The 144,179-nt window shown below is 39.0% G+C and overlaps 3 protein-coding genes across 6 annotated transcripts; 2 read left to right on the forward strand and 1 right to left on the reverse strand.

Moving 5' to 3' along the window:
* Positions 1–26,185: 26,185 nt before the first annotated feature.
* PDE7A (phosphodiesterase 7A) lies at positions 26,186–90,005 on the forward strand. 2 transcript variants are annotated; one of them, XM_060775398.2, is made up of 13 exons: positions 26,186–27,028; positions 51,255–51,315; positions 63,501–63,584; positions 72,740–72,891; positions 75,069–75,132; positions 78,702–78,797; positions 80,753–80,853; positions 81,533–81,664; positions 82,536–82,627; positions 83,509–83,653; positions 86,066–86,162; positions 86,828–86,908; positions 88,215–90,005. In XM_060775398.2, exons 1-13 carry the CDS (start codon positions 26,891–26,893, stop codon positions 88,415–88,417), a joined length of 1,446 nt encoding a protein of 481 aa, XP_060631381.2. In that variant the 5' UTR covers positions 26,186–26,890; the 3' UTR covers positions 88,418–90,005. The 2 variants fall into 2 exon arrangements, with proteins under 2 accessions (XP_060631381.2, XP_060631382.2); XM_060775399.2 differs by lacking the exon at positions 63,501–63,584.
* A 3,624-nt stretch (positions 90,006–93,629) lies between these two features.
* On the reverse strand, positions 93,630–112,988 carry MTFR1 (mitochondrial fission regulator 1). 2 transcript variants are annotated; one of them, XM_060775396.2, is made up of 8 exons: positions 112,891–112,988; positions 106,940–107,083; positions 105,872–105,967; positions 100,542–100,660; positions 98,898–99,130; positions 97,732–97,981; positions 97,297–97,444; positions 93,630–95,052 (listed from the first exon to the last, which is right to left on the reverse strand). In XM_060775396.2, the coding sequence occupies exons 2-8, from the start codon at positions 107,003–107,005 to the stop codon at positions 94,999–95,001; spliced, it is 966 nt and encodes a 321-aa protein (XP_060631379.2). In that variant the 5' UTR covers positions 107,006–107,083; positions 112,891–112,988; the 3' UTR covers positions 93,630–94,998. The 2 variants fall into 2 exon arrangements, with proteins under 2 accessions (XP_060631379.2, XP_060631378.2); XM_060775395.2 differs by having other exon boundaries at positions 97,732–97,999.
* A 3,988-nt stretch (positions 112,989–116,976) lies between these two features.
* On the forward strand, positions 116,977–142,494 carry ARMC1 (armadillo repeat containing 1). Of its 2 annotated transcripts, none has more exons than XM_060775393.2 (7): positions 116,977–117,173; positions 121,050–121,249; positions 123,905–123,996; positions 131,206–131,395; positions 138,748–138,864; positions 138,951–139,025; positions 140,173–142,494. In XM_060775393.2, exons 2-7 carry the CDS (start codon positions 121,073–121,075, stop codon positions 140,362–140,364), a joined length of 843 nt encoding a protein of 280 aa, XP_060631376.1. In that variant the 5' UTR covers positions 116,977–117,173; positions 121,050–121,072; the 3' UTR covers positions 140,365–142,494. The 2 variants fall into 2 exon arrangements, with proteins under 2 accessions (XP_060631376.1, XP_060631377.1); XM_060775394.2 differs by lacking the exon at positions 116,977–117,173 and adding an exon at positions 117,188–117,335.
* Positions 142,495–144,179: the final 1,685 nt, after the last annotated feature.

Genomic DNA, 144,179 nt, shown 5'->3' on the forward strand with positions numbered 1-144,179 from the left:
GACCATAAAGAAGGCTAAGCGAAGGAAGATAGACACTTTTGAACTGTGGTGTTGGAGGAAAATTCTGAGAGTGCCTTGGATCGCAAGAAGATCAAACCAGTCCATAATCTAGGAAATAAAGCCCAACTGCTCAATGGAGGGAAGAATATTAGAGGCAAAGAGGAAGTACTTTGGCCACATAATGAGAAGACAGGAAAGCTTGGAGAAGGCAATTATGCTAGGGAAAATGGAAGGAAAAAGGAAAAGTGGGATGGTATCCTTGAAGTGACTGGCTTGACCTTGAAGGAGCTGGGGTTGACCACAGTCAACAGGGAGTTCTGGCGTGGGCTGGTCCATGAGATCACGAAGAGTTGGAAGCAATTGAATGAATAAACAACAACACAAACAGGAAAAATATTTATTCACTGTTCTGTCTTATTAATTTCAGAGTACATAAAATAGTTTTGAGAGCTTTTTCAAAGGAAAGGAAACAAACGACATGGCAGGGGCTAGATTGGGTGGCCCCGTTGGTATCTTCCAACTCCATGATTCTATGATGCTAGGGATACAAATCTTTGCTTTGTTCATCCCTGCATACAAGGACATTGCAGGTTGATAGGAAGACCTTTGTGTCAGATATTTGCACTTTCAGGTTTCTTCTGGGAAGTTAGTCCAAACAAATGTAGCCATGATATTTCTGTGCAAAACATATCTATCTCTTGCTTAGGAAACATTGTTTTCTGCCCAAAATACACTGACTGGTGTCAAGAAACACGTTCTTTGTTTGTCTAAGAAACAGGTTTGAGCATATAAATATGATGCCAAAGTATTTGGTATATGGGTAAATAGGCCATTTGAACTGCTTTTCAATAACAAGGTCTCCTTCCAAATTGCTTCTTTTCATGAATTCAACAACAAACTTATCTGAATTTCTTATAGTTAATAATAATAATAATAATAATAATAATAATAATATATTTGTATACCACCCTATCTACCTGAAGGGACTCAGGGTGGTATCCAACATATAAGGCAAATATTCAATTGCCAGAAAGAAAATCATCTTGATACTTGAATTTCCTTACTTTTGACTCCCTCTGACCAATTGTGTTTTCTTGTTCATTCAGTATTTTGACTCTTTCTGTTCATGATGAAGATAAAAATGTACATATGATTTATGGTGATAGTATGGACGCATGTGTGAAATACACAGAGAGAACTTGAAAAGTTATTATTTAAAAAATAATTTATACTTTCTTCTGCTACAAATCCCCCAAAACTAATTTATGTCTGCAGGAAAATCTAAGTACCTTGTTATGCTGCTTGTTTCGTTTGGTGAGGGAAAGAGTATCCATTATTATTTATTTCCTTGCAAAATAATAGGTTTCTTGATGCTCAAGAAACTCCTGTGAGAAGAATAGAGAAATGAAGAATATTATCCACGGTTTGCTCAGTCCTTTGGATTATTATTCTACAGAAAAATACTCTTACAGAGAACATGTGCTTTCTGTATAGAAAATATGTTTTTTTCTCCCCCACACAAAAATGTGTTTCTTGTGCAGGAGACAACGCGTTCTTAAGAATATTCCCAGGAGCATTCCTAGGAACAGAACACACTGTCTTCTGTGTAGGAAAAAAGTATATATAGGACTGTAATTTTGGGAACCCAGCTTCAAACTTGTTTTGAATACCTGTTGCTCCTACTCCTTCTGAACAATATGAAGCAATGGCGCTGTTTTTCAAATAGGCTGGGATCAAAGGAGAATGGCTTTGGGCTCCAGTGAGTATTTCTTCCTTGCTTCCAGAAGTCTGCTCATTCTCTCAAGGCCTTTTTTGTGTTTGTAGGAAGTGGGAAACACATAGTTACTAGCAACCACTGGCCCAAGCTCACTCTTTCATCCATACCTAGAGACGGCCCTTGTATTCTGCATCACCTGTGCCTTGGCAGCCATTGGAGACAGCAGGAGAGGTTCAGGAATGGTTCTTGGAAGCAGAGGTATTGGAAAACAATTGGGACAGCATAGGCTGTAGGGATGATTAATGTGCTACCACTGCTGCTGCTGATCTTCCTCTTCCTACAGGTAGCTGAAGGCCCTTCTACACAGCCCCTAAAATGCAGAAATTACCAGTTTAAAGGGGGGGGGTAAATGATGCTAACTTTAAATCTGCACTGATTAGCAGCAACGGACAAAAAACACATGTTAAAAAGGTCTGCTTATATCTGAATTCCGGCCACAAAATACGCATATTCGCACAACTGTATATCCCTACAGTCATGCAAACATGTATTTTCCTTCCCTTTCCCCTGTGTAGACTGTCCCAGTGCACGTGCACTTTTAAAAAGCCTGTAAAAGGTGATTGGGCTGTCAAACAAACATACAGGTGGCTAAATGGAAGCACAAGCGGAAAACAATTAGAATTGGGGGAAGAGAGAGATCTGGTGGAAGTTTTTTTTATTCACTCCATTATGCACTGGACCTCATATGCACACATATGAATCTGATTATATTTATATTAAGATATTCTTATGTGCACCGGATGTCCCCTGTCCACCCTCTATCTTGTTCCAATACAGAGGAAGTCTGTGAGGATGGTGGAGGACCCAATCCCAGGACTAACAAGTATGTAGAGAGCTGCAGTCAGGTCCCAGGATTTTTTTATCCCCATTTAAAATGTGAATTTTTGCACAGTCTGGAAGTGCCCTGAGACCACAGGGGGCTGAATATTGTATATCCCTGATTCAAGCCAATTCTTCAGTTGTTGGAGTTGTTGCATTTTACCCAACCATTACTTTTGTTACCTTTTCACCATTCACTGGTGCTGCCGTATCCAGTGCTCACCTGAATTTTCCTTCCCCTCCACTTGGTTTCAGTTGTGCTGTCCCTTGCAGCAATATTGGACTAGATAAACATCTTGAATATTTTTAAATATAGAATTTCCCTTGGAGTCCACTAATTTTACAAGGCATAACAAAAGCAATTGAGAAATAATTATATTACTGAGAAAAACAAAAACATGTACATTAGAGTCAGATCCCATTCCCATCCTAAGATTGCTGGAAGCTGATAGTTTGGATTGGTTCCCTCCTCTTTTCATAGGCCCTTTCTAAAATACAGTGAGCCCTTGGTATTCATTGGGGTTTGGTTCCAGGCATTTTGTGGGTACCAAAATCTATGGGTGCTTAAGTCACACAATGACGTAGTAAAATGGTATTGCTTATATGAAATGGCAAAACTTTGGATTTGAGGATGGGGGTGGGATTTAAGCCATGTATGGTGGAATTTGTGAATGCATAATCCATGAATACACAGAGCCATTTGTATCCTCAGTTTTTATAGTATTCCAAAGTAAGCCTGTATTGATACGGGAAGCATAATTATTTCTCTTCACCCTAACTGCAGATTAAAAGATAAAAAGATGGTTAGAGGAGAGAAGTTTTAGAATGCATTACATATACTTGATGATCTTGAGAGGGGCTATGCACATTTTATTTAAAGTTACAAAATGAGGGTTGAACATCACTCTACGTATAGGGTGAGGCAGCATAACTTCCTTTTTTTAAATGCACACCATTCAGTCTGTTGAAGACGTAGCGGAGCGGTAGTGGTCTTGTTCGAGAGGCGGGAGTATAAAGTTTTGTCCTGACACAGTTCGGTCGCCATTATGCGTTGGAACAGTGAAGAGCATGCTTTTGCTGTTGAGGCCTACTTTTCAAGCAGATTTGGAGTGGCCGGCCCATTCTCCAGATTTGGCCCCTTATGATTTTTTTCTATGTTTTTTGTTTTGTTTGAAATCCCATGTTTATGTGAACCGTCCAAGGACCCTACAAGGTTTGAAGACCAACATCCAGGAAGAAATTGCCAACATAACGCCTGCTATGCTGGCAAGAGTCATGACAAATGCCAGAAATCGGTTTACTCAGTGTATGGAGAATGGGGAATGGGGGATGTCATCTACCTAATTGGATCTTCAAAACTATAAAACAAAACTTTAGGTATGTGCCTACATATTCATATATATATATATATATATATATATATATATATATATATATATATTTCTGATTCATACAATGGGTTTTATTAAGTTTTGAAAAAAGGAAGTTATGCTGCCTCACCCTGTATTTACTAATTGTGTGAAAAGGGGATTTTCAGCAGATGAAGCTTTTTTGCATTTCTGAAAATTGCATCTATGGAAATTACTTCTTTCACACAGTTATTATATAGATAAGAGGCCTTTCCACTTTTCCATGAAGTGATCATAAGAGCTGTACTGAATGGTTAAAAAAAGTCAAGCAATGACCTAGCAACAGCACTTATTGTGTAGACATAGACAATGACTGATCAATTAAATTACATTTACTTCTCACTGCATTTTAAATGTAGGTCTACTTTCCTGATTTGTAGAGCAGGGTATTTTGTAGAGCAGGGCATTTATTTGATTTCTTATTGTGCTATACAGTACTATTTTTATTTTATTTTTTGCTTTTACAATATTTTGTTTTGTTTGTTTCATTGATATTCCATCTTTCTCCCAGTAGTAAAACTCAATATGTCTAATAACATATTAAAAAAATAAAAGTATAAACATGAGATTTGAAAAGAACTGAATAATTTAAGCAATTAAAACATTAAATATTTAAAATATTAAAATACATTAAAAGACTATATGCAAATCTTAAAAACAGTACAGCATTACAATCTTACCCCAGTCATTTTGTTAAAGTCTAAGGCATAATAGTTTTTCTTGCTGACAGTGAGAGAGCAAGGAGGGAACTTCCTTAGGAAGAGAGGCTGGTAGCTACTGCTAGGAAAGCTCTCTCTCTTGTTCCCACCAAAGGAGCCTGAGAAAGTGGTGAGTAAAGTAGGGCCTCTCCAGATGATCATAGACCTCTAAGGGCCTCATAGCTGTTTTGAGTCTCGATCCAGAGAGAAAAGCGGGATGATGACGACGACGATGATGGTGATGATGGTGGTGACATGGTTCTTCAAATAATCTGAACTCAAGCTATATGAGGTTTTATGCATCCAAGTCAGCACTGAATTTGTGTCTGGAAATGAACTGGCAACAACTGGAGATGTTGCAAGTGATTTTGAGCCACAGTATGCCCTTCCCCACCTCAAAAGATTTACAGTTCACTAAGAGACTACAAATACATATGTGACTTCTTTTCTTTTTATTAAAAACCTTTTCCAGAGGTCCAAAGTTATGAAATTCCAAAACTTTAGAAGATTGGGAATAGACCTAGCAGCAGCTATACTCCTCAGATGCTATTGTGTCTAATCCTTTAATAAATTGTATCAGTTTAATGATTTATGTGTAGCTTGTATCTTTCTTACTGTGCATTGTATTAATTTCATATACAAAGTGTATAAACTCTTTCTTATATGCATCAAAAAGTAACTTGAAGTCAGCCCCTATTCACGTCCTCTGTTTTCACAATCTCCTAGGAAAGGGAGCATTAGTCAGATCCCTTCAGCTATTTCCCAAGCCAAATAATTATTAGAATCCTTGTGTATATGTAAAGATAGATTATCCTCTTTGCCAGAAAGATAAGCTCGGGATGTTTGTTCACTTAACTTGGGGCTGAGAGTCTGCTGCTCCCGTGGAAGATGAAGCTTAGTATATATGGATTTCTCTAACTTTCTGTGTTGATAGCCAAGTTCTTGATTGCCTAAAATCAGCACATTTGTCTTTTGAGGCCTTCATTTTGGTTTTGTACAGAACTAAACATTCAAGTTAATCAAAAACTCATCAGCATATCTGTACCATTGTTTCCTCTTGGGTTGCACCCTCCCAGGAGCATCTCTACAGCTAATTGGCTCCTTACACAGACCAATCCCTAGCCACTATCCTTCCCTCCACATGAATCCCTGCCTGTAGGCCATGACGTAGACGGGACCTCCACCCAATCAGGACATGGATCCTGGCCAGCCTCTTTTCTAGCCAATCAGGGGAGGGATTGTCAGAACTGTGTAAGATGTCTTCCATTTCTCTGTATGTTTATTTGTATATCTTTTGAATCAAATTGCTTGTGCTTGCATCCTTTGTGGCTGAATAGTAATAAACCTCTGTGGCTTATCTTCAACCTGGCGAGTTTGTTTCTCGGTCCTGGCTTATCTGGTTTAGCATATGCTCGCCAGGCACAGACCTCCTTAACAGTGGTGAAATCACTACACAAGGGGGGAGTTGTTTGTTCCCTGTAGCCTGTTCTGGTTAGAGATCTGGATTCAACTCTTTGGGTCAACTGAAGTTTCTGAAAAGTTTTCAAAAAGAGTTTTCCTATACAGTGCAGCATAGTAATCGAAACAAGATGTAACCAAGCCATGTTCTTGCCATGGCAGGATCTGACTTCTCTAGGAATTGATGCATTAGTAGATTTTGAATAGGTTTGATTCTAAAAATATGTCAGTAATGTAAGATTTTGCATGTTTAAATCTAATTGCATTGTCTGAACCAAGGGTCCTTAAACTAAGGCCCGAGGGCCGGATATGGCCCTCCATGGTCATTTACCCGGCAATCATTCAGGGTCAACCGAAGTCTGAAATTACTTGGAAGCACACAACAACATCAACAATCCAATCTCATCAGCCAAAAGCAGCCCACACTTCCCATTGAAATACTAATACATTTATATTTGTTAAAATTGTTCTTCATTTTAATTATTGTATTGTTTTTAAGTGTTTCTTTTACTACAAATAAGATATGTGCAGTGTGCATAGGAATTAATTCATGCTTTTTTCAAATTATAATTCGGCCCTCCAACAGTTTGAGGGACTGTGACCTGGCCCACTGTTTAAAAAGTTTGAGGACCCCTGGTCTAAACCAATACAACACAATCAGGTAAACAGTGCTGTAATGGGAAATAGTATCCTGGCACTATTGCTCTGATTCAGCACTTCAATGTTATTTTAAATGAAAATAATTATCTTAGAAGATGCAATCATAGATTTCCCACATAATGCACAGTTTGACCCCAGTGACTCTGACAGATGGCCAGATAAAAACAGTTGTACTAACTTAAATTGCTAAGTATCTGAGAAACATGTACACAAAAGTATGAATCAAAGAATGTCAAGGTGAGAAGCACCTTTTCCCCTTGAGAAAGGCTGGTGTTTGAAAAACAAGGAAGGAAACATACATGTTTGTCCTTGTTTTGTTCTAGGGGACATTGTTCGTGTTATCAGGTTTAGTACCATCAAATGAGGACCTAGCATATATATTTGTGTATAAGTCAAATGCAAGTTTTGTGAACAAAATTATGGATTTAATGTAAAAAGTGGGGTTCGTTTCACAGAGACAGCAAGGTGCCCTTGGCCACCATTACCACTATTTTTGCATTCAGAAAGCCAGAATGGCTGTTAAGGCAGAGAGAATAGAGGGTGACCGTGCTTCTTATAGGTTTTTCCAGAACAAAGTAAGCGCTGATCTTTTGCTACTCTACTCAGAAATGGAATTGTTCATTTTTGATAGGAGACCTGATGATAAATCGATCCAGTTTTATTTGGGTTGCCTTTTCACTAAAATTTCTAGACTTACAATATCTATCAGCATAGATAGTATACTGTTTTCCAGTAATCCTCCTTCCACCAGTACATATTTTATGATCTGGTCTATGTGTTCAGGCAGCCCATAAAACCTGGGGCACATATGACATTGCTGCATAATTTGACTTGTAAACAGCTACGGGTGTAATAAATGTTTCAGACATTTTGTGAACTGTTTGCATCCAACACTCGTTAAGTATTACTAAGGTGGGAAGAGCCAGAAGTTACTCTAGCTGTGTTTCTATATGACTTGCACACACACATTCCCTATGGATAACAGTGAAAAAATTGCAGCAGAAAAGGTGGCCAGAGGAATGAGGGGAGACAAAACCAATGAGGCCAAAATGTTCCCAATATGGGAGAAAGTTAAAAGCAGTGTAGGTTTGTGATACAATGAAACACATAATATAATAAGTGATTGCAATTGAAGCATATTTAAATTGTTGCATTTATAATGTCAAGGCAAACTTACTACCAATAGTACAGGTGGTGCATATCTATGTGTCATGTGAACATAGAATTTAAACATGGGAACAGCTGTATGCTTTCAGACATACATAATGAAGGTCATATTCATTCCATTTGGGCTCGCTCAATAAAATCTGCAGGCCTTTTGTTGATAAAGATGAAATTCCATTGTTCATATCATGTGATACTTCCTTCATGTGTTTTGCAGGTGTGTCAGATGACCTTAAAGACGGTTTCTCCTGAGGTCAAAGAGCTTCAGAAATCAGGGAACTTTACGTATTCAAAAAAAAAATAACCCAACAAACAAAAACAAAACCAGTCATCAACCAACAACAAATTTGCTATACAGAAAAACATAACCTAGCACTGACTTCCCCAGCCAGATCCCTTCTAGACATTTCCAGCATGATCAGGGATTGTGGGTGATGTAGGCTAAACATCATGAGAGGGACACTGTTGGGAGAAAAAAAAACCTCTCTACTTACTGGATCATGGTAATATGTACCTTAATTACATCCCATTTGGACTACAGTAACACAGCCTAGAAGGGGCTGCCTTTGGAAACTATTCTGAAACTTCAGTGGGTCCAAAATGCTGCAGCCAGAATCCAGAGAGCATACATTCCCTTGTTACAATAATCTCCCTAACTTGGATTCCAGGCCCAATTTAAAGTGTTGATCATGACCTAGTACAATACCCTCTGTGACTTGGGTCCAAACTATTTGAAATACCATATATCCCCATAGGAGCCTACCAGAGTTTTAAAATCCACAAAAGAATGCTTTTTCTCAGTTCCACCGCAATCACAAGCTCATTTGGTGAGGAGTCAAGAGAGAGAGTCTTCCAAGGGCCTAGTCTGATTTTCTGGAATTTCCTTCCACCCGTCTCCCTTTCTGTTCTCCTTTTGCCAATAGGCAACGATTTTATATTGTGCAAATCTATTGTTTGATGTGGTTATATCTGTGTTCTTCAAATTTATCCTTCAAATTTTAGTTGATTCTTTTTTGTGCCTGCCTTGGATCCTACTGTGGAAGAAAGATGGCAATATACTGTAAATGCTTCATTTCAAGCATTCTGTCCTGGACAGTCTACTAGAAGTGTAGTACCTTGATGGAGACAACTCTTCTATCAGTGTTACTCTCAGCTTTTTGGGTGTATCTACACTGCACAATTATTGCTGTTTGCCACCACTTGAACTGCCATGGATATAAAATCTGGGAGTTATAATTTGATGAGGCACCAAGACCCTTTGGTAAAGAAGACTAAAAACCTTTAAAACTGCAACTCCCGTGATTCCATAACTATGGCAGTTAAAATGCTGTGACAGTTAAAGTGGTGTCAAAACTGCATTAATTCTATAGTGCAGATGCATCCTAAGTGGCTGATACAGGATTCTGGTCATCATTTTTCATTCAATATGCACATCCTCTTTTATTGTTGTCTTTTGCTACACAATTTTACAATTAGTAATAACGTTTTTAAATTTTCAAAAGTATCTGTTCCATGTTTGAAATAGGAACCACCATGGGAAACATATTATATATATATATATATGTGTGTGTGTGTGTGTGTGTGTGTGTGTGTGTTTTATATTACTTCGTTGGTTTGAAATAGTACTAAGACCCCATCACATGGCGGTGGCGCTCTTCTTAATGGCTTCATCTCGGGTTACTTTGCTGGCCAGCTGGCAATCACATGGAGGAAGGCCTGGAGCTGGCAACATGAGAAGTCTCTTGTGTTGTGTGGGTGGTGGAGGGAAGCTGCATGTGCTGTACACATACCTTGCTTCCCTCCATGTGATTGCCAGCTGGCTGGTGACTTAACCAAAATGAAGAGAGGTGAATTACTGCCTCCATGCCTTGCCATTAAGAAGAGTGGTGCCTTCTCGCCACCCGTGTGACAAGATCCTTAACTATACCAAAAATTATACTGTCCAACACACATTTTGGTGCCTCTAATGTTAGACCTGTTTCTGGGTATATTTGATCTGCTGATTCCAAAAATAGCACCATTTCCCACTATCGGATCTAGATTTTGAAATACAGAGCATTTGTCATATACCAGTCAATATCGGCTCACCCATAGAAAATCATAATAACAATATCTAAGAAACTAGAGCTGATATGATCTATCCAGTGCAATTTTCTGAATCAGAGGCCCAAATAACTCCAGGAACAGGCCTAAAAACCAAGAGAGAAATACTTTTTTGGTTGGGCTGTGTTATAGATACATACGAAAAACATCTTGGAATACTATTGCTCTGCAATTCTTTAAAATCTCCCTGCCATGCTGGTACAGAGATTTGGAAGCCATAGTCCAGGGACCTTATTACACTGGCATATGGATTTGCCACATATCATGGCGAATCTGTGGGGTCCCAGCGGGGTGCATGGAGAATCTGTCGCCCCATGGCCCTTATCACCTGACTTATAGCTGACTTCATCCCATGGGGGGAAGAATCTGCAGCTTGGCTTCCCCCCATTGTTTTAAAGGCAACATGGGAGGCATCCCATGTTGTTGTGGTGGCAGCATATGTCACTTGCTCTGCCTTTTCACCACAAAGCCTGGCCAGAAATAGATGTGCGTTGTGTAAGGGGCTCCATGGCAAAAGGGGAGAGCGAGCAGTGTATGACGGGCAAATTAACCCATATTCTGAGGTCATAAAAAGTAACTTCTCCAAACATTGTAAAAATACACCCTGATGAAATTGTAATTAAGCAGTAGTAACATCAGAAGAACTCTGCTTATCTTTAATGCAGCATACTAATGTTATTAACCAATAAAAATAATCTAAGCATTGGCTCATTTCCAATGGAATAGTTATTCTTGATAGATAAACGCATGCCATTTCAGAATCATAAAGATACAGGTGGCTAATATTTAGTCTATGATTTGGCATACGGTGCATTCTTGAGCTTCTTGTTTAATTGTTAGAAGTAAATACTGTGATTCAGTTGCAACTATGGAAAAACAAAGAAAACTTGGTCCATGGTGAAGAATGCTTATACAAAGAGCTCCACAAGTGCTCGGAGAAGGTGTCTTTCTCCTTTCCACAAATAATACCTGTAATCAGAAGTTTCACAGTAGGGGGTCCTAAATGGCAGGGATGTGTTGTGAAGCAGTCAGAGCAATAATATAGTCCAATATATCTAAAGTTGCATCACTTGAAACTAAGAAGATGCAATTGAGTAGCATTCTGTACTCACGTTTTCCTTATACAGGCAGTCCTCAAGTTATGAACAGGATAACAACAGATTTATCCTTAAATTGAATTTGCATGTAAGTCAGAACAGGCACTTTTTAAGTGTAAGACCAGCCAAAAATAAATATATATTAGCATTGGATAGCATAGGGAAGAGTTAACACCCTTTGTTTTGCTGTCTGTGCCCCTGTTCAGAAGATTTCACCTCATTTTCTGTCCCTATGATAATTGGATTTTTAAAAAGATGGCTTGTTGTGGAAACAAGGTGTGTGATAAAACTTCAGTTGAAACACATTTCCCCCATGATAACTCTTTCAGGACTGGATTTCCTTTCCTTTGGGAACTACTTATGTTGTCTCGCTCTATTCTTAACTATGAGTTGTAAGTCAGATGTCTGTAACTCGGGGACTGACTGTATCGCTTTATGAAAAATAGCTGAAGACTCATTGCATTTTAAATTAAAACTCACCATGCAGAGAAGGACTTGGAATTTTCTGGAGGGGGCTTAGCTCCTGTAATTACCTACTTTATTCCAATTCATACTTTATATTTATCCTGAAGTTTGGTATATGATACATATTTCTGATATTTCCCTGATGCAGGCCCCAACAATGCTTGCATTTCACAGAAAATACAGATCAGTTTTGGTTTCATGGCAACCTTATTTCAAGCTGCTTGTATTCACTGTTAAGCTACTTGTAAAATACATGTTAAGCTACTTGTTAACCAACAAATCATGGGCATAGAGGATGACCCACTTTTGGAAGATCCTGACAGCATGAAAACTGAGGTCTGTACTTGTGATAATAGCAAGGGAATGGAAATACATGTATTAGAAAAATAATCATGAAATAAAATAGCTGAAAGAATACTCATTCAGAAGGCAATCAGGGTAACCTTTTTAATCTCTCCAGCTCTATCTGCCTAGGAATTCTCACTCCTTCTTCCAAGTAACACCCCCCCTTTTTTTTTTTGCAAATTTACCAGTAGAGGATGACTATGGGAGGAAGAGATGAGAAAGTCATATTGTGTGAATCCTCATGAAATGTTCCAACTAGTATCTAAAGCAGTAGTACAGTGCAAAAAGCTTTACAATAGTGAAATTCCCAACCATAGGTAGCGTAGCCAATGGTGATGAATGCTAAAAGTTGCCGTTCAACAGCATTTGCAGAACTATGTGATTTTCACCTGTCTAAAAGTTTGTTGAAAGACAAAATTTTCAACTAGTCAGTCTGCTTATTCAGCAGTCTGCAGGAATTTTCAATAAAATCTAATAGGATCATTCAATTTATTTGGAAAGCTGTTCTGGAGCTAGATATCATATTGAGCACGGAGCAACCTTGTTTTCTGGTGCTCAGAAGACTAAGGCCCCTTCCACACAGCTGAATAAAACCCCATATTTTCTGTTTTGAACTGGGAGATATGGCAGTGTGGACTCAGATAACACAGTTCAAAGCAGATATTGTGGGATTTTCTACCTTGATACTCTGGGTTATATGGTTGTGTGGAAGGGCCCTAAGGTACAGAGCAACTGATTCAAACTACAAGAAAAAAAGATTACACCTAAAAATTAGGAAAAACTTCCTGCTGGTAAGAGATTTGTAGAAATTGAGATGCTGCCTCAGAGTGTTGTGGAGTGTTCTTGGACAAAGGCTACATGAGCATCATCAAGGAGTGCTTTGGTTGTGTGTTCTTGCATGGCAAGGGGGGATCTTCCTTAAATTATGTAGACCCAGAAGTAAATGATTTCCACATTAAAAACTTTTGGATACATGTGATTTTGAGAGAAATTAAGAACCCTAATATACAGTGCCTTGCAGAAATATTCACCCATCTGTCTTTTCCACTTTTATATGCTATGACCTGAAAGTGAAATTGATATAACTGGTATTGTTTCTAGTTTGTGTAACATTGAGAACACAGAACGCTGAGAAAGGACAAAACATTTTTATTGTGGCACAAAAGTTGAGCAAACAAGCAAGCAAGCAGACAAAAGCATGGCATTTGTCAATTGCATAATTATTCACCTCAAGATGAATTTTGGTGCATACACTTTTTAAAGGAATTAACTCTGTGAGACCTCTTGGGTAAGGCTCTATCAGCTTTGTATATCAAGATCTGGTCAAATGTTCTTCTTGGCATAATTGCACCAGCTTTGACAGGTTGCATGGTGACTGCTGGATAACAGCAACTTTCAGCGTTTGTTACAGATTTTCAATTGAGGTCTGAACTTTGACTCGGGTGTTCTAAGACATTATCTTCCTCCTCCTTCTCTTTCTCTTTCTTCTTCAGCCAGCTCCATATAGGGTCATTATCCTGGTGTAAAGTGAACCTCTGTCCCAGTCCCGGGTCATTGGCACAATGAAACACATTTTCGTGTAGCGTTACTTTGTATTTGTCTCCATTTACCTTGTCTTCAGTCCTGAGCACTGTTCCAGACTCTGCTAAATAAAAGTATCCCTACAATAAAAAATATTTTGTGAATCCACAGTGCAGAATATCTTGTACACATCAAGAGAAAATTATGAATACTTCTGTAAGCACCATACTGTTCATAAGCCAGCATTATTACTTGAGGAATAATAGATGTGTATGACTGCATTTTTAGCATTGGTATGAATTAGTTTTCAACCTATCGTCATTTATTTGTTTGGAAACTTACAAGATGAAGGAAAAGTAAGAATCAAGAGCTCATTCACATGAACACCAGGGATAAAAACTAAATATGAAAAAATAGCACCGGTTCAGATCTCTCTAACTTGATTCTCAACTGATGATGGTTAAATTTATCTTTATAACCAATATTTTACCTACCCATTAAAGATTGCTATCTGACCATAAATCTGAATTGCCCTCTTAATTTTTACCCCTTTTTTTCATTGCTTACCACTTATTTAGTACAAAATAAATGTAAGGGAATGATTATATTTCATGCTCATGCCCTAATTACGCATCTCTTTTCCATTTCTGTGTATTACTGATCTAATCAGAGCTTCAGTATACCCATTATAAACAAATCAGCTTGCTACATTGAAGATCTCCATAACAGCAAAGAAAAAGAATAAAAAAATGTGCAAAATAGCTAGGAGGTTTTAAAACAGGACTGTGAGGGAGAGAGAGAGCGCTTTAAAAGTTACTTGTATAATCCCATTTAAGACCGATTTTAACACACTGGCTTAAAGCAATTGGGACTTTAAAATAAGGAACTGCAATTATAGTGACAACATAATTTTCATACAAAGAAAAGAAAATTTTGGGCAACACATTCTGTGAACAACTTGAGTTTTATATATTTGCTGATACAAACTTGCCAGTTACTCAAACATTAGGTGAAAAAATTATCCTGATAATGTTTTAAGGACCTTTTTTATTACTTGCAGAAAACAAACCTCAATGGTTCACAATACAGATAGTCCCTAAGTTATGAACAAGATCAGTTCTATAAGTTTTCTTTAAAGTTAAATTTGTAATAGGTACATTTGTTAGTGTAACTCAAACACACACCCACACACACACCAAAGCTTTGGATAGCATAGGGAAGAGGTAACACCACTGTGGTGTTTGTTTTGCTGTCTGTGACCCTGTTCAGGAGATGTCACCTCATTTTCTGCCTTGTGATAATGGGATTTTGAAAAAAATAGTCTTGTTGTGGAAACAAGGAGTGGTGAGAAAGCTTCAACGGGGACACCTTTCCCCCATGATAACTCTTCCTGGGGTGGATTTTCCTCGCTAGGGGTAGATCTCTTCCACTTTCTGTTGTCTCACCCTTGTTTTTTATTTATTAACTAGCTGTCCCTTGCTAAGCGTTGCTGTGGCCCAGTCTGCGCATGTGTGTTTTGTGTGTGTATATATATGTGTTTGTGTATATATGTGGTTTTTGTGTATGTGTTATAATATATTTTTTAATTTTTTGGCTTTTAAAGTCTCATCCGCTGTGTTTTTCAGTGTTTTTATGAGTGATGGTCGCTCACTGGCCTGATAGGTATATTGTGTCCAAATTTGGTGTCAATTTGTCCAGTGGTTTTTGAGTTATGTTAATCCCACAAACAAACATTACATTTTTATTTATATAAATTTATTTCCAATATTTGTATACTGCCGTTCTCAACCCTGAAGGGGACCCAGGGAGATTCACAGTTCCTAACTATAAGTCATTTGTAAGTCAGATGTTTGTAGTAACTTGGGGACTAACTGCACTATTAAAATAAGTTATACATTTTAAAATATGATGTCCTTAAGACTTCTCTTAATCTAGCAATATTGTGGGAAACATTTTTTTTAAATAACAAAGAGTGTTATGGCACCTTAAAAATAACAAGTTTTGATTTAGTTTTCATAAAATGCTGTCCACTTGACCAAATGACGTTGGCAACAGCAAATGAAAGGTGATACAAAATAAAACTTGCTACTCTTTAAGCTGCTGCAAGAGTCTTTGTGGAGCTGTAATCATCATCATCATCATCATCATCATCATCATCATCATAAATGTATGTGTTACCCATCTCGTGTGACAGCTTGAAGCTGGGTGCAACACAGTTAAAACAGACAGACAGATAAAACACAACACCAATAAAATGCATATACCAAAATACACACAAGATTGACACCAACACCAATAAAATGCAGGTTAAAATCCAAAGTGTAAAAGTGACTGGATAGGCCTGTCAGAAGAGACAAGTTTTCAGTTGTGTCGTGAATTTTGACAGGTGATTTAGCTGTCAGATCTCCAACATCCAGTATCTAGTGGGACATCAACTACTGGTGCATCCAGTAGCTTATGTCCCAACAGCTACTGGATGTACCATAAACACACAGACCATTAGAACTTGGACAAAAAAATGCCACAACTTCTATTAACTATTAACATGGTTGGCATTGCCTGAGGCACAGATGCAGGCATCAGGTCACCAAGCTATTATTTGGTGACCCAGCCCACTTGCCAGGAAAAGGGCCCATGGGGTCACAGATCAAAAAAAAGCATACAGTCTTTGTGTGGTTCCAGAGAGGAACCTCACCAGATATTTTGAGGCTTGATGGGGAATAGAACTTTAATATGCCAGGTTTCCATCTAGCATTCCAACCAGACTGGATTCTGAAACTTTCTCTCTCCCCCTCAGTAGTTTCAAAGTCAACATGGCAAAAATAGAACTGCTAATCTTTCCTCCTAAGTCTTCCTTTCCTTGATTAATCACTACCTGTTCACAGTATCACGAAGCATGCTCTCGGCCAGGTGTATGAAGCTTTGATTTTCTCTGGCTCCTTGTTTTTAATCACTCAGCAGATAATGTTGCCTCCCCCTATAAAACATTTCTTTCTTTCTTTAGTTAATACTTTGGTTTTATTATCTTGTCTCAAAGACAATAATTTGTGACATTAAATGTACACTTATCTGCCCATCCTCAGCCCTTATGGTCTTCTGGTAACATGAGGTGCATTGTGTGCTTGAGCCTTCAAGTCACCAGTTATTGTGACCCTGTTATTTTCATAGGATTTTCTTAGGCAAGGAATGATCAGAGGTGGTTCTGCCAGTTCCTTCCCATGAAACCTGGTATACAACATGGCAAATTCATACAATGAATCACAATTATTATCACATAGACCCACAGCCTATGTCATGGCAGGTGCAAGGTGGCAAGCATAGGCAAGCAGAGAAGACGAAATGAAGGAGGGAGGAGTAGCGGGCTGTGACAGCTGAGTAAGTCTTTTCCCTTTCTATTACTGCTCTCAGGTTGCAAAGAAAAATAATCTGAAATTCAATTCCACCCTCCTCTTGTTAATAATTCCACGCCTCACGTTGTGCAAGTTTGGTTTTTATGGTGTACTAGTTCTGAGGCCGCTCCCCCTCCATGTTTGTTTTGGCGGCAGAAACAGGAAGCAGATGAAGTTCCGTGGTTTCAGTGCCTTTGGTCCTTTCTATAGTTTATAGTTTGTGTTTGGTTTTTTTCTGAGAAGGTCCTTTCCAGCACTTTTATTCATACAAGATACCAATGTAGTTGTCATTTCCTGACTCCTTCTATCAGTGTGGCAGCTGTCTCAGCATGTTACAATCTTATGCTGCAGGGATGTACATGTGAATTATGCCATGGTCATGTAATAGAGGCTAATTGCATAGGCTTTTTTAGCAGGAAAGAAATCTTGCCAGAGGCAGGGTTCCAATTCAACGGGAAAAGACTTGCTTGATTAGTACCACACTTGTGGTCATATTCGTTATACATAATAGGTGATGACAGGGACTTTTGAGGGGGAAATGTATTTGTTAAATTAAGATGATATGGTTATGTATGCCCTATGTAGTATAAGTTGTGAAGCAAAGAACTGTCCAGAGGACAGCAGGGTCTATCAATGTGGGGTTGAGGAGTCTTAGGGTGCATCTATATTAAACATGGGCAAACTTTGGCCCTCCAGGTGTTTTGGACTTCAACTCCCACAATTCCTAACTGCCATTAGGCTGTTAGGAATTGTGGGAGTTGAAGTCCAAAACACCTGGAAGGACAAAGTTTGCCCATGCCTGATCTATACTGTAGAATTAATGCAGTTTGATAGTACTTTAACAGCTTTAACTGCCAGTAGGCTTTAACTGCCAGTAGGCTGTTAGGAATTGTGGGAGTTGATGTCCAAAACACCTGGAGGGACAAAGTTTGCCCATGCCTGATCTATACTTTAGAATTAATGCAGTTTGATAGTACTTTAACAGCTTCGGCTCAATGTTATAGAACAATGGGAGTTATAGTTTGGTGAAGCACCAGAACTTTTTGGTAGAAAGGTCTATAGACTTTCTCAAACTACAATTCCCATGATTCCATAGGACTGAACTATGGCAATTAAAGTGGCATCAAACTGCATTGATTCTAGTGCTATATCAGAAGCAATGATAGAGCCAAGCATGATTGTCTTTCAAGGGTAGTGTTGGAGTTCAGCCTGTGATTGTGTTTCAGGATCAGGGTGCTTTGGATGTGGGGAATGATGTCAATGAGGTTCAAGATGGCAATGGTTTGGTCAATGATATTGATGCAGAGAATGACATAGAGACACCTGTTCAAAGTGTGGTTTCCCATGAGAATGTTCCTACAGGGTATAGGGATGATGGTTTACTCCCTGAATTGCTCCCAGAGTTCCCAGGATTTGGGGCTTGAAAACAACTTGGCACCTGCAGAAACTAATGAGCATATAGACAGACAGGTGGAAATTAGCCAAAACAGACAGCTTGACCAAGGCCTTCGGCATTCTGCCAGGCTTCAACAGAAGAAAAAAAAAGCATTCAGGGAAAATGAAACCAATTTCTTAGTGCTTGGAATGGCATAACGAGGGGATATAGAGTTCCAAGCATGGGAAATATAGTCAGATGAAGCATTGTTTAGAATCCTGCTAAGTTTTTGTTCTTGTCTCATGGAAACCTTTGCTGGGAAGATTCATGTTTAAGGATTTCTTGTTACATGGTTTGAATCTTTGTCTCTTGTGATTACACACTCATGCCTTGGATCAACGTTTCCTGGTTCTTTGGATTTTGTTAGAGAAGTCTGGACTTTGTTTTTGGACTTCGCTGAACCATACCTTGGTCTAATTTGTTCCTGCTTATCTTCTTACCAAATTGGATTTACCTATTCCTTTAAAGTGCTTTTTTACTTTGCTGCTTTTACTTATCTTCAATACAAAGGATTGTTTTTCCCTACTCAGTGTGTGGTGTTTTAAAGTCAGAGGGTTATTCCTGTCTTGGAGTGCAGCAGGTAGTGCTTTGATGGTTGGTTGGACCTACTGCTCTACAATGCAGATGCACCCTGAGTTGATACTATGGTTAGTCTGGGTCAGAATAAGAATCAGGATGTGAATGGGACAAACAGAGTGAGAGATGTGTGTTAAGAGTTAGCATCAGTCACAGTTTACACACATTAAATAAGTAATTAATTATATTTCCAATTTCTGTTCACTATTTTTGTATTATACACTTAAGCATCCTGAGAATGCAACATAATGGAATGCTGGATACACAGAGAAGCTGTGGTGCCAGCAGTCAATCAAGAGTCGTGGTGTCTGGTGGGCATATGCCAGGGAATGGTACTATATTTATACCAATTTGGTTATATTTCTCCCCCCGCCCACCCACTCACCTCCCGAAGCTCTCTGGGAACTGGCAATGATCCACAAACTGCAGCACTTTGAATAGCAATGATTAAAGTTGATTATCAGGTAAAGGCATTTGCTTGCACAGTTTTCACAGGGATGGTGGGGTTAGTCTGTTTCATTATAAAAAGGAAAGGGAGGGTGAAGAATCCTTTTGAGACTGATTACTCAAGTGCAAGTGTTTGTGGGGTTTCAATCAATTTCTTCAGATGCATTACTGTTGCCAATTCCTGCTGGAGCCATGAAAAGGCCACTCAATTCCTCTCCCCTTCTTCCTTTTCTTGGGCAGATAACAAATGTTTTGAAAAGAACCTTACTCCTCAAAACAGGGACACGTTGGAGCTAGAGCTAGACAAGCTTATTGTAGAATTAGTATAATAAATGGGAAATGTTAGTTATTACTAACTTGAAGCACAAGAAGTCTGGATCCATTCCCTAATCTTCTATGACTGAGACAAAGATATGGGTAATAAGGAGCATTTTTCATCTGTTTAGATAAGCAAAATAGTATCACCGACAATGGTATAGTATACGTCAAGCTCTGCTCTTTCATCTACACCTCAGATCTTCTTGAGATTTGTCACTGTATCATGTTGTTTGTGACATTTCCACACAGCTCCAAAAATCGGTGAGACATGCAGTAGCAGTGTTGTAATCTAAAGACAACTATTTTCCATGTCTTCAGAATTTCCAAAAAAATGTACTTTTCCAAGTAAGCTTTGATTTATGGTGACGAACAAGAGACCTATAAGAGCCTCTGTTATTAACAACCCTTTGTAGGTCTTCCAAACCTTTAGTGAGAGATCAGGTTTCACTTGCTATTGGATTCATTGTTTTTGTGGTTTATGGTATCTGTATAACTCTTCTCAACATCACATTTAAATAATACACTTTTCTTCTTTCAGCTTTCCTCACTCTCCAGTTTTGATATTCAGTCTAAACATAGAAACCAGAAATACTATCATGATCCTGTCTTTGGAACTCAATGGCCTCTTTATACTTTAGGATCTCATGAAGTCCTTTCATAGCTGTCCTTCCAATTCTCATCTCATTCTGATTGCTTGACTACAGCTTTCATTTTGATTAATGACTGAAGCAAACCATATAAAATCTTTTGGACTTTCTTCTTTAATGTTCAGTAGCATTTATTCCAAGTTTTTAAATACTATTTTATGCTCCTAATATAGTATCATCTGAATAATTTTAAACGGTTGGAGTTTTTTTTTGCTGACCAAAAGGTTGGCGGTTTGAATCTGGGGAGCGGGATGAGTTCCCATTGTTAGGCCCATCTTCTGCCAACCTAGCAGTTCGAAAACATGCAAATGTGAGTAGATCAATAGGTACCATTTCTGCGGGAAGGTAAAGATGCTCCATGCAGTCATGCTGACCACATGACCTTGGAGGCATCTATGGACACCGGCTCTTCAGCTTATTAATAGAGATGAGCACCACCTCCCAGAATCAAACACGACTAGATTTAATGTCAGGGGAAACCTTTACCTTTACTATAGATTTTTAGAATGTACAAAATCAAAGCCCCCCCAAATCTGTAAAAAGCAGATTTTCTTTTGAAACTTTTGTGGATGTGCAACATGATCTATATCTCTATACCATTTTTAACATTTAAATTCTAGCCGTCTGTAATTATCAGCATGTTCTTTTGATACATTGTGTACAGCTGTAGAGAAAGGAGCCCCCGGTGGCGCAGTGGGTTAAACCCCTGTGCTGGCAGGACTGAAGACCGACAGGTCACAGGTTCGAATCCAGGGAGAGGCGGATGAGCTCCCTCAATCAGCTCCAGCTCCTCATATGGGGACATGAGAGAAGCCTCCCACAAGGATGATAAAAACATCAAATCATCCAGGCACCCCCTGGGCAACGTCCTTGCAGACAGCCAATTCTCTCACACCAGAAGTGACTTGCAGTTTCTCAAGTCGCTCCTGACCCCCCCCCCCCAAATAGCAGTAGAGAATGTTTCCTTTTTTCTCTCCTTCTGCCTCTGTAGTTGGAATATGAATCTGAATCGTGATTATATTGATACAACTATTAATTATTTATATGATTTGTTTATACTTTGTATTGCATACCAACTACACTTGTTACATCATGCCTCATTATTAATGTCACCCAGACTCCTTTTTATATTGCCATTTTTATAGTAGCACTATTTACAGAAAATGCCCCATATCCATCTAGTTTCACACTTATTTGCATATTTGAGTATCAAATGGAGTCCAGTTGCACCATTAGACGCATCACTTCGACTCCCACTTTTGATCTTCCACTGTAGCTGGCTGGGTGCCTTCTCATCTGGAGATCTCATCTTCCAGTGATATCTCTTGCTTCATTTTAGATTGTCTCATCACCCAGGTTTCAGGTAAAGTGTATTCAGAAGCACTTTATTAGTGCTCTTTTCTTTGAAGTAATGACAAACAGTGCCACTGTTATTGCCTTTTAGGCTGCATCTACACTCCCACAATTCCAAATAGCCTACTGGCTATTAGGAATAATGGATGTTGTAAGTCCCAAACACCTGGAGGGCCTGATCTATACTGTTTGCTCATGCCGTTAAGACACCACATGAACTTCCATGACTCCATACGATGGAATCAAGGGAGCTGTAGTTTGGCATGGCACCAGAATGCATTGGCAGAGAAGCCAAAAAGTTCTTGTAAAATGACAACTCCCATTATTCAATATCATTGAGCCATAGCAGTTAAGAGTGCTGCCAAATCGCATTCATTCTACAGTGTAGATGTAGCTTTTGACTTAGTCATCCCCTCACTGCATTTGCACGTGCAAATCAGGAAAGGAATCTTGATTTATATCCCTCTTTCCCCACAAAACTGTGACGCAAGGCAGCTTATACATCAAAACAAACAGACAGTATGACCATTGTCTGGGGTTGCTTAAGGCTAGCCTCTCAGAAGAATGTTTTATCTCCAGGAGCAAACAAGACCATCACAACCGGCCTCTGGACAAACAGGGAAGGAGAGCCATCCCTGACCTCCTGCCCCTTCCTTGCGTGCAGATCTGCAGTGCATATATGCCTTGAAGTTGCCTGTCACTTACAGTGACCCCATGCATTTTGCAGTTTCCTAAAGCAGGGAATACTCAGAAGTGTTTTGCCACTTCTTTCCTCTGAAATAGAGCCAAGGGTACCCTTAATATTCTTTGACAGCTCCTATCCAACTGCTAACCAGGCCTGGCCCTGTTTAGTTTCCAAGGTCAGATGGTCTCCACTGCCTTTATGGTATTAAGGCCTCTGACTTGTACATAAACTGGAATGCGTAGTGCAGGAAGCTCTTAATGTTATTATATTACTGATATCACAATCAAATGATTTACTTAGAAAACATCAGATTGGCAATGATAAAAGTCATGCTTTAAAACCACTCAGATCCTCCATAGTTTAGGTCCTAAAGTAAATTTGAGAAGAAATGGCATCTTTTTTATTGTAATTTTTTGCCTTTTGAATCTTTTTTTTTTTTGCTCAGGAAAACAAAAATGGTGGGTTGCTGTGAGTTTTCTGGGCTGTATGGCCATGTTCCAGAAGCATTCTTTCCTGATGCTTTGCCCATATCTATGGCAGGCATTCTCTGAGGTTGTGAGGTCTGTTGGAAACTAGGCAAGTGAGGTGTATATATCTGTGAAATGCCCAGAGTGGGAGAAAGAATTCTTGTCTGTTTGAAGTATGTGTGAATGTTGCAACTGGTTACCTTGATTAGCACAGAATGGCCTTGCAGCTCCAAAGCCTGACTGCTTCCTGCCTGGGGGAATCCTTTGTTGGGACCCTGATTGTTTCATGTCAGGAATTCCCATTATTAGAGTTTAGATTCCGGCTATGAAAGCCTTAGACAACACACAAAAATTGTGCTTTGGAAAGTGTCTTCAACAAGGGGAGGCACACAGTACATCTTGTAAAAGGCCTGACTTTAAAGACAACCCTATGCATTGGGTTGCTATAAGTATTTCAGACTGTATGGCCATGTTCCAGGAGCATTCTCTCCTGACCTTTCGCCTGCATCTACGGAAGACATCCTCAGAGGTTGTGAGGTCTGTTGGAAACTAGGAAAATGGGGTTTATATATCTGTGGAATGTCCAGGGTGGGAGAAAGAACTCTTGTCTGTTGGAGGTAGGTGTGAATGTTGTAACTGGTCACCTTGATTAGCACTTAATGGCCTAGCAGTTTTTAAGGATGACTTCTTACTGCCTGGTGGAATCCTTTGTTGAGAGATTATTAGCTGTCCCTGATTGTTTCTTGTCTGGAGCTCCCCTGTTTTTATCACACCTACCACCAACAGAGAAGAGTTCTTTCTCACATCCTCAGGCCCGTAGCCAGGATTTTGATTCGGAGGGGGGGGGGCTGAGTTTGTTTCAGGGGGGAGCTGAGTCTGAGTAAAAGAGGGTCTACCCTAGCAAACCTTTTGTAACATTACCCCAATACCCCCATGCATATGGGACATATTGAGTATGGTGATCAGATCATGATATGAATAAACATAATCGTTTAAATAATGCACTAGTAAGGCCTTTTCGCGAACCATCATGAGAATTTCGGGGGGCAGGGGCTGGAGCCCCCCAAGCTCCCCCCCCCCCGGCTAAATGCCTGCACATCCTCATATATAAACCCCATTTTCCTAGTTTCCAACAGACTCCAACCTCTGAGGATGCCTCCCATAGATGCAGGCGAAACGCCAGGAGAAAATACTTCTGTAGAATGACCAGATTGGGAGAGAGAACTCTTGTCTATTGGAGGTAGGTGTGAATGTTGTAACTGGTCACCTTGATTAGCATTTAATGGCCTAGCAGTTTTTAAGGATGACTTCTTACTGCCTGGTGGAATCCTTTGTTGAGAGATTATTAGCTGTCCCTGATTGTTTCTTGTCTGGAGCTCCCCTGTTTTTATCACACCTACCACCAACAGAGAAGAGTTCTTTCTCACATCCTCAGGCCCGTAGCCAGGATTTTGATTCGGAGGGGGGGGGGCTGAGTTTGTTTCAGGGGGGAGCTGAGTCTGAGTAAAAGAGGGTCTACCCTAGCAAACCTTTTGTATCATTACCCCAATACCCCCATGCATATGGGACATATTGAGTATGGTGATCAGATCATGATATGAATAAACATAATCGTTTAAATAATGCACTAGTAAGGCCTTTTCGCGAACCATCATGAGAATTTCGGGGGGCAGGGGCTGAAGCCCCCCAAGCTCCCCCCCCCGGCTACATGCCTGCACATCCTCATATATAAACCCCATTTTCCTAGTTTCCAACAGACTCCAACCTCTGAGGATGCCTCCCATAGATGCAGGCGAAACGCCAGGAGAGAATACTTCTGTAGAATGACCAGATTGGGAGAGAGAACTCTTGTCTATTGGAGGTAGGTGTGAATGTTTTAATTGGCCACCTTGATTAGCATTTAATGGCTTTGCAGCTTGTTAGGTGTGATTTTTTACTGCCTGGGGGGATCCTTTGTTGAGAGGTGATTAGCTGTCTCTGATTGTTTCTTTTCTGGAGCTCCCCTCTGTCTTTATTACACCTACCAACAACAGACAAGAGTTCTTTTTCACACCCTCATATACAGGGTGGCCCTAGGTAATTTTCAACAGTAAGCAAACAGTATTTTGCCCCCCCCCCCCCCCATTACTGATATATATTTTCTGTTCGTTGTGGGAGTTTTGTGTGCCATATTTGGTTCAATTCCATCATTGCTGGAGTTCAGAATGCTCTTTGATTGTAGGTGAACTATACATCCCAGTGACTACAACTTGCATATGTCCAGGTCTATTTTCCCCCAAGAGTGCCTCAAGAGCGCCCCTGGGCAAAATCAACTATACTGTGAATGCTTACTTTGTGTAATGGGTAGAGCCGCCCCTGCTCATATATAAACCCCATTTTTTAGTTTCCAACAGACCCCTCAACTTCTGAGGATTCCTGCCATAGATGCAGGGGAAACGTCAGGAGAGAATGCTTCTGGAACATGGCCATGCAGCCTGAAAAACTTAACAGCAACCTAGTGATTCCGGCCATGAAAGCCTTTGACAACACAACCTTATGCATTGCTTCAGATACAAGCCTTCGTTGCAGTTCCCATTACCTTGAGCCTAATGCTGCATTCCTACGCCTTATTATTTGGGCGTCGCCCCAAAGAAAATGGGGCTGACCGTTAATTAAGCGTGCAAACGCATAGGATTATAAAGGAAGTAACTGGAACAGAAAAGACTGCTGCAAGACACGGGTTGAAAGTGAAAAGGGCTGGGGCGTTGGCAGGGAGACAAAAATAAAGAAACCCCAAAGCTCCTTTAGTACGCTGCGTAATAATAAAAAAGGAAGCTTTTAAAACTGGGTTGTTGTAGGTTTTTTCCGGGCTATATGGCCATGTTCTAGAGGCATTCTCTCCTGACGTTTCGCCTGCATCTATGGCAAGCATCCTCAGAGGTAGTGAGGTCTGTTGGAAGTAGGAAAATGGGTTTATATATCTGTGGAATGGCAAAGGACTCATGTCTGCTGGAGCTAGGTGTGAATGTTTCATATATAAACCCAATTTTCCTAGTTCCAACAGACCTCACAACCTCTGAGGATGCTTGCCATAGATGCAGGCGAAACGTCAGGAGAGAATGCTTCTAGAACATGGCCTGAAAAAACCTACAACAACTCAGTGATTCCGGCCATGAAAGCCTTCGACAATACAAGCTTTTAAAACCTTGAGACAATGTGTCTTCTTTTTTTTTTTCAAACACAGACTGCCGCATTTTTACCCCGCCTCAGTCTTTCACTTCCCTTTACACACACCAAAAAAATAAATAAATAGGGGAAGGTATGGAGTGACGTCATGACGTACGGCTACGTCGTGCGCTCCCACCGCGTATGGCCACGCCCACAAGCAGCCCCCACCAACCGAGGCGAAAGAAAGAAAGAGGGAGGGTGTCATATAAGCGTTTGTAAGGACAGCGGCGGGAGGGCAGGCAGGGTTTGGTACGCGCGGCTCTTCCCACATTGCTTTTCCCCCCCTCCTCTTCTCTTTTAGCTTCCGGCGCTTCCGCTCATCATCATCACCTCAACCGCATCCTCTTCTCTCTCTCTCTCTCTCTCTCTTCCCCTCCCCCTCTAATACTATCGCCAGCACCAACCGCCACTGCAGGCTCCGCCCACTTTGCGCGCTCGCGCTCGCTCGCCCTCGCCCGCCCGCCTCGTGCCGGACAATAGCGGCGCTGCCGCAGCAGCCGAGCGGTGTCTCGCGCAAGTTGAGCCCCGGCGACGCAGTTGGAGAGCGCAGCCACCTGGGCCCCGATGGGGAGCTGCTCCTGCTGCTCCTTCTTCGCCTCTCCCGATTCTCCCCTCACAGCCTTCGCTGGGCTTTGTATCCTCTGAGGGAGAAAGGGAGGGAGGGAAGCGAACGAGCAAGCAAGCAAGGCGGGGACGGGGCTTCTCCTTCCCTCTCTCCGCCGGGCTTCCTCTTCCCCTCCGCGCCTGGGGGACGGGCAGGTGAGAGCAGCGGGGGCCTGGGCCTGGCTTTTCGCAGGCACCCCAGGAGGCGAGGTGGCGGTGGCGGCGGTGGCGCCTCTCCGTTTCACCCATGGAAGTATGTTACCAGCTGCCCGTGCTGCCCCTGGACCGGCCGGTCCCGCAGCACGTCCTCAGCCGCCGAGGGGCCATCAGCTTCAGCTCCAGCTCCGCGCTCTTCGGCTGCCCCAACCCCCGGCAGCTCTCGCAGGTGAGGAGATTGGAGGCTGCCCCCCTTCCTTCCTTTCTATTAGTCTGCCATGTAATGCAGTTTGGGCTACATTATTCGATCTGTTACCCATGTAATATTATATAGTAATATGTATTATATTACCTATGTAACACCATATAGTAGTATGTAGTATATTAGCCATGTAATATCATAGAGTGATCTGTAGTATATTAACCATGCAATATTATATAGTAATCTGAAGTATATTATGTATATTACTTATGTAATATCCTATAGTAATCTGTAGTATATTAACCATGTGATATTATATAGTAATCTGAAGTATATTAGCCATGTAATATCCTATAGTAATCTGTAGTATATTAACCATGTGATACTATATAGTAATCTGAAGTATATTAACCATGTGATATTATATAGTAATCTGAAGTATATTACCTATGTAATATCCTATAGTAATCTGTAGTATATTAACCATGTAATCTGTAGTAATCAGTAGTATAGGTAAAGGTATTCCCCTGACGTTAAGTCCAGTTGTGTCGGACTCTGGGGTGTGGTGCTCATCTCCATTTCTAAGCCAAAGAGCCGGTGTTGTCCGTAAACACCTCCAAGGTCATGTGGCCGGCATGATTGCATGGAGCGCTGTTATCTTCCTGCCGGAGCGGTACCTATTGATCTACTCACATTTGCATGTTGACAACCTGGGGCTGACAGCGGAAGCTCACGCCGCTCCCCGGATTCAAACCTGCGACCTTTCAGTCAACAAGCTTAGCAGCTCAGTGGTTTAACCCACTGCGCCACCGGGGGCTCCATCTGTAGTATATTACCCATGTAATATCATATAGTAATCTGTAGTATATTACCCATGTAATATTATATAGTAATCTGTAGTATATTACCCATGTAATATCATATGGTAATCTGTAGAATGTTACCCATGCTATATTATATAGTACTGTGTAGTATATTACCCATGTAATAATATATAGTAATATGTAGTGTATTACCTATGAAATATCATATAGTAATCTGTAGTATAATATACCCATGCAATAGTATATATTAATATGTAGTGTATTACCCATGTCATATTATATAGTAATCTGTAGTGTATTACTCATGTAATTTTATATAATAATATGTAGTATATTAACCATGTAATATTATATAGTATTCTGTAGTATATTACCTATGTAATACCATATAGTAATCTGTAGTGTATTACCCATGCAATATTATCATTGTTGGAGGGCACTTGCTCGGCCCCACAGCTTTTGTCTTGTGGGGTCCCGCAGGGCTCAGTATTGACTCCCATGTTGTTTAATATATACCTGAAGCTGTTGGGAGTGATCATCCAGAGTTTGGGAGTTTGATGTCATCTGTACGCAGATGATGTTCAACTCTATTACCCCTTTCCACCAACTTCTAAGGAGGCTGTTCAGGTCCTGAACTGGTGTTTGGCAGCTGGGAGCGTCTGGATGAGGACACACAAATTGAATCTGAATCCAGACGAGGCATTCCTGGTTAGTCCTAAGGCCGAACAGGGTATAGGTTACAGCAGGGGTCCCCAAACTTTTTAAACAGGGGGCCAGATTACTGTCCCTCAGACCATTGGAGGGCCGGACTATATTTTTTTTAAAAAAGTGACCAAATTTCTATGCACACTGCACGTCTTATTTTGCTACTGTTATGAATCATAATGTAAATATCTGATATGCATGATGTATTTTTTTGTTACAATCTGAACATAAAGCATCGTGATTAATCACAAAAACATAAATATAGGAAATAAATCTATATAAATAAAATGTAACGTTCGTTTGTGGGATTAACAGAACTCAAAATCCATTGGACACCTAACAACCCAATGTATGTCCTTTACTCAAAAAAATGATTTTGTCATTTGGGAGTTGTAGTTGCGGAGATTTATATTTCACCTACAATCAAAGAGCATTCTGAACCCCACCAAGGATGGAATTGAACCAAATTTGGCACACAGTTCTCCCATGACCAACAGAAAATACTAGAAGGGTTTGGTGAGCAGTGTCCTTTGGTTTTGGAGTTGTAGTTCACCTACATCCAAAGATCACTGTGGACTCAAACAATGATGGATTTGGACCAAAGAATACTCAATATGTCAAAATGTGAACACTGATGGAGTTTGGGGAAAATAGAATCTTGACATTTGGGAGTTGTAGATGCTGGGATTTATAGTTCACTTACAATCACAGAGCATTCTGAACCCCACCAACGATAGAATTGGGCAAACATCCCACACAGAACAGCCATGTGGGCCACAGCAACGCATGGCAGGGGATGGTTAGTGCGAGCGTCTGGCTCTCACAAGGGGCTGCGCGAGGTAGGTAAGGGGAAAGCGGGGGAAGGCAAGGGAAGGGGCAGGCGGCGCAGCTTCGGGGCAGCGCCGCCTGTCCCACCCTCGAGCCGAGCCTGCCTTCTCTTGGCTTCCTGAAGCTTGGGGAAGGCGGGGGAAGGGTCAGGCGGCGCGGTTTCGGGGCAGCGCTGCCTGTCCCTTCCCCGGCCGAGCCTGCCTTCTCTTGGCTTCCTGAAGCCAGGGGAAGGCGGGGGGGGGAAGGGTCAGGCGGCGCAGCTTTGGAGCAGCGCTGCCTGTCCCTTCCCCGGGCCAAGCCGGGCCGAGCCTTCAGGAAGCCAGGGGAAGGCGGGGGGAAGTGGCAGGCGGCGCGGCTATGGAGCAGCGCCGCCTGTCCCTTCCCCAGGCCGAGCCTGTCTTCCCCTGGCTTCCTGAAGCTTGGGGAAGGCGGGGGGAAGAGGCAGGCGGCGCGGCTTTGGAGCAGCGCCGCCTGTCCCTTCCCCAGGCCAAGCCTGTCTTCCCCTGGCTTCCTGAAGCCAGGGGAAGGCGGGTGGCGCGGGTTCGGAGCAGCGCCGCCTGTCCCTTCCCCGGGCCGAGCCTGCCTTCCCCTGGCTTCAGGAAGGCGAGGGAAGGGGCAGGCGGCGCGGCTTCGGTGCAGCGCTGCCTGTCCCTTCCCCGGGCCGAGCCTGCCTTCCCCTGGCTTCCACTCCTAGCGCGGCTAGGAGTGGAGTGGGAGGCGCCCTGTGGCCGCAGAGAGCAGAGCGGCCGGAGCAGAGGGTTCCCGCAATTAGCGGAGTGGCGCCGGGTGGGCGTGGCCACGCGGCGTGGCCACGCGGGCCGGATAAATGCCCTTGGCGGGCCGCATACGGCCCGCGGGCCGTAGTTTGGGGACCCCTGGGTTACAGCTTGTGCTGGACAGAGTTACACTCCCTCTGAAGACACAGGTTTGCAGATTGGAAGTCCTCCTGGATTAATCGCTGAGCCTGGAACCCCAGGCCTTGGTGGTGGACAGGAGAGCTTTTGCATGACATATGCATGAGACAAGGTGGAACTGTCCCCTGGCTCCCTCTCTCTTCACTCTGGCCCAGAGTGGCAGTTGGTGCTGGGGGGAGGGTTCCCCAGCTGATGACATATGCAGGAGACAAGATGGAACCATCCCCTGCCCCCCCCCTTCACTCTTGCTCAGAGCGGCATAGTCCATAGTAATCTGTGGTATATTACCCATGTAATATTATATAGTAATCTGTGGTATATTACCCATGTATATATAGTAGCCGTCCCCTGCCACACGTTGCTGTGGCCCAGTCTGGTGATCTGGAAAATAAAATAATGATAACTTGTTGGTTTCTAATATATGTAATTTTGTTATGCTTGTGGGTAAGCAATATTTTGTGCTGTTTCTTTGTCAGTGTTGATGTGGAGATTGTATGGTTTGCCTATTCTGGAACATGCAACATCTAATTGTCCTTCTTTAGGGGTCCCTTTCAAATCTCTGATACTATATCGGTGTGTGAGAGAATCATATATATCTATATCTATGGCTGGATGGCTCTTTGTCAGGAGGGCTTTGATTACATTTTCTTGCCCTGGTGAAGGGAATTGGATTTGATGACCTTAAGTATTTTCTATTGGTCATGGGGTTCTGTGTGGGACGTTTGCCCCGATTCTGTCATCAGTGGGGTTCAGAATGTTCTTTGATTGTAGGTGAATTATAAATCCCAGTAACTACAACTCCCAAATATCATGGTCTATTTTCCCCCTAAAATCCACCTATGTTCCTATTTGGGCAATATCCATGCCAAGTTTGGTCTGGATCCATAATTGTTTGAGTCCACAGTGCTCTTTGGATGTAGGTGAACTACAACTCCCAAACTCAAGGTCAATTCCCACCAAACCCATCTAGTGTTTTCTGTTGGTCATGGGAGTCCTGTGTGTCATGTTTGGTTCAATTCCACCATTGGTGAAGTTCAGAATGCTCTTTGATTGTAGGTGAATTATAAATCTCAGTAACTACAACTCCCAAATGTCAAGGTCTATTTTCCGCCAAACTCCATCTGTGTGCATATTTGGGCATATAGAATATTCATGCCAAGTTTGGACTGGATCCTTCATTGTTTGAGTCCACAGCTCTCAGGATGTTGGTGAACTACAACTCCCAAACTCAAGGTCAATGCCCATCGATGCCCATGTTGGTCATGGGAGTCCTGTGAGCTACGTTTGGTTCAATTCCATCATTGGTGGGGTTCAGAATGCTCTTTGATTGTAGGTGAACTATAAATCCCAGCAACTATAACTCCCAAAGGACAAGGTCTAATTTCTCCCAAACTGTCTGTTCAGTGGCTTCCAAGTCGCTCAATCTTCTGTATGGCCAGGGGGACATGAGAGAAGCCTCCCCGCAGGATCTTGACACATCTGGGCATTCCCTGGGCAACATCTTTGTGGACGGGTGAAGCAGTCAAGAGTTCTATCTCCCACCCTGGACATTCCACAGATATATAAACCCCACTTGCCTGGTTTCCAATAGACCTCACAACTTCTGGGTATGCCTGCCATAGATGTGGGTGAAACGTCAGGAGATAATGCTTCTGGAACATGGCTATACAGCTTGGAAAACACACAGCAACCCAGTTATTTGTGTCTGATTGATCATTCAGTTCCTTGACAATTTTGAAACAGCTAAGTCCCCATGTTCTTGCTTACCATGAGGTGATGTTCAATGTATTTCCAGGTTTCAGTTGTTGTGCTATTAATTGTCTGGCAGCTAATAACTGGGTATTCAAAACAGAAATATATTTTCAATTTGTTCCAGACCTAGTACTTGTTGGCTACTAATATTTCATATTTCTTGAAAGAAATCCTTCCAGAACATTGAGGCACCTTAATCATAACTCCCAAATCCTCCAAAATCTTCCAGATGAGTGGCTGTTATTGACAACTTATCTTTCTGGAGGTTTGGTGTACACAAAGTTTATTCATGCGGATCATTGTTATAATACCATGTATAAAATTGCCCTGAAGCTATATGAATAAGGTATATATGAAATATACATGAATTTCTTGCTCAGATCTGGATCCCATCTGCACTGTATTATTATGTATCTATATGCAAATACAGATATTCCAAAACCAAAAGAAAAAAAATCAAAAACATTTTGGATAAAGGATACTCAACCTGTCCAAGGTATGCCTTCCCAGGGGCTTGGCTGCCTTGCTTTCGTCAACACATTTCTTTATGCAAAACCAGGACAGTCTGTAGTGATGGTTGCCAAGATGTTCCTCTATTTGTAGAAATGTGCTTCTCAAGGTCTTCTTTAAAAAGAATGCAGGAAGAAGGAGGGCTCTGCTGCTTATTGCCGATACACCTCCTACTAGTTTTTTTTACTAGTTAATGAAACCTCAATATTTTTCCCCATAGTAGTTATGACAATTACACAGGAGCTAGATAATATTGCCAGTGTGAAGTATTTTATAAACACTTTAGTGGGAGCATTAAAGCTTATGCATAACTATGAGTAGCCTTTCTTGGGTTTGTTTAAGTGCCTAGTTGAAAGATACAGTATTTAGAACCAAGCAAATTCTATGTATCCCCTTTTATACTTTTTCTTATGCCAACTATTCTCTGACTGTGATGTAAATTTACATTCTATTATATATTGAAAATAAATTTCATGTGTTCCAGCTTTCATTAAAGGATTCCAATATGAATGATAACAGCAACCAATTTAACCATAATACATGTTTGTAGGCGGTGGAATGTGGCAAAATAGATTTTGTTACCATTTTTGATGCTCATTTTTTCAAATGTTTTTTAGGATTGAGTTTTGCCCATCTGTTGTTGCCCTGATAAAGCCTACTGAGATTTTCTTGCAAATGGTAACACATTGTTGAATTTTAAGGCATCTGCTCAGCGAGAAACTTTGTTGTTCAGTCATTTCCGACTCTTTGTGACCTCATGGACCCGTCCACACCAGAGCTCCCTGTCGGCTGTCACCACCCCCAGCTCCTTCAAGGTCAATCCAGTCACTTCAAGGATGCTATCCATCCATCTTGCCCTTGGTCAGCCCCTCTTCCTTTTTCCTTCCATTTTCCCCAGCATAATTGTCTTCTCTAAGCTTTCCTTTCTTCTCATGATGTAGCCAAAGTACTTCATCTTTGCCTCTACTATCCTTCCCTCCAGTGAGCAGTTGGGCTTTATTTCCTGAAGTATGGAATTGTTGGATCTTCTGGTGGTCCAAGGCACTCTCAGAACTTTCCTCCAACACCACAGTTCAAAAGTATCTATCTTCCTTCGCTCAGCCTTACCTAAGGTCCAGCTCTCACATCCGTAGGTGACTATGGGGAATACCATTGCTTTAACTCTGCGGATCTTTGTTGCAAGTGTTATGTCTCTACTCTTCATTATTTTATCGAGATTGGACATTGCTCTCCTCCAAAGAAGTAAGTGTCTTCTGATTTCCTAGCTGCAGTCTGCATCTGCAGTAATCTTTGTACCTAGAAATACAAAGTCTGTCACTGCCTCCATGTTTTCTCCCTCTACTTCCCAGTTATCAATCATTCTTGTTGCCATAATCTTGGTTTTTTTTGATAACTGCAACCCAGCCTTTGCGCTTTCTTCTTTCACCTTGATTAGAACGCTCCTCAGCTCCTCTGCGCTTTTGGCCATCAAATCTGCATATCTAAGGTTGTTAAAACAAACATTACATTTTTATTTATATAGATGCTCTGTGCGTAATGAGTACCTTAAAAACAAAAGAACCAATGAACGAAATCACACCAAATTTGGCAACAAAATGTCTCACAACACAAGGAGTGACCATCACTCAAAAATTATGATTTTGTCATTTGGGAGTTGTAGTTGCTGTGATTTATAGTTCACCTACAATCAAAGAGCGTTCTGAACTCCATCAACAATGGAATTGAATCAAACTTGGCATACAGGTCTCCCATGACCTACAGAAAATACTGGAAGGGTTTGGTGGGCATTGACCTTGAGTTTGGGAGTTGTAGTTCACCTACATCCAGAGAGCACTGTGGACTCAAAACAATTATGGATCTGGACCAAACTTGGCACAAGCACTCAATGCGCCCAAATATGAGCACAGATGGAGTTTGGGGGAAATAAACCTTGACATTTGGGAGTTGTTGTCACTGGGGTTCACAGTTCACCTACAATCAAAGAGCATTCTGAACCCCACAAACGACAGAATTGGGGCAAACTTCCCACACAGAACCCCCATGACCAACAGAAAATACTTAAGGCCCTCCAATCCAACTCCCTTCACCGGGGCAAGAAAAGTAATCAAAGTCCTCCTGACAAAGAGCCATCCAGCCATAGAGATAGATAGATAGATAGATAGATAGATAGATATGATTCACACACAGAGAGATATATTATCTGAGATTTGAAAGGGACCCCTAAAGAAGGACAATGATATGTTGCATATTCCAGGGTGGGCAAACCAGACACTCTCCACATCAGCACTGACAAAGAAACAGCAAGAAATATTCTTTACCCACAAGCATAAATAAATTACATACAGTATATTAGAAACCAACACTTTCTCATTACTTTATTTTCCAGATCAACAGACTGGGCCACAGCAACGCATGGCAGGGGACAGCTAGTAGTCAATAAAACAGAAATAAATGTTTTTCTGAAACTCCCTGCCTTTTCTAAACCCAGCTTGTACATCTGGCAACTCTCTTTCCATGTATTGCTGGAGTCTTCCTTGCAGAATCTTGAGGATTACCTTACTGGCCTTGTGTTCCTGTCCTGGTTGAAAGTTTGAGCAGTCTTTAGCAGTTCCCTTTTTTGGTATGGGATATAAGTTGATTGTTTCCAGTCTGATTGCCATTTTTGTGTTTTCCATATTTGCTGGCATATGGCATGCATCACCTTGACAGCATCATCTTTCAAGATTTTAAACAATTCAGCTGGGATCCTGTCGTCTCCTGCTGCCTTGTTGTTAGCAATGCTTCTTAAGGCCCATTCAACCTCACTCCTCAGGATGTCTGGTTCTAATTCACTCACCACACCGTCAAAACTATCCTCAATATTATTATCCTCCCTATACAGATCTTCTGTATAGTCTTGCCACCTTCTCTTGATCTCTTCAGCTTCCGTTAGGTCCCTGCCATCTTTGTTTCATATCATGCCAATGTTTGTCTTAAATTTACCTCCAATGTTTCTAATTTTCTGGAAGAGGTCTCTTGTCCTTCCTATTCTGTTGTCTTCTTCCACTTCCGTGCATTGCTTGTTTAAAAATAGTTCCTTATCTAACTTCTGGAATTGTGCATTTAATTGGGCATATATCCCCCATCACTGTTTCCTTTTTCTTTCCTCCTTTCTTGGGCTACTTCCAGTGTCTCAGCAGACAACCATTTTGCCTTCTTGGTTTTCTTTTTCTTTGGAACGTACTTTGTTGCCGCCTCCTGAACAATGTCACGGACTTCTGTCCATAGTTCTCCTAAGATTCTATTTACTAAATCTAGTCCTTTAAATCTGTTCTTCACTTCCACTGCATATTCGCTAGGAATGTTAGTGATATATATCTAACTGGTCTGTGTGTTTTCCCTGAACTACAGTCAGCCGCAGATGTCGTTTTCACTGCTTGGATGGATGTTTGCCACCTTTGGCTGCAAAGAATGTAGTCAATCTGATTTCGGTGTTGACCATCTGGTGCAGTCCATGTATAAAGCCATCCTTTAAGTTGTTGGAAGAAAGTGTTCATTATACACAGTGAGTTTTCCTGGCAAAATTCTATCAGCCTGCGCCCAGCTTCATTTTGTTGTCCCAGACCATACTTGCCTGTGATCCCAGTTGTCATTTGACTTCCCACCTTGGCATTCCAGTCTCCTGTAATGAAAGTAATGTCTCTTTTTGGTGTATTATCCAGTATGTGCTGCAGATCCTCATAGAACTGATCTACTTCTGCTTCTTCATCAGCTGTGATTGGGGCGTATATTTGGATCACTGTAATGTTAAAAGGCTTTCCTTGCACTCAAATTGAGATCATTCTGTCATTTTTGGATTGTATCCAAGCACTGCTTTAGCGACTTTCTTATTAATTATGAAGGCTACTCCATTTCTTCGGTGTTCCTCTTGTCTGCAATAGTAGATTTGATGGTCATCTCATGTGAAGTGGCCCATTCCAGTCCATTTCAGTTTGCTGACCCCCAGAATGTCTATCTTTAGTCTTGAGATCTCACCAATAACAACATCCAGTTTGCCCTGGCTCATATATCTTACATTCCAGGTTCCTATGGTGCATTGATCTTTAGAGCATCAGATTTGTCATTCACCTCCAGCACCGTCGGCCGCTAGCCTTCCTTTCGGCTTTGAGCTAGCTGTGTCATCACATCTGGGGCTAGTTGAACTTATCCTCTGCTCCTCCCCAGTAGCATTTTGACCATCTTCCGACCTGGGAGTCCCATCTTTCAATGGCATACTGACATATCTCTGGTTGTGCTGGTCCCTTTAGTTTTATTGGCAAGAATACTGAGGTGGTTTGCCATTGCCTTCCCCAGGGATCGTGCTTGGTCTGACCTCTCTGCCACGACCATCCCGTCTTGGGTGGCCCTTCACGGTTTTGCTCATGACATCATTGAGGTCCTCAAGCTCCAGCACCACGACAAGGTGGTGATCCTTTGCTGGAGTAGTGAGAAATAGTGCCCCCCTTTCCCCCTTGAGTATTCTGTCAATTGTATGACAAATAATGGGATATTTTCTTGGGGTTAAACATAGGATTTGAATATACTTTTTTTTACATAGAGAGGTACTCAATCCTTACAAATAAAGAGGGGGGTCCTCTTTTTTCTTTTTTTGAGTCTAATGGGTAATAGTTAATCTGGAAAATATATGGTATGTTGGTTATGGAATATTTATTTTGAAAGTGAGGAAAGGCTACATCTCAGAATTGTTGACTCAGACTTTTAACAACTTAAAGAACTTTGCTGTATTTTGTGATATGCTTAAGGCATCTTGCTAAAACAAAGATTATATTCAGTGATGACTTTCATGGTGGTCAGGAAGGACTAACCATACCTTGCAAGTTAGCATTGTACAATCCTGCGATTTAAAAAAAAAATTGAAGTCTTGTTTCAAGGAGTGGATTGAGCTGGGAAACAGTATGAAAAAATACTTAGCTCCTGTTCCAGCTGCATGCAATTTTTATTCTTTGAATCTGTCTCCTAGCAGTGGAAATATTAGATTTGTAGATGAATGTTTTAAAAACTTTATTTATTTATTTTGTATCAAAAGCATTGCATAAATTCGTATAAAACTGATAAAAATAGAAGGAGCACAAGTTGCTAAATATCTTTTGACCAAAAATGGGCAACAGTGGCCCATTGTCTGTAGCCTCAACCAATTCTTCCTCTGTACATGAGGCAGGATATTACGGACAAGCATATAGATGTGGAGTTGTCTGTTCTGCTCCATAGTCGCACAAGGTGGAAGATTATTTTAGGTAGTGCCATTTTGCCAGGTTGTCTTTTGATCTGCCCATTCCACTTCTGAGTCTGTTCAGGGACTTCCAAGTGGCCCATTCTTGGTTTGCCCCTGGAAGCAGACCCCCATGGGGGAGCCATCCAACTGGGATTTCTTGGTTTATTCAGAAAATCAAGTGCTCTTACTGTTGCTGCGGAACGCTAAGAGGAGTGGTGATTCTCATGAAGCTTTCCCTTGATCTTAAATCGTATTTCTCTCACAGTTAGCAGCAACTTCCCATTGCACATTGGGAGGGCAACACCAGTTAGCTTGTAGAACTTATCAACAGGTGTAAGTTTGAGACATCCTATGATGATTTTGCATGTTTTGCTCGATGCTATGTTCACCTGCTTCATGTGGGCAGACTTGTACCAATCAAGGCAGGCATACTAGGCAGTTGAGTAAGACAAGGCCAGCGCTGATCTTCTTATTAATTTTGGGTCTGCACCCCATGCGCTGCCAGTAAGTTTCTGCAGGATGTTATTGTGTGCAGCAATTTTGTGTTTGGTGTTCATGCAGTGCTTCCTAAATGTTAGTGTTCAATCTAAGGGGTGACACTAAGATATTAAAGATAGAAATAATGTTCAAGCTCTTGGCCTTCCTAGGTAACTTTCAATTTCCTGTTGGCTTCACAGTTACATAGGTGGAAAGCACACACTTGTGTCTTGGCAAGGTTAGGCTTCAAGTGATTATCTTTGCAGTAGCAGGAGAGATCTTTCACTGCATTAGTAAGTTGGTTTTCAATTGTTTGGAGTCTTTTGTTTGTGTTGTTAGGCCAAGGTTATCAGCATAAATAAAGCTGTTTGTGAGTGCTGGCTGTGGCTGATGGTTAGTAAAGATGTTAAATAAGGTCCGTGCAAGAATGCAGCCTTGGGGTAAACCAGTGGTTTTCAACCTTTTTAATGTCACAACCCCTTAATACAGTTCCTCATGTTGTGGTGACCTCTGACCATAAAATTATTTTTATTGATATTTCATAACTGTAATTTTGCTCCTGTTATGAATCGTAATGTAAATATCTGATATGCAGGATGTATTTTCATTGTTATAAATTAAACATACTTAAAGCATAGTGATTAATCACAAAAATGTTTGGGGGAATATGAACAACGGATGATGGGATTTGCAGTACCTTCAACTGATTCAGCTCTGACTTCCGCAGACCACTAAGACCCCCATGAATGACAGACAGGTCTGGGGCAAACTTGGCACACAGAACCTCCATGACCAAGAGAAAATAAAGGGAGGGGGTGGGAAGAATTCACAGTAATAGGATCCTAGAGTTGCAAGAGACCTCCAAGGACCATCCAGGCCAACCTCCTTCTGCCATAAGGAAAAGCACAATCACAGTACTCCTATCAGATGGTCATTAAGACTCTCCTTAATAATAATAATAATAATAATAATAATAATAATAATAATAATAGAAGTTCACCTACATCTGGCTAGCACTGTGAACCCAAATGACGGTGGATCTGAACCAAACTGGGCACACAGAACCAACGTGGACAACTGTGAATATAGGTGGGGTTTGGGGGTGATTGACTTTTGCACATGGGAGTTGTAGTTCACCCAAAGAGAACTGAACCCAGCATACAAGGGAAAGAGCTGGTGTCAAGTGAGAGGCCACTATTGGAGGCACCCACCCGCCGGCACAACACTGGGCCCAACTGGGCTGGAGGCATCAAGGTCCACCCCCACTCAGCCAGGCAAAGGATAGGCCGCTCACTGGACCTCACCTTCCCTAGCCTGGGTGCCGGGAGAAGGGAGCCTTGTAGCCCTCACCCTTGCTGGGCCTGGCGCAGGGCAGGCAGGAAGTGCTTTTCAAGGCGGACCTTGCTCATCCACACTGGCCCCTTCTTTTTTCTGCCGCGGCTATGGGGAACCTTCTTGCCTGTTTGGCGGGTGGGTGTACAGACTGGGGTAGCGTGAAAGGCACTTTTAATTAACAAACATCTTTTACGCGACCTTTCCTGCGTGTCCACCTGCCAAAGAAGTGGGAAGGTGGCCCACTGCCATGGCAGAAAAAAGAAGGGGCCAGTGCTGGGCAAGCAAGGCCTGCCTTGAAAAGCGCCTCTCATTCTATCCATTTCTTTTCTTTTTCTTTCTCTCCTCTTCCCCTTCTTTCTTTCTCCCTTCTCTCTTTCTCCCTCTTTTCTCTCTCCTTTTATATCCCTTTTCTTTCTTCCCTCCTTTCTCTTTATTTTTATTTTTTCATTCAGGAGAGGGAGGAAATGGCGAGAAAGAAAAAGAAAGGGAAAAAGAAAAAAAAGGGGAGGGGCTTTTCCTGCCATGCACGCACATGCCTCTTCCTCCAAGCACCTCACTACCAGAGGAGGAGGAGGAGCCCGACCTGGAGGTGGAAAGATGGGGAAAGAGGAGAAACATTGAGGGTGCTGGCTGGCTATTTGGCTGCCAGAAGTTTCCCGGCAGCCATTCTGGTGAGGCAAAGGAGGCAGGGCTGAATGTGGCAGTGCCACGACCCCTGCGAAATTGCCACTCGACTCCTCTGGGGGTCGTGATCCCCCAGGTTGAGAACCGCTGGGGTAAACCATTCCCTCGTCTCCTCCTTACAGGTGGAATCAGGTTTGTAGAAAAGATGGACTGAACACAGGCCCTCTATTTTCTACTCAAAATCCCTCTCTCATCAAAGCTTGTATTTTCTTTGAGGGCATCTGACTCTCTTATTGCATAATTAGTCTTTTGAAATTTTAAGTCTTACATACTTTAGCCTTTATGCACAATATGATCTAACTCCGTCTAAAATTACTTACATGGCACTTTGACTTTAAACAAAAAAGAAAAGAAAACCCAGAGCAACTCATAAAGACACAGGAAAAATATAGTAACAAAACCTTGATGTTGCTGTTAATTGTTCTCTTAATAGAATGTGTTAAGTAGAACTGTAACTCTGTGGCTAACTACTAAAAATAAAGGAATGATGTGATGTTTTCCACAGCATTAATGTTGATAGCTATATTTTATAGAAGCTCGTTGTAATCACATTGTGAAATGGGAATAGTATTCTAGGCCAATGTATCTCAAGCTTTTTCATGTGTGCGATCAGTAAATATTTTCAAGTGTTCTGGGGAGCAATGCTGCATTTATATCAATGGACTACAGGTGTTTCTTTCCTACAAATTTGTCAGGAACCAGTGGCAAATATTTTGTGATTCATAATGGTCCATGGATCACAATGTTGAATAGCATTGTTCTAGGCCTTGATGACACCTAACTGTTAGGTAAGTTCTTGTTCCATGGAACTTTGAACTGGCAGTTGTTCTACTCCAGCCTGTTGATAAGCTAATACTTCGATACCCTAAATCAGGGTAACAAGCTTTGTATATTAATCTTAAGGAAGTTTTAATAGATCCATTAAAATGGCAGTATGTATATATTTTATACTACCTTTATACACTTGAGTCACCATACCTAAAACTAGAAAAGGGCACTGGAACTGAAAAAGGACAATCATAATAATCAAATGATGGAACACCTGGTCTGCAGAGAAAAGTTATAGTATTTTCTGTTTGGCTTAGGAGGAAAAAATATGAGTAATGATAAAAGTGTGTATTGAAATATTCATGGTGTGGAAAAAGTAGCAAACGAGAAGCTTTATATCCTATTTTTTAATATCTTAACTGAAGGTCATTTGCTGAAGATAAATTGTGGGAGATTCAGAACAGATTTAAAAAGTACTTTGTCCATCATGTAGTTAAACTGTGGAGCTACATGATACAGTTAATGCCTTTAAAAAGGGCATTATATATATTTATGGAAGACGTAGCCTTCAATATTTGGTAATCAGAATGTCTTCAAATCATCTCAATTGTCACAGGCAATGTGCCTGTGACAATGTTTTCTGCTTAGGATTTGTTTTCTGCTTAAGAATTTGTTTGGTTATTCAGATAATCAGAAGCACTCTATTAGCAGTTGGGTTGAAGGTAAACTGTTACTTTCAGAATTCTTTTTAGTTGTCTAGAGTGCTACTCAGAACAGAAGAGTGTATCATTTAAGTTCTAGTAAACCTTCTGAATGTTATTTTGCATTCAGTGCAGCAACATCATTTTAGCAACCATTCCTACGTGAAGAGAATGAAAATTTAAGAATGTGCATCATAGGGATGGTTTATAATCTAATCTGGTATTACTTGAGTTGCACACAGATCCCAGATGGTGTCATGCACCATCCATTGTTTAAAAGAAGTGGAAATTTCAACCCACTCACAGCTGTGCCAAAGCAGAAGTGAAATGATATAAGCAGGAAAAAAGAGGGGGGATTTTTTTCTAGTCACTGTTTTTCCAACCTTAGATCAACTACATTAGGCAATTACAAATGCACCAAGGAAACAATTTTCTTTGAATTTAAAAATAATAATATTGGATCAGTTAAAACTGCTTTGCTAGCACCTTGATTTTTCTTGTCTGAAGCGTTCTGAACTTACCGGTAGTGATATTTGTTTCTATCTTTTGGGGTCAAATTGTCTTCAGTTTTAATATTTTATTAGACTTTAATGTATGTTTTAGGACTTGTGACAGCAACTAATAATATTTGGTTTTAAATGTTTTAACTTTTATTATGCATGTTTTTATCTGCTGTAAGCCACCTTGGGCCCTTAAGTGGGGAAAGGCAGGTTATAAATTTCTTAAATAATATTAAATAATAGAATCATTGAATCATACAGTTGGAAGAGACCTCATGGGCTATCCAGTCCAACCCCCTGCCAAGAAGCAGGAAAATTGCATTCACAGCACCCCCAACAGATGGCCATCCAGCCTCTCTTTAAAGCTTCCAGAAAAGGAGCCTCTACCACACTCCAGGGCAGAGAGTTCCACTGCGGAACGGCTCTCCCAGTCAGGAAGTTCTTCCTAATGTTCACATGGAATCTCCTTTTTTGTAGTTTGAAGCCATTGTTCCACATCCTAGTCTCCAGGGCAGCAGAAAACAAGCTTGCCCCCTCCTCCCTATGACTTCTCACATATTTGTACATGGCTATCATGTCTCCTCTTAGCCTTCTCTTCTTCCAGCTAAACCTGTCCAGCTCTTTAAGCCGCTCCTCGTAGGACTTGTTCTCTAAACCCTTGATCATTTTAGTCGCCCTCCTCTGGACACATTCCAGCTTGTCAATATGTCTCTTCAATTGTGGTGCCCAGAATTGGACATTAATAATAAATAATAAATAATATCATCTTCTTAGTACACTCCACCAGGAGAGAATGGCACTGTAAGGCAGTGCCACCAAGTCCCATCCCAGCAAGATGATCCAGGAGCATACTATGGTCAATGGTATTGAAAGCCATCGAAAGGTCCAGGAGAACTAACAGATATATTCCTCCTGTCCTCTTGACTGTGGTTGAATTTTGTCTAAACTAGACTGTGAGATTGACTTTGTCTAAAATGGTGACTAGGACATTTGGCTCTGTAACTGTGACCGTGATACCTCTATTCCTTAGGATTTCCAGAACAACTCCCCAAAGTATCTTGTACTAGGCAAATAATGAGGTGTTCTCTAAATATTACACAGACATTTTTCATATTGAGCACCTTATTTGGAATTCTGTAATCTGAAGTACTCCAAAATTGTTCACATGGGTGGCTGAGATATTGACACCTTTGGTCTCTGATAGTTAAATTTACCACCTTTTGTTTTGTACAAAAAAATATACAAAATACGATACAAAATTACTTTCAAAATTACATTAATTTTGCACTTAAACTTGAGTTCCATCCCCCAGAGGTATTTTGGGTCTCTCTAAGATCTCAAGTGTGATTCTGTGGTATGTACATATATGCTATAATAGTTGCTATATTCCAAAATCCGGGGGAAAAAAAACCCAAACTCAAATCACTTGTGGTTCCAAGCATTTTGGATTAGAGATACTCCACCAGTCATTAATTTAATACTTGATTTTGTATTACTAGAGAATTGAATATGGTTGATTTATATTGGCTGTTGTCTTCTGCTCTTCTAGTTTGTGTACTTTGCTCTCTTCACTGATGTTTGGACTAATTTTGGATAAGTCAGGCAAATACAATGCTGTTTTCAGTAGAGTGCTACCAGTACAGACAGGTGTCCTGTGGGCTATAAGGATATTGTAGAAGTACACTCCATCAGCATGAGTTTGCAGTATTAAAATACACTTTAAAAGCATTGCTGAGGAATGGTAATACATTCAAAGTATATTTTAATACAGCAGGAATGGTGAAGTTGAACTTCATATACATATTCCTTTCATTTTGTATCTTGGCTTTAGTTATGGTATTTTTAATAAAAAATTAATCAAAGCATATTAATATGAACCAAGTCTTTACTTGATTAAGTCTGAAATGGTTACTGATTGTTTTCTCTTATGTTCAAAGCTATTTTGTTCTGGAAGACCAATTCTAACCCCAGCTGGTTTTAGTGTTTATTTCTTTGAATGAAGAAAAACACAGATTATTATTTTAGCCATTGCACAATTCTTTTGTCACCCAGATTGCTTTGCACATCAATGGTTTGCCTTTCCAGTTACATTTGGCTTCCTTATCTGTAGATTTGATAACCACGGTTTCAGTTATCCATGCTCTAAACATATCTGCTTCTCAGAAATCAAATTCAATTTTCTTATATACTCAAGCTTAGTCAAAATATAGGGTTCACTATTATCCACTATTTCAGGGACCCATAGGAGTCTTGAAAAATATCTCCCTTGGATACTGGGTTTAAGTGTATAGAGGTTTTATTTGTTTAAAATCTGTTTCCAGGGACGGGCAATTGGATTAGCGGCTCAAAAACAAATTTTCAGATGATTAGGGCACATGAGGCTTGTGGCATTAATTAGTTCAGTGTCAGTTACCTGTATTCCAACAAATGAAATGCAATTATAATTGCTAAGTTTTTAATGTTCTACAGAGTTCACTTGCCATCTACACATAGTAGGAATAAGATTTGGCTAAATCCATGTTAAATTGATTTTCTTTTCTTTTCTTAAAAAACCCCTCATTTTTTGTTTTCTTTCCCATCAGGATCCTCTTTGGAGACTTTTGTTAGGACCACCTTATTTTCTTTATGCCTATTTTTTAATTGTCAGATGTGTTCATAAGACCTCCCCAAACAAGTCCCTCTTCACACACAAAAAAAAATACTGTGTTAACTAGATCTTGTTGGTTCTTAATTTATTTTTGAACTCATTTTTATGTAGCAACTGGAAGTCCAAGTGCAAACCTCAGTGTAAAGTTTCATTTCATGTACTAAAGCTGTTAATTTTTAAAAATATGTTTTTGTAAGGTACTGACATAATACAGTTTCTACCTCAGAACATTAGACTTCTGGGAAATATTAAAATGGTTAGTGTATCATTTCTCTCATTAGAGATTTGTTTCTTAATGAACTAGATCTTTAATGGAATTGGGATCAGTGCTTGGCAGGAGTCTGTTCTTTCCCATATGATTTCAAACATGAATTTCTAAAACATGTTAGTTGCCTTTTGAAATTTCCCTTGCATTTGTCCAGAAAGCAGTTTAGCAGAAAATTCCTGTTAATGTGTAAGCACAGCATGTGACCTGTACAATTATATGGCACTGTCATAGAATTAAATTATGATAGTCCAACTTAAAATTATTTAATACAAATGCAAAAAAATTAAATAGCTTTGTATTCCAGGATCCCGCTGTGCAAATCTCACACAGTGTATATCTGTAATACTGATATCCCTTTGCTATCTCTTGCTTTGAATGACCCTTTCGACCTCTAGGATCTAAGTCTTGCAGACAGCAGACAAGTGAACATTTTCCTTATCCATGAAAATTGTGAAGATTTCATTGGGTTGTCATAAATTGACAGATGACCTGAGGGCACATACAATTGTAGTTTAAGAGAATTCTTACTATAAAGTAAAATTGGTGATATAAAAATATGGAAATTAATTTTTGAGTTTAAGAACATAATTCCAGAATATATTTGAAACAATAGTAACCTTTTAAGACAGATCAGCATCTCTTTCTGAAGTGGTAAACGTTCAGCTTATGTTATGTGCTAGAGCAAAAAATATTTCCATTTGAAGTCCAGATTAAACCAATTGAAAAATAATGTATAGGGAAAATGTGTTTTAGAATTGAAGTAATAAAGTTATTTCTATGCTAAGAATATCAAAAGCTGCTTTCCATCAAATGTGCCATTGGTCTCTTAGTATCAGTTATTGTTTGATCGCCATTTTCAAGGATTTCAGATAGTGGTCTGTTCCATCCTTATCAGGAGAAACGATAGGAGAAATGGCAAATTAATCTACAAACTTTTGTTTATACAGCATGTACTGTTCTACTGACAAATAGCTTGCACTCTAAATAGAAATTTGGTTTTTCTCATACTTAGCCTTGTCAAACGACTAGTAAAAGATAGTGTTTTTAATGAGAACAGTTGGGCAATGTTTTGGAAACAAGGAGAGCAGATGCATATTAAGCCTTGCAAAATCCAATTGATTTCTTACTTAAAGCTTTGGGTCTATGAAACTATAAAATATATATGGTTCCTCTTAGATTACAGTGAGGTTGGCAATAATAATGATTTTCCAATAGTTCAAATCCATTCCAATATGGGACAATTATTTATTTATTTATTTACCTTACTTATATACCGCTGTTCTCAGCCCGAAGGCGACTCACAGTGGTTCACAACAAATACGAACAGCAAAAATTCAGTGCTACAGTATAGAAACAGTTAACAACCTAACACATTATACAATTAATAAACAGTTACTACAATACCCATTCACTGTCGTCTCGTCCTCAAAAACATGTTCCAGATTCGTCATCCATTGTTCCATTCCAGTGTTCATTAACCAATCATTGCACTAATTATTGGAACGCCTGCTCAAACAGCCAGGTCTTCACTTTTTTGCGGAATACCATTAGAGATGGTGCTAGTCTAATGTCCGTAGGAAGGGCGTTCCACAGCCGAGGAGCCACCACCGAGAAGGCCCTATCTCTCGTCCCCGCCAGCCGAGCTTGAGAAGCAGGCGGGATCGAGAGCAGGGTCTCCCCGGAAGATCTCAAAGTCCTGGTGGGTTCATAGGCAGAGATGCGGTCGGATAGGTAGCTTGGGCCGGAACAATGCTGAGGTGAGTATCCTTAACCTGCCAACATTGTAGTTACATGAATATTAAACTGTCAGGAAATAGTTTTCTGAATAAACATACACTAACAAATGATTTCTCTGTAGTTTGTTTATAGTAGAGAATGAATGAAATGACACCCAATTTTAATAGTTTAGGAGTTGACTAACAACAGGGCAAGGAATGGTATTGGCAGGATGTTCACTACTGTCCAGGAATGCTGTGCAGTATCAAAAATGTGCTGTTTTGAATATGTATAAAATCACTCAGAGCTTTAAGAGCAGTTTGTATTAGTTGGCTTTGTTTAGGCTGCTCTAGTAAACAATGGTTCCTTGAGGCTCCTGGTTTTCTGAAATAAAAAGAACCTGTTAGTTAATGGAAATTCTTAACATTCTCTCTCCCCATCTCCCCTCCTTATGCAGATCCTTCAAATAGTATCTGTTATCACGAACAGTGCTTTTCAGTCTGTCTTATGGGGAGCATTGGCAGTTATTATTTTTCTTCTGTGCCCATTGGCTGCAATTCCATGTTTCTTTCCTGGAAACTGACCAGGAACCAACAGTCAGTGGTTGGCATTGGTCTAGCAAATCTGCAGTTGCACTGTGTTATTTAGTGCTTAGTGCTGGTTTGAACTTTGAGATATAGTCTTTCTTTGGTATGACAAAATAAAAGCATGTTAAAGTTTTGATAATCACTTCATGAGGAGATCACTACTATGAGTTTAAAATAACTGTAAGAATAGATTTCATTCAAAGATGCCATTATGGTGGTCTCCTCGTGAAGCTTTGTTTAGAAGATAAATTTCTTTAGAAGGGAACTAGTTGACTTACAAAAATTTGTTAATATTAGATAATGTACTAGTGACATTTGACACCAGGGTGACTTTCTAAAATGTATAAATACAGTTCTAGTAAATATTGAAAATGTTGGAAAATGTTGCATAATTTTGGGATGTTTTGTCATACGTGGTGATCTTGCAGAAGAGTCCAGAAGTTTTGGACTCAGATACATACAATGCTAGAAGAAACTGTCAAGGTTAAATTCATGATGAGACCAGAGTTTATCTGTTGGAAATGCTGGACAACCACATAGAAAGAATATTTGGACAATTATTACAATACTGTATATGATAACTGCAGTGAGAATCATTTATACTCAGAGATTGAAGCAATCAATTATCCCAACACAGAATGAAATGATGCTTCTTCTGATGGATTATGAAGTAGGTAGTTCAGAATTTCACCAATCTGAGACACAAATCTTAGTGGACTGATAATATAGTGAATGCAATGAATTGTAAAGTAAGGAGGAAGCTCTACTTCTCTCAGATACATAGGTCACAGGGATGGAAGCAATAGAAAAAGATGGTGCAAGGTGTGGAAGGGATGTTGTAGCTGGGATGTGAGATATACAGCAAAGCATTTGGAACACATTTCAATACTTCCATTTGATTGAACTGCTCCTAGTACTTCAGAATAAATTAAGCAACCATGTGCCTCTTTTGTAGAGTATATTAAAGGGCCCTTCCACGCAGCTATATTCCACACAGCCAGAGTATCAAAGCAGAAAATCCCACAATATCTGCTTTGAACTGGGTTATCTGAGTCCACACTGCCATAGATTTCGGTTCAAAGCAGAAAATTTGGGTTTTATTCAGCTGTGTGGAAGGGGCCCAAGTGTATAAGGTGACAACCTTCCCAGAATAGAAGGTTAAAAGTAATTCAAGGTGACTACTCTACTCTACTGGCGCTCCATGCTTTCATGCCAGCCACATGACCTTGGAGGTGTCTACGGACAACGCTGGCTCTTCGGCTTAGGAATGGAGATGAGCACCACACCCCAGAGTCAGACATGACTGGACTTAATGTCAGGGGACTACCTTTACCTACTCTACTTTGAAGATATTTTTTTATAATCACTTTTTTGAAGATCGTTGTGACAATATTGGGCCAATCAATACAATTTTATTTTTAAATTAAGGCTCAGCTTTTCCTTTCAGGTTTTCTTACAGGAAATGTTGCTAATTAACTACTCAATGTTATTTATCATTTGATTGTTAGCTATTGTCTTTAATTACATTGTATTTGTTTTTATTCTTTATAATGTAACTGCTTCTTTGCTTATGGTACATGATAATAGATAATTGCTGTTCTGATCCTCTTTAGACAATACTTTATGATATTAATCTCTTGAGTGTGTATGTCTATTAGATTTCAAAATTGCTGACTGAAATATTTTTATGTACACTTTTGGAAATCAGGATTTCAGAGCCAACAAAGGACTCTTGAATATGTACAGTTGTATAGTTTGCAAATACAACTCTTTAAATATTTTAACAGAAGTCATTAATTAAAATGTATACACAAACTTTAGTCTTGTTTTGCCTCTTTTCTTCTTGCATCTGCTCACAGGGAAAAAAGATTTAAAGCAAATACACTGGCTCTTTATGTTCAAAATGGTTACCTAGAGAACAGATGATAAAGAAGGCTGATTGACAAATAGCTATTTCTCTGTAGTTAAAATGCAAGTTAATACTTTCACTTGATGAATATAGTAGGGATTATGAATATAGTAGGGTTATATTTCCAGTGTTTATAGCTCCTTAGGGAACTGTAGATGTAACTCTTCTCACCTAATTGCAGTTAAGATTATGATATTTTTATTTATAGGGCACTTTCACACCAACAATTTCAAAGCAACCCTCTATAATTGCACATTAATTACCTCTGTCTTCTGGTCTTAATCTTGGTTAAAGTCTAAATCTGTAGAGACATTACCAAACTATGGTTTGAAGTGGCTGACAAATTTTAACCATTGTCAGAATTAAACTTAGCAGTGTTTGTTATTGTCAAGTCAACTTTGACTTATGATGGCCCTATAAATAAGAGAACTCCAACATCCATGATCATTAATTCCCTTGCTTTGATATTGCAAGTTCATGGTCCTTCCTTCCTTGATTGAATCTACCTACCAGTAATGAACATTTATATTTTATTACTAACTTTTTCTTAAAATTAGCTCAAAGTAGCTAATAGAGCAAAAAAAAAATCATTTGTAACAGTATGCAGAATGTTAAAGTGGCAGAAGAAAAATATAATAGCAGAAGCAGATAGATAGGAAAAAAATCAGTAGAAAATATCCCACAACACGTTGACCTTATTCCAAAAAATTATTGAAATTCCCATGATTATATTTGGTGAAAAAGACACACAAATTTGAGAATAAGCAGATCTCCCTGTGAAGAAGCAGTTGCATAAAGTAGACACCAACATCCTCACAATTTGCTTGTGATAGATTTCCACCACATCTCTCCTAGTGCATATACTGTACAAGCATATCTCACTTAAAGAGGCAGATGTAATACTGATTTTTTTTAATGGTACCAGGGCAGAATTAACATGGAAATAACACAGAGAGGTTTGTACAGTTCAGGATATTTCAGAGATGTTTGATTCAAAACTAGCAATACACATATGTGGAATAGAAATGAATTAGTTAAGCCTTGAATAAATAAACTCATTTTCAGTCTTCTATAAACCACTTCAAGGTTTCTTCCAAAATACATACAAGTATGTCTGTCTTTTTTCCTTCTTTCACAATAAATGATTACATTTGTCTGAGGCATCTATTGAAGAATTCATGTTACTGAAAATCTAAACACAAAAGTTAATCTAAACCTTAGGGAGTTAGGAATGGGCTTGAGAATCCCTTAAAGCAGGAGTTCCCAAACTAAGGACATGGCCCCTCACGGTCATTTACCTGGTCCTGCCCTAAACTTTATACTTAGGGAGAGAGATATGTCAAGAGGAAGATGGTCCCTGGTCGGGACCATCTTCTATCTGTAAATGGATGCCCTTACTAATAAAGAACATGCGGATCAAGAATAGATCTCTACAGCCATCTACGGACCCTTCTCCTATACCCTACACTTGGAAGGCAATCATAGCTGTGAGTGATAGCCTGTGATGATGATAAATACTGATACAGCTTTTAACCTTGGTTAGGTCTGGGACAGGGGAGAAAATGCACGTGAAATGACTCGCATCATTAACACAACCCAACCCTTAATCATATTTGTCTGTTCCATCTTGAAATTTGTTGTTTGTCTTTGAGCTGAGAAATCACAAGTGAAAAGCTTTTCTAAATTGAGGAAAACTACATAATTAATTTATTTCCTTGTTGAAGCATTCCCATATGAAGAAAATATTTTAAAAGGCAGTGACTTTAGAAAATGCATTCTTAGTTGTAACAGGCTTTTATAATGGTCAAAGTGTTTTAGATAACAGAATTGAAGAATAATTTAAAGTAAGAATAAAATATTTTATTTTTTATTTTCAGAGACGTGGTGCAATTTCCTATGACAGTTCTGATCAAACTGCACTATACATTCGCATGCTAGGTAAGTGGTCACTGTTCAAACTCTATAAGTATGGCTATTTGCTGTTGAGTAGATGCATTTAGTGCATCCTAGCCATTTCCTGTTTTTTATTTCTCCTGTTTCCACCATTTTCCCTCTTTTGTTTTATCCTAGTTGGTGGTTCTAATTATTTGAGGTTTGTTTAGGTTTAGGACACCTTGCACTGAGTAAAGTCAAAAGATAATGATCACAAAATAGAGACTGTCGACTCCCTGGTCATACTGGGAAAGAAGGGAGAGGTTGGAAAAAGACTCAAATGTCAGCGAAAAGAGCAAACTTTATATTAGCTATATGTGTAAAGTATGAGATATGAACACAGATGGAAAATTGAGTTTTTTCTGATCTTTCCTTGCTTTTAAGGTTAGCGTCTGTAGCTGTTTTTCTTCTTTCAAATTGTCAGCAATTACAGAAGATAGTTGGTATATATGAGATTAAGAATTTGTTTTGTTGAGTGATTCATGTGAACAAATATTTGTATAGGAAAGAGTTTCAGCTTAAGTTGTAAACTAAACATTTTCATGACTTAGCACTCTTGAGATAGCGTGACAGCAATAGATACGAAGAAATGAGTAGGAGGAGTTTTACTGTAAAGTAAATTGCTTTTCATAAGCATTAACAAACTGTTAAAGAAACATAGACATTTAGCATTATATCATTCTCTGCCCTCTATAGAAAATGGTAACCTTTGCATGATTCATCAGGTCTTCAAGAGCAGTGAACCTTGAAGTAAAATCTTGAGCTGCTGGTTCATTCAGTAATCACAAATTCTGGATTGTGAACCTATAAATCTGTATATTTAGCACTTGTTGAATCCTCCATAATGTAAGGACGAAATGTAGACTTGTTTCATATGGCAAATTGGAACCAATTTATATTTTTTAATGGACAGGAATGAGAGAATGACTTCTAGTTGTGTGTTATGAACCACTCCTTTGTTGCGCCAGCTTCACTGGCTGCTGATTAGCTTCTGGGCACAATTCAAAGTGCTGTTTTTAACCTTTAAAGCCCTAAACGGTTCTGGCCCAGTTTACCTGTCTGAACGTATCTCATGCTATGAATCTTCTCTCAGCTTAAGATCGTCAGGAGAGACCCTGCTCTCAATACCGCCACTCTTGCAAACATGGTTGGTGGGGAAGAGAGACAGGGTCTTCTCAGCAGTCTCCCCCCGTCTATGGAACTCCTTTCCTAAGGACTTCAGGCTGGCCACCTCCCTCCTGTCCTTCAGGAGACAACTGAAGACCTGGCTGTGGGACCAGGCATTCGACTAGAGGCATTGACCAGAGGACAATGGCAGCTTGGAAAGGACATTATGACATTGGATTTGTTTGGCTAGATCTTGGTTTTAGCAGCGTGTAGGTTGAATGTTACATGACGTTTTTGATGATTTTTATAATGTTTCAATCAAGCTTTACTGTTTTTAATTGAATGCATATGTTGACAGCATCAATGATGCTTATGTAAAGCCGCCCTGAGTCCCTTGTGGGAGAAGGGGGGGGGGGGGGTAGAAATGAAATGAAATAAATAAATAAATAATAAATGCATTATGAAACTAGTAAAATAAAGCGGTAAATGGTTTACTGGATGAAAGGAAGATGATTTTATTTTGTAGAAGTTGTGCCTCTTGTATACTCATCAAAAGTGGCTTTAAAATGTTTATGAAACCTTCTTCAGTAGTTAAATAGTGGAGCCATTCATTGGGAGGGTTGATAGAGTTGAGGAGCTATAATAGTGTGCTGACCAACAGTGTAACTGATCTTTAAATACTGGAATCATGAGCAGGATATCTGAAACAGATTTCAGCATGTTGGCAGAATGAAATAGTAAAGGTAACCCATTATATATAAGTGGGTCTCAAATGCTTGTGGGCTTTGACTATTCCTAATATAATCCTTTGAATTTGACGTAAACCATATAGACACCCAGTTAATTTGTATTTTTTTAGCATCTGGGTGGATAGATTTTATCCACCCGGTTGAAGCTTCCCAAATGTTTTTGGAGATATCCCTGCACAAAGTACACAGTAGTTGCATAGTTTGATGGAAGTTCAGATAAGCGAGGCATGGTCTTCCCTATACATAAGAATACAACTGGTGAAACAAACTTGAATAATGAAAAACATTCTTGCTACTGCCTCATCTTCTTTTGGGACCAGATATACTCCCAGGCTAAACATGTTCTGGAATTGGTTTTACACCATTATCTACAATTGCTAACCTTGTACTCTTATGGATTTCTGTCATGGCACTGTTAGTTTTCAGCTTGTTTTCCTTCATCCATTCCATTATTGGGTTAGGATTCTTAATCATGATCTCTTCCATTTCTTTTGGAACTTTAGACAGAACAATGAGGTAAAGCCACATGTCATCTCCCCTGAAAAATCTATAAAGGAATGAAAGATAAGTTCTTTTGTAGATGCTGCTATTCCTTGGGCTAATAATTCTACCTGTAGGCCTATTTTGCTATATTGTACCTCCTTGAATATCCAGGCTTACAAGTCGCAAATCAACAGTTTCTGCCAGTAAGTGTCTTTCACTCCACTAGCTATTGCCACAATTGGCAATTAAAAGCTAAACACCTGTGGAGACAAAGTTGCTGTTAGGGGAGTTATCCTTCAAGGACCTATCCTGCTCCTCCAGAGAAGAGGGAAGGTTGTGTGCTTCCATTATTTATCTGGAGAGTTGCTGCATCTTTGAGGGTACTGTCTGGTCTACAACAAGAATAATGTGTTTTTTAAAAAGATGGGTAGAGATTAGGTCTCAGAAAGCAGCTATAATAAAAGGCTGCAGACTATTTTAATAATAGTTGCCATGCAACACAGTTGCTGCAATAGTTTCATCAGCTGCTGATTTTTTTTTTCTGGGCACAATCCCAAATGCTGATTATGATCTATAAAGCCCTATATTAGTGGTGTCCAGACTTTGGTCCTCTAGGTGTTTGGGATTCCAACTCCCAGAATTGTTCAATGCTCAAGAATTCTGGGAGCAGAAGTCCAAAACACTTGGAGCACCAAAGGATGGGCATCACTGTTGTATATGATTCAGGTCTACATTTCTATGAATCTTAGAAGGCCCTTCCTTTCTGGCTACTTCTCTCATAGGTAAATTTGATTGGAACATAGGAGATAGTGTTCTTGTTCCCAGACTCTGGAATTTCTTCGTAAGGGGCCAGAGAGACACATTTTTGCTGCCCTTCTAGAGGTATGTGAAGCTTGCCTCCCCAGAAGGCCTCTGAGAATTGATTGTACATGGGAGAAGAGCTTTTAATGATGTACTATATTGTTTATATTGTTTACTTTTTAAATGGGGATGCTTTTAATTTCTTTTAAATTTTACTGAACATTTTGAATGATGTGAACTTTGATCTGTCACTGATTTAATTGCTGCAAACTGTTTTGAGTGTCAGGACTGGTCACACGGCAAGATTTAAAATAAAACAAAACGAATCTTCCAGAACCAGCTCTCAATAAAGGACAGTCATTTTCACAGGATCTATTGCATTTGAAACCAAAATTTTGATTAATGTTTTAATTGTACAATAATTAACATATTCGTGATTTAAAATACCATTAAACATCTGTATAAGATTGAGAACATCTGCAATTTGCAAAATGAATTTCTTAGTAAAATTGCATTAGTAGGGAAGAAAATTTAGATTAATATTAAATGCCGCATTTTGAGGTATCTGTCCAGAATGCAGTAGAAATTTTCTACTTAAGCTACAAATAGCCAATCAATAAGGAACAGATGATAATGATGCTATAAGCAGTAATAAATATTTGCTATCCCTTTCTTCCTCTGAAGTTAAAGATTACAGTATACAGCTGACCCTCTGTATCTGTGGGCTCCACATCCTGGGATTATACCAACCATGGATAAAAACAGTTTTTGAAAAAATGCAAGTGGAGGTCTCATTTCTCTCCCACCCAACCTGGTGGCCTTGCAAGAGGAGCATGGTGGAATTGTTCTGTGGTGCTTCTCTGTTAAGTGCAAAGAAGCTGAAGAAATGTGGGGGAAGCACAAGAGGGAAGAACTCTCAGGAAAGGACTCCAGCAGCCTTAAGTGTGCTGAGGGTTGTTAGAGACCAGAGGACCACCCTAGATTCTCTTCCTTTGGTGGATGACCCACAAGGCAAGCAGGTGACCCCTTTGCCAATGGCTATCAGTTTGGGACTTAAGCATCCACAGAATTTGATATCCCTGAAATAATTTTTCCATGAATACTACTGGCTGACTGTATTCCGTTTCATGATGATCAGTCATATGAGTTTGCTCCTGATATGATAAATAGTCATTAACAAGTTCATAGTATAGTTCAGTAGTTCCCTATCTGTGGTCCCCAAGAACTAAAATATAGTCCGTTGTCTCATTGTTACGACACCGTTGAAACAAGAGTGACTGGTCTCATGAAACCCTGTTATAGTGCCGAGCAGCGGGGATATCGGGAGAGGAGAGGCTGACTACCCACGAAAGGTACGACAACAAGCCTCCTGATTCCTCCTCCTCCCTCCTTCTGAGCGGAGCTGTTCCACATGGTGCCTGGAAGTGGGAGCACCTTGGTGTCTTCGTTTTTAGGCCTGTTCCTGGGGTTATTTGGGGTGCTGATTCAGAGCATTACATTGGATAGACCACATCATCTCTAGATTATTAAATATGGTTTTCTGTGGGCGAGGAGATAGCAATTACTGGATGCCATATATTCTGTATTAAGACCTAGAGCTGATGTGATCCATCCAATGCAATTTTATGAATCAGCATCCCAAATAACCAAACCAAATCTAAAGTTGACCAAAAGCTGATTTGTAACCCTTTTGGTACTAATGTTGGAGAGTGGTCCCTGGTCAAAAAAAAAGTTGGAAACCACTGGTATAGGTAGTGACAGTGGAAGGAAAACCATGACATGTTGTTTTGATGTTATATGATTAAGCAGACATTTTCTTAAATTATAGAGTAAATTGAAACTAATGATTGAAGTACAAAGAATAACAAATTATTCAATGCCACATCAGAAGCATTAAAAAAATAAGAATAGCAATATTCTCATCGCAAATATATTGAAAACTTAGCAGAAGCTCTTTAACTCACTCATTCCTTCCAGTGCAAACAAGAACATACTAAAATACAGTGGATGGTGACTCAAGTGTGCAGTAGAGAGACAGTCAAACAGATGATGAGAGAGGGGTTCTAAAATATTTTTTGTTTCAGCATTTTTCTCTTGTGAAAGTCTTATCAAAGTAGAAGAGAGTAAACAGTTAGCTCCCTGTTACAAGTGGTCCTTGGAATTTGTGATGATTGTATCCATGACTTGACTCTAAATCAAAGCAGAGGGTTTTTATTTTGTGATGAAATTGACATTTCATCACAGATTTTGAATGATGTAAATTTGAAAACATATTTCTTCCATCTGAAGACAAACCACGAAAGTGCCTAGAATTAGATGCATCTGGTAAAATAGACAAAGGACAGCAAATATTCTACAGGTAGTTCCCCAAATTCTGAACAAGATAGGTTCTGTAGTTTGTTCTTAAGTTGAATCTGTATGTAAGTCAGAACAGGTACTTTTTAAAAGTGTAACTACAGATATATATATATATGTGTGTGTGTGTGTGTGTGTGTGTGTAGGATTCAAAAAATTATTTTTTGTGGAAACAAGGATTTGGTGAGAAAGCTTCAGTGGAGACATCTTTTCCCCATGATAACTCTTTCAAGAGTGAATTTTCTTTCCTATGGGTAATTTCTCCCTTTTCCTTCTGTCTCACCCCCATTCTTTACTATGAGTAGTTTGTAAGTCGGATGTTTGTAACTCGGCGGCTGCCTGTATAATGATTTCACCAGAATTTAGGGAGAACATGGTGCCATCCTTACTGACCCATTGACACCTCCTGGATGAACTTGCATAAGTTACATTTTCTCAGCCTCAGAGCGAGGAAGCCCCTTTAGTAGGTTTGCCTTAGGATTATCACATGTCAAAAGCACATGGTATCATTCCTTGTTCCATTTTATTTTGTTCTGATATGTTTTAATATTTCATTTACATAGGTCATGAGATAAAATGGAATGGTTCAGTAGACATATTTTGCCAAGAGGTTGGTAGAGTTAGTGTTCTCTTCTTGGAAATTATTGTGCGTGTGTTACCTCAAGTAGCCAATGACTCCTGATGAATTTTGAATTTCACAGTAATTTTTTACACAAGGAATGCTCAGGCATTATTTTTCCAGTTCTTTTAAATATATCCCACAGCACCTTATATTTGTTGGTATTTACCATGCGAGTACATAAGCAAATCTGACCCTGCTTATGTTCCAAAATCAGGTGTATTTACAAGATGACTTCCCCATCCCTTCCTTCTCTCAATTCCAGATTGGTTTTGGAGTGTTCCTCTATTGCTCATTTTAGGATTAGGTCTAAATATCCTAAAATACCAGCTTTGGGGGTTGTACTGTATGTTCTAATATTCCACTGATAGATGGGAACCCTTGGATATAACGGCTGTGCTTATTTATATAATTTGGAACAGCAGAGATTAGCCCGAAGCTGATGGAAATTGTTTGAACCAAATGCACCGTGAAACACATTTGACACCCTTTTTAATAGACAGCTGCCATTTTATAAAAGTTTAAAATTGATAGTCGGAGGAATTAAGATTATGCATTGCACAACTGTTTTAGTTAAAGAACACAAGTATAACAATGAATCAGTTTTGAAAATGCATTTCATATTTTCATATTGGATCATTTTTGTGATTTTATTTATTTATTGTATTGGAAACGAACCAAGGGCACAGTTGTAATGTATTTTAAAAGCACAAAGTTTAAAACTTGGCATTATATTAAATTTCCTTTGACTAGAAATAAATAAATAAATAAATATAAACTATAAGAAGGTTCTCAATTGTGCATGTGGCAGGGCTCAGATTGCATTGTAATAGGTGGTCTGTGGTTTGCTCTTTTCCACACTCGCATGTTCTGTACTCCACTTTGTAACCCCATTTCTTAAAGTTGGCTGTGCATCTCATGGTTCCAAAGCTCAGTCTGTTCAGCACCTTCCAAGTCACCCAGTATTTTGTGTCCCCAGCAGGGAGTCCCTCATTCGGTATCAGCCATTGATTGAGGTTCTGGGTTTTCACCTGCCACTTTTGTACTTTTGCTTGCTGAGGTGTTCCTTCAAGTACTTCTGTAGATCTTAAAAAACTATTTCTTGATTTAAGGCGTTGGCATGCTGGCTGATAACTAAACAGGGGATGGGCCAGAGATGTCACTGCCTTGGTCCTTTCATTATTGGCTCCTACTTCCTGGTGGATGTCAGGTGGTGCGATACCAGTTAAAGGGTATAATTTCTCCAGTGGTGTAGGGCATAGACATCCTGTGATATTACAACATGTCTCATTAAGTGCCACATCCACTGTTTTAGCATGGCGAGATATGTTCCACATTGGACATGTGTACTCAGCAGCAGAGTAGCAAAGCACAGGAGCAGATGTCTTCACTGTATGTGATTGTGATCCCCAGGTTATTTCAGTCCGCTTTCGTATGATATGATTTATATCACCCACTTTTTGCTTTATATTTAGGCAGTGCTTCTTTAGGTCAGAGCACGGTCCAAGGTAACTCCCAGGTATTTGGAAGTGCTGCAATGCTCCGGTGGGATTTCTTTCCAGGTAGTCCTCAGAGCTCGAGATGCTTCTCTGTTCTTAAGATGAAAAGCACACATCTGTGTTTTAGATGGATTAGGAATCAGCTGGCTTTCTCTATAATAGGCACTTAAAGCTTCGGAGAGCTTCTGTTCAAGCATTTCAAAGCTTCCTGCTTGGGCAGTGATGGCACGATCATCAGCATAGATGAATCTTTGTCCCTTCTGGCAGTGGCTGATAATTTGTGTAAATGTTAAACACTGATGGAGCAAGCATGCTCCCCTGATGCAGGCTGTTATTCTGTTTTCGCCATCTGCTTCTCTGACCCTGGAATTCAACAAAAAAGTTCCTGCAGATTTCCTAGTTATTTTTTGCAATATCTATCTGTTATACCTCATATGGATGGCTTAATAATTATTCTCGCTATCTTGAAAGGAACTCAAAATATTTTATAACTTTTAATAAAACTGCATTTGTTTTATCCTAGTTTTTTGAGTTAGACTTTTCCTTTGATATAGTATTTTTTAACCAATGCTCTGTTTTAGACATTTCTTTTTTGCTCCCCTTTTTGTACCTTCAGTGGTGAGTGTTTTTGCCACACATTTCAATGCCCCAAAGATCTCTTTTTGGCTATTCATGGTAATTCAACCATTATGAATCAATATTTCAGATTTTGCGACAAATACAACTTGGGAATGAACATACTTCTGTGTTCATGCAGAAGTCTAGAAATTTTAGTCAAAAATCAGCCCAAAAAACTGGATCAACTTATCCACACAACAATGTGAGTATAGCATCTCAAGTCTTATTAAAAAAGAAAACATCCTCTCAGGGTTGGCTGATCCATGAGTGGGCACTAGTGCTTTCTTCTCTCCACCAAATGGACCTCAACATATCCACGGGGTGTATCAAAATCCAGACTTTTGGCCCTTAAACCAGCCCTCAGCTTACACATTAGGTTGATTTAGAGATTATTATATAAGGTAGTCTGAACAAATTTCAAACATGTTCTCTCTTCTAAATGATACCTAATCGAGATTTTGCTGTGGCATTTTATCTGATTTGCAGGTACCTCTAATGGAAATTCATGCTTTGTTTATGTGTTCAGTAAATAATTGTTTATTTGCTTATATCAAAACGTGTGTAAGCAAATCAGTAAACATATACATCTTAAAGCACAAAATAGTCAGTAAAAATTCTTGTTTTAAAATGCCTGGCTTTTGTTCATCACTGATCTTAATATTTAATGAAGGAAGCCTTAGCAAGGCCTTCACAGCAGATTTTCATGGAAGGATGATTTGGTCATACAGAATGAGTATTGCAATCAGACCCTTCTGAGAATGCTGATAAAAATGTACAGCCAGTTTTGAAATATTAAGGAAAATTGAATGGCCTAGATTATAATGTTATCTGATTGTTCATGTAAGGATAATATGATTCCATGACATAAAAAAGATGAAAGGATTATATCTCTAAATTTGTTCTAGGGCAATAGCTGCTTTTGAGTTAGAGTAATTCGTAAGCTCCAGTTAGTGGAAGTAGTCCTTAAACTTCATCATTATTTTCAATAGTACTTCATCCGAGGTTGCATTTCTGAAGCACTATTTTCTCAAAAATTTGAACATAAGGGGAAAAATAATATCCCAACATTATAACTTAGTCAGTGAAGTATGATAGCAGCCAAGCAGCCAAATATTCCTAGAGCCCATATCTAAGGCAGTTTTCCCAGTCTTACAGATGTTTTGGACTTTAGCTCTCAGAAATGCTGATTATTGGGCAAGTAAGGCTTCTGGGAGCAGAAGTCCAAAACATCTGGAACTCTTGGGATCATGAGCTCCTTCACCAGGTGATGGCTGTGGGAGGGAGCTTTGCATGGATTTCATTCCACATTCAGTTAATGGGAACTTGTTGTGCCATCTGATCACAGGTAAACTAGCTTATCTGAATTATGGTTAGTGGAAAACAAACCACATTTATCTTAAAGTAGAAAGGATATAAAAGGCTAGTGTTAATTTAATCATATTTAATATTAACCATAATTTTAGTCTTTGGATAACACTACACTACAATTATTCTAAAATGGAAATAGTAGCTTCCAGGTTTCCTATGGCCATGATGAGACACTTATTCCTGTATTGTTACCACGTGTTTTACCATTGTATCAGGATGCAACTGTTATATCTGAATTAAGTTCTGAAAATTAGCGACTCTTGCACCATTTCCCTCTGAATAAAGTATTGGAATGCTTGAGCAGATGATGTATTCTGGTCCCTGATGGAAGGAGCTAGAGTAAGCTGTCCCTTCTGAAGATGGTTTTTGTAGGAGGCATATGTCTATCCTCTTGTGGCTCCTGGACTTCTGGTTGGTGTGTCTCCTTTGGCTTTGTATTTAGGGCAAGTAGCAGTTGTACGAGTTCTTTCTGATGGGGAGAGGGAATACATGTTTCTTGCAACAGCTCATTTTCTGATGACTGGGGTTATGTTGGTCTTCCTGTTGCCATGATGATTTTCCTAGGAGGTGGGGGATCCAGTGTCCCAGTGACCTTTGGTTGGGAGTAAAGACTAATATGTGCTTAGCTAACCTTAGGAAATGATTATGGAAATTATGAGTGATAGGCATTTTGCTAAGAAAGATGCACACTTCTAACGGGCCTTTGTAAAGGGTGGGACCCATAAATTTGTTGCAGGACTCAAGCGCAACATTATTTGAGATTTTTTTTTTATCTTTTGCCATTTCTTTTTAGAAAAACAAGTTGGCACAAATGCTTTCTTATTTGATTTTGAGAAATAATGTTGGCTCCAATGTCAGATGGCTTGTGCTTGGAGAGAAGGAAGTTGGTTTCCTTTATTCAGCTGCAACCCCTTGTAACAACTTGTTTCTTTTAGTAACTTAAGAAGCAGGGAGGAGGCACAATGAACTGAAGAAAAAGCTCCTGTATGTGTACACAGTTTTCGATTCTAGCCATTGTATACAAATACTGTAATGCTGAATCTATCACCCTTTAGTTAACATCTTGAACAAATAATTTATTACCTGAAAACTTGAAGAGATCTTGTGCTGCCGGTATTGTATCTTGTTTGCATTTCAAACTCAGCTCTTGTTTTGGTTCTTGTTTCAGTGTGAAGATTTTAATGAAATTTAAAACTTGTGAACATTTAGTAGGCATACTTGGATTGTTGACTGGATATTGCCAGTTTAGCGTTATAGTTAGTTTATTGTTTTTGAAGATAGGTGTATCCAGTCTCACAGTGTGTCTTCAAGGCATGCAAAATGTTTTCTGAAAAATTATGCAATATATAAAATAGAATGAAAATATATCCTGAAACATAAATTGTTTTGGTCAGTATTATTTTTTCCAAAAACAACTTTGTAGACAAATAAATTCATATAAAGAACTGAGTACAGAAAGTTTGAACTTTCTCGAGTAATATCAGTTGAGTAGTCCATGGTTCATTTTAAAAATGTAATATTTTGCTTTGAAAATACTTTCTTATGGAAATGTGGAGGGTCAGAAGTTTTGCTACTTCCACATTTGAGTTGGTTTGGATATAATTTGAAACCATAGCATAATTTGAGTAAACCTTCAACTTACATCAGTGTTTCCTCTCATTATAATTTTCCATAACATCAAAACTAAGATTTGTGAATGCTATAGATTCTGTTAGCCAGAACTGAAAACTATGATCACAGCTGCTTGGTTTGGTTTTCCAGCATTACATCTTGTGATTAAAGAAAAAGAAGGAAGCATGCAAGTCTGAGGTTGACTACAACTAGTTCTTTCTTTCATTAAAAATTTCCATGGACTGGCAGCAATTAGCTCACAGACTTATACCAGTCCATGAACCACCACTGTGAGTAGAGTTGCTGTGGAGGATAGAGGTGGGGGGACTTCCACAGCAAATTTGGATCACATTGGAGGTCTAATATGCAGATGAAAAATATCTTTTGAGTCAGGCCCATCTTATCTTGTAACTCTCTTAATTTATTTGACTAGTTAGTTTCAATTAACAATAGACTTTTCTTACAATTGATAAGGGAATTTTAACAAGTGAAGGATATGTCCATTTTATTCATCTTTCTAATAGGTTTTGATATTTCAGTAACACTTTGTATAATTAAACAACTGTGCACAAATAAGTAAACTATATTGGCAACAGTTGTAATTGTAAATGTAAAATCCAAATAAAGATCCTTAAATTCATCTTGAACAGCAAATGTTATGGTGCGGGAGAGCAAAAAGATGTTATGTTTACTTTTATCTTGCATCATGGTAGTATAGCGTACCATATGCAATATGATCTGAGTAGCTGTACATGCTTTTCGCTGTGTATATAATGAATTTTATGAACAACATGCAGTTACATGTTTGAAAAGTCTTCAAGCTTGTTTTGAAACTGCCTCTGAAATGAAAGACACTGAGTCAGGTTCATTGTATGATTGTTACACTACATGTATAAAGTCTACACCTTGCAACTATACTCAGTTGCAGTTTTCTCTGGAGCTCTTCGACACAGCATGTTTCACTCTTGACCCTATTTCTAGGAGATGTACGAGTAAGAAGTCGGGCAGGATTTGAAACAGAGAGAAGAGGTTCTCATCCATACATTGATTTCCGTATTTTTCACTGTAAGTATTTAAATAATAGCAGAACACTATTGAAGGATTCCATTTGTGTTGAGCTGCTGGGCTTCAAGTAATTGACCATTAAATGAAAATGGAAATTAATATTTTCCCTGCAAGTACAAAATTCTACTTTAAAAACCATGAGCATACACTATAAGCAGGATAGTGGTTTATTTTCCTCAGTCCACATAAATCCTGAAATTAGAATTTCATTTTAATGCTTGAATATGAAGGGTTCGGATTTTTCAATTTCCTATACATTTGACTTAATATGAGATTGGTCTGATTAGTTATTTTGCAGTTCTGACAGTGCCCATGTATCAGTAACTTTCTTCTAGTATATTAACTGAAAGAATAAAGTCCATAATAAGTAAGTTATCTCATAAGTTCTATTACTGGTTATTTTCATCTCCATATTCTATCCTTGCTATAAACAGAAGGACTATTATGTTGCATTAATTCATTCTGGGGGGCCTAGTTGAGTAATTGAATGAGTCTTGTTCACAGAAGCATCTGCTGATAATGAGATATTTAGAAGTTTAGCTGGACTGTTCTCTCCCCCCTCAAAATGAAGACCGGTGCCTTAAAACCAAAAAATATGATATTGTTGTTGTCACATATTATGGGGATTTTCAGTTCCAGCAGTTTAGTTCAGGGTTTTTTTCTATATATTTTTGTCAAGAATGGAAAAGTATGATTAGAAAGAACTAATAATGTAAGCTTATTTAGACAACTGCTATGTTTTGATTATATGATTGAAGTGCCTGTGGATGTGGCATAAAGGTTTCATAATACATTTGCAATATTCTTCAGAAGAACAAACCAGAATATCTGTGGGCAGTAGCAAAACAATAGAACAGGATTTAATCCAGTGGTTCTCAACCTTCCTAATGCTTCCACCATTTCCAGTGGTTTTCAACCTATGGGTCCTTTGGTGTTTTGGCCTATAACTATCAGAAATCTCAGCCAGTTTACCAGTTGTTAGGATTTCTGGGAGTTGAAGGCCAAAACATCTGGGTACCCACAGGTTGAAAACCATTGCTTTAATACAGTTCCTCATGTTGTGGTGACCCTCAACCTTAAAATTATTTTCATTGCTACTTTATAACTTCATTCCTTAGGACTGTCCACGTTTGTGTGATGATGTTGCACTTTAAACTAAAGGCTGTCCCTGAATTACAAACTACTCCTAGTTAAGAATGGGGCTGAGACAACAGGGAGAGAGAGGAATCTATCCTTTGTAAGTGAAGTTCACTCCTGAAAGGATTAACAACAACAACAACAATTTTTATTTATAACACACCCTATCTCCCTGAAGGAACTCAGGGTGGTAGAAATAACAAAAATGGCAAACATTCAGTGCCAATAAACAGAAAAGGGGAAAAATGTCTCTACTGAAGCTTTATCTCCAACCCTTGTTTTCATTTTTTTCAAAATCTAAGTCTCACAGGGACAGAAAGTGAGGTGACATCTTCTGAACAGGGGCACAGACAGCAAAGCAAACACCACAAGGTTGTTAACCCTTCCCTATGCTATTCAAATCTAGTATATGTGTGTGTGTCTGTGTGTGTTTATGTGTGTATACATCACACGCACACATATGACTGGAGTTACATTAACATACCAATTCAACTTAAGAACAAACCTACAGAACCCAGCTTGTTTGTAACTTGGGGACTGCCTGTATATGCTTAAGATGAAGGATGAATTTACACAGACTTGAACAGGGATGAGGATAAGAAGATCTCTTCTTTATTATTTATTTATTTACTTACTATATTTATATCCCGCTTTCTCTCACCCCAATGGGAACTCAAAATGGCTCACAGTGTGACAGAATTTAATGCCACATACACAAACAGGTAAAAATACTGTACATCATAGATAAAACCAAATAAAACATACAATTCTAAAAAAAAAACTATTAAAAGCCACAAAACTAAGTCAGAGTCATCATTTGAATTGCAACTCTGTGATTCATTCCCTCTCAAAGATCCTAACCAAAGCACCCCCAGACATCATTTCCCCCAAATAGGAAGCTGAGGGGGGGGGGGTGGTGTCACATCCCAAATGTCTCTCTCAGAACCCCTTGAAGGCGTCAATAAGGTGAAAAGGGAGTGTTTAAGTTGGTCTTCCCGCTCAGAGCAGAGTGCCCACCAGCCTCCCCTGTGGGTCCACCGTGCTCTTGAGGCCACTGCTTCCTCTGCCACCCACTCCGCCCTCTCCCCTCGGCCCCTCTGGTGGCTGCGAAAAGGGTGCTCTTGCCTCACCCCCCTCAACAACAACAACAACAATAAACTTTATTTATATCCCTCCACCATCTCCCCAAAGGGGACTCGGGGCGGCTAACATGAGGCCAAGTCTAAAGATACAATACAACAAAATAAAATACAGAATGCAGTCAACAGAAAATTACATCAAAATAAAATATGTACAGAAGCAAAATAAAACAAATAAAACAAATTAACACCATATAAAATCGAACAGAATGGGCAGGCCAAATGGACGAGATAAAATGATATCACCCTGGATGAGGTAGGAAAGAAAATATGTAATTGAGGGGAACTAGAAAAGAATTTCTAGGTGCAAAGATTACTGCAGATGCAGACTGTGGCCAGGAAATCAGAAGACGCTTACTTCTTGGGAGGAGAGCAATGTCCAGTCTCAATAAAATAGTAAAGAGTAGAGACATCACACTGGCAACAAAGATCCGCCTAGTCAAAGCCATGGTATTCCCTGTAGTAACTTACGGATGTGAGAGCTGTACCTTAGGGAAGGAAGATAGATGCTTTTGAACTGTGGTGTTGGAGGAAAGTTCTGAGAGTGCCTTGGACTGCGAGAAGATCCAACCAGTCCATCCTCCAGGAAATAAAGCCCGACTGCTCATTGGAGGGAAGGATACTAGAGACAAAGTTGAAGTACTTTGGCCACATCATGAGGAGACAGCAAAGCCTAGAGAAGACAATTATGCTGGGGAAAGTGGAAGGCAAAAGGAAGAGAGGCCGACCAAGGGCAAGATGGATGGATGGCATCCTTGAAGTGACTGGACTGACCTTGAAGGAGCTGGGGGTGGTGACGGCCGACAGGGAGCTCTGGCGTGGGCTGGTCCATGAGGTCACGAAGAGTCGGAGACGACTGAACGAATGAACAACAACAAGAAAAGAATAAACAGTGGGGTAGTTTTCAGTTTAAGATGGGGGAAAGTGCATCATAAGGGCAACACTATAGATAGAGCAAGCAGAAATGGGATAAATGGTCACTCTCCAAAGGCACATTGGAAGAGCCAAGTTTTCAATTTTTTCTTGAAGGCTGCTAAGGTGGAGGCTTGCCTAATCTCACCAGGCAATGAGTCCCAAAGTCAGGGGGGCACAGTGGTAAGGCTTTCTTGCCTGTGATAAAGTAGGAGGCGAAAGGACACAGTAGACACAGTATGGAGGCAGGGAGCGGGGAGGAGGACAAGGAGGGAGGCAGCACCAGCCCCGGCCTGCTCCTCCCGCTACCAACACCTCTTCTTCTCCTCAGGCCCAGTAAACAATGGAGAGAGAGAGCAAAGAAAGCCTCCTTCCTTGTCTCCTTCCTTCCAACCTTCCTTGGTCACAGTCAGATGGGAGCCACCTAGCGTGTCCCAATGGCCTCCCTTCTCCCTCCTGCTCCTCGGCCCACAGGAGAAAAAGGGTGAGAAAGAGGGGGAAAAGGGGAGAGAAGTAAAGGGGAGAAAAAGAGAGGGGGGGGGAGGAGCTGCTTCCACTGCACGTGCACCTCTACATCCAAATGCCTCCTGTGACTCCTTGCCACCCTAGAGGAGAAGGGGGAGTCCCTCTGTGCCAACCTGAAGGAGCAGAGATAGAGAAAGAGAAGTGGCATGGGCGTGGGTACTGGCTGGCTGTTTGGCTGGCAATGGGGGCCCAGCAGCCATTTGGGGGAGGCGGAGGAGGCGGGGCCAAAGGAAGTAGTGGCACGACCCCCTTAAGCAGCTGATCGACCACCATAGGGGTTACGACCCCCAGGTTGAGAACAGTTGATTTAAGCAAACCAGGAAAATGAACACCTGAGACATACCTCTGTAAGAAATCTATACTCAATATTTTGATTTCAGTTATTTTCTTTGCTTTACCAATATTCCATTCTTTTAAGGATTCCTGTTTTCTTTTTAAACTTACGTAAGGCTGTAGAAACATTGACAAGATTTCATACAGCTTTTTTTTAGGGAACATGTATTTGCTGATGGTAATACTCAGTTGGAGTGGTTCATTTGGAAATAATTATTTAAATCTTCTGTCAGGAAGACTCATTTTGAATGCTACTGTCCTGATCTCTGTATGCATGAAACTTGCATGATTATAGATTTACATAACAAGTTGGGGTATGGACAGAATTTTTTCTGCTGTCCACACTTCCTTTTTTGTAGTTACATAAGTTGAAATTAAACTATAAATACTCTAAACCCAATTTTGTTTTTTATTTCAGTTTGAAAATAAGGTGTTAGTCTTGGAACAACCAAAAAATTTAAACCATAGATTCATGTTGATTTAAGATCTTGGTTTGTTCTAAAGCTTCTTTGGTTCATTTGAAACATTGAGACAGCCTGGCTTAAACAAAAGAGCATACTACCTACTGTGAAAGTAATTGGACTGTGATATCTGTCATGTCCATGTTTGTCAGTGTCCCATTTCCTTTCTGTGGCTTACTGCAACCCTCACTTAATAGAGCTAAAGAAGAGTGCCTTGGAATCATAGACAAGAATCCATCTCAGTTTTATCATTTTGTTTTGTCTTGATCTAGTTGGTCTTGGTGTATAAGTAGTGTTAAACTGTCATTACAACAAGCATAGACAAGAGGAGGAACATGGAAATATGGAGCATGCTTCTAATCTCTTAAGCAAAGTTTAAAGAGGAGACAGCAGAATTTCCTCGAACACTTTTGATACTTTTATTCTGGATTTGTTCAATTTGTAGAAACAATCTAGATTAGGTACAGCTCCCCAAAATTGACATTTAGTTGAGACTGATTAATTAAAATACATGATGGAGGTTATGTGAACCAAGTGGGAAACTCTGCACTGCCAATGTCTTAGTCTCCTGAGAAGCAGATTTTGCTAGCCCATTAATTCACAGGAAGTTTTTTAATATGAGGGATGAGGTATGTGTAGTTCTTCAGTCTAATATTGGATAGCAGTCCAGGCTCCCCACTCCTGGTCTCCCAACTAGAAATGTTTCTTTATGGTTTTTGAAAGTGGGATTTCTCAGCTCCTTTTTGATATTGGGATTTTTCTTTAGGCAAAACTGGTGGTCTGCCACTAAGTTCAAGCTCTTCTTGGTACTCACAGTCACATAATACAGTATCCACTGAAAATTGTTAAACCATCATTTTAAAATAAGTCAGGAAGTAAAAAATAAAATTGTCCATGTTCTGTCCGAAGTATTCCTGCAAACACTTACATGACATAAATAGAAATGTAAGAATTATACCTCTTGCTGTTCTTATACTGGACAGGAATTCATTATGGTGGACAAATGTAAATTCCCACATCTTATTTCAGTGCAAGAGCAATTGGCATCAGTCCTCTAAACCAGGCCTGTAACATGGTATACAGTGTTGAATCTCCTGGTTAGATTTTGTCAAAGGAAAAAAAATCCCAAGATATTCAAACTCATACTTCCTTATGTAAATGTTTAAGTGCTTAAGTGCAAATTTTAGTGTGTGCTTAAGGACCAAAACTGCAGTGATTTGTTTGATTTATAATGACTTATATGGTACTTCTGTGATATACTCGATGAACCATTTGGGGGGATTTCAAAGTTTAAGATTGTCTGGAAAGTAGCTGAAAACTCACACTGTAATTAACTGGTCAGAACAAGTTCTGGTTCCTCTCATTTTTCTAGTTTCTTCTTTTAAATCAATCTGTCACAACATCGAAGAACATGTGCATGTATTTACACACCTACTCCTCTCCCACTCTTGCATGATTCTGTCAGTCTCCGATAACCCTTGACAGATTAGATTGTAGGAATGTTGGCAGCAGAAGAGAGCTTAATTCCTAGTGTTTTCCCCCCCAAAAACTGGGATGAGATTCTGATTTGAGTTTTTTATTTGCCTGCAAAACTCACAAGGAGCAAATCCCCAGCGTATAGCTGCACATTACTGTATAGCCATTTTTTTCACTTGTATGTACTTAAAATTGTACAGAGATCAGTGTTTTAAACTCCCAATTTTTTAGAAAGCAGTTGAAGGCAGAAAATAAACAATTTATATTTTTGTGTTGTATACTTCATATTCAGTTTTTTGGTCGGGGCTTTAGAAAGCTTCTGAGCTAGTTGACTGGAGTTCAATAAAACAAGGTATTGCTAATTTCAGAATTCCTCACTCTGATGACGACATAGTTGTGAGTAAAGTGGGATATATAGGCCTAGGGCGTCTATAATTTAAGGTGGAACTCTTCCCATGTATACCTACTTGAAGATGTAGGTATACATGGGTGTCTGCTAGAATGGAAGCAATACAGTGTGAGGATGTGGGCGGGGATATCTGTTGCGGCACTCTAGATTTGGCACTCCTTCCTGCCTCTCTCCCCTTCAACTGGGGTTCACATAGAGGCTCCAGTCATAGTGGAGAGGAATAGGGAAGAGTAGGAACACAAGCATTTTCCATACTTTGTCTGCTAGCTGCCATATTCATCAACTACCTCCTTATGCAATTGTCTGTAATTGTAGCTGCTTGGCTAGGACTAGTGATGGTAATCTATTTTAAATATGTTTAATCCAAATATTAGTACCTTTCTAAGAAGTTAACTTCCACTTCATAACCTCTCCTCATCACAGTTCCATTTGTTTTGCTTTTCCTTGAATGTCTGTTTCATACTGAGTTTTATCTTTATAATGTGCTCCTTGAAAGTGAGTTGTAAAAAGTAGATGGTATTTTAATACATTTCAGGTAAATCAAAACAGCATTCCTCCTTTGCTGTTGGAACACAAACACACATTTTCTCTTCCATGGTCTTTTAGAAATTTGTTCTAGAATAGAAGACTTAGATTCTGAAAAACAAAACTGTCTTTTCTTTCTGGTCAGGATAATGACATCTTTATGCCGAAGTGAAAAAATTAGGCATTTGAAAATGTCAAGGTAGTTTGTAAATGGAAAATTCAGGAAGGATGAGAATTTACAATCAGAAGACAACATTTCTTCATGGCTGTGAATAGCTTAAATGAAAAGTTTAATGATTTATTATTAGGAATGCAGCCTGATCAGGCACATGTCTGGGTGAAATGGCGCCAACAAACCAGTAAAGTGGACTCCGCCATTAAGCGGGACAAACTGAAGAAAAAGAAGAGGAATAGGCCTGAAGTTTGCAAATCACTAAATTTGTATAACTAAAAGTAAAGGGGGTTCTTACGTACGTATGGTAGTATTCAAATTCTGCAGTAAAATTATTTTGGTGAGAATAAAAATGTGGACTGCAGGCAACTTTTCAGACATGAAAAGGTGTAATTATTTCAGTGGCTCTTATGTCCGTTTTATTTTCAGCATTTCTAGCTCTAAAATGTACTGAAACGCCTTTACAGAACCACAAAATTTAGCAGAAATTATAACCAAAATTAAAAAGCCAGCATGGTGTTGTGGTTTGATTGTTAGACTGTAACTCTGGAAACCAGAGTCGGAATCCCTGCTTAACCATGGAAATTCACTGGGTTATCTTGAGGATGTCACATTCTCTCAGCCTTCCCCTGTGAAAAAATCTTGTCAAGAAAACTCACGATGGCTTCACCTCAGGTTGGAAATAACTTGAATGTACACTCGGGTTGGGTGGGAAGGATTGTGAAATGTTATGCTATGTTAAAGTGTGTCTATTATATTATAGATGTATTTAACCTCAATCTATACTGTATTATTTGTTACTCAATTTTTGTATTCACTTTGTTTTAAATTGTGACTCAAGTGTGGGATTGTTAGCCACCTTGAGTCCCCATGAGAAGAAAGGCATGGTATAAATAAAGTGAATAAATAAATATACAACAATAACAGTCCAAATTAATGGTTTACAATGTTAAAACTTAGAAGACAAAACCGAAAGTAAAACGGAAGAATGTCTGATAAAGAAACCTAAAATAGTGTGGCACTTTTAAAGGAATCATTCCATTTGATTCTAATGTTTTCACTTGATTATTTATTATTTATTTTATTTACTGTATTTCTATACCGCCCTTCTCAGCCCGAGAGTGACTCATGATACATGTAGATAGTTGTAGAGCCGTGGTTCCCAACTTGTGGTCCGTGGACCACTAGTGGTACGCAAGAACTAAAATATGGCAAGTATTGTATGACATATGTTCTGTATCAGAAACTAGAATCAGCACCCCAAATAACCAAACCAAATCTAAAGTTGACCAAAAACTGATTCGTAACCCTTTTGGTACTGATGTTGGAGAGTGGTCCCTGGTCAAAGTGCTCCCTGATTTTTTAAAAAAACAAAACGTTGGGAACGACTGTTGTAGAACGTGAGGCTTTAATGCAGATAAATTGGTATGTTGGTCCTTGGGAATTGATGAGGTGAGGAAAAAATGCATAAACATTCCCGTCTTCCCTTCTTTTAATGCAAGATTCCTGAAAGTCATTTCAGTTTCCAAACCTAAGTATTCATCACTACTTTGTGTTATTTTCTTTTTCTCAGAAATGACTAGCCTAATCTATGTGATCCTATACAGAACTGAAAGTTTATCTCAGGGATGGGAAGCAGAAAAATCAGTCTAGAAGAGCCAAAGGGAGTCGGATCATTGCCTGTCTAGCTCAGCATTCTCTTTTTATGATATTTACCAGATGCCTATGGGAATAATGAAACCTCCATATTTTGAACCATGAGCATAGCTGGTGGTGAGGAATTAGGCATGGTATAAATAAAGTGAATAAATAAATATACAACAATAACAGCAAGACCTAGGAAGTCTATATGATTCCATGTCTACTCTAGATGATGATAGATGCCAAGTCCCAGCCGCCCCAGACAGCATTGTCAATTATCAGAAATTATGTGAGTTTGTAATCCAGTAAAATTTGGAGAGTGACAGAATCCCCATTACTATCTTAAACGATTTTTTTCTAGGTTTACCTTGTAATATTTTTACTATGAAGATTAGTCTTAAGGCTCTTTGTTTTCCCCCTCCTAGCAAATTCTGAAATTGAAGTTTCTGTGTCTGCAAGAAACGTCCGAAGGTTACTAAGTTTCCAGCGGTACTTGAGATCTTCCCGATTCTTCCGTGGTATAACTCTTCCAAACTCTTCAAACTTTTTAGATGATGATTACAATGGACAAGCTAAGGTTTGTTTATGAAGCCATATTATAATCTTGCCCTGAACAAAACACTACTGTTATTTAATTAAGATATGTCAGATTGAAATTTATTTCCCATATTTGTAAATCTTAAAGCAAAAGGTATTGGTAACAGGATTGCTACAGTTGCTAGTGATGAGATGGCAATATCGGGTGAAGAAGAACTTTTCGTCATCGTGAATTCAAGAAGAAGTTGGTATCAAGTTGCCAAAAATGTCTTCAGAAGTACTTGCAGCATTGTGAAGTTGTTAACATTGGTTGGATAACACCATATAACAAAATTTGAAAAATAAAATCTGTTCCTGGTTTGAAAGTGTTATTTCCTGTTTAATTGTGTGGTGCTTACTTTGAAAGTAGTTGTTATACTCCAGAAACTTTGTTTTTGTGGTTGCCACAAACTATGTTGAATTGGTTGAGACTCTGAAATATTCATTGAAAAACTATAGCAAAATGTGCTGCAGGATGTCCCACAAAAAGAAAGTTTTTGCAGTTTAATAAACTTTTTCCACGGGTTTTTTTTAAATGATAGAACCAATTAGGAAATGACATTTATAATCCAGGAACAAAAATTAAACCAAATAACCTGAAATTTTGGTATCTGAATCTATTTACATTTTTCCTCATTTTTAAGAATAAAAAAAAATAGATTCTTTGCCTAGATTTAAACTGTTTGGTAATTGAAATAAGTGGAAATTGGTTATTTGCAGATTTCTGTATGACCTGATAACTTAGGGTCTAAGGAAACCTGGTTTAAGGTGAATGAGGAGTGGGCTCCTGCGGCATACTTTCTTATTGTTTCCACTTGTAGAAAGAATGACCTTGGCCCCTTCCACACAGCTGTATAAAATTCCACATTATCTACTTTGAACTGGGTTATTTGGCAGTGTGGACTCAGATAACCCAATTCAAAGCAGATATTGTGGGATTTTCTGCCTTGAGATTCTGGGTTATATGGCTGTGTGGAAGGGCCCTACTGAATTTTTAAACACAAACCCAGATACACCTGCAATTCTTTTTTTCCCCTTACAAACCAGAAAAATAATCCATTTTCCCCAGATTTGTTGCTGGAATTATCTTGTTTATTTCCATATTGTGTGACAAGGATTCCCATTTTATGCAACTGTCAGCAGCCACCAGCTTGATTGTTTTTGTTTCTCTGGGTGTAGGTTATAACCCAGAAGGCATCAGGCACAGCAATGAGACTGGGTTCATTCTTTGTTTAAAGATAAATATAGGACTAAGCACATAGTTCTGCTCTTACTTCTACTTGGAGCTGTTGCAGTTTTTACTAGAATTGCATAATAACTGTGCTATATGAAGTAAGCTCCTTTTTCATGCAAGTAGGTTTTATTTTGCTTATGAAATAACTCATTTTTCTCCAAGAAGTGGTGCTAAGGATAAGTTAACAACAACATTCAAACAAATACATACAACTAAAAAGAAAAGGCTAAAACACATTTCGAAATCTGGTCAGGGGAACAACATGCTTAGATAAAAAAAGATATTTCTTACCAGCAGAAAGAAAACAGAAGGGGTGATTTCAGTTTTCTTCAACGGAAAGCTGCAGAATGTGGCCACAAAAAATAATCTTTCTGACATCCTCATCAAAAGTGATCCCAAGTTAGCGGGACCTACAAAAATCTGAATATCTGGGCTCACACGGGATTTATTTATTGTGTCATTAGCAACCATACCATTGTATTACATTTCTAATAGAACAAAACAAACAAACAAAACAAACAACGGGATGATGTGGTGCTTCACATAGCCTGTTTCCAAGTTCGTCTTTGCGTTGTGCTTGGAAATATACCCAAAACAAGTGAACCTGTACTAATGGTGTCCAGTCAGCTATCTAGCTCTGGTTGTAAGGCTGTGGACCAGTGAAGTTTCAAAATACTTTTCAAAAGTAGCTCCCAAAGATTTCATTGCAATAACATAATCAGGATTGCATAAATGGGTATCTGGGGGACAGATAGTTATGGAAGAAAAATAATTTCTCTGTCTTGATAAAAAAGAATTATGTAGCTAGGTAGACCTTTTTTCACATCCTTGCAATATCCTTTCTAAAATCCTGTTTTGACTCTGATTGAAAACATCATAAGTAAAAGCAAATATGATAAATAAATTTGAACATTTGAACTCACTTTTTCTTTCTTTTCTTTCAGTGTATGCTAGAAAAAGTTGGAAACTGGAATTTTGATATCTTCCTTTTTGACAGGCTAACAAATGGTGAGATCACAGCATTTGAGTGTTTTTAACTGATCTTTAACTCAGTGGTTACTTGTGAATAGTACTCCTCTGTTGATACTGTACAGCTTCAGTTTTCCTGAAGCTGTGAATGAGTGTTACATGTAACTTTGAAAGCATGGCCTATGACCTCTGCAAGTTTTCTTTTTCTAATGATTGAGCAGGGTTCATTAGTTAGGTACAGACAGCCCATTGAACTTGCTCCCTCTTGCTAAAGTGTGCTGTCTACCCTCCCCTCTTTCTGCATGGAAATTAGTAATTAGGAAGTTCCTGCATGGAATCTAATTGCCATTTGTCTCATGTAGACATGTTTGTAGTGCTGTGGAAACATTTTTATTCTAAAAGGAAAGTCTGCTTTGAGCAAATTAAAACAATGAATTAAAAAACTTAAAATCTTTATGATAACATGTAAAAAATCAAAGCTGGGTGTTACTTTTTGAGACCTTTAAAGTGTCATAAAAGTTTGAGTTTTGTGCCATTCAGAATTCTTCAACGAAATAAAGTTTTAACTTAGAACACAATTATCTTGAAATTATTTTTAACATATTGCTAATTATTTAACAAGTTGTTAATATTCAAAATACTTCAAGCACATTAAAATAATTGATGACTGGATATACAGAAATTAATTGATAATACTTCGTAGAGACTGTGAAATAGGGAGGGAGATACGGAAAATGTAGAGGAAAATGTAGAGCCTTTCACTGAAACTGACTTAAAAAAAACATAGATAACAAATAGACTAAAAGATTAGACACAAGGAATGAATTGAACTGTATATGAAGAAGATGAGCTGTAGATGTTGTGATGCAATCTGGTACAAAAAGACTTGTTGTCCTTCTACTTAATGTAAACAGAAGACATTTATTTTCTGAAGGATAAGTCTGTAATCTTACAGTAGTCATCATTAGAAAATACGCGATTCACCCCAAAAATGGGGGATGGGTAGATGAATATTAAATAAAGAAGTTGGAACAGTTACATAGGGAAAAGCCACATTAGCAAATATGTAATGGTGAAATAAGGAGCAGCTAGAAAGGCCAACATCTATTTTTAAATATAAGAGAGGAATTGTTGAACTATTTCGTAGAGCTCTATAATATATTTACTGTGGATTGCTATGGATTTGAATTTCTAATTTAGCCACTAGTTGACCTGCAGCATCTCTATAGAAAAAACGTCTGGGAATTAGTGCAAGCTACCACTGTATACTGCTCTGCTTTTCTCAGATTATGGTGTTTTGAGAAGGGCAGATGTTTTAGTAAAATTTACCAAGAGGATAAAAGCAAGCTGAGGGAATGCTGGAATAGTCATGATGGTACTGCCCCATGTTGGCCAAGCTGGTCTCATCTTGTATTTCTCCATCTTGTCTGTAATCATCCTTGCTACAACAGTTGATGCTTGAATATTAATAGAGAAGTCCACGTTTAACACTGGGTATTATTTGGCTTTGTTTGTTTTTTAAGCGATCATTTGTAACTATTAAAAATGTTTTGTTATGCTTTGTATTAATTGCACAAATTCCATTGATTTTTTTTTACTGTGTTTTAAATGGAAAAAATAAGTAAACTGAGAAGCTTCATTATAGGTAGCATTTCCCCCTTTCTGACACTGTATGAGTTCGAGTCAAGCAAAACAGTGCCAAACTGCATGCTGAATGTATATTCTAGCTTTTGTGGGCTTGCACCTGTTTAGCTCATAAAAATATATGGTAGTTTTTCTTTCTATGTTCCCTTCTCCCATAGAACTTCTTTTATATGCACTTTTAATTATGATCTGTATTTTATCGTTTTTATGTATATTTGTTTCTGTTTTTATGATTGTATATGACATCGAATATTTGCCTTTTGTATGTATGTATAAACTGCCCAGGGAGAGAGGGTGAGATAGAAATAATTTGTTATTATTATTTTACTGACACAAAAACACAGGATGTCACAGCAAACGAGATATATATACTGGCCACCTGGATCTGTGCGCATCATTCGAAAACATATCACACATTCCTAGATGCTTGGGAAGTGTTCCGACTTGTGATTTTGTGATGCGAAATCCAGATTATTATTATTATTATTATTATTATTGCATGAATGATCTATATTTGTGAATTATGCTTATCCTGATATTTGTGACACACTATCTTTTATCTTTTACATGCAACTACAGGGCTGATAATGTGCCCCAATCTCTCTTTCAGCCATAAATGAGCAAATAGCCTATAGCTGTGGTCTACAAGAGTAGAATTTCCCCTTTTAAATAGATTCAAATTGAGAAATTTCCTGAGCTGTTTAAGTTTTAAAGCAAGACAGATTTTTCAAAACCAAAAATGGACTTCCATCTCAGACCAGTTTTGTTTTGGCATTTGTGGCAGTGCCTCTAGCCTCTGGAAGATCCAAGGGGCAGAAAATAGATCTCTTAACTTGCCAAAATTGCTCACTTCTTTCTGCTAGATCTTCCAGAATACTAATGGGTATTTATGGGTAATCTCCTCTCTTTTCCTTGTCTGTAAATCTGTCAGGGAACTGTCATTTGTAAGCTGCTCCAAGAGCCTTTGTGGCTGAAGAATGGAGTATAAATACTCAAAATTCTTTAGCCTTGATTCTTTGTATAACTCTGGTGGGGAGTATTCTATAAAAAATTTAAAATGCTGGGAAAAGAGCACAATTTTTTATCTTTTGTTTTGAATAAATTTATATTTAAATACCACTGTTTTGTCTGTAAGACTGTCAGTAATTGAGAGTTTCATACTTTGAGAGTTTGGAATATGTAAACTGAAAGTACTGATGGTTTAATGGTTGCATTAAATTAAAATAATCAAGGTAATTTTTAAATGATAGACCTAGCAACTCAAGCAATGTATAGTACCATAAACATTGCAAGTTAAATGATGTGACAAGGAAAGTCACAGCCTGAACAGGGTTTTAGGTCCATACTGGAATCTAAATGAAGGACTTGGTCCAAAAAAGAGAGTATGAAACGTGGTTAAAAAATTCTGACTAGAGATTAGTTTTGAGTATGTTAAATTATCAGTCTTATGAATTGTCTAATAACAAGCTTTCTGTTGCATGTGACTTGGAAATAATTCTAGTAATTTTAAATCATTCTGTTACAAAGGAATTGAAAAAATGTCAGAGGATGGCAAAGTTGTGTGAGTTGACTTTATTGTAGTGGGTGAGTTGGTAGAGCAGATTTATTTGAGGACTATACTCTTAACTATAAAATCCGGGAAGATGGAACCAGTGGGTGTAAGTGAAGGAGTGACCGCTACCTTCTACTGCCTTCTAGGATTGGATTAGGAGCTTCTGAAGGAAAGATAAAGTGATGTGGACTGCATTTTATATATCTAGCCAATGAATATGTAATTGTCTTTTACTTATACTCAGAGGAAGACAGATTTCTTTTCTTGCAGCTTGCATGGTTTGCATTTGTGTGTAGTATGAATGACTAAACTTCAAATAAGTATAGTAGAGGCATGTAACTATTTGGTCAGTTTACTTTTTAAATACTTCCCACTAAACGGTTTCTGTGTTTTGTTTCCATTTTGCTTTTAGGAAACAGTTTAGTCACCTTAACCTTCCACTTGTTTAATCTTCATGGACTGATAGATCACTTCCAACTAGATACAATGAAGCTACGCAGATTTTTAGGTAAAAGGCATTCATAAATTCACTTTAAATATTTCTGGTAAATGAGTTTTGCAGATGCAAGATTTCCAAAAAAGCTTTCACAGATATTTCTTTATTTATTGTGTCAGAAGCGAATTGGGAATACTGTTATAATGCATAGAAAAACAACAAACAAAGTTTAAAAAATTGGCATTATACTAAATTTCCTTTGACCAGAAGCTGGCCACTTCGAGTGCCTCTGGTGTGGCTGTAAAGAGGTCCTCCATTGTGCATTTGGCAAGGCTCAGACTGCATTGTAGTAAGCAGTCTGTGTTTGCTCTTCTTCACACTTGCACGTCGTGGACTCCACTTTGCAGCCCCATTTCTGAAAATTGGCTCCTTTGACCAGTAGCTGGCCACTTGGAGTGCCTCTGGTGTTGCTGCAAGGAGGTCCTCCATTGTGCATGTGGTGGGGCTCAGGTTGCATTGCAGCAGGTGGTCTGTAGTTTGCTCTTTTCCACACTCGCATGTTGTGGATTCCACTTTGTAGCCCCATTTCTTGAGGTTGGCTCTGCATCTGTTCAGCCCCTTCCAAGTTGCCCAGTCTTCTGTGTTCCCAGGAGGGAATTTCTCATCTGGTCTTAGCCACTGATTAAGGTTCTGGGTTTTCGCCTGCCACTTTTGGACTCTCGCTTGCTGAGGTGTTCCTGTGAGTGTCTCTCTAGATCTTAGGAAGGTGTTTCTTGATTGAAGGTATTGGCTTGCTGGCTGATATCTGAACAGAATATGCTTCGCTTTCACAGATATGAAAAACTGTGATAGTACGAATAAGCATTTCCTGTGCAAATGATGAAAGGAATAGCCAGGCCATGAACTTTTCAATGAACTCTTCAACATGACAGTTAGTTTCCCCAAAATATAGAAAGTGCATTGCTTGGCCCTCTTTTAGACATGTTAGGTTGGTTTGCGATGTGTAAGTACTCTTAATTGACTCTTGTGAAAACTGTAAAGATAGTCACTCACCTTGATGGGGGGTAGCAAATTATTTTGGAGGGAGTTGAACTGCCTCCAGTCTCACAGAAATTTGCAGGGCCACAGCTTGGGCCTTTCACCTTTACAGATTGTACAAATTCACCTCCATTAAGACTTTTTATTGGTAGATAACTATTTCAGCCCCCATCAAATTGATTTGATTTGCTTGTCACCATCCTTTCAAGGGTGTATTTCTGCTAGAACAACTCCCTTTCTTTTATGACTTTTACTCTGCTGGCTGAGAATAACACATTAGAAATTTACCATAAAGGTCCATTTTCGATACGGATAATGAGCTGTCCAGCTCCACCTATGAATGCCAAGGCTCAGGGTTTCAGGGTTTCAAATGGGCAGATATAGTTTTTTCCCCTCCTTATTTACTGATAATTATATTCTCCACAAAAATATCAAAAGTTTTAAAAATATTATTAAAGAGATCTCTGCCTGATAAACCACAGTTTAAACTAATTATTAATGGTATAACATATCTTGGTGAGTGGTTTAATTTGGTGTACTATTTCAAATACAAAAACTGTATGAATGATGATCTGATTTTATTTCAGAAGATGCTAATAGAGAGGATACAATAGTATGTATCATAATTGATATCTTGAATTGGGGTGGGGTTTTGCAATAACAGTGTAGTAAAGTGACATGAAAACAATAAATTAAATTGGTATGAGAACTTGATTATGCAAAAGCATATCTTTTATGTTTATTTCCTATTTCTTTGAGAAAGATGTTTAAACGGATAGGGTCTGAATGCTACTATATACTGCTACATAATAGATCTGTGGGAGGAACTTATTTATATTGAAGATCTGCATAGTGAAAGGGAGAAGCAGACCATGATGTGCTGCTGCAGCAGTCTTTCTGGCTACATGATTGAAGTGATGTGGATATTTAGTAACTTGTTCAAAAAAATGAAGGGTTGGAGTAACAGAATAATCTCTTTTCAATTATAGTAATGGTCCAAGAAGATTACCACAGTCAAAACCCATATCACAATGCAGTTCATGCTGCTGATGTGACTCAGGCCATGCACTGTTATTTAAAAGAACCGAAGGTAAACAAAAGAAAATAATTAACTATCTTTAGCAATTGATTGGAAGACTTTGCTCATAGGAAATTGATAATAGCGAAATTAGTAACAGCTTAGTTGTGATGGTCTTGGGGCACCCATATTCTGTGTTTTAAAAAATATTCAGTGGTTTGTCCCCCCCCTCCTTTAATATTTGTAAATGACTACTTTAAATTGTTGTTAATGAAAGCACTGTGGAATTATATTTTTAAAAGCCATCCTCCGTGCTATAGTAGACTGATTTTAAACTCTGGTATGTGATTGGGAACGGGGGACATGGGTTTTTTTTAAATAGTTGTGTTTAATAAAAATGAGTTTGCCTTTATTATTGCTTTCTTATTGCTGTCCCTACAACTTGCTAACCTGATGGGGCTTCTTTTGTCAACAACCTGCCTTGGAATATTTCTCTTTCTTCTAGACCCCTTTTTGAGGACACATATGGATTGCAGATGAATTGCTCTTCTTTACTAGTGAAAACAGTTCTACCAGCAGTACCACTCTATTTGATGTGGGCCTTTGAATCCCATTGCCTAGTCAAAATGATAAAATATAGAGATAATATGTTTATGCATTTGATGAAATTCAGTATTTGCTTTTGTTGGTTATAAATAATGATATCTGAATGTGTGTGAATGTTTACATTCATCTACTTTACACATTCCAGCTTTCCCAGTCTCTAACTCCATGGGATGTTTTGGTCAGTTTAATTGCAGCTGCCGCTCATGATTTGGATCACCCAGGTGTTAATCAGCCTTTCCTTATTAAAACAAACCATTATTTAGCAACTTTATACAAGGTGAGTGGAAGAAATGTTATGGCATTTAATTTTAGTTGTGATACATGGTCATAATAGGATAACTTTTTAAAGAATTACCGCCCCCCCCCCCCTTTTTGGCAGTTTACAACTTATAATGCAGCTCACATAAAATCCAAGAATAATAAGTAGAGCCTAAAAGATCTAAGGAGCAGCTGGTACATAATAAATGAAGAACCTCAGTGCCCACTTAAATACATATTCCTAGTGCACAAATAGTAGCATTCCCATCTCCTCCTTGAAAACAGGATCAGAGGAGACTGCTCAATACTTAAGGGCTTTTTCCTGAGAAATTTGTTTGTTTTCTGATAGCATGGCAGAAAGAATGTACTTTATAGCAGAAGAAAGATTCTGGGCAGCTTCAGGAGGGAGAGAATATAGATGCCTAGTAATCCTAAGCCCCAGTTATTTGGCACATTAAAGATAAAAGTCAGATTGTGAAGTTGAGGCTAGATATGATCTAGTAGTGGGTGACTCCAATAAAGAATCTACGGAATATTATTTAACTTGCCCACTTCTATTGAAACTCTTGCAACTGTACTCTAAAGCCGCTTTTGGAACACATTCAATGGGAGACCCATATTACAGCAATCTCGGATAGAGATGACCCGTGTAGGAATAAGTGAAGGGAGATGAGTTCTTGAGGAAAGGACACAGTTGATGTACAAGATCAAATTGGTAAAAATGATTAATGATCCATACGTGTTTGGGAATAGTGAGTTTGAAGTATGTTTTAGATTGTAATCTACCAGCCTGTCTCCTGATGAAAAATTAACACAATTATTTGTTCAAGAAAATTGAGTTCAGGATTCTAAGGATGCTTGATGTCAGTAATGACTTTTTTAATTTCCAGAATACCTCAGTATTAGAAAATCATCACTGGAGATCAGCAGTGGGGTTGTTGAGAGAGTCTGGATTATTTGCACATATGTCACTAGAAACAAGGTATATGTTAGTTTTGTTATCCAGCAGTGTTATATACATGGCAAAATAAGCATTTCCACTTAATATATCAAAGGATATTAACATTGTTTTGGTAATATATTGGTTGCAGCTTTGTTAGAAGGCAATTGCATGCTGCCAGAACATATAGGAAAAAGGCATATCTGATTGGAATTCATTTCATAATATTTTATGAGCTGTGTCTGTAAAATACACATTTTAAATGTGCATTACAATACTCTTGAGTAATGTAAAAAATCCTGCACTATTGGATTGAAATATCCTGTTTCTATGTTCTTGTTAATAAAACTGTATACTTCATCAGAATTACAAATCTAATGGATTGCTGTGAGTTTTCCCGGCTGTTTGGCCATGTTCCAGAAGCATTCTCTCCTGACATTTCATCCACATCTATGGCAGGCATACTCAGATGTTGTGAGGTTTGTTGGAAACTAGGCAAGTGGGGTTTATATATCTCTGGAATGTCCAGGGTGGGAGAAAGAACTCTTGTCTGTTTGAGGCAAGTGAGAATGTTGCAATTGATCACTTTGATTAGCTTTGACTAGCCTTGCAGCTTCAAAGCTTGGCTGCTTCCTACCTGGGAGAATCTTTTGTTGGTCAATTGCAAATTTCATACTTGTCTCAAACAGACAAGAGTTTTTTCTCCCATCAGAAGAGAATGCTTCTGGAACGTGGTCATACAGCCTGGAAAACTCACAGCAACCCAGTGATTCTGGCCATGAAAGCCTTCAACAGCACATACAAATGTAATGTCTGTATTGATCTGAACTTTGTGTAAATCATCCAGAGATGTCATACTGCTTTTCCACCATCACTGAGTATAGTTCATTTCTTTTCTTCTTTCTTTTTGTACTCAAATTCAGGCAGCTAATGGAAAGCCAGATAGGTGCACTGATTCTTGCCACTGATATAAGTCGGCAAAATGAGTATCTGTCTCTATTTCGCACTCATTTGGACAAAGAGGACTTATGCTTAGAACAGGAGAATCATCGTCATCTTGTACTTCAGGTAAATTTTCTGATTACCAGTATTTCCTGGAAAAAGTAGTGACCTGCCACACATTGACTTGAAGAAGGCCAACTGTGTTCTCTAGGTATAATTTTATAAAAACATAATTTCCACAGACTGAAAAGATGTTCCATTTCCCTGTGGTGAAGGGAGGAACATACTGAATATGAGTTGTCCTTCCCTTCTCCAAAGGCAGAAACGAATAAGCCTTTTGAAGGAGCCCAGTAGACAGGGCAGCTTTCCTCCAAAGGCTAGTTTTCCTTCCTGCTTTCTGTCCATACTCATGTTTTTTTTCCCTTGCTTTGGCCACCATTTTTCTTACGTTTCCATTTCTTGTCTTCCATTTTTTCCTGCTTTCTTCTGTCTTAAAAAAAACAACACTCTCCCTTAAATTTTATTCTTTCTTTGGACTTTTAAAAATTTAATCTCCCTTCAGCTGCTTTTCCCTTGCTCCCTATTCCCCATACCCCAGTGGCCAACCATGTGGAGAGAAAACTCAAGAGTGACTAGGCAGGTGGTCATGGGCTCCCTCCCCCACTTAATGGATTTTATGTCATGGGTTAAGGACTTGGCATCTTCTAAGGCTAACACAACCAGCTGAAGGGAACCAGTGAGAGTTAGCAGCAACCTAGAAGTGAGCAGAAGAGCTGTAGAGCAAATGTGGATGAAATTTCCCTTTATGATAGTTCTCCAGCTATCATTTTAGCCTCTGCTTCCAGTCCTCCAGTGACCTGGGAGATAAGCAGTTGCTACATAAGAGGCTGGGGAAAGGGACTCCTGTCAAACATAAGGCAACCAGGGGGAAAGGGCAAGGTACTTCTCAATCCACCCTGAAGTGCTGATGAGCAAAGGCTGCATGCTGGTCCAGGCCCACTCTGAATTAGATCTAAGGGACAAGGAAGATCAGGGTGATATACGAGGGGTATTTTTTAAGTAAGGTCCGTTTGAACATAAGTACACAACAAAAGTTTATTTCAAAAAAGTAAATTTATTTTCAGAAAGTACATACTTCACTCTATTTTTCGACATAGTTGCCAAGTTTGTTCAAACACTTATCATACCTCTGAACCAATTTTAAAATACCCTCTTTATAAAAACTTGCCGCCTGCTGAAGCTACCAAATTGTCTGTAATCAAAGAAGGGCGACCGGAGCGGTCCTCATCATGGACGTTGTCACGGCCATCTTTGAATTGTCGTATCCACTTACGCACTTTACTTTCACTCATAACAGTATCACCGTACACTTCACAAATCTGTCGATGAATTTCTGCAGCAGGCAGGTTCCTTGCTGACAAAAACCGTATCACTGAGCGAACCTCACATGCGGCAGGTGAGTTGATAGTCTGAAACATTTTTAAAGCACAGAACAGAACCGTACAGGTTAGCTACAGAGCGGAAACTGAGCACAGTTGTTGCCAAGGCATAGCGGTACACAACGCACGCGCTCGTTGCGGTATGCACGCAAACTACTAGTGTCTACAACAAAACGGACCTTACTTAAAAAATACCCCTCGTATCTCTGGACCTTGCACCCTCTAGGAGGCAAGAAGGGACACCTTAGATGGCAATTATAGTATGATTATACCTACACAGTGGCTGGGGATTACATGGAGGAGGGCAGTGAGGATGGAGATGTGGCCTTTGATGAAGGATCCAGGGAATTCCTCCCAACTTTCCTCGGTTAAACAATTTCAGCTAATAGATTTTAATATCCTTTTAAAGAAAACTACTAAGACCCTTAGCATGCCGGCCCTGGTTCCTGAATGCCAGGAACCAGATTTTCTTGTGGCCTGAAGAACTCTTGTTTGTCTACCCTGCTCTGAGTTTGGGAGAGGTTTTTTGGGGAGCAGCTTTGAGGGAGGCCGGTTGGCCACTATCTCCCATGTGAAGTGTTTCCCAAACTTTACTGATACAAGGATTTGAGGAGGCGATTGCCCCTCCGCCCCCCCCCCCCCGATGACAGTTCTTAGTGGTTTTCTCACTTTCACAGAAGTTTCTGTATCTCAGTTCCCACAAATGTGGAGAGCCGTCTGTAATTTGAATTTGATTTTCCATTTATTCCGTTGGGATGGGCAACTGGATTTGGATCGTAGACTGATGTAAAACTATTGCATAACTCCATTTTCAAAATATTTCTGTGTTGCATTGTTCAAGATATTACCTTCTGCCTGCCTTCAACTTGAATAGCTTTTCTCTGCATACATAATTGGTTGTGGTTCTCTTTCAGTTACCTTTGCTTTCTACAAGTAATTGTTTGTGGGGTTGTAGGTTTGCTTTTTACTCACTTATTTACTTTCTTCATATCCTGAAGAGATTTAAAAGTTACTGTTTCATGCTATATATTGTGAATTATGTGTTGTATTCTATTTTTGCCAAATACTATCAATCAATGACTTTGTGCTTATATGCTAGATGGCCTTGAAATGTGCTGATATTTGTAATCCCTGCCGGACCTGGGAACTGAGCAAGCAGTGGAGTGAGAAAGTAACGGAAGAGTTCTTTCACCAAGGTAAGTAGTGAAACGTGAAGTCTTTTCTCCAAAGAATATGAACCAAAATGATAAAATAATTTTAATGAATCCTGTGTTAGGAAGATATTAGAATATGTTTCCTAACAAGAGCTCCTAATAAATTTTGTAAGAATGTTTTCTTATTTCAGTATTACTAGCTAAATCACAGAATAGAAGATTCTGAGCCTCATCTAACTTGCTTGTCCTCTTGTTTTGGATGCAGATTCATAAAGTTCACCCTTTTGCATATTAATCTTACATACGCCATTGTTCCAGCAATGCTGTTGGCTATTCTCAATTTCTTCATAAGTTAACAAAGTGTTTCTGGGCACTGTTACTTTAACAGAAAATCCAATGGCATAGGCAGAAGTAATGTGGGGGCATAGGCATAAATAGACGCCAACTAAAAAAAAAGAGGAATTCCACATGTTTTGCAAACTTAGAAATGTTTTTCAAATGATAAAAAACCATGATGATGATGATGATGATGGTGATAATAATAATAATAGATTTCATTTATTATCTACCTATCCTTTCAGCTCACAGTGGTGTATAAAAGTATATTGTATGTTTTAAACTTTGATTGTAATACATGATAAGCTACCACTTTTGAGGCTATTGAATGGTCAAGAATGGCTTATTACAGTAGCATTTTTTTCCCCTAGGGGATGTTGAGAAAAAATATGGCTTGGGTGTGAGTCCACTGTGTGATCGAGAGACAGAAACCATGGCAAACATCCAGATTGGTAACTAGAACTAAAAATTGTTACAATTTTTGTTAATATGTCATTCATAGACGAAAAATTGATAATTACCTCTAAATCTTTTTGAGAAAGTTTTGAAATACTTAAATATGTTTGAATGCAATTGTAATTTTCAGTGTAATTTTTCATCTTTCTTTGGACTTTTAAAAATTTTAAAGTTGTTTTTTCATCTAGCATTTATAGTCCTTTGCGTAGAATGTTTGAAGAAGGTTCTATTTGTCAAGTTATTAAAACTTGACTTCAAGAAGCAGACGTATTTTTACAGCACATTCTTTGTGTTAAAGCTGTATGTAGAAATAGTTCCTTTTTATGAAAAGCAAACCAAAAGTTTGGCAATACTGCCTCTTAATGGCTTGACCATGAAAAACATGCTTTGGGGCTTGTGTACCCTGTTGACCCTTTTTACCTCAATTCTTTCTTGCACATCTGGTTTGAAGTAACCATAATTCGTTATGATGTTGAAATAGATGACATATTATGGTTACTTTGATAGCAGTCGGTATTGGAAAATACACTTTAAACAGTATCTTTGGAAACAAGGGGTGCTTAATAAGTAACCACAGTTTGTCTATTTGGACATATCAGCAAATTATGGTTTCTTCAAACCAGACTGTTCAGAGAGGAATTGATAGCCTGAAGCTCTGCTCTTATTCAAATAATCCCATTTGAACAAGAACAACATCATCAAAAAACCACCTACACAACCAAATATGTCAGTAATTTGCTGTAAAATTTTGGGAAGTTGCTAGCTTTCTCTTACAAAAGAATTTTCTTAAGTGAATATTCTTTACTCTTGCTTCTTCATTTTTAATATTTTTTGCCTACCCATCTGAATTGTGAAATCTTGTGACGAATGTTCTACTGTTTACCAGTTTGTTATAGACAGCAAATTTAGGATACAATTTCTTTACAATAATCTGTATTGGTTCTAAAATGCATCTTAATACACTTGTTTTTGAAGTGTATACAACACAGCCCCTTTTATCTGTGGAGCTACAAAACGGCAGATAATAGTGATCTCTGATAAAAGGATTTACAGCTCTGGAATATCATAGAGCTAGAATGGAAGACTTTGAAAATGCGTTGAAAAAGAGGACATCTTTTTTCAGATGTGGATAAATGCAACTGAATATACTGGTCCCGCAGATGCAGGGGTTGTAAGTGCTCAGGGAAGTGTATAGAATATTAAATTAAAACCCACTGAAAGAATTTCAGTATTGAAAAGTAAAGCTTCACTGACCTCTTTTTTCCCTTTGTTCTAACACCAAGATACTTTTTCCTCTCTTAGGTTTTATTACCTATTTGGTGGAGCCGTTGTTTGCAGAGTGGGCCCGTTTTTCAAACACCAAGCTGTCTCAAACAATGCTTGGTCATTTAGGACTCAATAAAGCTAGTTGGAAAGGAGTGCACCGAGAGCAATCCAGCAGTGGAGACGATACTGATCCTGCATTTGAGGAAATGGACTCTGACATAGTACCTCAGGAACACTGACCATCCTGACCCTGGGAACTGATCAACAAACTGCCTCTTGCTTGGTATCTGCAGAGGAGGGTTTGAGGATACATTTTGTCTGACTGCCAAGGTTTCAGTGTAAACAATGCCAGCATTATTTATTTCCAAGGTTTTCTTTTGATAAACCATTTGAGCCCAAGTTTCAGTTATAAGACCTGAACACAGCAATATGCGTATGCCTTGGTTGGCTTCTGCATGGAACCCTGAATATGCAAACGAGAAGTGAACGAACCTTGACTGGGAACCGTACAAAATATATTGTTACATGCCACATTGTTTTGTTTTTATTTGTTTTTAGGGGAAGTTTGAAATAAGGCCTTTAGAGTCGCTGCATGACATGGATGATTCCATTTTCTTGGAATTTAAATAAGACTCCATTCAGTCTCTGCCCAAAATGTGGAAATGTGAAGTGCCCATACTTGGCTGCCTTGGGCAAGAACTGATGTTTACAAATGTACTTTGAAACTATAGATTCTAGATTAAATTTCTGCATGGCTGCGAAGGAACCACTAACCCAAAAGATCAAATCTGAATCTGCAGCTCATTCTCCTCTTACCAAGATAAAAGGCTCCCATGTGTGAGATTCTTGGCCATGCATTTGGAACAGAACATCTAACGTGAAGCACAGCCAAACTTTACTCCAGTGCAGAATGGGAATGCAATTATAGCAGGCAGAAATTACTGAATTTAGAAAGGTGGGCGGATGGGTGGGATTGGTTGGGTTGGGTTGGGTGGGGAAGAGAGGAAGTGTCCTAATTGTGTTAAGATTCTGCAGTGGAAACATTTGCATGTTGTTTTCACTATTGTACACTTGAACTGCACATGCAAGTAAAAAAAAAAAGGTGGAATGATTACGAACACCAGAAACAGCTCAGGGTATTTGCCGATTGAAAATAAAGTGGGATGGGAAGTGTGTCCTTCAGAACAAGGGTACAAGCGCCCCTTTCGCTGCAGTGTGCGTGTGTTTACGTGTGGCTGTGTGAGTGGATATTTGGGGGGAGGGGGGAAGGGGATGTCGGGACAGATTTGAAAGGCAATTTTTTTTATTTATTCTTTTTAGAATGTGACATTTTCATGAGCAGCCATGGGGGGAAATGAACAGGTTGCTACAGCTGCCTTAAACTATGCACAAAGCTAAGTGACCAAATTTTGTTGTTGATTGAAAAAAGTGCATTGTTTACTTATTCCTCCCTCTACTGAAATGTTACCCATTATGGGTTTTTTGATGTGAAAAGGAGAAATGTTTTTAAGGACAAATTTTAAGGACTAATTTTTAATCTTCAAGCATTCCTTTTTTTGTAATTTGTTTTTTAACATTGTTTTAAGTACTGTAAGCACAACTGTAATCTATTTTGACAAACTGGTGCTTTCTTTTTTGTTCATTTGTATTTTCCTTGTTCTTACTGTAAAGACTGTTTATTCCATTCTGTTTACAGTTTGCAACAGCCATTTTTGGGAGAGAGCTTCAGTGTAAAGCCATTTGTTGAAGGCTTTGCCATACTCATTTTAATGTGCCTGTTGCTGTTAACCTTTGATTAATAATAATAATAAAAAACTTTTCACATTATCTCTTGAGCCTTGCCTTTGATGCAGATAAGTAGTTGGAACCACTTTGATCACAATTGCTCTGTCTTTTCTTTTTTACTGCGGTAAACATAGGGGGTGTTCAGTGGAAATACTAAAGTGGGTTGCATTCAGCTTTATCCACAAAACTAGGCAATCCTTCATGTAACCTCCCCCTACTCTTCCAGATCATATGCAGGGTATGTAAGTGATGAATAGAAGAGAATCTCCTCTTGCACAAGCAGGGGTCTCCTTGTGTGATCGTACAGTTTAATGACTTTCTCTGTTCATTTTCAGCACACTGAAATCGAGATAACTTAGGATGAACTTCTTGAATTCAACTGGAGCGTCCATTTTCTGATTTGGAGGAAATAGACCTTAACTTTTAAGTGTGTTTTAATTTTGGCAGTGTGAACTTTCTTGCATCTGGAACAACAGGGGAAAATATGCAAGGGTTCTTAGCTACATCAGACAAAGAAAAATATACTTTTGGCTTAGTCATCTTATGATTCAGCTAATGGGTATGTGGGGCTAAACGTTTATTTTGATTTTTAAAAAATCTGCCTGTTCTCTCATGGGACCCTGTATACCTTATTTACCAGGAAAAGTTGGATATAAGAAACTCTAGGATAAGGTGAAGCTTTTAAAATTCATTGTAATTATTTTTTTACTATGTAATTTTTTTGTAGTTGCCATGTATTGTGGACCAAGTAATGTAGCCCACCTGCCATCCGAATTGGATAGTGCAGGCCCACATGCTTCCAACTTGGTTTATGGAACAGGTAGGATACAGAGGCATATGAAATATAGGACAGCTTTGCATGTCATCAGAACCAAAATTCCGAGATTTTTTGTGTGTGTCAGGAGTGACTTGAGAAACTGCAAGTCGCTTTTGGTATGAGAGAATTGGCCGTCTGCAAGGACGTTGCCCAGGGGATGCCTGGATGTTTGATGTTTAACCAGCCTTGTGGGAGGCTTCTCTTATGTCCCTGCATGGGGATGTTTTTGTTTAATGAATACTATGTCTGAAGGAAAGATTCTAAGTTCTTAATTCAACTCAGTATGGGGAGATGTTTCTCCTTTTTATTATAATAAAAGTGTAAATACTCTATTTACATCTCTGCTGGTCCTACCATACTAATATGCAAATTCTATCCTGGCTCAGCTGCAAGTGGGTATTCATTTCAGCCTTATTATCTGTTGGAGTTTAGATAGCATGGCATAAGTTAGCTTTGTAGTCTATGCGTTGAATCTAAATGTGTTTTGTGAATGGAAAAGCACATTCTCTCTATAAAAGGCTTTTGATCCAGTGGAAAGTTTTTACCCCTGGAAAGGCAAATAGGCAATGTTTTTGTGTCCACTTTACACTACATCAGGCCTCCCATGCTCTAATCCCCCCCCCCCTTTTCCAGGTAATAATTTAAGAGAATAAGGTTAGAGAAATCATATCTCCCAAAAAAATTCTGGACATGTTTTTGGATGTGTTAATGTACACTAATAGAAGGCAAATTGTGCCTTAAAATAGATAGCAAAATAAGGAGAAAAGTATAGTTACATTGCTGCATCAAAATTGAATTTGATGCAGCAGTACTTCAACATGAAACCTTGGAATTTATTAATTTAAGTGTGTTCACGTAGGTTCATTTCGAGAAAATCGCACTTTAAGCTGTTCCATATCTGGAATGCTGCATCTTGGTATAGTAAGCAGAATCTTTTGATACATCTTTTTAACTTCTTATCTCTTTTGAAGTAAATCACTCGTCTTAAATTTTGGCTCCAAGAAAGTAAATGATCATTGAAAATTCCACCCAACTAGCTAATAATATTTTTCAGGTAGGATAACTTTAGACAGGCTCTGGCCTCTTAAAACCCTAAAGTCAATATCAAAAGGTAAGTTAATCCATTTTCCTCATATTAATAATTGCTGAACACATGTGCTTGCAGGAGCAATTGGGGAATTGACTACCATAGCCTTAAGTAGCTAGCAAAGAATGTAATTGTGATCGCAAATTGGTATGCTTCATAGTCTTCTTGATTTATGAACCACAGATATCAACTATTAGTTCCTGTTAAGTAGCTTAACTGAAAAAACGATCCATTGTACATTAAAACTATGTTGTGTATTCTAAGAAAACCTATTACTTGCCATCAAGAAAGAATTGTTATAAAAGGGGTCCTTGTGAGCTAGATTTGACACAAGCCATCTCAGTATATTGTTGACAGCCTTACAACTTTGATATTTAACATACTGTAGAAATTTAAAGTTGCACGGTATGATTGACTGCATTTACTTAACTGTGTAGGCTTCTATGATTGCCTATAGCTATTTTAGGATCTCATTTTGACAAGTTGAAGTGTCTCTTACGCAATTTAAAATGAGAAAGACTGATAGTGAGAAACAGAGCAAAACCTTACTAAACAGTCACCAGCCAAGAAATATCATGGCTCCATATGCCTTTATAGGTAGGGTTTGAAGATGGCCTTAAGTATATAGTGCCTGCAAGGCAGGCAATCCTGAGGTTAAATTGCAACTGCTAGACATTCAGTAACTGACCTTGGGTCAAAGCTTCTCACCTGCAATACCTTTAAAATTAGTGAGGATTTTGGTCCTCTGGCTGTTACACTGCAATTCAAAGCAGCATATTATTGATGAGTGAAGGGAGTCATAGTCCAGTGACATTAGAAGAGCCACACATGTCTTCATCCTTGCAATACTGGCATTAGAAAAACCTAACTCTTCAGTTACCATACAGCTAGATTCCATGACTTTGCTGCAAAGTCTGAGTGACAGCTGTGCAACATTTTTTTGCTAATTTCTTAAGAACCTTAAAACATGAGTTTCAGGTGGTACCAGGGCTGTAAAGTTAGGCGTTTGCAGAAATGTACTGACCCTGACTTCAACTGACCCTTGTACTGACCCTGGCATATTATAACAATATGTGGTAAATATATTATACTTACAATATCTTCTATGTTCTGTGTTTTATCTAAGCACCAAATAATTCATATCATAATGATATTATGCCTTTTTGATGTTGTTTCATTATAGTAATGTCATATGTTGAGCATGCCAAATCTGAAACGAAGTATTCCAAAATGTTTTGCTGTTATGTATACACTTGCATCTTAAAACCAGCATCTGCAGATAAGTGATACTTAGGCTGCATCTACATTGTAGAATTAATGCAATTTGACACCATTTTAACTGGAAGCTGTAATTTTAAAAGGTCTTATCCTCCTCTGTCTCACCAAACTACAAATTCCAAACTGCATTAATTGTACAGTGTAAGTGCACTCTCAACCTGCATTAATTAACATTTCCCTGTTATGAAAGGGTCAAAGGTTTGGTGAACTGACTTCACAGTCCTGGGTAAAAAAAAAGAAAAGGTAAAGGTTGTCCCCTGACATTAAGTCCAGTCATGTCTGACTCTGGGGTGTGGTGCTCATCTCCATTTCTAAGCCAAAGAGCCGATGTTGTCCATAGACACCTCCAAGGTCATGTGGCCGGCATGACTGCATGGGGTGTCCTGGGTGTTATCTCTAATAGTGAACCCTGTATTAACTGCATGGAAGCAAATTGGTCAGGGAAGGATATGCGTTAAAACTCAAAATGAAAATAACTCAAGTGTTTGACTTAAATCTTTTTATTAGTCACAAGATTATAAACAAACTATTTTTTTCATGATCCGACTGAAAATAGTTCATAAAACCATCTTTTATAAAACACTTTAAAATGAATGCCTTAAAATATTTGAGGAACATTACAGCACTTAAATGTTTATAGCAATGTCCTGTATATTTTCCCACATGCTTTGAGCCATTTAAGTAACACATTTCTAAAATACAAATACTGAAAAGTACAGACTAGGAGGCTTTGAGAGGAATTGCATTTTGAAAATATATCAGTTCTGAAAGCAGTACTTTCCTTCTTCCAACACCAAATTCTTTTTTGGATCTTTTTTTCCTACTATACTGGTCAGCCGTTTAAACTAGCCGCTCCTAGAAATGCTGCATATCACAAACAGTGAACACAAGGGCCACAATCTTCTGGTGCAAAGTGTGGCACAGTATTATGTGCAGATTTGAGCTAAAGTTACCTAACACTTAAGTGATTTTTAAACTAAGAGGGTGTAGATAGCCTTCTCTCTCTTCACATTCTCATTAGAGCTCAATCCCTTCCTGACGTCTGGCAACAATGGAGAAAGAGTGCTGGATGAAACTGGTAAGAAATCAAGAAGGATGAGTTGAGTAGCACCTTGGTTTGTCACAATAAATGGAAGAACAAAATACAACCTGGTGTTACCGTCATCTTTACCATCTCATTTAAAGTACCTTTGCAAAGTTTAACATACATTGCCTTAACTGGTAAACTGCCATTTGTCTTAGCTTCCTGTATTTTGCTAATGCATATTGTGCAGCATTTTAGATCTCTTGTAACAGCATGGCTATTCTGGAAGGAAATCACAATTATTCATCCTATACTTTGGCTGTTTTACTGCTTATAAGCATGTTGCCAAAGCAGCCTGTTTTGAAGCAAGGAGATGCTTCATTAAAAGCTCACTTGGTAAAACATACTAAGTGTTGGAGCCTGTAATGATGAGCAATAAATAATATACTGAAATCTGTCTTACTCATAGTGAATAACAGCATAGCTAGAGCAGTTGTAAGTGAAAAGTCCAAGAAGCTAAAATGAAGTGCAGAAGACTTGTCTTAGATCATTCCAGCCACTTCACTGGAACTATAATTTAAATAGTATGACACTGTGTTTAGAAAAGTGTAAGGATGTCATTTTGTAAGACATTGGTATAGATAAATTAGTGTTCATAAACTTAACATATTGTTTCATGTTTGTTTTACCAGAGCTTTTAGCTTTTCCTTAGAATGAATACTAGTGGAAGCCAGAGGCACATTTCAGTTCAGGTTCACAGATATAAAGACTGATTTTCCAAAAAAGTCCTTTTGAAGTGTAGTAAATTTCTTCTGCTTAATACTTTTCACTAGTCAATGAGAGTCTTCATTTTTCCTGTAGACTTCAGCATGTGTGGCCCAAACTGTGAGGGAAAAAAAGAGAATTAGAAGAAATAATGCATACTGAAAATAATGTCATATATCAACCTGGTGCCTTTTGGGCTATAGCTGTTTTTTTTTTTAAAAAAAAAATCAGCCTAAAAACTACATCATCAGGTTGAGTTAGCTGCTGCATACTATAGCAAAATATGAAATCCAAAAGGATCTCTTGCATATGGTTCTTCCACTAGTTGATCATGAAAACAAGAAAGAACTGCTGAAAATACTGGTTTATCATGTAGCATGCTTCTGTATGCTAATTGACCACCTTTACTTGGCTCCTCATGCTCCCGAGAGAAGCTAAACTAAGGATAAATGTTTGTAGTTCTGAGGACTGCATTAGACATCTCCTGAGAAATCAGTAGCCACTCATGAATATGGACTTTGACACTGATGGGGAGACTTTCACCCAGGTGTGGGCAAAGTATAACACACAAGGGTTAATTTACTTTGTATCTAAATGGCCTCTAAGAAAGAAATAATGGCATTTTCACCATGTTTCTCTCAGGAGATGCCTGTTTATTGAAACAGGAAATCTGGCTGACATTGGCAGCCACTTTGAGGGGACATGTTGGCCGCCTCTGAAGGAGGATGAGGAAGCAAGAGCAACAGTGGCAGTAGCCACTCGGGCAGTGCCAAGCCTCCTTGTTCTCAGCTCTCCATTTTGGCCCCATTGCAACCGCCCTAGCTATGAGGTGGGAGTGGGAATGATGAGGAGAGCAAGGAGGAGGAAGATACCCCCAAAAGGCATCCAGCCCAACCCCCTGCAGCCAGATAGGAACACACAATCAAAGCACCCCTAGGTGACCATTCAGCCTTCATTTAAAAACCTCCAGAGAGATTTAATCATTACAGAAGTGGAGTGCCGGTGCCGTTCAAATGTAGATACTGTAACAAGGTTTATAATTTGCACAATTGGTTGATTGAGTTGCAGTAATTATCACTAAAATGGATAAATTTCCTATTAAGAAAATAAAATCTGTTGATAATAATGCTTGTAACAAACCACATGGAAGGGCCATAGAGGAAACTATACAAGAATCAACCATAGTGTAAAGGAAAAAAAATCAATTCTTGTTCATATATTAAATATTATATGAAACACACACACATTAAAAATATGAAACTCTTATAAGGGGTTGGTTTAACTTTTGGGTTGCTAGTAAAATTGAATTACCATGTTGTGAAAAGAGGCGTGTCTAAAAAGCGTGTCACCAACATGTAAAGTTTGGAAAGCTCTGTCCTAGGGGCTAAAATCTTCCAACAGATACCTATGTCTGCTTTAATGTCACCCATATTCTAGTGATTTTGAATAGACCCGCTACAACATCATCATCATCATCATAGAATCATAGAGTTGGAAGAGACCTCATGGGCCATCCAGTCCAACCCCCTGCCTAGAAGCAGGAATATTGCGTTCAAAGTACCCCTGACAGAAGGCCACCTAGCCTCTGTTTAAAAACCTCCAAATAATGATCATCATCATCATCATTATTATTATTTACTCTCCTCTCCTTGTGGCTCAAGGCGGGGTACAACATGATAAAACCGGACTCGATTAAAACACGTATAACAGATATACACAGGTAAAATGCAGATTAAAATTACTGCAGTTAAAATTCTCAAGTTATAATTGACTGGATAGGCCTGTTAAAAGAGTTGGGTCTTTAATTCCGACAGCAAAATCTCCTGCTCATAATCCGCAATACCATCACTGAGATGGAGGATGCTTTCATCCCATGTAATTAATATCAAGAAACATTGTTTCCCTGTTGTTATCCCAATGCAGAGAGTTGCACGCTTCCTTTCACAAGCATAATACACACTCAAAAACAGGGCATGGTCAGATGCTTGTTGATGAGAGCCTAATTTTGTTTGCAGAATTGGAGGATGGGCAACATCCTCCAAGCATGTTGTCTTGTGCTGATGTGGCAACTGGAAGTAGAGTTCTTATAGTGGCCTACACAGTGCCCTCATCCCCAAACATGAGGCAGGATAAGCTTTGCCTGGAAGCTAGTCCAGGCATCACATCTTCACCCTTCCTCTAAACCCCGCCCCCCCCCCAAAAAACAAAAAACAAAACAGTAATTAGCTTTAAATCCTGATGTCAAACTCTGGGTTAAGTTAATATAATTCAAGGAAGAACGTGCAGGAGGGGATCTAAAGTTTGCCACTCAGTTTAAAATGATGCTGTTTCTAGTGAATCCCTATTTGGACACAGCACTTACTGGCCTGGCTTCAGGGGCTGTAGTCTGTTTTTCATTTTTATTTGAGCTGTCATTGCGGTATCGATATGCAAATTTTTTCTTAAGAGCTTCAGCTATTACTGATGCAGGATCAGTAGGGTCCATTTTTCTTTTTGTTCTTTCATCTGGCCTTAAAAATAAGGAAACAAAACAAAAACTAAAATTAGATTCATACAGATCAGTTTCATTCAGATTTTTTGTCCATCTACTATGTCATTCCCCATCTGTTATGCAGCAGAAGCAGCAACAGTCCTTTCCCCAGTTCAAGGCCTTTTCTCTGGTGAAATCACAGAAAATATTGAGGTGAAGGCTGTTACTTAAAAGAGCAGGTACCTTCCAATAAGCAAAATTCCAACTGGATGTAATTTTACATTGATTCCTACAATTAAGCCAAAGAAAGAGAAAACATGCATTCACCTTTTCACTGATCTCAGCTTTACATTGTTCATATCTTTGAGGATATCTAGCATATTTGGTATTTCAGGCTTCTTTGGCTCACTATCCTGTAAAGTCTGACCCGATTTCATTCTTTTCCCTTTGCGCTCCTTAATAAGGTCAATGGCATTGGTACTCTGCTGAAACGGTGGTGGAGGTGGCAGAGGAGGTGGTGGTGGTGGCGGCGGCGGCAATGTTGAGGTATAAGCTGATGCAGCAGAATCTATTCCAGCTGTGACAACATTGCAGACTTAAATAAGACACAATGTTTTTTCTTAGAAAACAATAACTCGCTTTTCAAAAGTAAACCCCAGTCAAATCTCCAGTCTTGCACTATTACCTCTCCAGTGCAAGAAGCTGTGGGAAATGATTGCTGAATATCCCTTGAGGTGTATCAATGACCTGGTTTTGGAGGTACATGTTGACATAAGTCATCCCACTGTAAATGCTTGTACACCAGTCATGCCAGTCAACATTATGCAAATTATTTCCTGACTAAGCAGTCAGAGCAGTGCAGATTAAACTGACACTGGTCAGGAGATAAATACTCATCATCTTATAGATCTGTCTTTAAAAGAAACAAATTTTATAAGACAAAGGATATTCAAATGGATTGAAATACTATTCTAGTTAAGGCCTATTGGAACTGAAAAACTTTTCCAATTTCTAATTGGTGTGGATTACAGATTATACTGACAGCCAGGGTGGTTTAGCAGTTCAAGTGTTGTATTACAACTCTGGAAAGACCAGGGTACGAATTTTTAATCAGTCATGAATACCTACTGGGTGACCTTGGGTAAATCATACTCTCTCTACCTCAGAGGAAAGCAAAGGCAAAACCTTCTCTGAACAAATCATCTGCCGTATGGAAAATGACATGAAGGCACACCAACAAGACCAAACAAAAATTATGTTTCAATTACTTTAGTCAGAAAAAACATAACAGCAAGACACATCCTGTATTCAGGCCTCTCATTTCATGAAAGTTAGATAAGAAATTGGCTACTGTAACTCAATTTTTAAGAGGCCAGCATTTATAATACAACAAAGTCCCTGCACCCAAATGAATAGTATGTTCTGGAATGAAAGTCATTTAAATATAAGATATATAAAAGTATTTTGGTTATCAATGTAAGGAGGAACAATACCTGCCATCAAATTCTGTTTTTCCTGCAAGCTTACAATTTTGGCTATTTGTGCTCTTAAACTAGCAAGTTCGTTTTCTAATTCACTAATCTTCTGCAAAGCTTTATCATTTGTAGCTACTGCATTATTGGAGTCTTCTTTGTCCTGTGACTTTTTTGGTATTTGATCATTTGAGTCTCTTCCTGAACAGTCTTCATTTTTACAGAACGATTCGGATTTGAGCCATATTTCTGATCTGTAATCAAGAAACACAAGGGTAATACCAGTATTTACTAGCATAAATCCACTAAGAAGCAATGCAACCTATTACTGAATTCTGGAGAATAGCAAGTCCTTGGAGGCAAGCCTTTATTGACCTATAAATAGCCTGCATATTTGAAACTGCTTACTTACAACAGGATACAAAACATGGATGGTACTACAGGGATAAGACCCACCCACAAATCTAGATGACACATCCTGATCACTGTCAGTTAAATCTGCACTGCTGTTGTCCCGACATCTATTCTGTGAGTAACAGTGATATTTCCACCCTATGCTAGCAATGCCCCTCCACACTACATTGGACTACCAGGACAGTATTACACTAAATAAGATTAATGCATGCATATGTGACACTAGAAATGGCAATATCCAAAAACCAGTTGCAGAATATTTCAATCTCCCTGGACTCACAATAAGTGATTTACAAGTTGTAGTCTTTGAACAAAGAAATTACACATGAAGACAAGAAGGAGAAACTGAACTGAATTATTATTTACACATTCCAGTCCATTACCAGAGGTATGAAGAAATAATAAAGACAATGGCTACATAGCACACGAAATATATTAATACAAAAGCTCTCATTTGTATACATATAACAGGAATCTCAAAGAGTTTCGACCCCAGGGAAAAGTGGATTTTTAACACATGCAGGAGGTTGTTCTGAGTTTTGAAAACTTAATGAACCAACTTATTCAACAAATGTCAATTTGGCGATCAGACTCAATTGTTAGAACACAAGCCAAACTCTAACTGCCAAGACTGAAATGCAACAGTTTCCACTTCAAAACAAATTCTGAAAATTGGATTATTAAAATTAAGACGCCACTACTGTTTTTCACCTTTCTATAAATGTGACATACAACAGTAAAAATTATTTCAATTGTCATCATCATTGTAAGATCATAGACTTTCAGTGAGACCTATTCTGTGACACATTACAAAAGTGGCAGGCTGGTATGTGCAAAGGCAGAACAGAGGAGTAGCATCTCTGTGGGTGTCTCCATAGCCACTTCTTGCTTAATGGAATGAAGAATAAGCCTAGTTACCCCACTAGCATGCCATTCCCTACTCTTCCTACTTGAAGTTGGATCTCAAATACCCCAAGGCATTCCTCTGGGCTTGAGTCATATTGCGATTCCACCTACACAGAGTAACTGAAGTAATACTAATGCTACCTTTGAATTGTGCTTTTTGTGCACTACAATAGCCCTAGATGCTGAATGTTGAGAATGTCTTCTACAATCTATGGAGCTGTCATGTTATGCTTCCCTTAATAACACTCACTGGCATTTAAGTAAATAGCTTATCTGTTTATTATTTGCTGACTTATTGAGGTCTTAAGGCAAACACCTTGGTCACAAAGGACTTGAGAAACATACCTGAGCCGAGTACTGACTTCACCTTCCTCTTCAGCAACCCATCCTACATCTGCAAGAGAAATTACTCCATCTTCTCTTGGTTGCTTAAAATGGTTGCCTTCTGAATGCTGAGAAGTAAGCTAAGTAGAGTAGATAGTATTAAAAATTAGAGCCGCTTCTTGGGCTTTCTGAAAAAATACTGTATTATGCTAAGCTAAGGTTCACATAGCCTTACTTCTATGAGTATATTTCTTTCCTTTTATTAAAGAAATAAACAATACAGGTCACACCAGGGAACAAGGTTTCAAAGAAGATTGCAGAAATGCTAAGAGGACTTTTCATATGAGCACAATCAATGAGATAAAAATATAGTTTTCAGCACAATGCAGACTTTCATAAACAGCTGTTTTATGCCTGGCAATATATGCAAAAATTTGCCACTAAACTCTACAATGACTAAGTACTGTAAATTGGAAGAGTCACTCAACTTATTAACTTGCTTGTTGTATTACAAATATCCTGATTTTATCAAGTATCTGAAAACAAAGTGCTGAAAACAGTATTTTCAAGCAAATGAAAATTCAAATTAAAAAAATCATACTAATATATTTTTCAGCACATGATAGAACTGCACAAGAAATTCATGGTGTTTTCTTACCAAATGCCATTCAAGTTGTTCTAGTTAGTAATACTGTATTTCAAAACAGGAATAAAGGAATTAAACCACTCCATAGGATAGTGCAACCTATACTACAAACAAGACTACATAGCCATCAGGTGGATGTGCCTACGTAAATCAATTATGATGCCCAAGTATGCTTTCTAGATAACTAGAAAGCACCATGCAGATATCTGAGGAGTTGATGCTGTTGCTTAGGAATTATGGAAGTCTTTATAATCCTGCATGAAACCTGCTGTAGACTTATGAAAAATTCTTTTAGATTTAAGAACCTAGATGAAAAACAGAGACTTGCTCTGACATATTCTACATGATTCTTACAATAATTGTTTCCTCTCAAGAAATTGCTGGGTTACTATGACATGGCTTTGAAGAATGATACAAAAGCAAGTTGAAGTATTTATTATTTATTTATTTCAGTTGCTTCTACCCCACCCTTCTCACCCCCGGGGGGACTCAGGGCGGCTTACAAAAGCGAGGCACAATTCGATGCCCGCATCACATAACAGCAAAGGACAATAACATCAATTAACAAGACAGCAATTCTAGCAATAACAACAATTAACAGATGACAATAATAATTATAAGCAAAAAAGTAGAGGTTTAAATTCTTTCTTTAGATGTTTATGTAGACATAATGGCAAACTAATTTATACTCATCGGATTTTAGGATATAAACCATGGTTCAGTATTCTAAATGTAAAGAATTGTTCAGAACTGTTTATTTGTTTAGATGTCAGTCTCTATGAATGAAGCAATTGTTTCACTATGGTGTGGCAATTTAAAATACCACACAAACTATAATTAATCTTTTTTATAGTCTTTATTGAGATTTTCATTACAGAGAAAGTAGGAGAACATAATAGTTATAGAAATATAGGAAAAAGAAGAGTAAAGACTAGCTATTTACTGAGTTTAAAAAAAGAGAAAGAAACTATAATTAATCTTTAACCATGATATGAAACCAACTAATTGTGAAGAATGTCATTTTTGGATCAATCTAATATTTTGAGGTAGATATACTAAAGCACAAACTCAAACCCTGTATCTGCATTTTGTGAGGCCCTCAATTCTGACAGGCAATTATACTTGAATGATAGGCTTGTGCAAGCACTATGCCAAAAGTAGCACCCACAGCACTTGAGAAGCATCCTTAACACCTTCCATCTTTTATCTTGCCCTAATTGTACTTTGACTTTCCAGTCTCATGCACCATAAACCTGTGCCCAGTCCCAGCATATGCAGAGGCTTTATTTCTAGGAAATCTGTGCGTGAGAGTGGGCTGACATTCTTTTTTCCCCACAACAGAAGAACAAAGACTAGCAAACTTGTTCCTGCACATCTTCAACTTGTTATATAAACTAAAGAAGAAAAATAAGAAGAGCAAACAAACAATTACATAAGTAAGACAATTATGGCTGAAGATGTTTATTCAATCTACAATTCTCAAAAGCAATTAGGTTTAAGCACACACATGCATTAATAGTGTGAACAAGTTTAAAGAGAAAAGACAAAACTGACTTACAGCAAGTTCAGTGCATGATCCTTTGATACAATAGTTAAAGCTAACGAAAAAGAGAAAATGGAAAGACAGCGCTATAGAAAGTTTCAGTACAAAGAGAAACTAAAGAGAACAGTCAATACATATCTGAGCTTGTAGAGAGCACCAAAAATTGATTCTCTTACTGTGTGCCACATTAAACTATTGTTCTGTTCTACTCAGAAAAGGGAATGAAAACCATTATGGTCTGAAAAATACATTATTTTAAGTTTGCTTTGTTTTTCGTGTCAGGAGTGACTTGAGAAACTGCAAGTCGCTTCTGGTGTGAGAGAATTGTCCATCTGCAAGGACGTTGCACAGGGGATGCCCAGAAGTTCTACCATCCTGTGGGAGGCTTCTCTCATGTCCCTGCATGAGGAGCTGGAGCTGACAGTCAGCACAAGAGTTTAAACCACTGCACCACTGGGGGCTCCATTATTTTAGGTGGCAAGTAAGCAATACCTCCATATCATACTTGCCTGCTTGCTGCTCTTGCCCTTCCTTCTTTGTTAGAAATGTCTTTATGGGTTTACAAACGTTCTTTTGCTCTTAGGATGGAAGCAAGTTCAAAAAGCAAGCTGAAATGAACCCCTTCCGCTATTTCTGCCTATCACCTTTACAAAGAGAACCGTCCTCTCTTATCTTTTTATTAAAAGGCCTTTGTTTAGCCAAATACGTTTTTAAAAAACCTCACTGATATTTCACCAAAGATTGGAAACAGTGAAACAAGTAGGTATGAAGACATATGAACCAACAAAGAAATATTCTTTAACCTTAGTAAAAGAATGGAATGATTACTTTAACAAATCATGCACCATACGACTAAGCTGATCTGAATGTGCATTACAAATTAAGCTTTAAATTTGTGACTTGTTTCTTGAATGCATTATTCCCCGCAAAGTCAATTGTTACAACCCACATGGTTCCAGTAAAATTAAGTGCTACTGTCATATGAGCACAATAGAAACATTGAATTAATTGTAAACCGCAATGAGTCGCCGCACAGGCTGAGATATTAGCGGTATACAAGTGTATCAAATAAATAAAAATAAATAAATAAATTAATGTCTAATGTAGTCTTCACTGAAAGATTTTCTCCATCCCACTTTCAAATCTGAAGAATGAGGTTTATTGTAAAATCACATAAATTAACCATCACTTCAGAACTGCCTGTATAGCATTAAAAGGAAACAGTTCTTTAAAACTGCCATCAATACAGAGCAAAAGAGCAAGAACATGTAAAATCAGATCTTTGGATGATCAGTAGCACCCACAATTTGCAAATACTGTGGAAATAACCTAACTCATAGGGAGAAGTGTTTCACAAAATAATTAAGATTTCAAACATAATCCTGAATTTTATGTTGAAGAACGTATCCATTATTTTATAATACCTTTAAAAAAACCTCTGAGACAGTTTTATTTAGAATATGTATGTCAAGTGCATTCACCTGCCCTTTAAACAGAAAAATACTGCCATCTTCTACAAAGTGGCGCTGTCATTCGCTTTTTTTTTTTTTTTTACTGTTTTGTTCCATGCTTGATTCCCATCCCTGGTGTAGGATACATTTAGGAGGGATGTATAGAAATCCTCCAATTACTATTACTCTTTGTTTAATTCTTCTGGGCATAGAGTTGAAGCATATGGTAGCTTTTTAGTGGCCGAGACGATACTCCTTTACCTAGAAGTAAGTCTCACCAAAACTATTATATGCAGTTGTCTTCTTTGAGTGTATAGAAGATTTTGGCAGCAATATATGTATCATACATATTTATACTTTGTTCAGTCCAAGAAGCCCAAGTTATTAAACCATTACTCAACTCTATTCTTCAAAGCTTCACAGAAAATAATGGGATCTTGACATACAATGAATGATTCATTAGGATTTCCAGTTCTTCGTGTACTCATTCCACATATCAAGCCCTAATCAAACATAAAAGTTGCTACTTGGATTGCAGACAAAATAATGCTCCCAGATTCTGCCAAATTCTGATTTTATTAGAGACAAGCACGCAGAAAAACAATTGCAATAAAGTACTCCATATAAGTTATTCTACAAAAAGCTACACAAAATGCATGCAGAATATTTGGACAGCAAGTGTCTTAGAAACAAATAAAAACACAGCATCAATTTTCTGTAATATGCACAGTTTTCTTTATACAGGCTGCCAATTCCCTTGTGAAGTACAGACTGAAGTGAGGAATTTTTCCCTTCAGATGCTTTAGACTACAACATTTTTTTTACTTTACCAACTAGTACTATTGGAAATTACAGGCCAAAAATTCTTCATTCTGAGTGAAAACTTGTACTAGAAGTACATCAGAAAATCTAGTGATATTGACCTATCAAGTGAATGTTGCAGACAAAGATCTGTGTATTTACTGGGTAAGCTCAGCAGATATTTAATAATACTATCAAAAATAATTAATCCTCACCAAAAAAGGGAGCCATCATATTTTCCAAGTAGTGTCAAAAGCTTAGTCTGTCTTGCGAGAACCCAAAAGAAACACTAACTCTACTCTCTCTGCCATGGTGCTACTTCTGCCATTTTTGAACACTTGGGTGGGAAAATGATGGCATTCAGGGGCTGCTGGCCATAAGGCAACATTAGTACTTTTACTTCTATGCAGAGTGATCCTTACCTTATACATGAGTATGTACTGTGTGTACACAGTTACTTTTCAATATAAAGTTTGTTGAAACAGACTGTTCTTTTTTCTCCCAGAGAAAAAAAATCTACTCCTTTCTGTGCTATTTCTACCTTTAGTATTAATTTTTCTGTTAAAGTAATCTCCAGGACACTTCTTTGTTAACTGAGATATACCTATCGTACATTCTGGAGGCTAATTCTTCTCAGTTTTGTTTGCCAGACATGTTCACAAACATTGTCCTAATCTGGGAAATCTCCTGATATATGGAAACAATTGCCTTATTTTTTTTGGTGTATGTGTGCGTGTGTTTTGCTTCTAAATTGAAGCAAACTTACTCGAGTTTGTTATTAGAATAAACAATAACATTTGTCACTTGAGAGGTATTTGGCACTGCCTTCAAATTCACAGATGCTTCAAATTCCTAGACCAGATTAATCAATTACTCCAATCAGAACAACAACAAAAGTTAAATTTCTTACCTGAAACTGAACCCTTGGGCACTGTATCAGTGAGAGGTTGGTGCCTATTTTCCGTACAATACTTCTATTTGGGCCATAAGGCTTACTTGACCAAAGCTGAAAAGGTGGAAAATATTTTATTATAGAGAGAGGCCATTTGCTCAGTTTTATACAAAATATAATTTGTTTAAGCATTTATGCAAATCAAATGAATGATAAACAGTTTCCTGGAAATAAAGCCCAGTAAATGTAGAATTACTCGGTGCTAATAAACATGTTTCAAACTGCACTTCAAGCTTACGTAACTAAGGGACACATATGCTTTAACAATGGCCAAGTGCAATATACCGACATTCACAAGTGGACACAAGACCACAGTTATAATATGCTATGCGACTACAACCAAGTCTGGATAGAGACAGAGACAGGGTAGTGCCTCCCTCAGTGTAGGCAGAATTACCATTCTGAAGAATGCCTTAGTGAAATTGCTAATTTCAACTACAGTAGACGCACTGAAGAAATAGGATTTATTTTGTATTCTAAGTATCCTGTAATAGATCATTACCATTACAATTTTGATATTAAAAAAAGTGTTACAAAGGGAGCTACAAGATCTTAAACTGTAAGGATCATGTGAACAGGAACAAATGTCTTCAGTTCACACAATTTGGTTTTACTAATTTATGAGGAGTAGGCAATGATCAGAAGAAATAATTAGAACTAGTCAAACAAAGAAAAATATTTTATTTCTTCTTTTATTTCTTTCTACCATAAAAAACCTAAGAATGGGAAAGAACAACTGAGAATTGTAATAATCTGTACATAATTTCATTAAAAGATCTGCCTTTCACATAGTTTTAACAAATAGTTTTTGGGAAACACAATGTCTTAAATTCTGTTTTTATCACTATAAAAATATCCTGAGAGGCACATGATTCCCACTTCTAATTTAAATCACAGGTTTCAATGGTATCCGAGTACCAAATAGTTTTTGAATTTTTTTTGCCTCAATGAGTTGAGAAGCTCATGCTTTCAGTTATGTAAATGCTTTCAGTTATGTAAATATTTCACTATGTGCATCACACTTACCGAGTCCATAGTCAACCCAACTTGTTCTAACATTACTCTAAACAGGTACGTCATCCAGTAGATCATCTAGAACAATAGAGAGCCTTTTCAAACTTGTAAGTGAACCACCGTAGTTTGCTGGGATGCAGATGTTCCATAGTCACACTGGGAAAAAACATTTATAAACAAGAATATTTATATGAAACTCCCTGAAATCATGAAGAAACCATTTCAAAGAACAAATACTTAACACTAATAATGACTTCAACATTTCCTGCAAATAATGCAACCCCTCTCCTGGACCTCCCCAGGTGATAGAGACAGTTGAAAACAAGGTGAATTTGTTCCGTAAATGTCATGGAGGACCATTTACAGAATAAAACACATTTAAGTGATGTGGAAGCCTCTCCAAAGTGCCCTTGAAGATGGCATCTTTGTCAGTTTTGCTACAAAGCTGCCTTTAATTAAAAATGCCACACTGCATTTTGCTACACAATTCTAAAAGAAAAAAATGCTAATAATCTATCATTATATATCACCAAAAGCTAACCTTTCCCCCTTTAAAGTAAAGCAAGTGAGAAGCACAGGTCTCTTCTAAGACCAGTCGCAAACTAGGCTCCTGCGGGAGCAAACCTTGCCAGCACGTCCCTGACGTCATGAGACTCCGCCTCTCGTCCCGCCCCTTTCTCCACCCCTTTCTCCGTGCCAGAGTGGTTTTTCCTTTGCTAGGGCAGCATTGCCAGCATATTCTCTAAGTTGAATTCGGCCAACTGAGAGAGTATGCTGGCAATGCTGCCCTAGCAAAGGAAAAACCACTCTGGCACGGAGAAAGGGGTGGGGCGAGAGGCGCAGCCTCATGACGTCAGGGACGTGCTGGCAAGGTTTGCTCCCGCAGGAGCCTAGTTTGAGGCGGCTCTTAAAAGCGGACTTGCTATTCTAGAAGACATCTGGGAGCACAATTTTCCTTAAATACAAGGTGCTTGTTTCACATACACTGTATTTTAGCAGTCTGATCCTATGTTGTCAGACTGCAACCCATCAGTACTAGTTAACATAAACAGGAGGTGAGGATAAAGTTGAAGACCAATAGCAACTGGAGAGCTCCAAGTTGAAGATTGTTTTAAGAAAATATGAGAAAAGAAAATCATAATGTATGGTGGGACTGCATCCACACTGTCAAGCAGGATGGCATCCAAAATCACAAGAACGAAAAGCAGGACACATACAATCTATGTTGCCCAACACTGACTTAAACCAATTACACATGGGAAGTGATTTTTTTCTGCTTATACAAATATCAAAAAGAGGAGAGAAGCAATTATAAAATTATCCAAGAAGGATCATACTCAAAGGATGGTCATGAATTGGTTTGTAAGTATAATATAACTGTTACAGTCTCTCAGAAAAATGAAATATTTTCCCTGTTCTGAGTATTTTCCTGTTAAATTGTAAGCCTGCAGTCTCAGCAGCATGATTTATACATAATTTTGCAGCACCTGTATTTCTGAGGTGGCATGTAAACACAATATAGTTTATGAGTTGCCTTTGGGCTGAGAAAGATGGTATATAAATGCCGTAAAATAAATAAATAAATAGTTTGTCATAAATGTAGGTACCTTGTAGTTCATAGATGGCAAACAGTATGGGAAAGTCTGCTGCAGCAAATAAAGTCCCCTTAAAAGGGGTAAAAAACAACAACAAAAAACCCCATCCCCAGGGAAGCTGTTCCAGGAGTCCTTCCTTTGGAGACAAAAAAGGAATGGGCAGTGCTCACCCTGTCTAAAAGGCACACTGGAGTTCTCAATTTTTTACTAGTTTTTGATATTACTTAATGGTGGCTGAATGAAACAAAAAAAACTACATAGAACTGGAGGATATGTATTCAAAATTATCAGCTCAACACATCCTGAATTCTACTTTGCTGAAACATTATAAAATGGCATGTATAGACATGCCCATCCACACCCCCCACACCCCATTCTTTTGAAGTGCTATTTAGTCTGGCAAAGCTTATTTTCAGGCTGGATGTCTATAACCATATATTTTAAAAATCCATTCTGAAAATCATAATGGAATATTTTAAAATTCTGTAATTCTGCTGTGATAAAGATGTAAGGCTTATAAATATATTTCAGTAATCCTGTGCCTAATCTATAGTTTTAAAACTATGCTGAGCATTTTCATTTGTGGAACAATTGGTTGCCACAACACACCTGATCCTTTTTTCCTGCAAGTGCCATGGATTTAAGGTGAGCCTTTTAGTATGTAAAGCAGGACTCTACTACTGAACTATAGTGTTTCACCAAAAGTGCTGTCTGAACTTTGAGAGAACATAGAACTCATGTGTACTCACAGAACTACATGTCATTACTTTTCATATCTCTAAACATTCTTCTCAAAATGCCTGTCAGCTGACAAAGCAACCATTTCAGTTCCTCAAGCATTTCAACTTACATGTAATTCAAGTCACATAAACAAGTTCCACAAGAGCAGGAGCACAGTACTATTCTCTCGATACTAGTAGCCTGCTCTTAACACTGAAGAAGGAAACCATTACCTGGTCTTACTGACATATAGAGTGAATTAAGAAATAAAGTGAGTGAATATAGAGAAGGCCATTTTGAATTTCTGTGACCTTTCAAGTTCAAGCTTCTAAAGGAAGGATTAACTTTGCTCAATAGAAGTTTCTGTTTCCCTCCGCTAAAACATAAACAGCCGAATGGGGCAACAGTTTCCATATCTCCATGCTACAGAAGAAACCCTATAAAGCGTTAGCATACCTTGCACTCCTCATCTCATTATGTTTACAACTTTACCCACAGAACTGGCACAGATTTGAAAGTGCCAGCAGGAGAAAGAGCAACGACTGAAGGAACAAACAGACACTCAAGGTTAGCCACTGCCTCACTGGAAGTACAAGCCAATGTTTCTGACACAGAAAAACAAACAGATGTCACCTAGTGTAGTCCCAACTGATAGACAAAAACACATGAAGTTACTTCTTTTAAATTACCTGTTAAAACTGTTTATTGTCCATTTGCATGTTTGTTAGCACACTATGTGATTGATTGAACATTTTGACCTTTTTTAAAAAATAGAGCTGCCAAAGAGCAAGACATACCTTGTAACCCAACCAAGGTTTAGGTTTTACTGCAAAAGAAACCTTTTTGCCTATGGTGAGCAGTTACCTATTTTAGGCCCCATCTCCACTGCCATATAATGCAGATTCATAATGCCGTTTAACTGCATTGAATGGCATTATATGACAATGCAGACTCGTACAATTCAGTTTACATTATGAAACTGCATTATATCGCAGAGTAGATGGGGCCTGTGATATGGGATGTGGAGTAAAATAACAGTCAGCACTCTGTATCCATAAAGTCTGCATCCACAACTTCAATATTTCCTCCCAAATATTCCCCTTCCCCAAATTCCTAATTTTTTATTTTATTTTATCCTTTTATATACTGATATAAAGGACATCATTTTACTATGTCATTGTATATAATGGAACTTGAGCATCGATGGATTTTGGTGTCCATGAGGTATTCTGAAACAAAACCCCAGTAAATACCAAGTGCCCGCTGTATTTATTTGTCTCCTGGATGTGTCGAATTTGTCAATACTTTAATGTATACTGCACCCCTCCCCCTTTATTGCGGTTTTCAATACAGGCAGTACCCAAGTTACAAGCAAGATAGATTCTGTAAATTTGTTCTTAAGTTAAATTTGTATGTAAGTCAGAACAGGTACATTTTAAAGTGTATCCAGCCATCTATCTATCTAATTTTGGATAGCACAGGGTAGGGTTAACACATCTGTGGTGTTTGTTTCGCTGTCAGAAGATCTCACCTTCCTTTCTGCCCTGTGATACTTGCATTTTGAAAAAAAATTGATTTGTTGTGGAAACAAGGATTGGTGAGAAAGCTTCAGTGGAGACCCCTTTCCCCCTTTCCTTCCAGGAGTAAATTCCCCTACCTAGGGATAGATTTCTCTCACTTCTTGCTGTCTTACCCTCATTCTTAACTATGAGTTATTTATAAGTTGGATATTTGTAACTCAGGGACTGTATGGTGGAAAGCAGGTTTGTAGGAAAGGATATGCGTCAATTCAAGAAACAGAACCATCCTCAACAAATGCATCTACAACTAGCAGGCAGATTAGTAGAGAAATTAATGTAAACACAAGGGGGGAAATGGAACAACATGAAGGGGCAAAGTGCATTTTGTGACAGTGGGGAGCCTTGTCCTTTTGTTTCAACCTGTGATGGGGAAATATACTCATACTCCAAACACCTATCTTAAACATGTTATCTTTAAACTCTATATTGATTACACCTTTTCCCTTTGATAACTCTTTCAGGAATGAGTTTCCCTTTTGAGGGGTAGATTTTGCTCACTTCCTGTTGTCTTATCCGTTCTTAACTAGAAGTCACTTGTAAGTCATAGAATCATAAGAGTTGGAAGAGACCCCCTGTCCAACTCCCTGCCAAGAAGAAGGAATATTGCATTCAAAGGACCTCTGACAGATGGCCATCTAGCCTCTGTTTAAAAACCTCCAAAGAAGGAGCCTTCACCACACTCCGGGGCAGAGAGTTCCACTGCTGAACGGCTCTCACAGTCAGGAAGTTCTTCCTCACGTTCAGATGGAATCTCCTTTCTTGTAGTTTGAAGCCATTGTTCCACGTGCTAGTCTCCAAGGAAGCAGAAAACAAGCTTGCTCCCTCCTCCCTGTGACTTCCTCTCACATATTTATACATGGCTATCATATCTCCTCTCAGCCTTCTCTTCTTCAGGCTAAACATGCCTAGCTCCTTAAGCTGCTCCTCATAGGGCTTGTTCTCCAGACCCTTGATCGTTTTAGTCGCCCTCCTCTGGACACATTCCAGCTTGTCAACATCTCTCTTCAATTGCGGTGCCCAGAATTGGACACAATATTCCAGGTGTGGTCTAACCAAGGCAGAATAGAGGGGTAGCATTACTTCCCTAGATCTAGACACTATGCTCCTATTGATGCAGGTCAAAATCCCATTGGATTTTTTTTTGCTGCCACATGACATTGTTGGCTCATGTTCAACTTGTTGTCCATGAGAACTCCAAAATCTTTTTCACACATACTGCTCTCAGATGTTTGTAATTCAGGGACTGCCTGCACTGTATTCAGGAGGGTGCTGCACATGCTCAGAGGAACTGTCTCTCATAGATTTCTACATTGAATTCTAGTGATAGTCCCAACTAGAGCAGACCCATGGAACTCAGCATTTCCAAAGCGATGCAGTGGGTCAGGTCTATATTGTTGGAGACAAACAGATGAATTTAGATTGGCCTGAGCAAACTTGGGCCCTCCAGGTGCTTTGGACTTCAACTCCCACAATTCCTAACAGCCTACCGGCTGTTAGGAATTGTGGGAGTTGAAGTCCAAAGCACCTGGAGGGCCCAAGTTTGCTCAGGTCTGCTTTAGATTGTTGTCAGACATTTTCTAGGACTGTGGCCTACCTTACAACAAAACTTAATTGCAAAAGGAAAAGCAACAGATGTTCACAAGGCGGTCCAGAGGCCAAGGGTGCATCTCCACTGTGGAATTAATGCGGTTTGTCACCACTTAAACTACCATGGCTCAATGGTATCAGAATCCTGGGAGCTGCAGTTCTACAAGGTCTCCTCTCTCAAAGAGCGATAGTGCCTCACCAGACTATAACTCCAATGGCAACTGAAGTGGTGTCAAACTGTCTCAATTCCACAGTGGAGATGTAACTTGAGGGCGGAGGCTGCAGCACCACATAGGCCTCTCTGGCGGCGTGACCGCGTGTCTTCGGCTTCAGGCGGCTAACGTTTCCCTTGTCTCGCCCCAAGCCGGTCACGGGGAACCCCCACAAGGCCTTCGCTTCCTCGCCTTCCTGAGGAGTCTTCTCGCCAGGCCCAACTGGCAGTTCCATGGCATGAAACCGGCCTTTTCCCGCTACCACTCACCCGGCGCGGCTCCTTTCTCCTTCACCTCAGCAGCCGCCAGCTCATTTTTCCTCTTAGAACACCGTCTCGTCGAACAGCCAATCGCATAACTCCGCCGGGTATGGCCGGCCAATCAGCGTCGCTCCTTGAGAGAGTGAGGCGAGGCTTACTATATGTCCCTCAACATCCGGGGACGGGGAAGGTCGTTTGACCATAGAGAGATTGAGAGTAAAGAGTGCCACTAACTTCGCGGGAAGAGTCTATTTATGCTCCCGTGATGACTAGTCTTACGCCATCTGTCTATAGTTTCAAGAATGTTTGTGAGACTGCTTGCTTTGAAAGATCAGGTTGGAGCGCCATCTGCCGGTGAGGCCGCCTCACTGCGATGGCCACAACCATATCTTCTCATACTGTAATGCAATATACTACTACTACTACTACTACTACTACTACTACTACTACTACTACTGCTGGGGAAAGTGGAAGGTAAAAGGAAGAGGGCCGACCAAGGGCAAGATGGATGGATGGCATCCTTGAAGTGACTGTACTGACCTTGAAGGAGTTGGGGGTGGTGACGGCCGACAGGGAGCTCTGGCGTGGGCTGGTCCATGAGGTCACGAAGAGTCGGAGACGACTGAACGAATGAACAACAACAACTAATAATAATAATATGATAATATAATTATATATTTATATTACATGCAATATTGCTAAGGAGCCTTCTAATCAAGGTGAAAGAAGAAAGCGCAAAAGCCGGGTTGCAGCTAAACATAACCCCCCCCCCCCCCCAAGATTATGGCAACAAGAATGATTGACAACTGGGAAATAGAGGGAGAAAATGTGGAGTCCGTGACAGACTTTGTATTTCTAGGTGCAAAGATTACTGCAGATGCAGACTGCAGCCAGGAAATCAGAAGACGCTTACTTCTTGGGAGGAGAGCAATGTCCAATCTCGATAAAATAGTAAAGAGCAGAGACATCACACTGGCAACAAAGATACGCATAGTCAAAGCCATGGTATTCCCTGTAGTAACCTACGGATGTGAGAGCTGGACCTTAGGGAAGGCTGAGCGAAGGAAGATCAATGCTTTTGAACTGTGGTGTTGGAGGAAAGTTCTGAGGGTGCCTTGGACTACGAGAAGATCCAACCAGTCCATCCTCCAGGAAATAAAGCCCGACTGCTCACTGGAGGGAAGGATAGTAGAGGCAAAGATGAAGTACTTTGGCCACATCATGAGGAGACAGCAAAGCCTAGAGAAGACAATTATGCTGGGGAAAGTGGAAGGCAAAAGGAAGAGGGGCCGACCAAGGGCAAGATGGATGGATGGCATCCTTGAAGTGACTGGACTGACCTTGAAGGATCTGGGGGTGGTGACGGCCAACAGGGAGCTCTGGCGTGGGCTGGTCCATGAGGTCACGAAGAGTCGGAGACGACTGAACGAATGAACAACAAATTGCTAATAATATTACAATATAATGATATAGTACAATATAGTTATATTTAATACTGATATTGTACTATGCTAATCTAAATACAAATAAAAATGTAATATTCGTTGTGGGGTTAACATAATTCAAAAACCACTGGGCAAATTGAAACCAAATTTGGACACAATACACCTATCAGGCCAACGGGTGCCCATCACTCATAAAAACACTGGAAAACATAGCAGAAGAGAATTAAAAAGCCAAAAATAATACATTAGAATGCATGCGCAAAACCACACATATATACATATACACAAATATATACACACATACACACGCACAAAACACATATACACAGACTGGGCTACAGCAATGCGTGGCAGAGGATGGCTAGTAATATAATATATTGCATGTGTATATATCTTGTAAGTGACTCTGAGTCCCCTTTGGGGTGAGAAGGGTGGCATATAAGTGTCATAAATAAATAAATAAATAACTTTAAAGGGCACAATAGGTAAAGGCACAGGCACAGGTTTTCCCCTGACATTAAGTCCAGTCGTGTCCGACTTGGGGGTTGGTGCTCATCTCTAAGATGTAGAGCTGGCATTGTTTCCATAGACACCTCCAAGGTCATGTGGCCAGCATGACTTCATGGAGTGCTGTTATCTTCCCACCGGAGCAGTACCTATAGATTTACCTACATTTGCATGTTTTTGAACTGCTATGTTGGCAGAAGCTGGGCCTAGCAGCGGAAGCTCACACTGCTCCCTGGATTCGTACCTTTGACAATTTCAGCTCCACCGAGGGCTCCTTCATAGGGGCAAATTGAAATTTAAAAACAATGAAATAGTGCAAGATTTTTCATACCTGTAATCAGAATGGATCAGGCACTGTAAGAAGGGACAGAGAGTTTCATCTATGCTGACAATCGTGCCATCACTGCTCAAGTAGGGCACTTTGAAATGGTTGAACAAAGGCAGTGCTTTTACTGCTTATTACAGGAAATGCTACCTCTCTATTCTGCCTTGGCTAGACCACACCTGGAATATTGTGTCCAATTCTGGGCACCACAAGTGAAGAGAGATATTGACAAGCTGGAATGTGTCCAGAGGAGGGCGACTAAAATGATCAGGGGTCTGGAGAATGAGCCCTATGAGGAGCGGCTTAAAGAGCTGGGCATGTTTAGCCTGAAGAGATGGTTGAGAGGAGACATGATTTATTTATTTGTCGTGTCAGGGCAACCAGTCAATTGCATTACATTTCTAACAGAACAAAACAAACAAACAGACAAAACACAAAATTTGCAAGTTTGGTAGTTGATTAAATGTCCTTTGACCAGTATCTGGCCACTTGGAGTGCTTCTGGTGTTGCTGCAAGAAGGTCCTCCATTGTGTATGTGGCAGGGCTCAGGTTGCATTGCAGCAGGTGGTCAGTGGTTTGCTCTTCTCCACACTCGTATGTCGTGGAATCCACTTTGTAGCCCCATTTCTTGAGGTTGGCTCTGCATCTCGTGGTGCCAGAGCACAGTCTGTTCAGCACCTTCCAAGTCGCCCAGTTTTCTGTGTGCCCAGGGGGGAGTCTCTCATTTGCTATCAGCCATTGGTTGAGGTTCTGGGTTTGAGCCTGCCACTTTTGGACTTTCGCTTGCTGAGGTGTTCCAGAGAGTATCTCTGAAGATCTTAGAAAACTCTTTCTAGATTTAAATCGTTGATGTGCTGGCTGATACCCAAACAGGGGGTGAGCTGGAGATGTCTCTGCCTTGGACCTTTCACTATTAGCTGCTACTTCCCGGCGGATGTCATGTGGTGCAATGCCGGCTAAGCAGTGTAATTTGTAAGGAGACATTTGTAAGGGCCATGTATAAATATGTGTATAAATATGTGAGGGGAAGTCATAGGGAGGAGGGAGCAAGCTTGTTTTCTGCTTCCCTGGAGACTAGGACTTCAGACTACAAGAAAGGAGATTCCATCTGAACATTAGGAAGAACTTCCTGACTGTGAGAGCCGTTCAGCAGTGGAACTCTCTGCCCCAGAGTGTGGTGGAGGCTCCTTCTTTGGAAGCTTTTAGGCTGGATGGCCATCTGTCAGGGGTGCTTTGAATGCGATTTTCCTGCTTCTTGGCCGAATGGAGTTGGACTGGATGGCTCAACAAGGTCTCTTCCAACTGTATGATTGTATGATTCTAGTGCAGGGGTCCTCAAACTAAGGCCCGGGGGCCAGATACGGCCCTCCACGGTCATTTACCCGGCCCTCACTCAGGGTCAACCTAAGTCTGAAATGACTTGGAAGCACACAACAACAACAATCCTATCTCATCAGCCAAAAGCAGGCCCATACTTCTCATTGAAATATTTTACACTACAAATAAGGTATGTGCAATGTGCATAGGAATTCATTCATATATATTTTTTTCCAAATTATAATCCGGCCCTCTAACAGTTTGAAGGACTGTGACCTGGCCCTCTCTTTAAAAAGTTTGAGGACCCCTGTTCTAGTGCATTTAACAGCCTCTGCTCAACGCAGGAGGTTTGTAGCTTGGAAAGAAAAGCAAACCAGGGCATGGAAGAGAGTGCGCGCGCAGCAGCGGAAACGGACGTGGGGGGGGGGGTTCCGCGCGGCGCCTCCTGGAATTGGTAGTTCGCGCGCAAGGCCCGTCTTGCTCCGCCAATCGGAGGCCGGCGCAAGAAGGCAGGCCGTGAGTGGAGCGGCGGCGCTCTGGGACGCAGCCAACCCGGCCCCGCTGTGCTGCCGGATGCTGCCTCCCGGGCGCGGGGTTCCAATTCTGCGCCTCCCTCCTGCCTTCCCTCAGGTCTCCTTTCCTGCCGCCTCCGCGGATCCGGAGGGACCCCACGCCTCCCCTCCAGCGGGCCCTGAAAAGTGAGAAGAGGGATGGATGGGGGGCTTCGGGGAGGAGAGACGTCAGTAGGGCCCACAAGGAGGGTCCTCGGCATGGCCATAGCACCGTCCTCTGACCCCTCTCTCTCTACACTAGATTGAATGCACCTTGACACCACTTGGAAGCATGGGAGCTGTAGTTTGGTGAGGCACCCACACTCTTCAGAGCCAAGAAGGCTTGCAACCTCGTGTGTGTCTACGCTGAATACTGCCAATCCAGGGAATTGTAGTTTTACAGTGTTTTTAACCTTCTCTGTCAAAGATTGCTAGGGCCTCACCGACCTACGAATCCCAGAATTTGTGTAGCATTGAGCTACAGCAGTCAAAGTGGTGTCAAGCTGCATTACTTCTACAGTATAGGTCAGACATGGGCAAACTTGGGCCTTCTGGGTGTTTTGGACTTCAACTCCCACAATTCCTAACAGCTTCAGGCCCCTTCCTTTCCCCCCTCAGCCGCTTAAGCGGCTGAGGGGGGAAAGGAAGGGGCCTGAGGCTGTTAGGAATTGTGGGAGTTGAAGTCCAAAACACCCGGAGGGCCCAAGTTTGCCCATACCTGGTATAGATGGATGTCTAGTGCTTTCAAGTGCCTTCATTCCATCTCCGAAGGCCCACACTACAATTAATGCAGTTTGCACCACTTTTGACTGTTATGGAATCCTGGGAGTTATAGTTTGATGGGGGCACCGCCACTCATTCGCAGAGAAGGGGAACAACTATGGAAAACAACATTTATTTAGTTATTAGCCGTCCCCTGCCACACATTGCTGTGGCCCAGTCTGTGAATATGTGTTTTGTGTGTGTATGTATGTGTATATAGGTGGTTTTGCCCATCTGTTGTAATGTATTTCTTTACTTTTTGGCTTTTTAAGTCTCTTCCACTGTGCTTTTCAGTGTTTTTATGAGTGATGGTTACATGTTGGCCTGATAAGTGTAATAATAATAATAATGATAATAATAATAATAATATTAATAAACCTTTATTTATACCCCGCCACCATCTCCCTAAGGCAGTGGTTCTCAACCTGAGATCCCCAGATGTTTTTGGCCTTCAACTCCCAGAAATCCTAACAGCTGGTAAACTGGCCAGGATTTCTGGGACTTGTAGGCCAAAACACCTGGGGACCCACAAGTTGAGAACCACTGCCCTAAGGGGACTCGGGGTGGTTTACATGAGGCCATGCCCATCAGTACAATACAATATAATACAAAAATGGTGTATTGTGTCCAAATTTGGTGTCAAGTCGTCCAGTGGTTTTGGAGTTATGTTAATCCCACGAATGAACATTACATTGGGTTGTTGTAGGTTTTTTCGGGTTATATTGCCATGTTCTAGAGGCATTCTCTCCTGATGTTTCGCCTGCATCTATGGCAAGCATCCTCAGAGGTTGTGAGGATGGACCTCTGAGGATGCTTGCCATAGATGCAGGTGAAACGTCAGGAGAGAATGCCTTTAGAACATGGCCATATAGCCCGAAAAAGCCTACAACAACCCAGTGATTCCGACCATGAAAGCCTTCAACAATACATTGAACATTACATTTTATTTATATAGATTTACTATATTTATATCCCACCTTTCTCTACCCTGGAGTGGACTCAAGGCAGCTTACTGATTGGAAATAATTAAATGCCTTAACAACAATATACAGCTAAAATATATTAAAATTACAATAAAAATTAAATACATTAAAACATTATAATACATTACTGTCACTATAAAACCACACAATTTGTAATCATAATCCAGGCCATCTCCCATGATTCCATAGCACTGAGCCATGCCAGTTAGAGTGGTGTCAAACTATATTAATTCTATAGTGCAGACCCTAATCCAGCCATGGACAAACTTTGGCCCTCCAGGTGTTTTGAACTTCAACGGCCACCATTCCTAACAGCCGGTCATGGACCATAATAAAGTGGTACTGTTGTTGAGCAGACCCACTCTTGTGCCTGCAATGATCATGCCATCCTGTGCACATTTATTCTGAATGGCTTCACCCATTTAAGATCTCACCCTCAGTTAATTTCAAGACATGAGTGGATGAATGAATTGATATAGAATCAGTGGATTCAGAAGGCAGACTGTTGTTTTTCAAAAAGCCCCCTAATGTAACTGTTATTGGAAATAGAATTAAATGTTTTTTCAGGGCTTTAATCTGAATATTCCTTTTAACATAAATGGATGCATTTGTAATATTCTTTCATCACTGGTCAGGTTCCAAGGAATCACATATCTATATCCAGTTATTCAAAGAAATATCTGGCTTGTTTATTGCAAGAGTTATTTTGAAAAGTTGTGTGTTGATATGGGACTATATATTTTGAATGCTGACCTAAAACATTTATTTATTTATTTATTTATTTATTTATTTACCTTACTTATATACCACTGTTCTCAGCCCGAAGGCGACTCACAGCGGTTCACAACAAATACGAACAGCAAAAATTCAGTGCTACAGTATAAAAACAGCCAACAACCCAACACATGACAGTATTAAATAATCTGGGCCAATTCTCACATTACCTTTTGTACTCTGATTAATTACAGTTTTTATTTTTTTTCTGAAGAAGACACAGGTGCCAAAATTAAACAATTCCTGCATGTTGAATTTGTTAAAGCAAGTTGGCATGATGGCCTAGGCCTCATCAGATAATTTTAATAGTAGTTTTTTTCTGCAGTGGGGTTGAATTCCTATGCTGTAGAAGAATAATCTTTAATTTGAAGAAACATAGTTAAATAGATGTAAAGGAAGATACCTGGTAAAGCTTATCGTCAGTACGTTTTATTGATTAGCCCATCAGCTATATCAAAACATTTGATAAACACTTTTAACCCATACACATACAGCATACAATCTATAGTACAACAAAAGTTAAAATCAACAAGCTGTTAACAAGTGATCAAGATCCCGATCCAGATCCAATATCTTCATCACCCCATCAGAGGTAAAGCTTACTAGTGTTGTTGCTTTTGCTCTTTAAATGCCGGGGAAACCTAAATTTCCACCTGAGTCAGAAAATAACATTGATGTCTTATAGATAAGGTTGCCAGCTCAGCCTGTTCAGATAGCTCCAGGACATTGTCCAAAAATAGGATTTCCCATTTCAACTCTCTTTTCACCTATTTATTCCTCTTACCAGGTGATGGATGAAACCAATCATTCTTGTCATGATAGCTTACTCATATCATATTCTATGGATTTCATAAACTCTTATTTTCCCCCTTGAATGACTACTTGCACAATATTGACATTGGTAGAAGTATTGATCAAGATCACAATGAATTTTCTGAAGTTCTTTGACTTTTCTTCAATATTGAAGAAAAGTCTTCTGGAAGAGGTCTTCTAAACATGTTAAAGTGAATGTCAGTGTACAAAAATTTAAAAATGTATAAAGCCTGTTGAGTTTTTAAAAACTTTGTAAATGTGTTACTATGATGCGTTCGTTTTTAAGAACAATATTAAGGATACACTCAACCCTCCACATTTGCTTATTTAACTTTTGTAGATTTGATTTAATTGAGATGGGTTTTCTAAGAATTTCTGGGTCCTAGAGTGCAACTTTATGGTCAACTTTCAGATAGAGAGTTCTAGAGAGGTGGTCTCTCAAGATTAAGAAAACAGTCGGTTTTTAAACTTCGCGTTTTCCTACTTTCATTGGGAGCTTGTGTCCCAACCCCAACAACTGTGGAGAGCTGACTGTATTATCTTTAGAGGTGGTTGTGTTGAAAGACCAAGATTACTATACATAGATGCCATAAGAACTGAATTACAAAATCTACGGGATCAGTTCACAGGCACTTGCAGTAAGCGCTTAATTAACATTTTGATATTACTAATGCAGTCTCTCTTATCACAGAGTTTTATGCATGAGAAAGAAAAATGAACAGCACCACAATGAACGAGGAGCCAGATGCGTTATCTGTTGTGAACCAGCTGCGGGACTTGGCAGCTGACCCTTTAAACAGAAGAGCAATTGTCCAAGATCAAGGATGTCTACCAGGACTTATTTTATTTTTGGATCATCCTAACCCTCCAGTTGTCCATTCAGCACTACTTGTAAGTATAATACACTTCCTTATCTTGCAATATGTTATGTGGATTTTCAGTGTTGTTGATGAACAGTTCGACTATATATCAACACAGTTAGGAAATGAGTAAACACAATGTCACTAAAATAAAGAAAGCAGGTAGCTGCCGGGGTACTCATGCAAGGTCCTTTGGTATCTGGCTATTCTTTAAATGCTATATGTTGAGCTCAAGTATAATACTAAATACAACTGTAGAAGACCCAAATGGCTAGTAAGCAATAAATTCACCAAACCTATTAAACATTCAATTGATTTTTTTCTTATCATGCAAAAATATTCATATTTTGCTAAACCTAATTAATATGCACAGAAAACTACATTTCATAAAACTAGAAATATGGTTTCAGCCCCCTAAGTCAGATTCAATATTTTGGGCCATCGTTGTTGACTTCTGTCCCATATACACAGCCAATGCTGAAAAAGGTTTGCTTACCATAATATACATAACTTAGGCTGGATCTACACTGCCTATGTCCCAGAATCTGGCCCCAGATGATCTGTTTATCACAGATTATCTGATAGTGTAGACTCATAAAATCCAGTTTAAAGCAGATAATATGGGTTCAGATCCTGGAATATAGGGAAGTGTAGATCCAGCCTTAGAAGCCTGTTAGTAGAATTTCCATAAGATTTGTACTACAGTCCATGTCTTATCAGAACTAAGGACCATTAAGGTTTTTGACCAATGCATAGGTATAGGATTATAGCTTTAAGATTTAGACTTCGGATTGCAAGGTTTTTAGGTCTCAAAATATCTATTACAGTGTTCTTGGAGTGGAATGTCTTTGTGAATGTGTATTGCAGCAATTCTAGCATCTCATTACAGATAGGGCTGGAACTTGGACTTTCTAGGTCATACGAGGACGCTTGGACTTTTGCTTTGTTAACTTAAGTTTATATTTGATATACATGCTGATAGCCACATGGAAAGGCCATTCCTTTGAATGTAATTTTGACTCATTATGGGGAGTCAGTACTGTTCCTTGTGTTTTTGTACTGCCTGGAGTGTTAGTGGACCTCTCTCAGTCCTCCATGCAATTCTATGCATCCATCCCAAGTATGGTCAAAATATAGGATCAGGTACCCATGAGGAGACTTAGAATGTATTCTCCGTGGATACAGGGGTTGTACTGTATGTGCCAAATCTCTTTGAAATGAAACTTACAGCTTCTTCATATGGAACAAAAGTATTGGAAGGCTACAGTATTTGTTGCTGCAGTTCTCATGTTTCTATCATTCCAGTTGGTTGTCATGCATTTACCAGCACTGGCTCCAGCCCTTTATTCCCATGCTCAAGTGGGTTTCTGTTTAATTCTAAGACATAGCAGGGCAGTATATTCCCTTTGTTTCAGTTTCTTTCTTTTTCATTAGTTAAGAGTTACAGTGCTACAGTGTTTCGTTGACATAGCACTTTGGCATTATAACTATCACTGTAAAAAACAAAAAACAAACACCTGCAAAGAGGAGAAACTTCAGACTTCTAATTGAAGCTAATTATAGGGAGTACATGACGCCCCTATCAAAGTAGCTCCACTGGCTGCCAATAAGTTTCTGGTCCCAATTCAAGGTATAGGTTTTGACTAACAAAGCCCTAAACGGTTCAGACCCCGCCTATCTTTGTAATCACATCTCCCCCTATGAACCTCTAAGATCGTCCAGGAGGCCCTCCTCTCGCTTCCACCTCTGTCACAGGCACAGTTGGTGGCGACGAGGGAGAGGGCCTTCTCAGTGGTGGTCCCCTGACTTTGGAACATCCTTCCCAGGAAGATTAGGCAAGCTTCTACACTGTCCTCCTTTCGTAGGGAACTGAAAACCTGGATGTTCCAGCAAGCTTTCGAGAACGACTAGTCCCTAGACCCAGTCCCTAGGTTGCCATATAATACTCTGTTCTTCACTTCATCCACCTCCCCAGCCCTATAACACGTTGTTTGCCTTATCCCTGGCCCAGCCCTTTTATAGTACTCTATTTTAGTACTCCTGGCCATTGGTATTGCTGAGCTCCTAATGGAGCTCCAATGAAATTGGTTTTATATATTCTGTTTTTTGTGTGTTTTATCAGGGTTTTTTATTGCATGATGTCTTTATTTTCTGCTTGTTTGTTTATTAGGTTACAGTTAGGTTATTCTATATTGTCTAATGTGCTTTGTTTTGATGTAAATTGTTTGTTTGTTTTTCATTTTGGCATTGAATGGTTCCCATATTTGTTGGAAACTGCCAAGTCCCTTTCAGAGATTGGGCGGTCTATAAATAAAGTTTCATTTGTTATTTATTTATATAACTTGACTGTCAAAACAAGGACCACTTCAGGAAACTAAGCCTTGGTCTTTTTAAAAGAGAGAGATATCTTTGAGGGAAACATTTTCCTCCTCCAGATTTAAGATGTTGCTACAAGCAACCCTACAAAAATATGGAATTAGTGAATTTGGAAACAACAACAACATCCAGCAAAATCCAAGGAGATACCCTATATTCTTCTTTAGACCAATCTGAAAGACACCTCAGAAAACAATGCATTGAACCTCCTCTTCTAGGCTTTGCAGATTATATGATCTACTGTTGAGAGATAAAACGAATGGAATAATAGAGACGAGTGTAAATTAATTTGACCCACCCTTTCTTATAGGCTCTTCGCTACTTAGCAGAATGCCGTGCCAATAGAGAGAAAATGAAGAGCGAGCTGGGTATGATGCTGAGCTTACAGACTGTTGTACAAAAGTGAGTACCTTTTGCAGTAATGACACATACTTAATGCAAATATATATTAATGTTGTATTAATATATGTTTAGGAACCAGCATGATATAAGTGGTTTATATGTTGGACTAGGTTCCTGGGAGACCAGGGTTTGAATTGATGCTTGGCCACTGAAAACCACGCATTGACTTTGGACAGATTACACTTGCAGCATCAGAGCACAGCAAGGACAACACCTCCCCAGACAAGTTCTGCCAAGAAAATGTTTGCCTTAGTCACCATAAATCCAAAATTACTTGAAGGCACAAAGAAATAACAATGTCCTTGAAATCAGTCAGTGTTTTGTAAATAAAGTGTCCAGGGGATTTTTTTTTAAAAAAAACTCGAATGCAGAACAGTTTGTTATTTACATTGAGTGAATTTTTAAAGCTAATACATAGGTAAGTCCCATTGATTACATAGCTGCATTCTAGTTAGGCCTAAAATTATATTTAGTTTTATGAGCCTGGTGGCCCACAGGTAGTGAAGTTAGTGGCTAGTTATAATTGGGGCTGATTATAAGGAGCTTACAACTCCCTTGTTGCAACAGCTCCTTTGGCTGCCCATCTATTTCTGGGCACAATCCAAAGAGCTGGTTTTAACTTATAAATCCTTACATGGCTTGGGTCCTTTGAAAGTTCTTTGAAAGACTGTATCTCACTTTATGAGGCCATTAGAGCCTATGTATTTTGGTATTGAATGCTTGCCACTGCTTTGTTGGAAACTACTCTGAGTCCCTTTGGGGAGATAGAGCAGTATATAAATAAATTCCTCCTCCTCCTCCTCCTCCTCTTTTCTCTATTCCACCACCAACTTTGTTCGAACAAGGGAGTGGGACTTCTTGGTGGCTACTCCCAGATTTTGGAGCTCCCTCCATAGAGAGACTAGGGCCCCTTCTACACTGCCATATGAACCAGATTATCAAATTAGATAATCCGCATTATCTGCTTTGAACTGGATTATATGAGTGTATACCGCGAGATAATCCAGTTCAAATCAGATAATCTGGATTTTATATAGTAGTGTAGAAAGGGCCTAGGATTACCTCATCCTTGCTCTCTTTCTGTCATTGGGTCAGAACATTTTCAGGCTTTTACAAAAGTTGGGTTTTTGAGATGCATGATGCTGTTTTTAAGGCCTTGTAATGCATTTTAACAGTTAACATTTAAATTTCATAAATTGTTCAATTGTTTCTAAAGTCTTGTATTTTTTATTAATGGTTTTGTATTGTTTATCATTTTTATGGATTACATAAGTTGTTAGCCATTTTGGATCCATTACTGGGAGAAAGGCAAGATGATGATGATGGTGATGATGATGATGAGTGTTCCCAATGTGCAAATAATATGCAATTGTGTTAGCTAATAACTTGCAAATGCTTTTGAATTGTGTTTATAGGAAAATGATTCCTGTTCCAAATCAAAGCATGTTATCCAGTACATAACATTAAACAATGTCATGATGGCTACCTTTTCATGTAAAAGTGGAAATATTGTTGGGAAATTGAGATAAACAGCAGCTCATGATACTGAGCAATAAATGAATGAAAACTAAATTCCAATCACTCAACTAGAAGCAGCTTTTTTACAAGAATGACTTGCCTTTGCCTGCATAATTTTGAATTAAATCTAGCACTGCTTTTTCCAATTTATGACTTGCCTAAGATGATCAACTCAATTAATATGTATTTAATTACCTGGGAGTCCCTTGTAAGTAGAGTAAGACACACATACTTCAGGAAAATGAACCATCTCCATCAATTTGAATTGTTTGTAGCGCTCATTAATAATTAAACTTCAAAAGTTTTAAATAGATTTTTTAAAAAGTTACTACAAGTACGTGTGTGGTGGAAGGAATGGATGTACGTTATCATGGAAGAAAACAACCCTAAATGTGGTGCCTTGTGGACACATAAGAACGCATGTTTTTTTAAAAAAGCAATATTTAGTACAAATAATGAAAATTTAAAATACAGTGGGGAGTGTATGTCTTCCAGAATATGTCTGTTTAAACTTAGTGAAAAAATAATTGAAAGTGCTATACTGTTTTAAAAATGATTGTGCAAGTGGTTGCATTTTTTTTTAAAAAAAGAATTTGCTTAAGTGGTGTCCTTAATGCATGGAATAGCAGAGACACACCGATACAATCCTTACTTTTACTCTTGACTAGATGGCATACACGATAGCCCACTGGATGAGCTCAATGCCTTGGTGCTTTAGCAATGTTGACTGTATTCATCTCCCTTATGAATTACAGTAAAGTTGCATGCCCGGCTGTTTAAAGCCTGTTAATAACTCAACTCTCTGAACTGACATATGTTCTGATACACTCACATCGAAACATAGCAGCAGCATATCTTAGCAGATTTATTGGGGAGATTTTTCTCAGGAGAATTTTCTTTAGTGTAGAAGAATTTAAAAAATCTCACAAAAGAACCATCCTTTAGGGAATAGCTAGTTTGCAAGAGGCTTTTAATTGCAAAATTATAAAAATTCTGATAGGGATCAGCTAACATTTATGCAGCAAAACAAATTAACCAGAACCCAATGCATACTGAAGAAAGAGAGAAAATACCAAATGAGTAAAGTATTAAACCATGGGAAACTTTGGGAAAGTGGCATTTTAAAGCACGCCTGATTGAGGGCATCTTGGCTGGGGAAACCAGTCTATGGCCATGCAGACTGATGTCAACAAGGGCAGAGCTTCTTAAACATTTTCTACTTCTGACTCCTTTCAGTTCAAGAGATTCTTATGTGTCCCCAGATGTTCAGGAATATAAAATATAAAACAAAAACCAACATTGAAGCCCCCGATGGTGCAGTGGGTTAAACCTCTGAGCTGCTGAACTTGGTGACCGAAAGGTCGCCGGTTCAAATCCGGGGAGCGGAGTGAGCTCCCGCTGTTAGCCCCAGGTTCTGCCAACCAGTTCAAAAACATGCAAATGTGAGTAGATAAATAGGTACCACTCTGGCGGGAAGGTAACGGCGCTCCATGCAATCATGCCGGCCACATGACCTTGACGATGTCTACAGACAGTGCTGACTCTTTGGCTTAGAAATGGAGATAAGCACCAACCCCCAGAGTCAGACACGACTGAATGTAATGCCAAGGGAAAACCTTTAACTCTACTATAAAAACCATCAATACTGACAATAAACTACTATTTTCAAGGCTTGCCAAATAGGTTGGTTTTTCTTTTCATGAAGTACAGTTGAAGTATTTTTTGCAGAACCCATATAAACACTGCACTTCGTTGCAAATTGATTTGTGGCATTCAAGCAACTTGTCCAATTTTTTGCAGTCTCACAATTTGGCATTGGGACCTACAGTTCAGGAAGCAGTAAGCTAAAAGACTGGCTTTAGATGAGCTTTTGCTGTCCTGGAGTCCAGCACTCCCCAAAACAAACAAAAACACTTCAAAAATCAATACCATTTTTAAAATATAAAAAATAGAAATTTATGCTAATGAAAGAGTTCATGACAAGGTGCATAACTCCTCATTACACTTTGGTTTAATGAAGAGCAAGGTTTTTTTGAAATTAGTAGTTGATCTCTGGTGACTTCCTCTTTTGTAAGGCGACGGTGGTGTGACCTGCAGGTATGATCCTTGGAAAAGAATTTAGCACTTTGGTCCAGTAAAGCTGCCCCTTCTGCAATAAATTATAATTGTAAACTATTTTACAATTTGTTATTTCTTAAAACTTCTACTTTCCAAAGTACTGACAGTCCCCAAGTTATGAACAAGATAGGGTCTGTAGGTTTGTTCTTAAGTTGAATTTGTATGTAAGTCTGAACAGGCATTTTTTTAAGTGTAACTCCAACCAAAACTATATATTTTTTAGTTTTGGATTGCATAGGGAAGGATTAAGGGAAAGGGCTAGGGTTAGGGTACTTGTTTTGCTGTCTGTTGCCCCTGTTCAGAAGATTTCACCTTACTTTCTGTGCCTGTGATCATTGCATTTTGAAAAAAAATGGCTTGCTGTGGAAACAAGAATTGGTGAGACAGCTTCATTTGAGACACCTTTCTCCCATGATAACTCTTTCAGGAGTGAATTTCCCTTCCTAGGAGTAGATTTCTCTCACTTCCTGTTGTCACACCCCCTTATTAACTTGGAGTCATTTGTAAGTCAGATGTTTGTAACTTCGGGACTGCGTGTAATCTATATGGGACATCACCAAGGTATGCATCACAATGACTAGATTAGGGATTTCAAGGAATTGATGCAGTTGGTGCTTACCGTTTAAATGTGCAAAAGGCACACTGCAGAAACCTGGATCTTTGGGTTCAAGGCTGAATTCCTAACTACACCCAAGCTGTAAACCTGAGTCTTTGAGAGACTATAATCCCATCCAGCTGAGGCTGTATCTATATATTCCCGATCTGCCTTATTACTGACCAGGACCACTTCTGTTTTGCTTTAGTTGACCTATGGTTTATTTGCCCTCATCTAATCCATTAGTGATTTGGACCCAGGTTACGTACAGGTTTGCCTTCTCCCATCCGCCTGGAGGACATTGAGGTCCTCTGGGAGATGCTTTCTCCAACCAGCTGAACCAGACTGGAAACTGTCACCCAGCCTCCCCAAGACTGTCGAATGATCTGCTGGAAAAGCTCCAATAGCTGAATGAGCTATCAGAATTTAAAACACAGCCAAAGACCCATTTTGTTCAGCAGGCTTGTTCAGTCAGTTTTGAACCATGAGTTTTGGATTTGCATTCTGTTGCTGTGCATTTTGATTTTTGTACCATGTGTTTTGGTGTATTGTATAGTAGTTTGTTTTGATATATGTATCTTGTATGCATTTTTGTTGATGTGTTTTGTCTGTGTTGAATCTCACCTCAAGCAGTGAGGAAGGGCAGGTAACAAGTTGTTATTGTTGTTGTTCCCAATCATGGTTTAGTACGGAAACTGATTTTTTGGCTGGAAAGGATAAAAAGAGTTGGGTTCATTCGTTTAGTGGTGTCACCAAATTCTAAATCTCTGAGTAACCTCTCCAAGAAGTTTCATGTAGACATTGAATAGAATAGGGATCCCACAGACCAATGGCCATGTAGTCAAACGAGTCCCCCAGCACCACCTTTTAGGTTTGTCAGAAGGAGCACACTCAGAGTAAAACAGTGTCGTCCTAGCAAGGTGGCCCAGAACATACCATGGTTGCCATTATCAAAAAGTGCTGAGAAATCCAGCAGAACCAGCAGGAACACATTTCCTTGTCTAGCATAGGTTTTCTAGCAAGATGATAATGGCTTTTTCCACCCCATAGTCAGACCTAAAACCAAATTGAAATGGATTAAAATAATCAATTTCATTTAGGAATCTCTGGAGATGGGAGTTAACCATATGTGTTGATACCTTGCCCAAAAATTGAATATTGGACACTGGCCAATAGTTATCCATTACAGAGAATCAGGAAAGGTTTTTTTTTTCCTTTCAACAAAGGCTTCACAACTGTCTCCTTTACACTTTTAGGACCCTTGCCTTGTGGTAAGGAGGTGTTGACAAGTTCCTTAACCCATTTAGCTGGTTCCCTCTGCCCTTTTTAATGAGCTGGAAAGGGAATGGATAATGGATATAGTGGGCATACAGTGGCTCTCACCTCTCCAGTGATCTTCCGCATCTTTAGGCTGTACGAATGGAACAGAATATATTATTATTGGACAAGCAGGGGCCAAGGTTAAGCATCAAATTTGTTAGTCAGACGTGGTCTACATTCTGAAATGTTAAAAGGCAGTAGTTTTTCATGCAAACTGAAAAGCTGTGAAGGAAAAATGCTGAAACAAGCTCTTGTATGATATGCAGTTCTTTCTGACAGCTTGCTGGAATGAAAAGCAAAGATAGCTCAAGATGCTATTTTAAAAAGAGACGGCATATTTTAATGTGATGTTAGTGTATGTGAGAGATGCCAGACTGACAGTTTTGTGGGTGGAGGTCAGTACCTACAGTGGAAAATATAGGGGAATTGGCAGTGGACTGCTTTCTTTTCTTTCTTTTCTTTGTTCCAAAGGATAAGCTTGTATTTACTGTAAGGAAAATAATGCTGCTTGGTCCCTCTGTCAGCTAAAACATTGCTTGTGTCAATAAATGTTTTCTCCAAAAAAGGCATAGATTTCCACACTGCATAGCCAAAAATAGAATATTGATTCAACAAATGCAAAAGTCAGTTCTCATCATCTCACCCCATTTCTGTGGCCAAGAAAATGCCTTTCTAGGTATTAATTGATGAATATGTGTGGTTTGCTCTGCCCCCTTAATGTTTTGCATGTTGATGGATCTCTTAGCTGACATGCAGGCTGCATAACTCTGGAACAATCGGGTATCTTTGTACATAGGCTTTAAAATATAGTGGTGGGAATACCCCTATAAATGTAAAGCTGGATTTCAGACTCAGGATAACGATACATCTGCACAGGGGCATTGTTGGTTGGACGGGCTGTTGCCAATAACTGGAACCACACATTCTTATAATCTCTTCATGTATTTCTTAATGCATATATATGTTGTGTGTGTGTGTAAATAATATATATGGAAAACAAAATAGGGCTATATATTTGGCCTCTACTGATAAGGCACTAGAATGGATCTCTTCATAAGTAAACATTTATTATTTATCCCCATGGAGAATCGTAAAGCTGTGATCTTACTGGACAGAAAGATAAAGAGAACTGGAATTCAGAGAGTAGAGCGTAAGTGCTTGTGAGGAAGAGGACTATCCAAGATTTTTCTCCCAAGGTAGAAGATCTAGAGTGAAGAAGGAGCAATGGTTTGTAGCCATCTCTTCACTTCAGTCTCTCCTTCGGTGAGTACATTTCACAGAAGGAGAGCCATAATATAAAGTCCAATTCAGTAGTTAAGGCCTCATAAGTCTGGCTCTTTGATTGTTGTGCCAATCTCAAAGTCCAAATGTGCCAGGAACAATCGGGTATCTTTGTGCATCTTCATAGGGAATTTCACTGTCCAATGGAAATACTTCTGTTTATGCTGGAGCATTAAAAAGGACAAGCAGGTAAGACTTGGAAGGCATTGATGTTTTCTAGCAATATTTCCTAATTTCAATAACCCTATTTTAGAGATTATAAAAAAGAATCAGTATACCAGTGGAAATCATGAAGGTCCTCATGGTCTATATTTGTAAAAGGAAATATAATGAAAAATAACAATTGATACCAATTTTGATTATTTTTTACCCCCTAGGACCACAACACCAGGGGAGACAAAGCTGTTAGCTTCTGAGATCTATGATATTCTTCAGTCTTCCAGCATGTCTGACATGGACAATGTAAACGAGATGAATTCTCGACGTCGGAAAGCTCAGTTTTTTCTCGGAAGTACAAATAAACGGGCTAAAACAGTAGTTTTACACATAGATGGCCTTGATGATTCGGTAAGAAATTTCTAAGCACTTTTTGATTTATAACCCGTGTAGGGAATAGATGCTCTGGGAGAGGCAACTGTTTTCTCAAACATATCTTTACTGTGTAATTAAGAATCCTACAAACTGAGTGCATAAAAATAGCAATGTGTATTAAGGCTGATTTACAAATAACATGTAGGAGTTGTTTTTAATTATTAACAAACAGTTAAAAATTTTCCTAGGTAATTAATTTTGAAAGAACATTGCTCTTTGTCTACATATTTTAGTACACTAAATTCCTTCATCTGTATGGAAAGTGTGTGTTTTTGTTTATTTTTTTGGTTTGCTTTTCAACTTCATAACAAATAGTAATCCATTCTGGAACTGATGTATCTTCCTGACTACAACCAAGTACAGATAGTCCCCAAGTTACGAACATCCAACTTGCAAACAACTCATAGTTAAGAAAAGGGGGTGAGACAACAGGAAGTGAGAGAAATCTACTGCTCGGAAGGAAAATTCTCATCTGGAAGAGTTGTCATAGGAAAAAGGTGTCTCCACTGAAGCTTTATCAGCAATCCTTGATATCACCAAGCCAAATTTTTCAGAATCCAATTATCACAGGGACAGTGAGTGAGGTGAAATCTTCTGAACAGGAACACAGACAGAAAACAAATTCAGCAGGGGTGTTAACCCTTCCCTATGCTATCCAAAGCTCTCTCTCTCTCTTTATATATATTGCTAGAGTTACCCTTAAAAATATATCTGTTTTGACTTATATACAAATTCAACTTAATAATAAAAATACAGAACCTATCTTGTTTGTAACTTGGAGACTGCCTGTAATCCAAAAGTAATTTTCCCTCACTAATTTTTCCTTTCAGAATGACAAAACCTGCCAGATAACACAAGCCAATAAATTCAACTTTTTGTAATGATCAGAAATGAGAGTAGCACAGTTTAAATCCATTTTTGTGCTGATTTTGAGTATGTATTTATTTTTTCCATCACAACAACTTTTTAAAATATGACAAATGGTACATTACAGTGGACTACTGCAAAGTCTGCACATTTCACATCATATTCGTGTAACACTAACCAAGAAGTATTTTTCATCAGGTATAATTTTAGGCCATTCTTATAGAGTTTTTTTGCACTGAATTTAGATCTGTGTTTATTTTTTCTCTATTGTATGTATTTTTTTCGCAATGAGGCTAATCAAATAATTAATGCATTTACACATTGATATCAAATGGATTGATATCAGTACGTAAATGCATTAATTATTTGATTAGCCTCTTCAGAAAAACTATATGTGATAGAGAAAAAATAAACACAGATTTGAATTCAGCATGAAAAACTCTATAAGATTGATCTAAAATTATATCTGATGAAAAATACTTCTTGGCTTGTGTAATGTATTGTTTTATAAGTTCAGACCAAAGGAAATGTTGACTTTTCTTATTGGCCTTTCTTGACATCTTTTCTCGTTGCCTGAGATTTCTTTGGCACAACCATTGTGATAATGAGGTCTCAGTGGAGTCTTTATGCATTGTCAGAATAACTTCTATAAATTTATCCCCATTCCCCTGTAGATAACACCCCAGGGCCATGTTTGCCTTTTTATGGCTGCCAAGCAGCATGTAAGACTGTTTGAGCATGTTATCCACAAGTACCCTTAGGTCTCTGTGTTTCAGTTTTGTAGCCATTTTCAATTGTCAGACCTAATCTACTTTTACAGTAATACATTTTGCCAAGTAATCCTGTTAAAAGAACAAAGTTTGTTAGTATACCCTCTTCTCTAATAAAGTCATTGGTTGTTAATCTAATAAATAATGAGCATATGCACATCTCTTCTCTTCCAGAGTTACCTTTGTTCCTTGTTTTGTCTCTCTTTCTTCCATCCCATGTTCCTTTAAGCCAGGTCTAATCACTTCCAGCAGTCTTGTGCTTATTATGTTTACTGACTAGGTAGTTCATTTGTTTGCCCATCACTGTCTTTTAAGCTTTTCTAAAAGCCAGGAAAATGCTGCCTATTTATCTTTTGCCTGTCAGTTTAAATAAAGACACATTATCGCTGTAAATGTTCTAAGGTCAGCACATCTTAGGGCTGTCTCGTAAACACAGCTAATGCAGATCCTTGCAATTTCACTCCTTCATGTTGAGGTAAAGTCTAGAGTAAGACATGAAGACGTGCTTAATTTAAAGGACTTCCTTAATGGACAGTGGCACACCAGCATACCTCTTTACCGTGAAGTTGAACATTGTATTTTAGAGGGGCTTTACTAATGATCTCTTACAGTGGGAATAAGGATTTGTCAAATAGAGACCTCATATCACTTACATTATGTGCAACAAGGCTAGAAATAGTCAAAACGTGGTAAAAAAATTAGGGAATTCATCAGTCGAAAATTGGCTAAACAAGATAAATCCTTATCAGAGAAGTTAACTTATAAATTAAACGTTGGAAAAGGAAGATTAAAAGAAGACTACTTGATGACACCATTTGTTAGTCATATGTGCCAAAATAAAGACCAATTTAAGCCATCAAGTGATCAAATGAAATACCGGATCAACAACTAGATATTTATTTATTATTTATTTACTATATTTATATACCACTCAAAGAGGTGTGCTTCAAATAATGGCAAAATTCAACACCATCATACATACGAACAAAGCATGTAACTAAATGACATGTAACTATATATTAAAACCATTAAGATCATGTTAAACGTAAATCATAAGTAACATTTAGACCAGGGGTCCTCAAACTAAGGCCCGAGGGCCAGATACGGCCCTCCAAGGTCATTTACCCGGCCCTCACTCAGGGTCAACCTAAGTCTAAAACTACTTGAAAGCACTCAAGAACAACAGCAACAACAACAACCCTTTCTCATCAGCCAAAGCAGGCCCAAACTTCCCATTGAAATACTAATAAGTTTATATTTGTTAAAATTGTTCTTCATTTTAATTATTGTATCGCTTTTAAGTGTTTTTTTGCACTACAAATAAGATATGTGCAGTGTGTATAGGAATTCATTCATGTTTTTTTTTCAAATTATAATCCAGCCCTCCAGCAGTTTGAGGGACTGTGACCTGGCCCTCTATTTAAAAGATCTGAGGACCCCTGATTTAGACAATTTAAAACAGAGAATTAAAACATTTAAATACTAACATTTAAAGTCACGTGCTCCAAAATCGCAGTCTGAAGCCAGATACATACCATTATGATAATATGCAGCAGAAGAGATTGAATAATGCAGTTGTAAGATATGTGACAAAGCCGTGTTTTTACAGTATATTATGAATTAGGGAAAGGATGGAGATGGGTTTGTTTGGAAGGAAGAGGAAAACATGTAATTGTGTATTGTTAAACATCTTATATTAAAATTACATTTGAATTATTATTCTTAATGTACAGTTAGTCCTCCAATTTTGCATTTTTGTGGAATTTATTGTGAGTTTGCCATCAATAATTGAATGGGATTTTTTTTTTAGTTTTCCAGCCTTCTGTAGGAAAATAATAAGTGATGTGCATAGACTAGAAAATGTAAAGAAAACTAAAGTGCTTCTTTAGTTCTTGTTGAATAGGGAGTCTAAGTTACCCTCATCATAAGCAATGTGGAGCTTTGTGGGGCAGGGGAAAAGAGTGGTGGTTGTGGGGGAGAGGTTCTCTTGACAGGGAAGTGGAGAGTGAAAGGCTTAGCAAACCTTGGCTATCACTTCTTGGTGTTGACTTTGGGAAGCAGGCCAGCCGCCTGCTTCTGCCTTGTGGAGGAACAAGTAGCAGGGTTGCAGTCAGGGGTTTAGAGAGCCACAATTTTTCCATGTTTGTGAGGATCCTATGTCTCTATCCCCTTCAAATGTGAAGATAAACAACTCAAATGTAAAGTAGCATTTTATAAGGTACTCTGAGTACCGGTTATGAGAACAATGTGGTGCAATAGACTCACAGTTAACTGGAACTCAAGCAGCTAGAAATCTCAACCAATGGACAAAAAAATCCCAAAAGAGATAGTAAAGAGACAAAGCTGTTTTTATAATACAGTAAAACTGTTATATTAAGTTAGGTTTGTCTTAGTTTGCTTTTAATTATTTCAATATTATTAATAAGTTAATACAGAGTATATGGTATGGTATAGTATGGGGTACTGAATTAGTTGGGCCTATTTGTAACTCTCAAGCAACCAAAACTACATTTCTCTGGCATCTAACAATTCTCATGGGTGCCTGTTAATGAAAAGTATACTGCATGTTAATAAAATAATTATTGTGGTTAATAATAGTAACCAGAGCAGTAATTATCAAAGCAGGATGGTAAAGGGGAAAGTGATGCACATGTTTAGAGGAATATTTGAGGTGTTTGAAACTCATGAAGTAGGATTTGTTTTCTCTATTGCGTTTCCTGAAATAATAATTAGACCTCCTAAAGACTCTCCCCAGGCAGGCATGTAGCCGGGGGGGGGGGGGGGCTCGGGGGGCTTCAGCCCCCCCTGAAAATTTCATGGTGGTTCGTGAAAAGGCCTTGCTGATGCATTACTTAAACTGTTATGTTTATTCATATCATGATCTGATCACCATACTCAATATATCCCATATGCATGGGGGTATTGGGGTAATGATACAAAAGGTTTGCTAGGGTAGACCCTCTTTCACTCAGACACAGCCCCCCCCCGAAACTCAGCCCTCCCCGAAACCCCCCCTGAAAAAAATTCAGCCCCCCCCCCCCGAAACGAAATCCTGGCTATGGGCCTGTCCCCAGGGGTGAGAAAGGGTGAGAAAGGCGGTATATAAATACTTTAAATAAATAAATAAAAAAAGATTTAATGGCCTAACTTATAGTTAAGAAGACAGAAAGCTACAGAACAGAATATCGAGTTCTGCCTCAACATATACAGGAAACATTAGTTCACTGTATTTTAGGAATTTTGTAATTTTCAATTTTTTATAATTTCATTAATGAGATTTTTATGTGCTGTTGATTATACTTCTGTCATTGTATTCATACTTATGTATTGTTGTCTGCATGTGGCACTTGGAGTGCTTGTGTAAGCTGCCCCAAGTCCTTTTGGGGAGATGGTGGCGGGGTACAAATAAAGATGATGATGATTATGCAAATGATTTGGGGTGTTACTTGTAAGCAGAGCTGTTGGGCTGATCAAATGTAGCAAAAAGGTGTGACTTTCCACTAGAAATGAACAAAAATTAAGTGTGATTCCCTGATGGAGAATGATGAGATAAGAGGCTTCTGCTTCATAACAAACCACAGATCCATTGTGTATCTGTAGTTTCCAAACACAGCTCATGCAGGTCATTCATACACCACAGGGGCCAACTGTCTTTGAGCCAGTGCACTTCCTTCGCCCTTATTTTGAATTATAGAGAGGGTGTTTAAGTTTGTCGGCATACAAAGTTAAGAACTTAGCGCTGGTTGAGAAGAACTTGTGATTGACCTGAAATCAAGCAAGCTGTGATATTTTAAGCCCATTAGGATTTAGGGCTTCTGTAAATAGCAAACCCTAAACCTGGCTGTATTGAATTAACTCTCAACAATCTGGGCATGATGATGCTGTGCAAAATTCTCAGAATGTCTGTAATTCAGGTGTACTAAAAGGTTGGGCCAAGTGCAATCCTGGGGCTGTGTGCAGTTCCCCTGGAAAGCATTTTTGCTTGTTTGAACTCCCCACTAAAGATCAGCAGAGGAGGTCCTCCTCTCGGTCCCACCACTGCCTCAAGCGTGATTAGTGGGGATGAGAGAGAGAGAGCCCTCCCTGTGGTGGCCCTCCAGCTCTGGAATACCTTCCCAAAAGAGATTAGGTTAGTCCCCACCCTTCAATCTTTCTGATCCAGTCTAAAAACATGGATGTTTAAACAGGCTTTTGACCTCAAGTAGGCTGTAATGGGCCCATATGAGGTTGATACTCTGGTACTTTAGTTGTTTAACTTTAGTTGTTTAACTGATGGCAGCTAGTTTTATCCACAGATGTCCTGAGTTTTTAAAATTGAGTCATTTTATTTTATGTTCTATATGTTGTTATAATTTTATAATTTTATGTGATATTGTTTTATACTTACGTACCATTTTATGTTATATGTTGCACCCTGGAGTGCCTTTGTAAGCTGCCTCGAGTCCCTTCAAGGAGATGGTGGCGGGATATAAATAAGGTTGTTATTATTATTATTATTGCCGTTGTTATTGTTGTTGTTATTATTATTATTAGTCCACAGGGGTGACAATTCCTCTGCAGTGTTCAACATCAAAGAAATCTGGGGTTGGAGATGGTATTCCAGGTGGTCTCAGAGAAAAATTGACCCCTGGCCCCTGTGTAGTTGCCCACTGTGGAGTATGGGCTACCTAAAGGATTTATTCTCAAATAGAAGTCTGTTTGGGCTCTGAAGTCTTTGGGAGAGATTCTGCTTCTCTCTAAGATAGGCTATGGAAAGTGCGAGGGTGGCCCTGGGACTCCCTTCCTGGATATCTCCTAGTTGGCCGCCTTTTGGGAGACAAAGACCATTTAGTTCATGTTGGTTTTTGGCAATTGATTGGCTTCTGACAAAGGGCTTTTTGTATTTTAGCACTATAATTTCTTTAATAACCTCTCTGCTTGTTTATCTGCATCTGATTGAATCTTGTGGTGAGCCACCTTGAGTCCCGGCCCTGGGAAAAAAGGCTTTGATATAAATAAAAAAAATACTTTTGCTAGCTTTCCAAGACAACATACTGCTATATTGTCTCGCCGCATCGTGAATGCATTAAAGCATGCTGGGATAACGCAGAGCAGGTGCAACCAGCACAGGTCAATGTAGTGTTGTTGCACAGTAGGCACTGTCACTTGCTTTAAAGATAACATTTGCCTGTGTGTTTGTGAACAGACATTTTCTTTTGGAATCAGAGTTCAGTTTGTGCAGTGCAGTGATGTCCATGAACTGCCACAGATGAGATAGCTGAAGGATACAACAGCTGCTTTGATGCATTCAGTCAGTATGGATGCAAGGTGTCTGATAAATAGCAACTTAAACACTAACTGCTCATCAATGAGCATTTCAGTCAGTCAGAACTTAACCACAGGGGACTGTTTAGCTGATCATACGGAGAAAAGCTTTCTTTGCTTTTCAGCACTTTCCCTTCATTATTCACAGTTGATTCCATCCTGGTTGGTCTTCAGAACGTAAGCAGAAATGTTATTTTTAAATTCTCCATAGCTAAATTCATAGCAATACTTCCTCTTCCTCCTCCGCTAAAATAGACCATTCTGCTTCATTTTGTTTATAGCTGTGTTGTCTTAGAGTAGATAGTCTTTCATATACATATGTTTTTCGTACCTGCAATTATTCATACCTACAATTTTTAAAAAAATCATTTTTTAAAAATATTTTAGTCTCGGAGAAACCTGTGTGAAGAGGCCTTGCTGAAAATCAAGGGGGTCATCAGTTTCACGTTTCAGATGGCCGTTCAAAGATGTGTAGTCCGGATCAGATCAGATTTGAAAGCAGAGGTAAGAAACTTGGTACAGCTTGTGGGTACAGTCCTCAGTATTAGATAGAGCCTTTTTAACTGACTTGATCTTTGATCTTTCTGTAGGCACTGGCAACGGCAATAGCATCTACCAAAGTCATGAAAGCCCAGCAAGTTGTAAAAGGTGAAAGTGGCGAAGAGGTGAGAGAACTGAAAAAACGGGGTCTTATTAGCATTGGCAATAAAAACAGAATGAAAACTATTAATTTGTTGGTCCCATCAATCACCCAATTCCTCCAGTTAGTAAAGTCTCATGAGGAGAGGGGAGGGCTGGGGAGTCTGATCATCCCAATACTGTTGAATTACAATGCCACCTTCTAATTAAAACTTGTTCACCAGTTGTGCCTGTACCTTGAGAAGCCAAACTTGGCTATGGTGGTCCACGCTCTTCTTACATGAAAGGTAGACTATTGCAACACACCCTATGTGGTGTGACCCTATGTGGCCTTTGAAGACTGTTCGGAAGCTTCAAGTGGTTCAACGGTTGGCAGCCAGATTGCTCACTAGGGCAGCATACAAGGAGCATACAACCCCTCTGTTATGCCAGCTCCACTAGCTGCCAATCTGCTACTGAGCACAACTAAAAGCACTGGCTTTAGCTTATAAAGCCCTACCTGTTCAAACATATCTCCCTCTATGATCCACCATGGAGGTTAAGATCTTCTGGGGAGGCCCTGCTCTTGATTCCACCTCCTTTTGCGGTGGCCTCTTGGCTATGGAATTCCCTCCCCAGCAAAATTAGAGCAGCCCCCTTCCTACTGACCATCAGGAAGAAAGTAAAAACGTGGTTATAGCATTTTTTTTTTTAGTTCAACAAGAGAATAAGGAATAGTGAACGGACCAATGGAATAGCTCAATGTCAGGGTAAACCTGTGTGTATGTATGTGTGTGTTTGTATGGCTGAATTACACTTAAAATGTACCTGTTCTGACTTACATACAAATCCAACTTAAGAACAAAGCTATAAGACCTATCTTGTATGTAATTTGGGAACTGCTTATATAATTAATAGGACAGTTTACCTGAAGTTTTTACTTAATATAAAAAGTGAAATCCTATAAAATGATGCATCTTCTGGTTGATTTGGCAGAATGAAGAATCTAGAAGTGAATCTAGAAAGTTGTTTTATCTCATGCATCATTCCAAATGGCCTGAATTTTTAGACTGTTAGAATTCTGAGCAGGTTTGGATGGCGTCTTAAGCAGCCCTTGCGGTAGCCAGCTTTGAAAATCTCTTTATAAAACGTCCTTTCTCCTGATAAATGGGTGTCCCATATTTCTATAAACAGATGCTGGTCCCCTTCCAAGAAACAGCAGTAGAAGTGGAACAGAACACCGACCTCCCCGAATATTTGCCAGAAGACGAAAGCCCTTCCAAAGAGCAGGACAAAGCCGTGTCCCGCGTTGGGTCACATCCAGAAGGTGCAGCCAGCTGGCTTAGCACAGCTGCAAACTTTCTTTCTAGGTCCTTTTATTGGTGACTGCAAATCAAGGTTAAGAGACTGTGTGAACCAACAGGGGGCCGGTTTTCCATTGGTGTGGTGAACTGCCAAGTGCAATTTGCAATAAGTTATCACAACAGATTTTTAGACTACACAAAACATATGCTGTGTTTTACATTTTATTGGACACATGGTCTTTTGGGCCATTGAGGACGGAGGTCTCAAAGCAAGGTTTGTTCCTTCTCTTGCCCCCTACCCCTGTTCTCCTATGTTTTATTGCCTCCCTTTTTAATATGGGTCCATGATCAACCAAACCTTTTTTGAGTGTATAAAGCTTTAAGTTAAAACTCATGATAAATACAGATAGAGTCCGTTCACCATAAATCTCAGGACATCTGTGCCAGGAAGGTATTAGTTTGAGTTTTGCATGGATTGAAATGCCTTTGGCTGTTGTTTTTTCATCATTTTTGCCTTATTTCAGATTATATTTCTTCTCTGGATGGTCACTCTAGAGGGAATAACCAGATTTCTTTGCCACTTCTTTTGGATTTTTGTTTCCAGCTTTGTTCAGAGCCAATGTGTCTACATACCATTTGTTGCTTTGGAAAGGAATACATCAGACTTGAGAATAACAAGTCCTTTCAATCTTGGAGACCCGATCCCTTAAGTGACAGTCTATTGCCATTCTCATCCTGAACCTTAGTAATAAGATGAAAAAATGTTCACATATATCATATAGTAAATAACTGGCTGCAAGAAATTGCTTGTTAAGGATGGCAGCAGATCTCTAAATACAACCAAAAAACAGCTGTTTGCAATTTAGCTTGGTTAAGGAGCTCTGGTCTCAAAATTAGTGATCTACACCGGTTATACCTTGTTGCAGAAATTGTCTGTGGTAGAAAGTGTGGTGATTATTTTCAGTCAATGATGAGAACTGAAAAAAGTCTGTGTCTGTGAGGAGGGTGGGGAATAAAATGCTGAATTTGCCATAGTGCCACTGCCCTTACATGTCAAACCTTTATCGCTAGGTGGAAATTTAACTGTTATCCCTGTTGCCTTTGACAGAGTGCTTTTATATTCCAGCTCCTTGTACTATGGCAGGAGATGTGAAACCATGTGGAAAGGCTGTAGCAGAGCTGGGAATGGCACAAGGATGTGCCGATGTCTACAGAGGAGGGTGGGCCCCTTACAAATAATGAAGGAATCCCCAAAGTGCACTAACCTGGTCAAGACAACCAACAAACCAACCTATACCTGCATAGTTGTCTTTACCTTGTGGTGGTGCAGACAATGTATATGTTGACAGGTGCCTGAATCACTGCAACTCGTCTCTGTTTAGCTTCTGGAAAAGTTAATATAGATCAGGTTTCAGCAAATAAATATTATGCCGAACAATTTAAGTGATTGAAATCTAGACTGAGATTTTTCTCGGTGTGTTAGAACAACTCTAGTGCAGCTGCTTTGTGCCGCAGGAGTATAGGTAGCTACTTTAAATTCATTTTGTGATGCAATCCGTACAGATATTGACTTCACCAGTGAGGTAAATTGTTTGAGGTATTGCTTTGCCCCTTTGAAAGTCTTATCTCTTTGGCTTACATAGCCGCAGCAGTAAAGTAGCAACAAGCAATTGTTAGTGTAATGAAAATAATGTACAAAGGAGAGAGGAATGTAAAATACTACTACTAAGTCAAAGTTCACACAAATTCTGTGTCTATTTGAAATAATGATTTATTTTTGGATTAGTTTCCCCCTATTTTTTCATGTATCTAGATTTTTTTTTGGTTTGAAGTTTACACGCACAGAATACACGCTTTTCGAAGGCATGTATTGTATTAAATAATATGTATTATTAAGCATATTGCTGTCTAGAATGTTACAATAGCAGACATGTTTGCAGAGCTCCTGTTATATACCCATGGACACAATGTTTACGTGGATCATCTCTTGTCTCTCCTCTGTCTGTGCATTTTGCATCGCCGCACACCCACTGCACTACACAACATACTCCTTTGGATATTAATGATTCAGTACAAAGTAGATATTAAGACTCGTGTATTCAATTTGTAGGTATGCGTTTTTTTGGTCAGTATTGCAGCTCTCCCATTTGAAGTACCTGTAAAAGAGCTTTTCAAATACTGTAAAATAAAATGTAATACAATGAACTACCAATATTCTGGTCTTCTAAGGGCATTTTCAGGGTATTTGTCTCCTAAGTGTGAGCTTGTGGCTTTCTGAATGCATAACGACCAGCATAGCATCCTGGTTGTAATTGGGAGAGCAGGGATTTTCACAGCTGCAGTTGTACCAGGGGGCACATTGTGTGTATTGAAATCTGTTCCCTTGCAAAGCTACGAGGAACTCTTATTTTCCATGGAAGCAGAATCCAAGTTGTCATGACCACAGACACAATCTTCAAAAATGGAATGCTTCTTAGCAGAAACCGAGGCTTTGGATTATGGTGTGCACTCGATGAACATTGATTCAGCCGAGCTAATGCTACCTCACAGCTCTGGGGCATGGCCTCATTGTCCTATTGTTCTAATTATGTACTGCGGTTGACATCAAATTCTCTCTGCTCTCTTTCATTCCCAGTCTGCTCCCAGTGAATTGATAAAACAGATGCATGTATAGGCAGGCCCCGAGTTACAAACATCTGACTTACAAATGACTCACAGTTAAGAATGGGGGTGAGGCAACAGGAGTTGAGAGAAATCTACCCCTCAGAAGGGAAATTCACTCCTGAAAGAGTTATTGCTATGGGGAGAAACTGTCACCAATCCTTGTTTCCACAAATTTTTCACAGGGACAGAAAGTGAAGTGAAATCTTCTCAACAGTGGCAGAGACAGCCAAAAAAATTAACGAAACAAAAATCAAACAAAAAGAACCACAGGGGTGTTAAACCCCTCCCTATGCTATCCAAAGCTTATATCTATATCTATATCTGGAGTTATACTTAAAAATGTACCAGTTCTGACTTACAACTAGTTAAACTTATAACAGAACCTATATTGCTCCTGACTTGGGGATTCCTGTATAGTATTGTAAATGTTTAGATCTTTGTTGTGCAGGGACTCAATAGTTCCTCCCATTTATTGTTATTTTTTTCTACTCTTAGCTGCTACAACATTTCCAGCCACTTCCTTGGACAGGCATGAAGCTTTGGTTTTCTCTTTGATCCCTCTTTGCTGCTCCCGTGGCTTGTCTGCTCATGCTGCTTGTCCCTTCCACTGCAACTCCCAACATCACATACGTTCATAATCAATGGCGAGGAATTTTAAGAGTTTTGATTTGACAACTGGAGGACAGCTTGATTCCATCTCCTACTTTCTAACATTTCAGAAATATATTCTTTCTTCTTGCTCCTTTCAGCAAAGCAACTAAACAAAAAATCAAATTCCACTATGATAACCTCTCATCTTCACTACAAATGTCCTATTTGACTGTATCTCACCAGGCAAAGGGGCTTTTCTCCCCATGCAAACAAACTGAGGGAAATGCTGTTCATTTTGGCTGCAGTAAGAGAAGAAATAATTTAAACTTCCTCACGCAATTTACTTCAATCATTAACAGGTGCTATTTGCATTTTTAGACTATGTCCATGTTAAAGCATAAGAGAAATTAAACTGTTTAGTTTGTCCCTCTTCTTGGAAACCCCTTTGGAATAGGTAGCTTTTGACTTATATTTGATAACATGTTGTGTCCATTGATGACTTACATAAATTGGGTTGAGCAGAGTTTTCCTCTGATGTAAATAATAATCCTATAACTTCTAGAGCAGTGGTTCCCACACTGCCATCCGTGCATCACCAGTGGTCCACAAGAATGAAAATATGGGTTGCAGACTCACCCTTAC

Source organism: Anolis sagrei, chromosome 4 (assembly GCF_037176765.1).
Source record: "Anolis sagrei isolate rAnoSag1 chromosome 4, rAnoSag1.mat, whole genome shotgun sequence".
NCBI classification, from domain to species: domain Eukaryota; kingdom Metazoa; phylum Chordata; class Lepidosauria; order Squamata; family Dactyloidae; genus Anolis; species Anolis sagrei.

Excerpts from the sequence above, each read along its gene's own strand:
- PDE7A (XM_060775398.2), top strand. The coding sequence starts at position 26,891 with ATGGAAGTATGTTACCAGCTGCCCGTGCTGCCCCTGGACCGGCCGGTC. Across the intron at positions 78,798-80,752 it reads GAAGCTACGCAGATTTTTAG|TAATGGTCCAAGAAGATTAC; the intron begins GTAAAAGGCATT and ends TTTCAATTATAG. Across the intron at positions 82,628-83,508 it reads CATATGTCACTAGAAACAAG|GCAGCTAATGGAAAGCCAGA; the intron begins GTATATGTTAGT and ends ACTCAAATTCAG.
- MTFR1 (XM_060775395.2), bottom strand. The coding sequence starts at position 107,005 with ATGATCTACTGGATGACGTACCTGTTTAGAGTAATGTTAGAACAAGTT. Across the intron at positions 105,968-106,939 it reads TTGGGTTGACTATGGACTCG|CTTTGGTCAAGTAAGCCTTA; the intron begins GTAAGTGTGATG and ends CCACCTTTTCAG. Across the intron at positions 100,661-105,871 it reads GCCCAAGGGTTCAGTTTCAG|CTTACTTCTCAGCATTCAGA; the intron begins GTAAGAAATTTA and ends TACTCTACTTAG.
- ARMC1 (XM_060775393.2), top strand. The coding sequence starts at position 121,073 with ATGAACAGCACCACAATGAACGAGGAGCCAGATGCGTTATCTGTTGTG. Across the intron at positions 121,250-123,904 it reads TTGTCCATTCAGCACTACTT|GCTCTTCGCTACTTAGCAGA; the intron begins GTAAGTATAATA and ends CCTTTCTTATAG. Across the intron at positions 131,396-138,747 it reads TAGATGGCCTTGATGATTCG|TCTCGGAGAAACCTGTGTGA; the intron begins GTAAGAAATTTC and ends AAAATATTTTAG.